The sequence below is a fragment of the Dasypus novemcinctus genome, chromosome 30 (genome assembly GCF_030445035.2).
Source record: "Dasypus novemcinctus isolate mDasNov1 chromosome 30, mDasNov1.1.hap2, whole genome shotgun sequence".
In the NCBI taxonomy this organism is placed as follows: Eukaryota; Metazoa; Chordata; class Mammalia; order Cingulata; family Dasypodidae; genus Dasypus; species Dasypus novemcinctus.
In genome coordinates this window covers 12,622,498-12,766,676 of record NC_080702.1, presented here as the reverse complement: position 1 = coordinate 12,766,676, position 144,179 = coordinate 12,622,498, and the positions used below count along the sequence as shown (strand labels likewise).

General features: G+C 43.5%; 1 long non-coding RNA gene, 1 other non-coding gene and 1 pseudogene across 2 annotated transcripts; 1 reads left to right on the top strand and 2 right to left on the bottom strand.

Moving 5' to 3' along the window:
* Window positions 1-1,310: 1,310 nt before the first annotated feature.
* Window positions 1,311-2,243, bottom strand: LOC131276933 (proteasome subunit alpha type-3 pseudogene; annotated as a pseudogene).
* A 53,723-nt stretch (window positions 2,244-55,966) lies between these two features.
* Window positions 55,967-123,934, top strand: LOC131276642 (uncharacterized). Its single transcript, XR_009184095.1, has 2 exons — window positions 55,967-56,078; window positions 123,291-123,934. It is a non-coding gene; the product is annotated as an uncharacterized lncRNA (long non-coding RNA).
* LOC131276968 (U7 small nuclear RNA) lies at window positions 111,340-111,401 on the bottom strand. The gene has a single exon (XR_009184182.1). It is a non-coding gene; the product is annotated as a U7 small nuclear RNA (small nuclear RNA).
* Window positions 123,935-144,179: the final 20,245 nt, after the last annotated feature.

The window sequence follows — 144,179 nt, the reverse complement described above, 5'->3', positions numbered from 1 at the left end:
GAGAGGGAAGTAATGTTTATTGAACAACCCCTATTTGCCAAGGACTGTTAGCCACTTAACATTCATTTCTACATTTAATAAATGTCCCCAACCTTATGAAGGAGGTATTAGTCTCATTTTCCAAATGAAGAAACTGAGGCTCAGAAGGTTTAAGTGATTTCTCTGAGGTGACAGGGCTTCTTATAGACCTGGGATTAAAACCCTTTCCTCCGATTACTACCAGTCACTAACTGGTGATGCAACTAGAAAGAGACCTTTAATAAAAGGGTCAACTCAGACCAGCAGAATATCTCAGCCTACATAGTGGATCAAGTGTTAAAAACTGCTTTTTGACCTTGAGTAAACGGGGGAAATGGCAAAGACAAATGAGTTTATATGGCTAAGAGTCTTCCAAAAAGAGTTGGCAGGTCATCAGAGGGGTCACGCTTACGCACGCCTCAGCAGGACCCCAGAGAGAGCCAAAGTAGATACAACCCTGGGTGCTGGTTCTCCTGAAGGCTATGGAGATCCACAGGGTATATTGTCATGGCAGATGGACTTGGAGTTCTGTGCCATGTTGGAGGGCCCTACTTTGGAATTTGTGCTCCTGAGTGGGATGGAGTTGAACTCAGATGTGACCTTCCTACACCACCTCTTGTCACTTTTACTGAACCTGTGGTTGGTGCTAGGGATGGTGCATACTCAGGGGACTTGAATCTCTGGACTGCCCATGTGCCAGCTGGGCCCTGAGCCTCAGCAGAGTGGCAACTCCTACTCTCTGGTTCATTGGACTTACCCAGGTCAGCTAACAGGGTGATGAAGATGGTCAAACACCACACCAGGGAATCAAGAGTGCCAACAACCGCAGGCAGAGGAATTGCCTCCATCATCCATGTGGAATCTAAGCCCCCTCTTTTTTTTTTTTTTTTAACATACATTCTGATTTATTTTTTACATTAGTGCAGTCTGGGTACTTTTAACTTTACAGATTAATTTAAAAAGTGACAGAATAGATTCTTTAATTCTTAAATCCACTCCTCCTTATGACAATAAAGGAAAAGAGAAATATTCTTGACTCACATGTTATAGGATCTGTTTTTCTAAATTACACCTAAAGTTTAATAGAGGAGGATAACCAACAATCATTTAAATACAAAACTGGGCAACAACAGCCCAGCAGGTTATTTTTAGCTTCTACATTAGTGGACTGGGGTTTTAAATTCGTATGATCCAACAGCCTCTAAGGAATGTTTAAGCAGGCATTTTAATTCTGAGTACTGGGTTTTCAATTGTGCACACTAATTTTGTTAAGCAGATATTAAGCAAACATCAATGATTATAAGACAAAAATTTAATGAAAATTTGTTACTGGGTATATAATAATCCATTGGGCTAAATAGTTTACATGGGACTATATAGAAATTTAAAACAGAAGCAGATGTAAATGCTACATATTATTATCATCAGATTCATCTTCTTCCTTCAGAGATTCCTTAGCATATTTCTCTGCTTCTTCCCTTATATCTTTTGGAACAATTTCATGTCTTCCTTTAGTTAATTCACTAACCCAGCTGAGCTCTAGTTCAAATGCTTTATCTTTAACTTCATCACGGCCTATGTAAACTATTTTTGCAACTTCTTTAACAACATCATGACAGGTCATTTCTTTCATCTGAAGCTTTTCAATTTCTGTCTTTGCAGCTTGCCTGGCTTTACCAATGGCACAGCCCCAATAACCATATGAAACACCCGATGGATCAACCATGTAGAGTTGTGCACCATCATTCACACTGTAAGACACTGACATGAAACTGCATCCAAAAGGTCTAACAGCACTGTACAGTGTATAGGCATGAACATACATGGCCACTCTGTCTGCAAGATGTTTGAGTGGAATGTTATAGCCAAAGTTAGATCTAAAGTTGGAAGCTTCTTCTCTTGCTATATCTGCTAAAAAACGAGCATCTGCCAACAAACCTGCCACTGCCATTCCAACATGCCAATCAACATTAAAAAGCCCTTTGTTGGAACCTTCTTCATAAAGTTTAGAAAGGACTAATTTTTCTACTCCGAAGACAACATCATCTTTACATCTGATTCCAATAGCTGTACTACTATTTTCCACAGCCTTCATAGCATATTCAACTTGAAAAACTCTCCCATCAGGAGAGAATGTAGAGGCCGACAAGTCATACCCAGTGCCGATGGAGCTCATTGTGTTAAAACCACTGGGCTGTGTAGGGACTCCAGGCCCAAAACGCTTCCACTACCCTAAGCCCCCTCCTGATCTAGAGGTGGAGGGGACATCACCATCCCAGGGACCGCAGAATGGAGGAATAAAATATGGACTAGAGTGGACTTACTGATATTATACTATAAAACTATTGTGACTACTAATAGAAGACATTTTAGCATTGAGGTGGAGAAAGTAGCCACAGTAGTTGCTGAGGGCAGGGAGGTGTAGAAGAGCTGTGATGTGGGGGCATTTTTGGGATTTTGAGTTGCCTTAATGATATTGCAGGGTCAGATGCTGGACCTTATATATCCTGCCATAACCCACTGAATGTACTGGGGGAGAGTGTGAACTACAGGGTAAACTATCATCTGTGTAGTGCAGCAGTGCCCCCAAAATGTGTTCACTGAGTGAGATGAGGGTGTTGCAATGATCAGGGGGGTTGTTGGTGTGGAAGGAGTGGGGTGGAGGGGTATACAGGAACCTCTTATATTTTTTAATGTAACATTTTTTTTGTGATGTATATATCTTCAAAAAATACATTTTACAAAAATGACAGGGTGGGGGTGGGGAGCAGGGTATATGGGAACCTCTTATGCTTTTTAAGTTTTTCATTTGTGTTTTTTAATGTATCACTCTTTGTGATGTATTAACTTTAATTTAAAAAGTGTAAAAAATAAAATAAAGTATATCTTCACTAAAATAAAAACAAAAAAAACTTTCCTCCCTGAGTCAAAGCTCTGCCATGGCACTACAGAACTTTCATAGAGAATAATGGTGTCATTTAAAGACATAATAGGGAAACGGACTTGTCGCAGTGGTTAGGGCGTCCGTCTACCACATGGGAGGTCCCCGGTTCAAACCCCGGGCCTCCTTGACCCGTGTGGAGCTGGCCCATGTGCAGTGCTGATGCGCGCAAGGAGTGCTGTGCCACGCAGGGGTGTCCCCCGCGTAGGGGAGTCCCATGCGCAAGGAGTGTACCCGTAAGGAGAACCACCCAGTGCGAAAGAAAGTGCAGCCTGCCCAGGAATGGCGCCGCCCACACTTCTCGTGCTGCTGACGACAACAGAAGTGGACAAAGAAACAAGACGCAGCAAATAGACACAGAGAACAGACAACTGGGGGAGGGGGGAGGAATTAAAAATAAATAAATAAATCTTTAAAAAAAAGACATAATAATAAATACACACACACGGTAGAGCAGCTAAAGGTGACGAGAAACTACTGTTATGAAAAAAAAATCCATGTCACATTTTTTCATGCTTCAAAGTGGCCCCATGACATACATCATCAATAATGGAACCAAGTTAAAGTTTCCAACTTGTCTATGAAGTAGTTCCAAAGATATTTCACTGCCCAAAGCCCAACAGAGTCGATGCTTTTATTTTTCTTTAAACAAGAATCTTTTGGTGATTTGTAAAAGAAAACCTAAATTGTGTTCCATCCACTTTCCCAAACTCCTATCCCCATGTCCCCCATGATTGGACAAAAATGCTAATAATGCATTTCCTTCCCTAAATCCTTGTACAGCACATCTCTCCCTGTGAAGACCCCGCCGAGGGCCACACCTGAACTGCGGTCTTTTCTCCCAGTGTCTGATGACGTCACACACACTGAGTTCTGTGGGAAAGTGGGGTGAACCGCCAGAGACAACCCCTGGACCACACCCAGGGACTCACCCCTCTTCGGGATACCTTATGCCCTGGGCTTGGGGAGTGAGACCTCTACAAGATTCTGAAATCGGGCATATGATAAGGCTAGAATTGCTGAAAAACATTCTTTTCACAGCAGTGGTTCAAACATGAAATTGGCAAGGGGAAGTTTTCTGCAGGAAATCATGCAGCATTACCCACCGTTCCACCCACAGATGTAGGACTGTGTTCTGGCATTTCCGAGGACTCCCAAGCAGGGCATAGCTATGACATAGAACTTTCCATTCCCCTGATTTATAACTCACTATAATTAGTGAATGCCAAAGGAAACAATAATGATAAAATGGAATAAATCACATCTATTTGGTGATAAAAGGAAGATAATACATGAAGAGGTTTTGAGTAAAATCAGACACAGGAGAAATAGTCACAAATATAACCTGCTTTCTTTTTAAACTGGGTAACCCTACATTTCCAAATAAAGAAATGCACAATATTAAGCATAGCATAATTATGGATACAAATAGCAGTACAGGAATGTCACCCTGAACTGATGATTTTTAAAATTATTATATAAAATGACATGACAGTCAATTAAGTGAGCAAGTGAAGATCCTGCCAGAGCTGCTTAAAGAAATGCTTCATAATTGAATTAATATGATCAGAAAGTGTATTTAAAAAGTTATTTACCAAATACCTGAAACCAGATTTACCTCTGCTAGGAATTCGGCCAGTTATAGCACCTCCCACCCAGGATTGCCTGGGAGGATGAAATGACTTAAAACATATTAATCATGTAGAATAGGATGTGGCACATACTAGGCATTTATGGTCATGTATGTATAAACTCAAATAAACACTTTAGTAAAACCAATGTTAGGTATAGACTACCATTGCGCGTGAGCATAAAAACCTTACAGATGGAAAATCTATGGGTCCATCCCACCTTAAATCATGCAACAAATAATCTACCAGTGCTAAAACTATTCTATTTCTCCCAGTACTATGTATTTGCTAAATGACAATTATTCGATTTGTTTTCTTTTAGTCCAGTTACATAATTCCCAATTATAAGCAAACTTTTCTGATCTAATCTTTCATTAATCATTCATGAAAGATTTAAATACACGTGGAAAAGGTTGAGTATTGGAGGAGGTAGAGCTCATTTTCTGCAGATATAAAGATCCCATATCAGATGCAGAAAAACAGCTCTTCAAAATTTAAGTTTACAAAAGAATGCTCTGGTGACAGAAGAAACTGTGTTCCTTAAACATTTAGATATTATTTTCAGTTAAAGATTTAAAAACCACGAAATTTTAGTCATATAAAAAATAGATGAATTAGTAAATTTAACTCAACTCCTAATGCAGTGAAAGGTCCCCTAACAAGTCGGCTATTTCGAGACACCAATGTGCATTTCAAAATCAGTATGCAAGCTGCAGCAATACTTCTGTCCAAAAAATCTATCAAAAATAGCCCCAACACTGAATCTCTAGTAGATTAGATATGGAACGGAAAATCTGCATTCTCTACCCACAGGGAGATGGGTAAAATGTCAGGACAGGGAAGCGGATAATCAGATTCCTTTTTAAATCGTTTTTCTTTGAAAACACAGATTTTTTAAATTCCATTTTGGAGCCGTGCGCTGAGATCATCTCAGGTGTAGAATAATCTGATTAAACACACGCCCGTGAAACACTGAGATTTGGGGGAGCTCAGGTTTGCAGAGCAGAGCAAGCGCATCAGCACAGGAGAAACCAGGCCGCGCTGCTGCTCAGAGCTGACCCGCCCTGCCCCTGAGGTCCCCGCCCTGCAGAGGCCACGCGGAGCACCACGACGAGCGCCTCCCCCGGCCCCGGATCCTCACCACGCCCGGCGGCAGAAGGACCCACGCGGCTGCGGGGACCGCCCAGCTCCCGCCCACCCCCGCGCCCTGGGGCTGCCTCCCCGGGAAAGTGCCCCTAGCCGCGCCCTAATCTGCCCTGTAGGCCCCAGCTTTCCCTGGTTGGTTAAAGGAGAATAAAGGACAGACGCCCTCCTTGGGAGCCGGAGCCGGGATCCGGGAGGCGGCTTGGGAAAGGGCTGGGTCTGCGTTTCCCCGGGTCGCTGTGGGTGGGGGGAAAAGGGGGTGACCTCTGCGAGTCTCCTCCGACGGCAGGACCTGCCCCGCGCCTCCCACCACCGGCCTAAAGGAAGGCTGGCTGGAGGGAGAGGCGGGGGCCGGGAAACCCACTGGGAGCCGAGAGAGGCAGCTGCGTGCCAGCGGGGCCTGGGGGCGCAGAGCCGCGGAGGAGCCACCTGTGCGCCTGGCCAGGAGGGGGTGTACGCAAAGGGGCCCTCGGACAGCGACCACCAAGGCCACCTGGCCTGGCCCGGGAGGGAGTCGTGGCTGCCCGCGGGAGTCATGTCCCAAGCTGGGGGAAGGTAATGCATTTACATGCTGAGTTTGGCTTAGAGAGTGGCCACATTTGAGCAACATGGAGGCGGTCAGGAGGTAATTCTTAGGCACCTGCAGCTCTAGGCCTAGTTCCATCAGGCACACAGGGTCATAAGCATGGTCATCAGTATCAAGGGCTCATCATTGGACCATCCTTCTTCATTGTTCTTTGCTCTTGCACTTGGAGGATTGTTGCTGTTGCATTGGGGAAGGTGATAGAGCTCCCCTGGGGGAACTCAGCACTGCCTCAGTTGTCATTTGTAACTGTAACTGCTATGAAAATACCCAAGATATATCTGAATATTTTTATGTACCCTATATACATGCCCTGGAGGACATCCTCCCAACCATGTGCCGGCCATCATAACAGCCCACACCAGTGTTCCTCCCCTGCCATAGTTGAACCTCTCTGTGGTCCAAAACTTCTTCAAAAATGAAGCCTAATATATTGCCAAATTCAACTATTAGGAAAACGAAAAATAGTGATGGGTTTAAAGATTAGAAATAGAAAACATACTAATTTAGGAAAACTAAAATAAAGTAAGAATAAATTGGTGTATTTAAAAAATGAAAAATATTATAAAGCTTTGTTTTTGGCATTTGGCCTTTCATCACTGCAATAGTGTTGCCCTATATGGACAGTGGCAAGACAATTTTTTTCCTTCTTCCTCAGTGTCTACATCCTTTTTCCTTCTGATTTTTCATTTTGTCTTCTCACAGAAATTTTAGATCACTGTAATTCAGATATGCAATATAGGGGACACCCATATATCCAGCATCAAACCCTTTCCCACTTCCCCAGCAATGATCTTTTTTCATGTTCATGTTACATTTGCTGCAGCTGATGTACAGATATTGAGGGATAGCTTTCAAACATGGTTCCGTTTTGGTTCACATTATGGTTTGTATTTTAGACTGTATAATTTTCTAAATTTTTAGTTACATTATGTTTTACATTATGGTTTACATTTTAACCTATAAACTTTATACATTTTTCATGTAATTTAACATGTCCTATATTCATCGTTGCATGACCCTGTGGAACACTTCCATTACCCCCCAGTTACCCTGATTCCATCTATTCTATACTTCTCTCCCCCTCACCTCAGGGCCCACTGTGACAATCAATGTTCAAAATTGAAGGACCATATTCACAGAAATGTGCAACAGTACTGAGGGCTTGACATACTCAACTGCCCTAATCCATTGGGAGCCACCAATTCTCTCGAGAGTCACAGTCCCTCTGTTTGAGAACATTTGGCCTCCCCAGGTTGTGGGTACACCTTCACACTCATTGTATGGGTCTCCACCCAATGATATAATACAATATGACAAAAGGGGCCCTCACACACTCCTGCCTGACCCTATGCCAGATGCACCCCCCTTATGCACCTTAAACAGGCAATCCTTCCTTATATTTTCTAAAGAATTTTCTCAACATTATAGTTTCAATTACATACCTGACAATCTGCCATGTTCAGCTGTTCCCCCCAACCCTCCGCCCAATTCCTTTAGCCATCTGATCCATCTTCCCAACCCTAGTCCTGCTCAAGCCTGCAAAGCCCCAGCCAAAGATAACCCTATGCCCCCATCTTATCCCTTCCCTGTACAAATAATTACCACCAGCTTATAGATTTCACCCATGTAGGCGTCAGCTCACAACTTTCCTCTCCCCCAGCTTCCTTTAAGCCCATCATCCAGTCTTTAGCTCTCTGAGACAGCTTGGTTTGCTTGTTTCATATCATCGAGGTCATGTAGTATTTGTTCCTCAATGCCTGGCTTGCTTCACTCAACATAAGGTCCTCAAGATTCATCCATGTTATCACATGTGTTTGTATTGAATTCATTCTTAGAGCTGAGTAGTATTCCATCGTATGTCTATACCACATTTTATTTATCCATTCACCAGTTGATGGGCATTTGGGTGGATTCCAACTTTTGGCAATTGCGAATAACACAGCTATGAACATTGGTGTGCATTTATCAGTTTGTGTCTTTGTTTCTAGTGCTTCTGGAATAATCCCAGCAGTGGGATTTCTGGGTCATATGGCAAATCTATAGTTAGTTTTTTGAGACACTGCTAAACTCTCCTTCAGAATGGCTGGATCCTCCTGCATTCCCACCAGCACTGGATGAATGTTCCCATTTCTCCACATTCTCTCCAACGCTAGTAGTGTTCTGTTTTTTGCTGCTTGTGTATTGGGTATGAAATTCATGAAGCCATTTCCTTTTACAAGGTCCTGTAGATGCTTCCCTACATTGTTTTCCAAGGTCTTTATGGTCTTGGTTTTTATATTTAAGTCTGTGATCCATCTTGCATTGATTTTTGTGTACAGTGTGAGATCTTAATCCTCTTTCATTCTTTTGCACATGGATATCCAGTTGTCCAAGCACCATTTGTTGCCGAGGCCATTCTTTCCCAGTCTAGTGTGTTTGATGGCCTTGTCAAATACCATATGACTGTATATGTGAGGATGTATATCAGAACTCTCAATTTGGTTCCATTTTTCAGTGTGTCTATCCTTGTGCCAATACTATGCCATTTATAGTACTGTTGCTTTGTAGTGTGTTTTGAAGTCAGGTAGTGTTATTCCTCCAATTTCATTTTTCTTTTTCAATATGTCTTTGGCTATTCGGGGCCTCTTTCCTTCCCAGTTAAATTTCATAGTTAGTTTTTCTGGTTCATTAAAAAATGCTGTGTTGGTTTTTATTGGGATTGCATTGAATGTGTAGATGAGTTTTGGTAGGATAGACGTCTTAATAATATTTAGTCTTTGTATCCATGAACAGGGAATATTGTTCCATGTATTTCAGTCTTCTTTGATTTCCTTAAACAGTGTTGTGTAGTTTTTTGTGTATAAGTCTTTCACATCTTTAGTTAAATTTATTCCTAGGTATTTGATTTTTTAAATTTACTATTGTAAATCATATTTGTTTCTTGATTTCCCCCACGTATTGGTCATTATTTTTGTACAGAAATGCTATTGATTTTTGCACATTAATCTTGTAACCTGCGACTTTACTGAGGTAATTTATAAGTTCTAGAAGCTTTCTTGTAGCCTTCTCAGGGTTTTCTATGTATAGGATCATGTTGTCTGCAAATAGTGAAATTTTGACTTCTTCCTTTCCAATTTGGATGCCTTTTAATGTCTGCTTCTTGCCTCAGTGCTCTAGCAAGTACTTCTATCACAATGGCAAATAGAAGGGGTGATAGTGGACATCCTTGTCTTGTTCATGATCTTAGAGGGAAAGATTTTAGGATTTCACCATTGTAAATGATGTTAGCTGTGTGTTTTTCATATATAACCTTTATCATGTTCAGAAAGTTTCCTTCTATTCCTTTCTTTTGCAGTGTTTTTTTAATCAAGAAAGGGTTCTGTATTTTGTCAAATGCTTTTGCTGCATCTATAGATATGATCACGTGATTTTTTTCCTTCAATCTGTTTATGTGGTGTATTACATTAATTGATTTTCTTATGTTGAACCATCCTTCCACACCACTTGGCCATGGTGTATAATTTGTTTAATGTGTTGTTGAATATGATTAGCAAGTATTTTGTTGAGGATTTTTGCATAGGTTCATTAGAGAGATTGGTCTGTAATTTTCCTATCTTTGGCTTTGGTATTAGGGTAATGTTGGCATCATAGAATGAGTTAGTCAATTTTCCTGCTCTTTTGATATTTTGGAAGAGTTTAAGCAAAATTGGTGTTAGTTCTTTCTGGAATGTTTTGTAGAATTCACCGGTGAAGCCATCTGGCCCAGGGTTCTTCTTAGTTGGGAGGGTATTAATGACTGATTCTATCTCTTTATTTTGATTCATTTGTTGAGATCATCGATTTCTTCTTTCATCATTGTAGGTGGCTAATGTGTTTCTAGGAATTTGTCCATTTTCTCTAAATTGTCCTCCTTGTTGGAATATAGTTTTTCAAAGTATCCTCTTATGATAGTCTTTATTTCTGTGGGGTCAGTGGTGATATCTCCTTTCTCATTTCTTATTTTGTGTATTTGAATCTTCTCTCTTTTTTTCTTTGTTAGTCTAGCTAAGGGTTTGTCAATTTTATTGATCTTCTCAAAGAACCAGCTCTTGGTTTTGTTTATCTTCTCAAGTGCTTTCTTACTTTCTATTTTATTTAGTTCTGCTCTTATCTTTCTTCTTTCTCTTTCTTTCTTTCTTTCTTTCTTTCTTTCTTTCTTTCTTTCTTTCTTTCTTTCTTTCTTTCTTTCTTTCTTTCTTTCTCTCTTCTTTCTTTCAATATTTCTTCCTTTGGAGTTGCTTTGTTGTTTTTTTACTAATTCCTCCAAGTGTGCAGTTAGTTTTCAATTTTAGCTCTTCTTTTTTGATGTATGAATTTATGGCTATAAATTTCCCTCTCAGTACTGCTTTTGCTGCATCCCATAAGTTTTGGTATGTTGTTTTATCATTTTTATTAGTTTTAAGGTAGTTATTAATTTCTTTTGAGATTTCCTCCTTGACCTACTGTTTTTCTAAGAGTGTGCTGTTTACGACACCTGGGGATGAGCCTCCCTGGCACCGAGGGATCACTACCACATACCAGCTGAAGGAGCAACTAGAAAATGACTTTGAATTAAAGATTCAATGCGGAACAGCAGAATATACCTGTCTACATATAATAACATGACTTCGGGAATCGGTTTGACCTAATGTAAGGGGGAAATGGAAAGGAGAAATGAGATTATAAGGCTGTGAGTCTCTAAAAAAGAGTCTGGAGGTTGTCAGAAGGAATATCCCTATGTACAACTGAACAGAGTCTAAGAGACAGATAAGGTAGATACAACCCCAGGTATTGGTTCTTTTGAGGGATAAAGAGACCCACGGGTTCTATGGTCATGGCAGAAGGGGTTCACTGCCATGACAGATGGCCCTTCTTTGGAGCTGGTGTTTCTGCGTGATGGAATTGGACTCAGAGGGGATCTCTTTTCACAAGACTTGCATGCTACTTTGTTGGAATTGTAGTTGGTGCTGGGTTTAAGATATATGTAGGGGATTTGAATCTCTGGACTGATAATATGAGACCCAGGCCCAGAGCCTCAACAGACTTCAGCTCCTACACTTTGATTTATTGGACTTACTCCACTCAGCTAACATGGAGTTGAAGAAGGTCAACCACCACAACATGGAGCCTAGAGTGTCTACAACTAGAAGCAGGAGGAGTGCATCCAGTACCCATGTGGAATCTAAGCCCTCACTTGACATAGGTGTGCAATGGACACAACCAATCCAATGTCCACATAGAAGAGGTGGCATTGGATTGGGAAAAGTGGACATGGTGGCTGATGGGTATGGGGAAATACAGGAAGAGATGAGAGGTGGAGGCGTCTTTGGGACATGGAGCTGCCCTGGATGGTGCTTCAGGGGCAATCACCGGACATTGTAAATCCCCCCAGGGCCCACTGGATGGAATGGGGGAGAGTATGGGCTATGATGTGGACCATTGACTATGGGGTGCAGAGGTGCCCAAAGATGTACTTACCAAATGCAAAGGATGTGTCATGATGATGGGAGAGAGTGTTGCTGTGGGGGGAGTGGGGGGCGGGGGCGGTGGGGTTGAATGGGACCTCATATATATATTTTTAATGTAATATTATTACAAAGTCAATAAAAAAAATGAAAAAAAAAAAAAAAAGAGTGTGCTGTTTAATTTCCACATCTTGTTATGAAATCTGGGCCTCTGGCCCTTGCAGATTTCCAGCTTCACTCCACTGTAGTCAGAGAAATTATTTGCATGATTTCTATCTTTCTGAATTCATTGAGTCTTTCTTTGTGGCCTAGAATATAGCCTATATTTGAGAATGATCTTTGAGAATGATCCAGGATATACATGGGTGTATTTGGGTGTAATGTTCTGTATATGTTTATTAGGTCCAGCTTCTCTAATATATTGTTCAAAGTCTTTGTTTCTTTATTGATTCTCTTTTGAGAGGTTCTGTCCAAAGTTGATAGTAGTGCATTAAAGTCCCCCACTATAATTGTAGAGGCATCTATTCTTTCCCTTAGTTTTTCCATTGTTTGCCTCACATATTTGGAGGTACCCTTGTTAGGAGCATAAATGTTTATGATTGTTCATTCTTCTTGAAAGAATATCCCTTTCACTAATATGTAGTGTCCATCTTTTCTTTCACAATTGTTTTGCCTTTAAAGTCTATTTTGTCTGCTATTAATATAGCTACTCCTGCCCTTTTTTGGTTATTGTTTGCTTGTAAGGTAGTTTTCCAGCCATTCACTTTCAACTTCTTTGAATCCCTGGGTCTAAGATGAGTTTCTGGTAGAAAACATATAGATGGGTCATATTTCCTTATCCAATCTTCCAATCTGTGTCTCTTAACAGGTGAGTTTAATCCATTGACATTTAGCGTATTACTTTCAAGGAATTACTTATATTAGCCATATTTTCTTTGGATTTGGATTTGTCTTATGTTGTTTGACTTTTTTTTCTCTTTTTGTACTTTTAGTTGTTCCTACACTCTCCTCCAAATCTGTCTCTCCTGTTTGTTTCTTTCCTACTGCAGAACTCCCTTTAATATTTCTTGAAGGGCAAGTTTCTTGTTGGCCTATTCTCTTAGATTCTCTTTATCTGTGAATACTTTGAACTCTCCATCATTTTTGAATGCTAGCTTTGCTGGATAAAGTATTCTTGGTTGGAAATTCTTTTCTTTTAGTACCTTGACTATGTCATACCACTGCCTTCTTGCCTCCATGGTTTCAGATGAGAAATCAGCACTTAATCTTATGGGGCCTCCCTTTTACATGATGGTTCTCTTTTCTCTTGCTGCTTTTAGGATTTTCTCTTTGTCTTGCACATTGGATAATTTGACAAGTATATGTCTTGGGGTAGGCCTGTTGGGATTTATGCTGTTTGGGGTGCGTTGTGCTTCCTGGACATGGACATTCATCTCCCTCAATAGATTTGGGAAGTTTTCAGCCATTATTTCCTCCAACACTCCTTCTGTCCCCTTTCCCTTCTCTTCTCCTTCTGGGATGCCTAGAATGCATATGTTTGTGTGTTTTGCATTGTCATTCAGGTCCCTAAATCCCTGCTGGATTTTTTCTACCTTTTTGTCAATTAATTCTACTATCTATTTGATTTCGGATGTACTCTCTTCCACATCACTAATTCTTTCCTCTGCCTCTTCAAATCTGCTATTATTTGCTGAGAGTGTATTTTTGATTTCTTGGATTGTGCTATTGATCCCCATCATCTCTGTGATCTTTGTGTGCATGATCACAATTTCTTCTGTATGCTCTCCAAGTGTTTTCTTAATATGCTTAATCTCTTCCTTCACTTCATTGAATTGGTCCATGATACATGTTTTGAGAGCTTTAATTACTTGTTCGGTGTTCCACTTCTCTTCCTGGTTTTTAGTTTATTCATTGCATTGGGCCTTGTTTTCCTGATTATTGGTATGGTCTGTAGTTTTTTGTTGCCGTCTGGTCTTCATTTTATCTTGTTGGGTTTATTCTGTTGATTATCTTCTTGTTCTACCATTGGGGTTTACTTAGGAGTTTTCGTGTGTGTGTTAAGTATTCTCTTTGTCACTTTTTTCTTCTTATTCTATTTCCTTGTTGTTGGCTAAGTTCCCTCAAAGGAAAATATTAGGTCCAGAGAAAGCAAAAGCAGTAAGAAAAGGAAAATATAATAGTAGTATTGATAGTGTTTGTTAGCAGAATGTGAGATCTAGGAGAATGTATATAGAACTCATGGAAGCTGTGTATAGTTAAAACAGTAAAAAACTGGAGTACCTGTAATGAGTTATTAAACTGAATATGGGGAGCAATATACTACAAATTGAAAGGTCAGTGTTGTCAGGAGAAAGGGAAAAAGAAAACAATAATATAGAGAGTGAATAAATGATAGAAAACAGATTAGAGGTATTACAGATAAAAAGTCAGAAATATTGGGGGTTAAACAGAGAGAGGTAGAATATAAGAGAAAGAAAAAATGATTGAGAAGAGAATGATGTAAAGGAAAAGGGATAGCATAGGTAGCCACAATCAGTACACACAGAAAAGGTAAAATTGAGGATGAGGAAGCACAGCAATTAAGAAATGTTGCCTGTAGCACTAATATGAAAAAAGAAAAAGGGAAAAACAAAAGGAGAAAGAGAGAAGAAGAAAAAGCAGAGAAGAAGGGGAGAAAAAAGAAAAAAAAAAGGTGGTGGTGGGGATAAAGAGGAAGAAAAAACAAGAAAACAGACCAAGAGAAAAGACCAGAAAAGGCCCCAGGAAAAGAATCCTGTTTGCAATTGAATAAACTGCTTAGGAGTCTGACCTTCCCCCTTTCTCCCTTCCTCACTTTCTTCTCTCCCAAGGCAGCAGGAAGGCTGCGTGAGGGCTCCTGTAGGAAATTCAAATGGGTCCCTGATGAACCAACTCACCTGAGAAAATAATGACTCTTAATTTCTTGAGAGAGCACCCACCCCTTTCCAGGAACCCTAAATATACTATTGGAAGCCTGTAAAGCATGTCCTACTGTCCCTCTCCCTTAGGTGTGCTACAAGGGAGCTGGTTAATTTTCTGACTCCACCTTCTCCCAGACAAAGTTTCCTATCCCAGACCGTTTAAGTAAATTGGGCTCTCTCACCAGATTTGCCTCTTTTCTATTCCTAGGCTCTCCCCAGGTCAGCTAATATCTCCTCCAAACTCAATAAAAAAAGGGGCGGGGGGTTCCAGAAAACTGAACCTACACTCCTTGGCCCCTCTGTACCTCCCACCTAAACTCTCTCACTTCCAGAGTTAGTCCGTGCCAAGAGGGGTAGGGCAATGCCAGATTTCCAGGATTGCTGGGCTCAGGAAACAGAGGCCTGGGAGAATGTGGACTCGGGGTATTTAGTGTGGGCCGCGGGGGTTCAGGGAACACAGGCTTGGGGTTCACGTGTTTGAGGGACACAGGCCTTGGAAACTCTGCCCCATGACTGGCAGTTCTCAGTGAATGCCTACGGCTCTTAGCCCTAGGAGGGAGGGGTTTACCTTCCCATGGCTTCTGCGTTCAGTGTTAGAAACCTGCAGTTCTACCTTGAGCAAACACCAATTCTGCTGCAGTCTGTCCAGATTGATGTCCATACACCTCCCGCCCTGTCGGTTCCCAAAACAGCCTGCTCTGCTAGGACTCTGTCACCACACAGCCAGTCTCTTGTAGGAGAGATGACGATGGTGTACTTACTCAGACGCCATCTTGCCCCGTTTCCTCTCCATCATTTTTGAATGCCAGCTTTGCTGAATAGAGTATTCATGTTTGGAAATTTTTTCTCTTAGCACCTTGACTATATCATACCACTTCCTTCTTGCCTCCATGGTTTCAGATGAGAAATCAGCATTTAATCTTATGGAACCTCCTTTGTATGTGATGGTTCTCTTTTCTCTTGCTTCCTTCCATATTTTTCTTTGTCTAGAGCATTGGATAATTTGACAAGTATATATCTTGGGGTAGGCCTGTTGAGGTTTATGCTGTTTGGAGTGTGTTGTGCTTTCTGGACATGTACATCCATCTCCCTGAATAAGTTTGGGAAATTTTCAGCTATTATTTCCTCCAACATTCATTCTGTCCCCTTTTCCTTTTCTTCTCCTTCTGGGATGCCTATTTGTTGAAGTGGCCATTCTCTCCCAGTTGAGTGGGCTTGGTGTCCTTGTCGAAAATGAGGTGACTTTATATGTGAGGATCTGTATCAGGACTCTAAATTCATTTCCGTTGGTCAGTATACCTATCCTTGTGACAACACCATGCAGTTTTTACCACTGTAGCTTTTCAGTATGTTTTATGGTCAACTAGTGTGATTCCTCTGATTGGATTTTCTCTTTTCAATATGTCTTTGGCTATTCAGTGCCTTTTGCCCTTCCAAATAAATCCCATAGGTAGTTTTTCCAGTTTATTAAAAAATGCTGTGTTGATTTTTTTGGGGATTGTATTAAGTCTGTAGATTTGTTTGGATAGGATAGACATCTTAATGATATTTATTCTTCCTTTCCATGAACAGGGAATATTCTTCCATTTATTTATGTCTTGATTTCCTTTAACCGTGTTATGTAGTTCTGTTTCTAAGTCATTTACATCTTTAAATTCATTCCTATGTATGTGATTTTTTTAGTTACTATTTTAAATGTTATATTTTTTCTTCATTTCCTCCTTCGATTGATCATTATTGATATACGAGTTTGATTTTTGCCAGCATGTCGGACAGCACGTGATTGGGTGCTTCGTGCTGTCCGTAAAGGGTAGGGCCCCTCCCCCTTAGGGGCGTGGAGACCCTGAGCAGGCAGGACGTCATTGGCCCAGGCGCTGGCGTAGAAGCTCCGCCCCTCAAGTCCCGCCCAGTCCACGTCGTGGGGGGCCCCTCTAAGAGCTCGCGGTGTTTGGGGAGCTCCGGTGTTTGCGGAGCTCGCGATAACCTGCTGGTGTGTTCCGGGTAGGAGAGACACTAAGGCCGGCGAGGGACTGTGGGAACGCTCGGCCTATTGCCCAGGGACCCCGCCTGTGGACCCACCCCACCGTAACGGTAAGTTTGGGGACCCAGCTTGGCGTCGGGGCGGGGCGCAGGTGGGCGGGGACCCCCAGAGGCGCGGAAAAGCGGGCGAGCGAGCCTCCCCTTGCTGCGTCGAGGGGGCGCCCGCGCCGCGACCCCTAAAGTTCCTACTGCTCGCCTGCGCGGCGCGGGGGGCGGAAAGTTGTGCGCGGCTCCCGGGTCCTGCCGCCCTCAGGGCCTGTAGGGGACCAGGCAGGGCCGCGCCGGGTGGGGGCGCTGCTTCCGCGGGCGGCGCGGGGCGGGGGGCGCAGGGTGCAGTCGGGGGTCCCGGCCCAGCCCGACTGGCCTGCGGCGCAGGGCCCTGTGTCAGAATAAGGGTCCCGCGGCCCACGGTAAGGGTGACCCGCCCCTCCCTCCCTCAGTCCCTCCTTTCCCCCACAATGGCCACCTTTCCCCCCACTGTTCCCCGTTCCCCCCCACGGTCCCCCTGCCCTCACCACGGTCCCTCTTGTCCTCTTCATGGCCCCTCCTGCTCCCCCACTTACTGCCGTTTCTCTCCCCCACGGTTCCTGTTCCCCTAAGGTTCCTCCTATCCTCCAGGATCCCTCCTGCCCCCATGGTCTTTACCCTCCACGGACCCTCCTGCCTCCCCCAAGTTCCCTCCTCACCCCAAAGGTCCCCTCTTGTCTCCCCATGGTCTGTTCTGTCCCCCCCCCCCCCCGTGGTCCCTCCTGCCCTCCTAGGTCCCTCCTCTCCCCCCACTCTCCCTCCTCTCCCACCGCCATGTTCCCTCCTGCCACCCATGCTCCCTTTAGCCTCATGGTCACTCCCACTTCCCCAAGGTCCCTCCTCACCAGGGTCCCTCCTCATCCTCAAGGTCTTTCCTGCCCTTTCAAAGTCCCTCCTCTACACTTTCCTTCCCTCCTCCCCCATAGTCCCTCCTGGGTTCCCCAGGGTCCCTCCTGCCCTCCCAAAGTCTCTCCTCCTTTCCTAAGGTCCCTCCTTCCACAATTACCTTTGCCCATGGTCCACCTCCCCCCCAAAAGGCCATCCTCCTCTATGGTCCCTCCTTCCCATGATCCTTCCCACCCACACTCCTCCCCCACGGTCCCTCCTGCCCCCCCACCATCTTTCCTCTCCCCCACTGTCTCTAGTCCCCCCATGGCCCCTCTTCCCCCCCATATCCCTTCCTGTCCCTCTACGGTCCCTCTTGCCCTTCCAAAGTCCTTCCTCCTCTTTGAAGGTCCCTCCCCCCATGATATCCGTGCCCTCTGTCTCCTCCGCATTGGTCCCTCCCTCTCATGATCCCCCTACCCCTGTTCCCCCCATGGTCCCTCCTCCCTCCACACTCACTCCTCCCCCCCACAGTCCTTCCTCATCCCCACAGTTCCTCCTGCCCCCACCATTTTTCCTACTGCCTCCCCTTGGTCTCTCCTGCCCCCCACAGCCCTTTCTGCCACCCCGTGACCCCCCTCCACCCCTGTGGTCCCTCCTTCCCTCCATGGTCCCTTTTCCCCCTCCACAGTGCCCCTTCCCTCCCTGCATTCACCAGGGTCCCCCCATGGTCCACACCTTAGCCCCTCCCTCCGCCCTCCTGACCCTCCCAGGTGCCTGGGGTCCTTCCCCTCTCAGCGGCCTCTTCCCAGGCCCTACACTTCAAATTTTCCTCTGGAGCCAGGCAGAGGCTGCTTGGCTTTCTTCTCCCACCTGGGAAGGTCAGGCTCAGGGCCTGGCCTGCAGCAGCTGGCTCTTAAAGGGGTTACTGCTGAGGGGAATTGATCACTCCCAGGGGAATGGCTCCTGGGAAGGCCCAGGGAGAGCGTGACTGACACCCGGTGTGTGCCTGCAGGGAGCCCAGTGAATGGGGACCCCTCCCAGGAGGGGCCTCTGGGTGCAGGTTTGTGTCCAGCCTGGGAGTTTTGGAGGGATCACAACAGTTTGCAACTAAAAGTGTGTATCCTTCCCCAGTGGTCTGCAGGTGTGGGGCCCTCCTCCTCTTAGGCACTTGCATTCTTTGAGTCAAAGCCCTGGTGAGTCACTTGAGCCTTTAATTATCTGTCTTTCCTGTTTTACTCCTTTCTGCTCTCTGAGATTACACAGGGCAGGTGAGGTCTGGGTTCTAGGGACCCAATCCCTCTGTGTCCCCTCCTGGCTGTGGCTGCACTAGAAGGCCTGGGACAGCTTCAGCCTTGGCTTCCCTCAGAGCTCCCCATGGTCCCAGAAACACTCTTTTCCTTTTGGTAGTGGTTACAGAATTTTTTTAAAAGTTTGATTTCTTGGAGTCATGCTGGGTGGAAATGGTTCGTGAACTCTTGCTAAGGTGGTAGCTTGCTAGGGCTGGAGGAGGGTCGCTGGCCAGTGGGGGCCACTGGATTTGGGTGCCTGCTAGACCCCTCTGCACAGACTGGGGAAGGGCGCCTGCTGGTCAGACCACCTGCCCCGAGGCTGCTGAGGGAGCCCAGGGGTGTGCTGAGTATTACCAGGAGCTCCAGGGAGCTTCTCCTTGGCAGGGAGGTGACTGGGTGACTTGGGGACACCATTCTTGCCCTGCTTTGTCTGCCAAGAGCAGTCACCCAGCTGGCCTTAAAGGAGCCGGGCTGCAGAGGAAGCCTCAGTGTTTACTGTTCTCAGCCTCTTAGAAGAGTTGTTCCCATTCTAGGGGAGCAGTTGAGGGCTCTGGAGCAGCTGCTCTTAGGACAGATGGGCTGGACATTCTCAACCCCCAGCCCCTTCTTTTGTCCCCTGCAATTCCCCCTGAACTTCTGCAGGTGTTTTTCACAGTGTTGCCACCGTGGAGGGCTCCTGGGTGTCCTGTCACTCCCATGCAGATGACCACACTGCTTTCCTAATGCTCTGTCACTCAGCAGACCCTAAGTATGATCAGGAAGAATATAACGTTATTCTCAGTGGAAAAACCCCAGAAAGTTTTATACCAAAACCTTAGCAATGACATTTTTGGACGAGGATTAACAGTCTTTTTTTTTTTTTTTTAATTTTCAAAGAAATTAATTTTATTGATACACTTATATTTTTTAACAAATCAATTTTATTGATAAATGTTAATAAAGCATACAATTCATTCAAAGTGTCCTGTGCATGGCATTTGTATAATCACATAGATGTGCATTCATTACCTCAGTCATTGGAATATTTTTATTATTTCAATAATAAGAAAAATAAACTAATAAAATTCTTTACTCCTCTATCTGTTTTCCCTGCTGGAAATAGCTTCTATTTCTGGCTTTTCTAGCACAATTATTTATGCTTTAAGCAGTTTTATTGAGATATGTTCACATACCATACAGTCTATCCAAAGTGTATAACCAGTGGATTTTAGTATTATCACAATGTTGCGCATCCATCACCATAAAGTATTTTAGAACATTTTCAGTACTCTGACAAGAAAAACCCCATTCCCCTTAGCAGTCCTTCCGCATCCCTACATAACCAGAAATCTAACTTCATCTTTATAAACTGATTTACATTTTCTATAAATGGAATCATGCAATATGTTGTACTTTGTGTCAGGTTTCTTTCCCGTAGCATAAGTGATATTATATTAACATTTTATAGTGTGAACATACATTTGTTCAATTTCATAGAACAGATTATCTCTTTTGTTACCTCTTTTTCTTGAGTAACAAATCACATTTTAAGTCTCCAATTCTCAACTCTTCAGTGTAACCTCACTTTTTTCTTTTTTTAACTTTATTTTGTACATTTAATAATTGACTATATAAATCATAGTTTTAAAAAAGAAAACGAATAAAAACATACATTTCTAAATTACATATATTGGATACATATAAATTTTTTTCAATCATAAAATATATTACATGATATATTTGGTTCATAGTAATGTAGTCATATAGTCCTTTTGTGTCTGGCTTGCTTCCCTCAACATAATGTCCTTTAGATTCATCCATGTTGTCATATGCTTTCTGAATTTATTTCTTCTTACTGCTGCATAATGTTCCATCATGTGAGTAAACCACAGTTTGTTGATCTATTCATCAGTTGATGGACATCTGGGTTCCCAACTTTTGGCAATCGTGAATAATGCTGCTATGAACATTGGTGTGCAGATGTCTGTGTCCCTGCTACAGATTTTCTGACTATGTTGCAAGTAGTGATATTGCAGCATCATGTGGGAAGTTTATATTCAACTTCTTTGGGAACTGCCAAACAGTCCTCCACAGTGGCTGTATCATTCTACGTTCCCACTAACAGTGAGTAAGTGTTCCTATCTCTCCACGTCCTCTGCAGTACTTTTGGTTCTCTGTCTGTGGTTGGGGAGGATCATTGGTGCAGGTGTCAGTGATGGGATAACATGGAGGAAGCTCACCTGGGCATACATATAAGGCATATAAGTGTGTGTTTATGGAACATTGCCATGGTGGATGGAGATTCATACAATAACCGAAGGAATATCAAATTCCCACCCTGGGGAACTCTGCCACTTTTTCTAAGGTCAGCAAGAATTTCCCAAGTACAGGAGCAGTGACTAGTGAAGGAGGATGTCCTACTGATGGACACTTGATATTGATGACTGTGCTTATGAACCTTTATACTCGAAACTGAGATTTAGCCTGGTGTTACAGGGTGCCTGAGAATTGCCTCCTGGTAGCCTCCTTGTTGTTCAAATGTGGCCTCTCTCTAAGCCACTTATAGTATAAATACTGTACCTTCCCCCCCAGTGTGGGACATGACTCCAGGGTATGAGACTCCTTGGCACCGAGGGATTACTACCAAGCACCAACCAGCAATGCAACTGGAAAAAAGACCTTGACCAAAATGGGGAAAAGATAAAGACAAGTGAGTTTATATGGCTAAGGTACTTCCAAGTGAGGTGAGTCCAGAGGTCATCCCAGAAGTAATGCTTATGCATGTCTCAGCAGGATCTCTTTGACTGCCAAAGTAGATTGTACCCCAAGTAGCTGGGCTCCTGAGGGTTCTGGAGGCATCCAGATGCTTGAGTGAGGGCAGATACCTCAAGAGTTTGGTGCCTTGCCAGTGGTCCCTTCTTTGGAATTTATGGTCCCCAGAGTGACAGAATTGGAATCAGTTGTGGTTTCCCTACACATGGCTCTTCTGTTCTTCTATTTGAGTCTGTAATCAGTACTAAAGTTATCATGTAGAGGCCTGCGTACCCTCCAGGTAGGGTGCGGACAGGCCCTCTGGGGTTACTTCCAAGGATAGCATGGAGCGGGGGTATGTGCTTGAAATTAGTTGAAGGTGCAGATCTATTTATGGATGTACCACCTTTTGTTATCGTGCACAAGCTAATAGAGATTCGTGGGTTTTTTTTTTTCCAGTTTTGGCTGCCATGCTCTTGCCCTAGGAATCATTGCATGGATATGATTTCATTTGTGTTGGATAGATTTTTTTGAAGTGGAAGTAGCAAGAATTATGGTGTTTATATTTTTAAGAAACTGATAAAATGTTTCCCAAAGTGGTAGCACCATTTTGCATTCTCACCAGCAATGTATGAGGGCTCCAGTTTTTCCACATCTTCTTTAACAGTTGGTATTATGTCTCTTGATTTTAGCCATTCTAGTAAATATAGCAGATTTTAATGTGTATTTCCCTTGTGATTAAAAGAATGGAACGTTTCTTCTTTTGCAAATGTGTGTTCACATATTTTCCCATTTTTAAGTGCTGTTTGTCATTTTTTGTTTTTTGTTTTTTTTTAAAGCATACAATTCATCCACAGTGCACAATCAGTGGTATTCGGCACTGTCACATAGTTGTGCTTTGATCACCTCAGTCATCATTCGAGCATTTTCATTATTTCAATAATAATAATAATAATAATAAATGAAATATCAAAGAAAATCCGTCACCTCTCTATCTCTCTATGCTTCCGCGTCCAGAGATCTCATAGCTATTTTTGCACAAATACTTTTTTTCCTCTATAAATTGATTTATATTTACATTTCATATAAATGGAATCCTATATTATGTTACACAATACATGTAGGCCATAGTAATGCAAGGTTCCTGTATTTGTCCTTTGGGTGTGGCTTGCTTCACTCACCATACTGTCCTCTAGGATCATCCATGTTGTCACATGGTTTATGACTTCATTTCTTCGTACCGCTGCCTAATATTCCAGCATGTGAATACATCATAGTTTGTTTACCATTCATTGGCTGATGGACATGTAGGTTGTTTCCATCTTTTGGCAATTGTGAATAACGCTACTATGAATGTAGGTGTGCAGATGTCCGTTTATGTCACTGCTCTCTTATTTCTGGGTGTATACCCAGTAGTGGTGTTGCAGGGTCATGTAACAAATCTATATTCAACTTCTTTAGGAACTGCCAAATAGTCCTTCACCATGGTTGTACCATTCTGCATTCCTACCAACAGTGAATAAGTGCTCCTATCTTTCCACATCCTCTCCAACACTTGTAGTTCTCTGACTTTTTAATAGTGGCCATTCTGATAGCTGTGAAATGATATCTAGTTTTGATTTGCATTTCCCTAATCATTAATGACATTGCATATTTTTTCATGTGTTTTTTGCCATTTGTATTTCTTCTTTGGACAAATATCTATTCATGTCTTTTGCCATTTTATAATTGGATCATTTGTTTTTTTATTGTTGAGTTGCAACATCTCTCTATATATCCTGTATATTAAACCCTTATTGGACATGTAATTTCTTTTTTTTTTTAAAGATTTATTTATTTATTTTTAATCCCCCCCCCCCCCCCCCCGTTGTCTGTTCTCTGTGTCTATTTGCTGCGTCTTGTTTCTTTGTCCGCTTCTCGTGTCCTCAGCGGCACGGGGAGTGTGGGCGCCGCCATTCCTGGGCAGGCTGCACTTTCTTTCACGCTGGGCGGCTCTTCCTACGGGGGGGGGGGCACTCCTTGCGCGTGGGGCTCCCCTACGCGGGGGACAACCCTGCATGGCAGGGCACTCCTTGCGTGCATCAGCACTGCGCATGGGCCAGCTCCACACAGGTCAAGGAGGCCCGGGGTTTGAACCGCGGACCTCCCAAGGACATGTAATTTCTAAGTATTTTTTCCCATTGAATTAGCTGTCTTTTCACCCTTTTGACAAAGTCCTGGGAAGTGCAAAAATGTTTAATTTTGAAGAGGACCCATTTATCTAATTTTTCTTTGTTGTTTGTGCTTTGGATGTGAAGGTCTAAGAAACTTCACATACCACAAAGACTTTAAGATGCTTCCCTACATTTTCTTCTAGTACTTTCATGGTCTTTGCTTTTATATTTAGGTCCTTGAACCAATTTGAGTTGATTCTTGTATAGAGAGTAAGATAGGGGTCCTCTTTAATTCTTTTAATTATAGACAACCTGTTCTCCCAACAGCATTTGTTGAAGAGTGTTTTTCTCCTATTAACACAGACTTCGTAGGCTCGTCAAAAACTAGTTGACCATAGATGTGTGAGGGTTTATTCCTGTACTCTCAGTTCTTTTCCACTGATTGATGTCTCTCTCTGTATGGCAGTATCATGCCGATTTGTCCACTGTAGCTTTGTAATATGTTTCAAGACCAGGCAGTGAAATTCCTCCTATGTCTCTCTTCATTTTAGATTGCTTATGGGTGTTCACGTGCACTTTCCCTTCCAAATGATTTTGTAATTGTCTTTTTTGATTCTTTAAAGTAGGCTGTTGGAATTTGGATTGATATTGCAGTGAATCTATCAATCAGTTTGGGTAGGATCCACATCTTTATGATGTTTAGTTTTCTAGTCCATGAACATGGAATGTCTTTCCAATGATTTACGTCATTTTAACTTTATTTTGGCATTGTTTGGTAATATTCTCCATATAGGTCCTGTACTTCTTTTGTTAAATTGATTGCTATGTATTTGAGTCTTTTTCTTGCTATTGTAAATGGAATTTTCTCCTGGTTTCCTCCTCAGATTGTGCAATACTAGTGTAGAAAAATATTACTGACGTTTTCATGTCGATCTTGTTGCCTGCCACTCCAGTAGCTTCATTGTAGACATTTCAGAATTTTCTAAATATAAGATCATGTTATCCACAAGTAGAGTTTTATTACTTCTTTTCTTATTTGGATGCCTTTATTTATTTTTTGTTTTCTACTTGCTTTACCTAGAGCTTTTGTTACAATGTTGAATAACAACGGTGCTGGTGGGCATCCTTGTCTTACTCCGGTCTTAGAGGGAAAGCTTTCAACCGTTCCCCACTGGGTAAGATGTTAGCTGTGGGTTTTTCATCTATCCTTTTAATCATATTCAGGAATTTTCCTTCTGTTCATCTCTTTTGAAATGTTTTTGTAAGAAAGGATGCTGGATTTTGACAAATGCTTTTTTTGCCTTGATTGAGGTGATCATGTTTTTTTCCCCCTCAGTTTGTTAACATGGTGTATTACATTGATTGATTTTCTTATGTTGAACCAGCCTTCTCTAACAGGAATAAATCCCACTTAGTTGTGAGATATGTCTTTTTTATTTTTTAAGATTTATTTATTTATTCATTTCTCTCTCCTTCCCCCCACCCCCCCACCCTCCACCCCGGTTGTCTCTTCTCTGTCTATTTGCTGCGTCTTCTTCTTTGTCTGCTTCTGTTGTTGTCAGTGGCATGGGAATCTGTGTTTCTTTTGGTTGCGTCATCTTGTTGTGTCAGCTCTCTGTGTGTGTGGCATCATTCCTGGGCAGACTGTGCTTTCTTTTGCGCTGGGCAGCTCTCCTTACAGGGAGCACTCCTTGCGTGTGGGGCTCCCCTATGTGGGGGACACCCCTGCATGGCAGGGCACTCGTTGCGCACACCAGCACTGTGTATGGGCCAGCTCCACATGGGTCAAGGAGGCCCGGGGTTTGAACCGCGGACCTCCCATATGGTAGACAGACGCCCTAACCGCTGGGCCAAGTCCTTTGCCAGTATAAGTCTTTTGATATGCTGCTGGATTTAATTTATAATTATTTTGCTGAGAATTTTTGCATCAGTATTCATTAGAGAGATTTGTCTGTAATTTTATTTTCCCTACAGTGTTCATATTTGGCTTTGGTATTACGGTGGTGTTGGCTTCCTAAAAAGTGTTGGATTATTTTCCCTCTTCTTCAATTTTTGGGAAGAGTTCGGTGTTAATTCTTTTTGAACACTTTGGTAGAATTCACCTGTGAAGCCAAATGATCCTGGAGTTTTCTTTGTTGGGAGATTTTTGAAGACAGTTTCAGTGTCTTTAAATGTGATTGGTTTGTTAAGTTCTTGTCTTTCTTCTTGTAGTGTCATTGTAGTCTTCTTGTAGTCAATGAAGGTTGTGCATTTCCAGGAATTTGCCCATTTCATCTAAGTTGTTTAGTTTGTTGGCATACAGTTTCTCAGAATATCATCTTATGATCCTTTTTAGTTCTGTGGGGTCAGTCATAACTTCCCCCTGTCATTGGAAATTGTATTTATTAGGTTCTTTTTTTTTCTTGGTTAATCTTGCTAGGGGTTTGTGAATTTTACTGATCTTCTCAAAGAACCAGGTTTTGGTTTTGATTTTCTATATTTTATTTTTCTCAATTTCATTTATTTCAAATCTAATCTTTATTATTTCTTCTGTTTGCTTTGAGGATTGGTTTGCTGTTCTTTCCTAGTTTCTCTTGTTATTCATTTTATTCATTTAATTCTTTGAGTTTAGCTCTTTCTATTTTAATATAGGCTTCTAGGAGTATAAATTTCCCTCTCAAGATTGCTGTTTTAGTCAGCCAAAGGGGAGCTGATGCAATATACCTGAAACTGGTTGGTTTTGTAAAGAGTATTTATTTGTGTTAGGAGCTTACAGATACCAGGCCATAAAGCATAAGAACTTCCCTCAGCAAAGTCTATTTTACGTGTTGGAGCAAGATGGCTGCTGATGTTTGCAAGGGTTTAGGTTTCCTGGGGTCCTCTGTTTTCTCCACAAGGTCAGCTGTAGACTCTGAGGCTCTCTAGTCTTTGCCTCTCTCCACAAGGTCAGCTCTAGACTATCAGATGAATGGCTCTGTCTCTGTACCTGGGGCTCCAGCTTCAGCATCAATCTCCACCATCAAAACTCGAATAATAAAAACCCCCAACTCTGTCCTTTTCCATGCCTTTCATCTGTGAGTTCCCATCCCCTGGGTGGGGGTCATGCCTAATGACATGGCCAAATCAAAGCCCTAGTCATAACTTAATCATGTCCAGGTACAGACCAGATTACAAATATAATCCAATATCTATTTTGGAATCCGTAACTGTTGGAGAAAACAGCACTTACTGGGACATGGAGCCTGATATGCCCATAGGCAGAGAAAGAATTTACTGGGAAGCTCTCCCAATAGAGGGGGTCTGAAGAACAGACTTCAGCCCCCCACCAGCATGGTGGAGTTCTGAAGAGAGACTTCAACCCACTCCTGGAAGGGGGGGACTTGAATTTTACAGACCTTTCCTAGGTGGGGACATGGTAGTTGGTGGGAGGGGGTTGAGGGTTGGAGTGAAGTGCAGGGATCAATAGGAAGCCTTAGAGGTGAAACTTTTCCCTGATAGTGACTAGGAGATAGTGGATTAGGGAGTTATGGTTTCTTGGCATGCTGCAGGAGCAGATGTTTCTTTGATCTGTAGGGATTTTATCTCCCTCTAATATGCAAGTAGGGAAGGTTTCATTTCCCTTTACTCCTGTCTCTGCTTTCTTCATTTAACCTGTGGGGAAATGCCATGCCCTTAGACACATAAGCTTATGGGGGATGGGGTTAGCCTTTCCCCAGTGCATATCAGGGGAAACTGAGCTATAGCTTGCTAATTATTGGAAGCCTCTAATGTTTCTAACTCTTTATATATATATATATATATATATATATATATATATATATATATATTCTTTATATAAATATATATATAGGGATACCTCAGTTTTGGGGTATGTGGTACTGGGCAGGATGGGAGGGTGAGGGGATTTGGGGCGTCGGCTTGATCTGGCTACTTCCTGCTGTCAAGGGGTGGAGAAAAGACGTTTCCTTCCATCCTGTATAGTGGGCTGTCGTTTCAGGTCCCGTAGGGGTTGATATTGTTCATGCAGCAGAAAGATACCATTTACGTATTCCTGGGTTGTTGGCTGTATGATTCGGGGTATGAATTGGAGAAGAAGATGATCATGGGTGACATCTTGGATGGCTGTCTGGATAAACTGAGTTATTGCATGGAAGATGTATGGACCTGCTGATAGGAGGAGTATGAGAGTTAAAATTGTGGAAAGGTTAGGAATTAATTAGGAAATTTGGGTGGTCTGTGAGATTATTGCCTCCAGGAGTCTGAGGAAAAGGGATAATAAGATTATACATTGCGCGTTAACATTACTGGCATTAATGGTTGACAGTGAAATTACATGGTTTGATGGGCTTATACATATAGAGTTTTATTTGGAATAAAAGACTTCAGATTATTAACTGTGGTTTCATAACAGTATTTTTGAGTGATTTTTTATGGATTTAAGAGTCCCAACCAGTAGAGCGGCATAAACCAGTATGGTGATCAAAATGACCACATTTCCCCCAGTTTATATAGTTTGAAGCATAGGCAACAGCAATTATTACTTCCCCTTTTGGGCTTGGAGCAGCTGGCACTTTAACTTGTAGTTTAGACTTAGTTTATTGCTGTAAGGATCTGGTTACAAGAGTCCTGTTGCAGTGTTTGCAGCACTGAAAGCATATCTTGCGCCTTCTGAGAGAGGGAGGGGATGGATGTCATCCACTTGCCGTCGTGCTGCTGGAGTCTGTGCTCGGCCAGTATGTTTCATCCAGTGAGGTGATTGTTACAGTCATTGGAGTGAGCACGATGGACACTCATGGGTGATGTTCATGAGCTGCTGGCAACTGACAGGCAATGGGAACTGCTGCCCTAGGCACTGCCAGGTCTGGTATCCACGATATTTGTTTTTTTGGTGGATTCACTCTGCTGCTTTTGGGCTTCAGTGGTATGGCTCTGGACTTTCACGAGGGCATCTGCCTTAACAGTCTCGAGAGATGTTAGAGGAGGGACAGGGACATGGTAGACAGTTGCCTGTTACTGCTGGCAGGTGTTCCAGATGTGTTTTCACAGATTTTTCTTTTCCACAGAGGGCAGTTTACAACAGTTCATTGTTCTTGTTTTGTGCTTTGTTTTCTTCTCGTAATTGTGACTAAAACTCAAGTGGTATTTGTTTAGAAAGTTGCCTTTGCCACAAACTCTACCCAAAGCTAATATTGGTACTGGCTCCATCCAGTTCACAGGGTAGGTTAAGATCCACCCCCTTGCTGCTTGAGCCTCTGTTATTGTTTTAAAAGCAGCCTGCTGAGGAAGGGGCGGGCTTTCATTTCCATGCACAACTTTTTCTGATTAACACATATAATGATTTTAATATCTGAGCTGAATGAAGGATGAATTGTTTTCAGTACCTTAATACGAGAAAACATTGTACTTCATCAGTTACAACAGAGGGTACAGTTTTTTTGTTTTATTTAACTAAATACCATTTAAGAATGTGGTAGACAGTCAGGACTTTGTACTTTAATTATTTGCCTATTAGAGGCTCTGAAGATCCTTAACAATAAAATACATTCTACACACCCTACTTATATGTTAGTAAATGATTTTGTTAACTGTTTTAAAGTAAATTTTTTAGAACATCTAATTATCATGATTACATTAATTAACAGATATTTTAGCAGTGCAGAAAAAAGCTTTTATTATTTTATGAAAACTTAAGATTTTTAATGGAATTAAAATTATTTTTCCCTATTACCACTGTAATATGCAGATTGAGGTGGCTTTTCATCAATTTAGTTTCTGTTTAATAAAGATTTTTGCAATTAGCCATTTGAATATTTCAGTTTTAGCAATGCTTTTACAACCTTTGCATAATTATTTATAACTGCATAGAGTATAGTTACTTCATTTCAAGACAAGCTACCTTTACAGAACACATTATTTTACTTAATGCTACTACAATACCTTCTACAACTTGCCTTGTGCATTCTACTTTTGTCTTAGGTACTTCCATTCTGATTTCATGAAAACCAGCCATCTTACCTTAGGACAAAACACACTTTCTTGAATGAACTTATTAAATTTCAGTCAACATTCCTACAAACTTTTTACTTCTTTTAATACCTTACATTTTATTCTGTGAAGAAAAATAAATTTCCTTTTAATTTATGTGAGAACCATTTTTCATGAAGAGATTTGTAGCAGTTTTATCAGTTAAGACTTAGAATTTTCATTACTTAGACCTAGATATGAATATACGTGCTTGTTTAATTTTTGGCCATTTGAATAGAGTTTTTTTAGGAATTAACATTACCATCCAGAGGTATTAAAATATATACTGGCAGTGAACAAACAGACAAATACAAAAAGAGTTATGGCATGCAGACAGAAACATAATGGTCATTAATTTGACTCATAATTTTTACTCCTTTGATATGGCTATTTTTACTGCTTTCAAGATTTTTTTGTAATCAGTGTTGCTTGTAATATGCAATCTTGTTTTTGTAAACATGTTTCTTAGTAATCAGCAACAGTTAGGAATATTTGAGCACAATAAATGCAGTTGTCTGCTCTCTCTATTTGTTGTATGTTCTTCTGTGACCACCTCTATCCTTATCAGCGGCACGGGGAATCTGTGTTTCTTTTTTTGTTGTTGTTGCGTCATCTTGTTGTGTCAGCTCTCCGTGTGTATGGAGCCATTCCTGGGCAGTCTGCACTTTCTTTCGCTCTGGGCGGCTGTCCTTACGGGGTGCAGTCCTTGCGCGTGGGGCTCCCCTACTTGGGGGACACCCCTGCGTGGCACAACACTCCTTACACACATCAGCACTGCATGTGGGCCAGCTCCACATGGGTCAAGGAGGCCCGCGATTTGAACTGCGGACCTCCCATGTGTTAGGTGGACGCCCTATCCATTAGGCCAAGTCCGCTTCCCTAGATAGTTATTTAGCACATGTATTTTGGATTATTACTTTTTTAGGAGGGCACTTAGATTTAAAGTTCAGGAGTAATCTAAAGGTTTATTTGTAAGAGGTAATTGTAGGTTTGATACTTTGCAGGGTATCACGAGGGACAGAATATTGGGGTTTGAATGGGATGTGGGTAGGATTTTTTAGTTCAACTGTGACTGGTTTGTGATGAGCAGCAATGGTAGGATCTTTAGTATTTTAGATTTTAGGACTGACAGTTTGATGGAAAAAGGGGGAGCAGAGGAGGGAGTGAGTGGGTGAACAGGTGACTTTTTACTGGATTCAATAAAAGATGGGTTGTGAAACTATTGACTTTCACCATTGAGACTGAGGAGTGAGTTAAGGGTTTAGGGATTTGGGGAAGGGCAGAGTAAGTGGTTTTCATATTAATAAGAAATGAAATTGGCTTACCTGCTACCACCAGAGTTACCTGTAGTTCTGCTGTGGAGATGGGTGTGGGGGTCTGCACAGTTTCTAGGGTACCTTTAATCATCTGTTGCTGGTTCCAGAAGGCCTGGGAGGTTGAAGCCAGGGGTTGGGTTTGACTAGGTAACTGATGCCCTTTTGCCTTGAGAGGCCTGGGGACAGTCAGACTTTCGGTGGATTTCTTGCTTGCACAGTGGGAACGGCCTTGGAAGAGGCTGTGGTTTGGGTGCTGCTTGGCTCAGTGCCCAGGCTTTTTGCCTTTGAAGCATGGCCTTGGTGGGTTTTTTGGTACTTGCCTTGACTGGAGTGTGTGTCAGGAACTCTGGAGGGTGGAGGATGTACAGCTAGGTTTTTTGGGGGGCACTGCTGTGGCTCTGTCAGGGCTGTTGGCAGCATTTTGTTGGTTTAGGGTATTTGCAAGGGTTTGGGCTGCAAATCAAATGCGTCCTTTTTTCTGGGGATACACAGGTGGAAAGAATGATGTAGAGGTTGCAAGAGAAAGATATTAACTGGCTCTGTATCAGGGCTTAAATCCGAGAGTGAGAAAGGATCGTGTATTCTGCCTATTCTTTCAGCTCCCAGAGGGGTGAGAGAGGAGCTGGCGTCTGGTGTGGAGTTAGGAGCCTGCGTGCTGATGGAGGTGGAGGGCTGCGATGCAGAATAAAGGGGGGTATTCTCTGCAAGCACCTAAGAGGAGGGGAGAAGGCAGCATCGACAAAGGGAGGGTAGGAAGAAGGGGTGCAGGGTGTGTGTGATCTAAGGGATCAAAGTTGGAGTTTTCAGAAGTTTTAGTGGTTGGAAGTGATGAGGAAGATTTCTGAGGAGGTTTCTGATATAAAAGAAGAATTTGGTAGAAAGAACAGTATTGGCAGAAGAAGGAAAAGAAGGAAAAGGAATGAGTGAATGTAAGGGATATCTGACCATCTGCTAGTGCACTGGATCAAGTTCTCTAAGTCTAGGAGAACTTGGAAATTGAAAGTGCCATTTTTTTGGCCATTGACTTTCATTGTCCAATTTGTATTGTGGCCACACAGAGGTTGAATAGAAAATGAGTTTTTAGGTCTGATGTCTCCTTCCAGGTACAGAGTTTTAAGGTTATAAAGGAGACAGCCCACAGGCATGGATTTTGGGGGCGCCGAAATTGAATTCCCCAGTTTAGGTGGCTGGGACGAGACTAAGGGTCTCTAGAACAGAGGAGATACTGAGTGAGACAGGCGTCCCTGAATCTGTCAGGTATCTCCAAGGAAATGGGAAACGGCGCTTGGAGCCAGACCTCTCCAGAGCCAAGGGGTTTCTTCCCACGAGGATGGAGGCATAGTGCCCGCTGTGGCCCTTGGGAAATGGTGAGGATCCTGACCTAGCACTAGGTTTTCCCACTGGGTTGTCCTGGACAGTGGAAAAGGAGAGAGATCGCAGGATCCTCCGGTGGACAAATCCTTAACTCACCTAGCTGAGATTCGATGTCCGGTGTTGGATGAGCGTTCAGCCATGGCAGAGGGGAGATTCCTCACTAGTCATTCGGTCTCAACATGACCCCAGTCCTGGGCTTTCAGCACCAAATGTTGGAGAAAAATGGCGGTTACTGGGATGCGGAGACTGATAAGACCATAGGCAGAGAAAGAATTTATCGGGAAGCTCTCCCAACAGAGGGGGTCTGAAGAACAGACTTCAGTCCCCACACCAGCATGGAAGGGGGGACACTGGAATTTATACAGAACTTTTCTAGGCGGGGAAATGATAGTTGATGGGAGGGGGTTGAGGGTTCGAGTGAGGTGCAGGGACTAATGGGAAGCCCTAGAGGTGAAACTTTTCCCTGATAGTGACTAGGAGATAGTGGGTTAGGGAGTTACGGTTTCTTGGCATGCTGCAGGAGCAGATGTTTCTTTGATCTGTAGGGATTTTATCTCCCTCTGATATGCAGGTAGGGAAGGTTTCCATTTCCCTTTACTCCCGCCTGTATGTGGTGTCTTTGTTTATCCTGTGGGGTAGTGCTGTGCCCTTAGACACGTAGGCTTATGGGGGATGGGGTTGGCCTTTCCCCAGTGCATATCAGGGGAAACTGAGCCTGTAACAATAACCATATCAAACTGCTACAGGTTCCTTTGCTGTATCCCATAAGTTTTGATAAGTTGTGATCTCCTTTTCATTTGTTTGAATACATTTACTGCTTTAACTTGTAATTTCTTCTTTGAACCACTGATTATTTAGGAGTGTGTTGTTTAGCCTCCACACATTTGCCAATTTAACTTTTTCCTGTCTGTTATTGGTTTTCAGTTTCATTCCCTTATGATTGGAGAAGATGCTTTGCATAATTTCAATCTTTTTATATTTATTGAGAGCTGTATTGTTCCCTGACATGTGGTCTATTCTAGAGGAGGATCTATGGGCATGTGAAAAGAACATATAACCCACTGAGTTTGGATGTTGTGTTCTGTATGTCTGTTAGGTTTAACTTATCCTATTGTTTAAGTTCTCTATTTCCTTGTTGATCTTCTGTCTAGTTCTACCTTATGATGTGAGAGGTATGTTGAAGTCTCCAATGATTATTATAGGGATACCTATTTCTCCCTTCAGTTTTCCCAGAGTGTGTTTCATGTATTTTGTGGGACCTTGGTTAGGTGCACAGATTTTTCTTTTTTCTTCTCGCCTTCCCCTCCCCAGTTTTTTTGTTCTCTCTGTCCATTCGCTTCGTGTTCTTTGTCCACTTCTGTTGTCGTCAGTGGCATGGGAATCTGTGTTTCTTTTTGTTGCATCAACTTGTGTCAGCTCTCCGTGTGTGCGGCACCATTCCTGGGCAGGCTATACTTTCTTTCGTGCTGGGTGGCTCTCCTTTCGGGGTGCACTCCTTGCGCATGGGGCTCCCCTACATGGGGGACACCCCTGCGTGGCAGGGCACTCCTTGCGCGCATCAGCACTGCATTTGGGCCAGCTCCACAGGGGTCAAGGAGGCCTGGGGTTTGAACCGCGGACCTCCCATGTGGTAGACGGACGCCCTAACCACTGGGCCAAGTCCGCTTCCCAGGTGCATAGATATTTATGTCTGTTACATATTCCTGGTTGATTGTCCCTTTTATTAATATTTAATGGTCTCTTCTGTATCTCTTCTGACATTTTTGCATTTATAACCTATTTTGTCCAATATTAGTATAGGTAACACTGCTCTTTTTTGGTTACTATTTGGATGGCGTATCTTTTTCCAACCTATCACTTTCAGCCAGTTTGTATCCCAGGGTCTAAGGTGGGTCTCTGGTAAGCAGCATATGAATGACACATCCTTTTTTTTAATACATCCTGTCAGCTTATATCTTTTGATTGGTGAGTTTAATCCATTTACATTCAATGATTTTACTTTATTTTATTTTATTTTTTTAAAGATTTATTTTTTATTTATTTCTCTCCTTTTCCCTTCCCAACCCAACCCCCCATTGTCTGCTCTCTGTGTCCACCTGCTGCGTGTTCTTCTTTGTCCGCTTCTGTTGTCAGCGGCATGGGAATCTGTGTTTCTCTTTGTTGCATCATCTTGTAAGTGTCAACTCTCCATTGTGCGGTGCCACTCCTTCGCGCTGGGCGGCTCTCCTTATGGGGCGCACTCCCCCCATGTGGCACCGTACTCCTTGTGTGCATCAGCACTGCACTTGGGCCAGCTCCACATGGGTCAAGGAGGCCTGGGGTTTGAACCGCGGACCTCCCATGTGGTAGACGGATGCCCCATCCACTGGGCCAAGTCCGTTTCCCTGATTTTACTTTAAATGCATTATTTATTTCTACCATTTTCTTCATGAGTCATGTCAGATTTTAGTCTGTCTTTTTATTCTTGTTGTTATCCTTTCTGCTATTCTTTCTTCTCTGCTCTCTTCCAAGCCTCTCCCTCCTCTCTTTTCTTTCAGGTTCTAAGGCTTCATTTAATATATCCTTTGAGATGGAGTCTTTATTATGAACTCTCTTAGATTCTCTTTGCTTGTGAATATTTTATACCACGTTCCTATGTGAAGGATAGTTTTGCTGGATGCAGAATTCTTGGTTGCCAGTTTTTCTCTTTCAGTCTCATAATTGTGTCATTCTACTGTCTTCTCACCTCCATGGTTTCTCATGAAGAATCTGTATGATGTTTTACTGGGTGTCCCTTGTAAGTGATGGTTCCCTTTTCCCTTACTGCTCTCAGAATTTTCTTTTTATCTCTGACATTTGTGTACTTCTGAGTAGAATAGACTAGGTCTATTTGGATTTCTTCTAATTGGGGTACAATGGGCTTCTTGGACATGTAGGTTCATTTCTTTCATGAGAGTTGGGAAATTTTCAATTATTTCAAATACTCCTTTTTCCCCCTTTTCCTTTCTCTTCTCCTTTTTGAACTCTTATGACATGCTTTTTGAGTTGTCATTCTACTCCCTGATCTCATGCTCATTTTTTCCCGTTTTCTCTCTTCTTCAGTTTCAGCTGTTCTGTCTTCAGTATCACTTATTCTTTCTTCTGTCATTTCAAGTTTGTTGTCGTGTGCCTTTAATGTGTTTTCGATCTCACCTATTATGTCTTTCATTCACATCAGCTTTTTTTTTTTAAAGATTTATGTTTATTTCTCTCCCCTTCCCCCCCCCCCCCCGGTTGTCTGTTCTCTGTGTCTATTTACTGCGTCTTCTTTGTCCGCTTCTGTTGTTGTTAGCGGCATGGGAATCTGTGTTTCTTTTTGTTGCGTCATCTTGTTGTGTCAGCTCTTTGTGTGCACCGCACCATTCCTGGGTAGGCTGCACTTTCTTTCACACTGGGTGGCTTTCCCTACAGAGTGCACTCCTTGTGTGTGGTGCTCCCCTATGCAGGGGACACCCCTGCATGGCTGGACACTCCTTGCGCACATCAGTACTGCGCATGGACCAGCACCAGAACGGTCAAGGAGGCCTGGGGTTTGAACTGCAGACCTCCCTTGAGGCAGATGGACGCCCTAACCACTGGGCCAAGTCTGCCGCCCATATCAGCTCTTGTTACTTTTTTCCCTCTGGATTTCAAATATTTCTCTGTGCTTGTTCAGTATCTTCTTGATCTCATTCATTTCTTTAGCCATATTGTCTTTCATGTCATTAATTTCAGAAATTTGTACAATCTTGTTAACTAGTAACTAGTTATCTCAAATTCTGCATCTCTTTTGGGGCTTTGATATATTCCTTTTCCTGGGCCATTCTTCCATTTTCTTAGTCTGGCTTGAAAAGTTTTTGTCAACGTCTAGGCATCTGGTTAGGGTGCAGTTTACTCAAATGCTCAGTTTCTTTCTTGTTTTGGGATTTAGTGGCAGGAGGCTGTGAGTTAGTCCTTCTCTTTGATTCTTGGTTCAACCTGGATTGTTAGGGTTGTCCATGTTAGTTGTCAAAACTAGGGTGTGGACCCAGTGTATTAGTCTTCCAAAAGGGTACTAATGCAAAATACCAGTGATGTATTGGACTTTATAAAGGATATTTATTTGGGGTGTAAGCTTAGTTACCAGGCCATAAACTGTAAGCTACTTTCCTCCTCAAAGTCTTTTCCAACATGTTGGAGCAAGATGTCTGCTGATGTCTGCCAGCGTTCAGGCCTCCTGGGATCCTGTCTTCCCACGGTTCATTTCTCTCCAGGATCAGCTCCTCTGTTTTCACCAGAAGGTCAGCTGTAGACTCTGAGGCTCTCTAGGCTTTGCCTCTCTCCACAAGGTCAGCTGTAAGCTCTCAGGCAAATAGCTCTGTCCTCTCCTTGGGGCTTCTGCTGTGTCTAAGGGGCTGTCTCTGTTCCTTTGGTGGTGTTCTCCTGTGTGTTCATTTCCTGGGCTCCAGCTCAAAAACTCCAGCCATCTTTTCTGCCATGTCATTTTCTCTGTGAGTCCCCACGCCAGTGGGGCAGGGATGCAACAGTAGGATGTTTCCTACTGATGTGGCCCAATCAAAGCCTTGACCATTATTTAATCATGTAATCCTCTGAATCCAATATAATCTAATATGCCCAGAGAAAAAGACCAGTTTACTAACATAATCCAATAAATTTTTTTGGAATTCATCAGTAGTATCCAAGGGCTACACCCAGTAATGGGTTGCAGACTTGCTTCCTAGGGCTTTGGGAGGGAAGCTATAAAGGCCAGCAAAATCCTAACATACTTATTTTTCACTTTCTCATGTGTTCTCCCTAGTTCTGCTAGCATATGGCACTCTTTGGCAGCTCTTTCAGTTCAGTGCTTGGTTGGAGTGTTCTTGCTGTAACACAGACTGGATCAATGTGATAGAAGTTCCTGCCGGGAGATTTTTCCTCAGAAACAGTTCTCCAGCCTTCTCTGGCAGCCCCCTCCCTTTTCCTGGGTAGGAAATGATTCCATTCCCCTCTGTGTCCTCAACAGTCATTCCTGTTTAGTAGAGAAGTAGATCGAGAGGGTCAGATCTCTTTAGTCCTTTGCTGGCTTCCAAGGCCAATGATGGCATGATGGCATGTCTTCTCCAGCCAGGTGAGGCTCATGGGACAGTGCAGACCAAATTTGTGGGTCAAAAGCTGAGCCAGCCTTATGCTGTGTCCCCATTTCTCATTTCCTGCAGAGGTGCCTCCTCAACAATCAGTCCTGGCCATAAGAGAGGGAGACTGAGTGTCAGATTTCTCCATTTCAGTTAGGGTTCCAAGGTAAACAACGGGGCTTTCTCACTCAGCCTGGAAAGGGTGGTGGGACACAGCAGACCAGATTTGTGGGTCAGAAGCTGTCAGCCCTAGGCTGTGTCCCTCTCCCTCCCCTTTCCAGGGATGGTAGATCCCTGGTGACCCCTTTGTGGGTGGCCAGCTCAGAGCCTGAGTATTCTAGTGTCTTTAGTGTGGGGAGGTTCCAGCAGTAGTAGCCCCTCCTTCATCCCTCTATGTTCTGGGTGGTGTCTGGCCTTCACCTGCTGTCTATACCCCGGAAGATCTTTTTCTAGTCCATTTCACTCTGTCCTCCACCTAATTTTCTAGAGGAGGAGAGAGTCCCATGTCTTTCTAATCCACCATGTTCCCAGAAGTCCTCAGTAGTATCTTCTTTTTTTTTCCCCCTCCTCTGCTCCCACCCTGCTGTTTTTGCTGTCTGTGTCCATTTTCTGTGGGATCTTCTGTGTCTGTTTCTGTTTTTGTCTTCTCTTCTCATTTTCTTCTAGGCTTCACCAGGATTCAATACTGGGTACCTCGGATGTGGAGAGAGGTTCCCTGTCACTTGCGGCACTTCAATTCCTGGTTTCTCTTGTGCCTCGCCTTGACTCTCCCCTTCATCTCACTTTTGTTGCATCATCGTCTTGCTGTGTGACTCACTTGCTCAGGCCCTTGGCTTGCTGCATTGACCCTGGCTCACCACGCAGGCCCTTGGCTGGCTGCATGGGTACTTGAATTGCCACGCAGGTACTGGCTTAATGCACAGGCACTTGGCTCCAAGCACCGGCACTCCTTTACCAGGAGGCCTCGGGGATTGGTCCCAGATTCTACTGTATGATAGGGAGAAGCCCTATCACTTGAGCCACATCTGCTTCCTATCAGTATCTTCTTGACATCGCCAGTGAATTCATTCTCCATGGATCTGCGTAAACTGACACTGCATTTACCATATATACTACAGGAATTTCTACTTGATTAGAAGCAACCTTTTTTTGGTGGAATCAGTTCAATCCTAGGCAATCCATTCTAACACATTTATTCACTAATGTTTGTATTAAATATAATAATTACAGGTATGAAAATATATCTTACCATTTAAAAATGGTCACTTAATAATAGTGTATTTTTCCATCCAGTCTTCCTTTCCTCCACCATGTGTGTTTGTTCATTGAATTACTGGCCATTAACAGTGGGACAGTCATTATGGAGGGACGCAGAGGGTCAATGCTGACTCCCTCTGAAGTTGCTCTTTAGTTGTATTTCACACAAGGTTTTAGACACTAGCTTAAGAACTGAGTGGAGGGAATCGGACTTGGCCCAGTGGTTAGGGCGTCCTTCTACCACATGGGAGGTCTGTGGTTCAAACCCCGGGCCTCCTTGACCCGGTGGAGCTGGCCCATGCACAGTGCTGATGTGCGCAAGGAGTCCCATGCCACACAGGGGTGTCCCCTGCATAGGAGAGCCCCATGCACAAGGAGTGCACCCCATAAGGAGAGCCGCCCAATGTGAAAGAAAGTGCAGCCTGCCTAAGAATGGCACCACCCACACGGAGAGCTGAGACAACAAGATGACGCATCAAAAAGAAACACAAATTCCCATTTCGCTGACAACAGCAGAAGCAAACAAATGAAGGCGCAGCAAATAGACACAGAGAACAGACAACTGGAGTCGGGGGGGAAGGGGAGAGAAATAAATAAAATCTTAAAAAAAAAAAAAAAGAACTGAGTGGAATCAGAATTCTTATTTGTCACAGACCCTACTGTGTGACTCATAGCATTTTAACATCGAGAGGGTCCATGGCACTGATATAATCCAGTGCACTAACTTTTCTTCCCAATACCTATATGCTGTGGCAGAGCTCCTGGCTGTGACATCAGCGTGAGGGTTGACAGGTCATTCTGTGTGATGCTTCACAACTGTCAGGATTTTGATCTAACCCAGAGTCCTATGAGTTTTCTTTTCGTTTTGGACTTCAGGAACTATGCTCGAGTCTGAGGTGATCTGCTCAGCTAGCTTCCCTAGGCCCTGTGATCATGGATGGACAGTTTGGTCTCTCTGTAGAGTCAGGTAATTGTAAGCACATGCACAGATGGTAGAACTCCCTTGCAGGGTTTCTTTTTTTTTTGCTGTGGTTGTTTTAATGGTTTTTTGGTTTCTTTTTGGTGATTTTTTAAAAAGATTTGTTTTCATTCATTTATTTCTACCCATCCCCTCAGTGTTTACAGTTGCTGTCTCTATATGTCTTCTGTTGTTTCCTTAGTAGGTATTGGGAACTGAACCTGGGATCTCTAATGTGGCTGGGAGGCATCTAATTGCTTAAGTCACATCAATTCCTTGCCATTGTTGTGTCTCTCATTATGTTTTCCCTTTTGTGTCTTTTGTTGCATTGTCTTGTTGTGTCAGCTTGTCATGCCTGCCCAATGTGCCAGCTCACTGTCTTTTTTAGGAGGCACTGGGAACCAAACCATGACCCTCCCATATCATAGGTGGGAGCTCAGTCCCTTGAGCCACCTTCACTTCCCTGGGTGTTTGCTAATAGTCCCGTGACTGAGTGATAACTGCAGGTCTGTAGTGCAGAGCATTGGAGCCACATTCCTGGGTTCACATTAAGGCCAGTCCCCTTGGAGCACCAGAGCTTGAGCAGTCCATCTCACCTGGGAGAAATGCACACAGTCGATCCACAAGGTCACACAGTCTCACAGTCACACCATAGGGACCACACATGGATTCCCTTAAGCCTCCACGCAGCCTAACCTGTAACTCCCAAAAGGAACAGATCCAATCCTGGGGACTGTTAGGAAAGACAGAAGTCCTTAATTGAAAACCTTTCATCATATCCCGTATCCCCATTTTACAGTGAGGATGGGATCAGGCTAGGTCTACAGCTTAGCTTGCAGGAAGACCCCTATTTTATGTCAGTTTTTCCCACATTATTTGGATAAGCCCAGAATACCTACCATTTTCATTTGCTCTCAAGGTCACCTGCAATGGCAGAAAAGAAAAAACAGCGAGGATAGGATCATGTTGTGTTGTGTGTTTTCAGGTCTTCATGATTTCAAAAAACAGATGGGAAACAGTGGTAAATGCAAAGACCCCATGAATAAGCTTGGAAACACCTGTGGGAAAGACTCAAGCTCTTCCTGGAGGATGCGATTTCCAAGTCTATTTACCAAAATAGGCAATTACAAAAGTCTTAGTCAAATAAGGGAAAATGTTGCTCTGATAATTAACACAACCTTTCTATTTGGTTTATAACCAGATGCTGCCATTTTTAAAGCCCTCTTGTGTCAGGGTCTGTTCATAGGATTCTTACTTTCAGTTCTTCCTTCCCCAAAACAGCAGCTAATGTCTATAGGTACAACATATAGTAAGATCTCTACTCAATGTGAAAAGGAATGTGAGAAAGAAACATTTCTGTCTTAGACAAAAACAGGTGGCCTTACCTCAGCATTAGAGGGAGTCTCCTCATCTGCCCTGTCACTAGCAGGCCCTCCATCAGGTCTTCCATGGAACTAGAGGGACACAGAGTAGCCGTCAGTACACTGGTGCAGTTCATGCATTACCTGGGGAACTTTAACTAGGACAAGGGGCTACAGTGATCAGGGCTGGTTGGGTAGAAAGCACATGTGATGCTACTCAGACTTCCTTTGTGCAAGAAAGAGAGACTAATGAGAACAGGAAAATTAGAAGTAGAGCCCTTGGCTTTGGAGCATAAAGGCAATCTAGTGAAATAGTTCATCTAATATTGGTTCTAAATTACACACTGAGTCAAATACAGAGCCCTATCCTTCTGCCCATTTTGAAGTGCAACTAAATTTCCTGTATCTCCTTGACATCAAGTTCATTACTGATTTTCCTGTCCCATGTATTTTATAAGATTTTGTTAAATTTCATAGGTTGACATAAGCATAATGAAAATTCCCATTTTAACAATTTTCTACTGGTACAATTAACTCATTCACCTTAATTACATTAACTATTTTTAATATCACCATTAATCTCCAAAATTTCTTCATGACCTGAAACAGAAGCTCTTTATCTATTAAATATTAATCTCATTGTCCTTTCCCCCAAATTCCTATTAATAATCCTTAATTGCCTTCCTTCTTCTGTTTTCTTTTGTAGATGTTTCACATATGGAGAATCATGCTCTCTTTGTCTTCTGTGTCATCTAATTTCACTCAGTATAATCATGTGGATGTCATCCCTACAGTAGGATGTCTCGGAACTTCCATTGCTTGCTATGGCTGAATTCCATTGTATGGATGTAGCCGTTTTTCTTTTTTATCCATTCATCTGTTGATGGACACTTGCATAGTTGTGAGCATTGGCTGTTGTGAATAATGCTGCTGTGAACATCGGATTGCAAGTATGTGTAGTCCCGTTTTCCAGTACACAGATATATATCTATGTGTATATATGTATGTATATAGATTTGTTAAATTGCTGGTTATATGGTTACTCTATATTTCACTTTTTGAGGGATTGCTCAAAACTGTTTTCCACAGTACAGGACAGTATGCCTTGGTCAAAGCCTGCAGAGCTTTTCAACAGATATTGAACCTTCATAGGGATGTATTGATACTGGCCCTTGAATTGTGCTTCCAACTAAACAATGAATGTAGTATGCTGAGCAAGAAGAGGAAAGATGGGAGGGGAGGATGCAGGAACCTCAGAAGTATCTTTTCATTTTTATGTGAATGTAAAACTGCTCTACATAAAGTCTGTTAATTTTTTCAAAGTATGGAAGCATTATTTCAGGACGTGTTTTAGTCAAAGGGGTGCTGATGCAAAGTGCCAGGAATCTGTTCGTGCCATAACCTACAAAATTGTAGGAGAGAGTGTAAACTACAATGTGAACTATATTCCATGCTTAGAGAGAATGCATGGAAGTGTTCTCACTTTCATTCCTTAAATAATTATTTGCTTCTCTCTCCTTTCTCTTTGTCTGGATAAAAGTTTGTCAATTTTATCAGTCTTTTCAAAGAACCAAATTTTGGTTTCATTGATCCTTTCAATTGTTTTTCTGTTCTTTTTCTCACTTATCTCCACTCTAATCTTTATTATTTCTAGTAATGTTAAGTTTGGCTTAGTCTTCTTTCCTCAAGATATGAAGTTAGGTTATTGATTTGATATCATTCTTTCTTAATGTAGGAATTTATAGCTATAAGTCTCCCAATGAGCAGTGCCTTGCTCCTTCCCATAGTTCTTGGCATGTTTCTTTTTTTTTTTCTCCAAGAATTTTCTGATTTCCCTTGTAGGTGGATTTCAGAAAATTATCCTGTTGTTTATTTAAAATGGGTTATATATTTTCCACTTAATAATACAATTCCAGTTTTCCTTCTGTTATTGATTTTTGTATCATTTAATTGTGGTAGGAGGGAAACTTCGTGTGATTTCAATTTTTTCATTTTTATTGTCTTGTTCCCTAACATATTGTCTAGCCTGGAGAAGGACCCATGGACACTTTAGAAGAATGTGTATTGTACTGTTGTTGAGTGATGTTCTGTATGTTTGTTAGGTGCCGTTTTTTTTTTCTTTTGTGTTATTGTTCACATCCTTATTTTCCCTCCTGATATTCTGTCTTGATAATCGATTCATTCTTGAAAGTGGTGTTTTGAAGTCTTCAACTATTATTTTACAAGTATTTCTTCTTTCAGTTTTGCCAGTGTTGTTTCATGTATTTTGTGGCTCTGTGCATATGTGTTGATGATTGTTATACTTTCTTGGTGGATTGACCCTTTTATTAATATATAATTTCTTCCATTTTCTTTTTTTGTAGTTTCGTACTTCAAGGTTATTTTTTTCTGTTAGTAGTATAACCACCCCAGCTCCCTTCTAGTTACTTTTAATATGTAATATTTTTATTCACCTTGAAACTGTTTGTTTCTTTGGATCTAAAGTGAGTCTCTTTAAAATAGCATAGGTATTCCAAATAATTTTTTTAATACGTTCTGTCAATATCTGTCTTTTAATTTGTGAGTGTAATCTATTTATTTTTAAAAAGATATTTAGATTATGTGATATATAAAAAACATAGTAGATTGCCATATGCTCTGCTCTACATCTTGCACATTTTCCCACATTAACAACATCTTTCATTAGTGTGGTGCATTTGTTACAATTGATGAACATCCTTTGGTGCATTCCCTCTAAGCATGGAATATAGTTCACATTGTAGTTTACACTCTGTCCTACAATTTTGTAGGTTATGGCAAGATACATAATGGCCGGTATCTGTCACTGGAATGTTATTCAGAGCAATTCCATGTCCCAAGAATGCCCCCCCCATATTACACCTGTTTTCCCCTCTCCCTTCCCTCAGAACCTCCAGTGGCCACTGCCTCAACATCAATGACACAAGTTCTTCCATTGCTAGAATCACAATAATTCTATAGTAGAATACCAGTAAGTCTACTTTAATCCATAGTTCATTCCCCAATCCTGAGGATTCTGGAATGGTGATTCCCAATCCACGTTTTGTTAAGAGGGGACTTCGGGAAGTGGACTTGGCCCAGTGGTTAGGGCGTCTGTCTACTGCATGGGAGGTCCGCGGTTCAAACCCTGGACCTCCTTGACCCGTGTGGAGCGGGCTCATGTGCAGTGCTGATGCACGCAAGGAGTGCCCTGCCACGCAGGGGTGTCACCCATGTAGGGGAGCCCCATGCACAAGGAGTGCGCCCCGCCTGCCCAGGAATGGCGCCGCTCATAAGGAGAGCTGACACAAGATGACGCAACTAAAAGAAACAGGGATTCCTGTGCCGCTGACAACAGAAGCGGACAAAGAACACGCAGCATGGACACAGAGAACAGACAACTGGGGGCGGGGGGAAGGGGTGAGAAATAAATAAAAATAAATCAAAAAAAAAAAAAAAAGAGGGGGCTTTGATCCCATAGAGTAGATGGATGGGACTATCTTGTTTGCATTTGCCGACTCTCACTGTTCCTTGGGATAGGCATTGTCCATCATCATCTCCTTGTTGTTTGTCCTGGGTGAGTCCAATGAACTATAGAGTAGGTGTCGCAACTCTGATAAGATTCAAAGCCCAGCTGGCACATGGACAGCCCAAATATTTAAGTGCTTGTATGTGCCCCTTTAATATATTTATTTCCACGCAATTACTTTGAATATCAGGATTTATTTAACCATTTTAATATTCATTTCCTGTTCATCTTATACTTTTTACCCCTCTTTTCCTCCATTGCTGCCTACTTTTGTGTAGAGTTGATCTTTTGTCATAGAACAGTTTGATCCCATTCTTATTTCTTTGTATATTTTTTAGATATTTTCTTTGTGGGGTTATATTGTAGTTTATATTTAACATCAGAAATTCATAATAATCTTGCTTGAGTTGACACAAACTTACCTTCACTTTCAACACTAACAAGAGAAGCTGAAAGTTAATAATTCTTAGATAAAACAGTTATAAACAAAATTTAATCCAGAAATGAATTACATTTTAAGATATATAAATGAAAGTACCTTTAAAGCTAATTTATTCTGAAAATACATGTGCATTTAAAGGCAATGACTAGGGAAATGGACTTGGCCCAATGGTTAGGGCGTCCGTCTACCACATGGGAGGTCCGCGGTTCAAACCCCGGGCCTCCTTGACCCGTGTGGAGCTGGCCCATGCGCAGTGCTGATGCGCGCAAGGAGTGCCCTGCCACGCAGGAGAGTCCCCCACGAAGGGGAGCCCCACGCGCAAGGAGTGCGCCCCCCGTAAAGAGAAGGCGCCTAGTGCGAAAGAAAGTGCAGCCTGCCCAGGAATGGCACCGCCCACACTTCCCGTGAAGACAACAGAAGCGGACAAAGAAACAAGACGCAGCAAACAGACACAGAGAACAGACCAGACAACCGGGGTGGGGGGAAGGAATTAAATAAATAAATAAATAAATCTTTAAAAAAAAAAAATAAAGGCAATGACTAGATTTTGTCAAGGTGGTGGCATTTTTTTCCTTTCATAACAGGGAGTTAGGGGGGTAAAAATTAATAGTCAAATACAGAATGAAAAAAGAAAAGGACAGGTAAAATAGAGGTAATGTGAATGAAGACCCATATTTAAGGTTGGAAGAGGTACAAAACCAGGAAATACCCAGAACTAAGCGGCCATATTTTTGAGCATTTTACAGAAAGAACAGGAGAGTCAGCTTTGTGAGGTTGGGAACGCTCTTCTGAATCACAGTATTACCTACAAATTCAAGGAAAAAAAAATCATATAAAATAACCAATAGAAAAAATACTGATGTCAGTTGGCATAAGGCAAAAATGGAGTAAGTGCAGAGTAACAGCACCACAAAGAAATGAAAAATCATCATTTTGATGTACTTTTATGCTGTACTTTTGAAAAACAAGGTATAAGGTGTTCAGAAAACAAAGTTAGATGTGAAAAGACATCAGATAAGAAATACTCAAAGAATGAAGGGACAGGAATGAGGAAAGCATATGAAAAAAAAAGGAGAATCACTTCAAAATAAAATGTAAGACTAGAAGAAACACAGTGACTGATAATGCTTTATAAGAAATAGAAGTTGAAATGAGAAAAAAATATTCAAGAGAAATTAACAAAGATTGTAAAGATTTGGGGAAAAGTGTCAGAAGTTAAGGATAGGTACAGAAGAGCCAATATGTAAATAACTGGAGTGCATCTAAAGAGAAAACCAAAGCAGAGACCCGAAAGAAATTTAAAAGTTATCCTTTTTTTTTCTGGAAGTGGGAGGAATGTGTTGAAGCCATTTAGGAAAAGTGCAAACTGAGCACTGGAAGAGAATGATTATAAGAGCAATATATATTCTAGTCAGATTGATGGGCTTTAAAGAAAAAGAGAAATCCTTTGTGCATCTAGGAAAAAGTAAGTGGCATGAACAGAACATTAGAATCTCATCAAGGATTTTGAAACCATGCATCATGTCGAAGGAAAATGGAGTCATTAGTTTTGTATCAAAAAAAATTGACCTGCAAGTATGAAAGTCATGGAAGTTCCAAGTTTTATAATCAGACCGTGGGCCATGTGTAGTATTGTTCCAATGTTCCCTTCCATGTGAGTGAGCAGCAGAGTTCAGTAAAGGAAGTGTTTTAACTATGACTAAATGAGGGTTCTATGAGAGAGGGAGTGTCCTTGGCGGAAGCCACTAGGAAGACTGACTCGGGATAATTCAGGACGTTCTAACTCTCTTTAGGTTGCTTATCTGTATTTGTGTTTATTTTATTGATAAATATTAAGAAAAACAACTAGTAGGGCCTGTTTCTAAAACTCACTTTAATCTATCAAACTGAAAACTAAACTTTCACTGAATTGGCTGGTTAGAGAAAGGGTATAAGGGGTTGAGTCATGAGACATCTCCATTTCTTTGCTTTTATGCCTTCTGTCAGTCTCCAAACACCACCTCCTCTCAGGCTCCAGCAAAGACCATCAGTTCATGCATGGTTTTTGTAGCTGTCAGTACTAGGACCTGCAACGCAAACACAGGTTCTGGAATCTAGAAAGGCAGAGAGATGAATGGAGGAGGAAGCTGTACATGTTGACCCTACAGACACCTATAAGCCCTCTTCTCTATATTGAGGAGCTCTTGGATGGATGACCAAGCACCCTAGGGGCTTACATGGAATGGGTTGCTGTCCCCAGGTAGAAGTTCTCAGGACATCCTTCACTTCCTGTGCCTGTTTTTACCAGCTAGTTCTTATCTCCACTTGCATGTTCACATAAAATATTAATTGCAGCCACCCTTGTGTTCCCCTCAGTTTTGCTGAATTTCCTGAAGTGCCAAAAAGAGAGCTAGAAAAGCAGTGGATTCCATATGCACTTGTTTCCCTTCATCTCTTCTGACCTGCTCCACATTTCCTCTTCTTTCTCTTCAACTCTTTTTAGTTCCCAGATCTCTTCTCTTGAACCTAGTACAGGATAATTTCTAGAATCACACTTGTTCTGGAAAAGTGTTGACAGCTGGGAGAGGGAGGGAAGGAAACATTTCTGCGTGCCCCAGTTACCCAGGGCAGGAAAACACCCAGTGGCCTGAGGAAAGCTCACAGGGAGGGGCATGAGTAGAGTTTGGGGGACAGGGCAGACTGTCTCACTGGAGCTGTGGGTTCTGAGAGAGCAGGGGGCCCTCAGCCCTGTGGTCCAGAGATGCTGTGGTGGGCCCAGTTGATTCCAGGAGACCAGGTCAGCAGTGTTGTGGAGCCAGTGTGTGAAACAAGGCAGTCAGTAGCCCCTTCACTAACTCCTCCAGAAACCCTGCCAGGCCTTGGAAAGTACTGGGGGGCAGCAGGACTGCAATCTCTCTCAAATGGGAGCCAATTCAGGTTTTATTCCTAAGCCTGGAATTTTGGATTTGGGTGAAGAGTGGAGGCTAGAAGTGAGTTCAAGGATGTGCATCCCCCTGTCCTGCACCAGGACACACAGTCACACCCCTCCCCTGCCCCGCACACTCACCAGCACACCACACAGACTTACACAGACTCCCCAGTTCCTGCACACAGAATCCATGCCATCTTAGGGGAACACTGATGCTTACAAGAACTGTAGTTCTTTAACTGGAAAATGACTTCCTTTAACCATACTGGAACCATTGTTTCTTCCAGGAGATCGAACCAGAGTGATTCTCCAGACAAAGCCAGCAAGAATGCTCTGATTTTCTTATGCAGAATTTTCCTCAAAAGTGAGTGATTTCAGAAAATGTACTGTTTTTGCTTGTTCTTAAGTCATACCAAATTACAGAAAGGAAAACTCCATGTCAGATCATTCAGTGTAGTGTTTGCTCAGGTACTTAGTTCTCTTGGTGCTTTAGAAGAATAGATGGGAAACGGTGGTCAAGTCAAAGGCCCAGTAAGGAAGTATAGGGACTTCTGTGGAAGGGCACATGCTTTGCTTGAAAATAAATCTCTCAAGTCCATTTTGCTTTGCAATTGCAAAATTCTTAATCAGTGGAGAAACAAATGATGCTGCGGTAACGATCCTTACCATGTAGTTAATAATCTGCTGTTGCCTTTTGTGATGCCTTTTTAAAAAAGGGGTCAATTTGAAGACCCCAAGCACATTGGGGTTTTAGCCATGAATTACTCAGGGAGTATTCTGGCCTTGGACAAGAGGGTAGAGTGTTTAGAATGTGTGGTTTAACAAGTACAGTATAAGCTGCTGCTGGACCATCCTTCTTACTGTAAGAAGAATAGCAAAGACAGTAGGATGAAAGAATTGTGAATCGGAGTGCTTGGTTTTGTAGTTAATGGCAACCTAAAGTAACTTGTAATAAGCAGTTTACAAATGGTACTAAAATTCAGTGACAATGTCCCTTGGTGCCTCCCATATGTTCTGTATCTCACCTAAATTTCCAAAATTGCCAGTGTTTTCATGACGTCTTTGAGATCATTTCAATCTCCATGTATCCACATATGCTGACCAAGCATTTACCATATGTTCTACCATTTTGGCGGACTGAATTCAATCCTGGGCAACACAAATGCTCTGGATTTGAAATCATCTCGTTTTTTCCCCTCAAAACTGAGTGTTTCCATAGTATGTACTGATTTTGCTTGCTCTTGAGGCATCCTGCATTTACATAGAAGAAAATGCTGTGAGAATTCATTCTGTATAGTGTTTGTTCAGATCTTGGTGATTTTAGAAATAGTGGTAAAGTCAAAGACCAGAAGAATAAGTGTAGAGCTGTTTCTATCCATTTGGTGGTAATTATAAAAGTCTTATTCAAGGAAGAAAAATTACTTCTGAGGAAAAGTCTCCTTACCATACAGTTTATAAGCGAAGGCTGCCTCTTTTATTAGGAGTTCCCTCTCCAAAATTTCTCCTCCCTAAAAATGGTAGCTAGCATTTGTAGTGTACATCTATACTCAATTGAAAAAGAATGAATCCAAGGAAGGAACATATCTATCTTAGAGAAAAACAGGTGACTTTATCTTGGCATTAGATATGGTCTCCTCATCTACCCTGTTAGCCCGAAGCTCTTCTAATATGTCCACCAAGGGAGCTGGGAGGCAAAGAAACTGTCACCTTGCTCAGGGAACTTGACTTGACTTGGGCCAGGAAGGGGCTAGAGTGTATGGAAGCTGTATGTTAACAAACGTGGACTGACGTCCTACTCAACATTGCATCATAGAAGAAAGAGACCAAGGAGAGGAGCAGGAAAGAAATAAGAAATAGACTTCCTGGTTTTGTAGTTAAAGACAATTCGTATTAGTGTAAAATAATCAGCAAATAGTCCTGTGGTGCTGTGCTACAATGATTCAATGACAGAGTCCTGTTACTCCTCCTGCTCATTTTGAAACCGAGCTAAATTGCCAGTATCTTTTCTATTCCATCTAAGACGGTTTCTGCCAACATTGCATTTCTCATATATTATATAGGATTTAAAAAAATTACTAAGGTAACATTTAAATAACATAAAATTTCCATTTCAACCACCTTTTTTAGATTTATTTTATTTCATTTATTTCTCTATTCCCCTCCCCTGCATTGTCTGGTCTCTGTGTCCATTCACAGTATGTTCTTCTGTATCTGCTTGTATTCTCATTAGGTGGCTCCTGGGACCTTCCCGAGTGGGAGAGAGGCAATCATTCTCTTGCTCCACCTCAGCTCCCTGATCTGCTGCTTCTCTTATTGTCTCTTCTCTGTGTCTCTTTTTGTTGCTTCATCTTGGTGTGCCAGCTCTCCGCATGGGCCAGCATTCCTGCATGGGGCAGCACTCTGCTCAAGCCAGCACTCTGCTCAGGCCAGCACTCTACATGGGCCAGCTTACCACATAGGTGAGCTTGCCTTCACCAGGAGGCCCTGGGTTTTGAACCCTGGACCTCCTGTATGGTAGAGGAGGAACCCAATTGCTTGAGCCACATCCACTTCCCTCATCAATTTTTATGCACGTAATTCAGTGGGATTAATTACATTTACACATTGTGTTTCCATCACTACCGTCCAATACTAAAGCTTTTTCATCACATGTATATAAACTCCATATATAGCACTCCATTCCCCCTGACCCAATAATAGAAGTCTTTGTGAATTTATTCTAGAAATTTCCTATTAGTAGAATCATACAATATTTGTCCTTTTGAGTCTATCTTATTTTACTTAGTATAATGTTTTCAGGTTCATTCATGTGTTAGCATATATTAGAACTTGATTATTTTCAAAGACTGAATAATGTTCTATTATATGTATAGAACACAGTTGGGTTGCTTCAACTGTTTGGCTGTTGTGAATAATGCTTCTAGGGATATTGGTGTACAAATGATTGTTTGGGTCTCTATTTTCAATTCTAATATACCTATTAGTAGGGTTGTAGGTCATATGGTAATCCTTTTAAGTTTTCGAGGAGGCGCTGTGCTGTTTCCAGAGTGGCTGTAAAATTTATCATTCCCACCAGCAATGTATGAGGACTCTTATTTATTCACATCCTAGCACTTGTTATTTTCCTTTCATTTTTTTTTATATTGGCTATCATAGTATAACTCATTTTCATTTCCCTAATATATAATGTCTTTGAATATCTTTTCATGTCCTTATTGGCCATTGGTATATCCTCTGGAGAATTATCTTTTCAATTCCTTTGCCCATTTTTAATTGGGTTGTTTTTCTTTCTGTTGTTGTGTGTGTTTTTTTTAATTTTTATTCCCTTTTTTTTAAGATACATAGATCACACAAAATGTTGCATTAAAAAGTATAAGAGGTTCCCATATACCCCCACTTTCCATCCCCCCCATTCCTCCCATGTCAACAACACATTCATTGCATTTGATGAATACATTTTCGAGCACTGCTACATAGCATGGATTATAGTTTACATTGTAGTTTACACTTTCTCCCAGTACGTTCAGTGGATTGTGGCAGGATATATAACATCCTGCATCTGTCCCTGCAGTGTCATTCAGGACATCTCCAAGTCCCAAAAATGCCCCCATGTCACATTCCTTTTCCTTTTCCCTGCTGTCAGGAACTCCAGAGGCCACTGAGTCCACATCAGTGAGATAATTGCTTCCATTGCTAGAGTCACAATAATTCTATAGTAGAATACCAGTTAAGTCCACTGTAGTCCATATTTTATTCCTCTATCCTGAGGACCCTGGGATGGTGATGCCAACTCCTCTCGATTGAGAAGGGGCTTCTTTCCCACATGGCTGGTGGATGTGACTCTCATGCCTGCAGCTGTATGCTCTCTTGGTTCCTGGGTGTAGTGGTTGTCCATTCTCACCTCCATTTCAACTGACCTTGGTAATTCCAATGAACTGGAGTGTAGGTCCTCCAACACCGCTGAGGCTCAGGGCCCAGTTGGCACATGGACAGCCCAGAGATCCAAGTCCCGTGGGCATATAGCATTCCCAACCCAAACAGAGATTCAATAAAAGGGACAGAAAAGGCATGTGTAGAAAGTCACATCTGAGTCCAACTCCATTACACTTAGGAGAACAAGTTCCCATTTAGGGCCCACAGTTAAGGCACTGATCTCTTGAGCTATCTGCCATGACCATAGGACCAGGGTGTCTTCATAGCCCTCAGGAGCACCCTGCTGAGATATGCATAAGCATGATCCTCTGATGACCTCTCAACTCATTTTATAGTCTCTTAGCCATATAAACTCATTTGTCTTTACCATTTCCCCCTTTTAATCAAGGTCTTTTTCCAGTTACATCACCAATCTGTACTTGGTTGTAATCCCTTGGTGCCAGGGAGCCTCATCCTGGGAGTCATGTCCTATGCTGAGGAGAAAGTAATGCACTTACATGCTGTTAGGTCAGAGAGTGGCCATTTTGGAGCAACATGGAAGCTCTCAGAAGGTAAGTCTTAGGCACCCTGCAATACTAGGCCAGGTTGAAATTCCAATGACAAGAGGTCCATATGCATAAGCATCAGTATCAAGGTCTCATCAGTGGACCATCCTTCTTCACTGGTCATTGCCCTTGCCCTGTGGGGATTGTTGGTGTTCCATTGGGGAATGTGTCAGAGCTCTCCCAATGGGAACCCAGCACTCCCTCACTTGTATGAAACTCTACCCACTGTGTCAGTACCCAATGAACATACAAACATATCTATACCCTGTATATCCATGCCAAGGTGAGCTCCCTCCCATACATCCCCCATCAGTGACACCCAACACCAGTGTTCCTCCCCTGCCCTACTTGAACCCTGTGTGATCCAAAAGTTCTTCATAATGAAGCCTAATATATGGCCAAATTCAATTAATAGGAAAATGAAATAGTAATTCTTAGTTTAAACATTAGAAAGGAAATAGTTTAGAAAGGAATTTAGTTTAGAACTAAAAAAAGCTCAAAATTTGGGGTATTAAAAAACGGAAAATATTGCAAAAGTATTTTTTGACATTTTGCCTTTTATCACTGTAATAATAGGTGTTGTCTTATATGTACAGTAGCAAGGCTATCTTTTCCATTTCTTCCTCAGTGTCGTACCTCTTTTTTATATTTTTTTCATTATGTCTTCAAAGAAGTTTTAGGTTACATTAAAGTCACATACAGAATATAAGGGACTCCCATATACCCAACATTCTCCCCCTTCTCTCCCTTCCCCACCAATGATATTTTTACATGTGGATGTTCCATTTGCTACAGCTGATGTATAAATATTGAAACGTAACTACTAACCATGGTCAGTCGTTTACATTATGGGCTACATTTTAGAATGTACACTCTTTAAAAGTTTTTAGTGAAATTCAACATGGCCTTTATCCATCGTTGAATGATCATGCAGAACACTTCCATTGCCCCCCAATTGCCCCTCTTCCATCTAGTCTATTCCTCTCTTCCCCTCCCCTTCTGGCGCACAGTGACAACCAAGCTTCAGTGCTTGAACAAGATTCATAGATACTTGTGACAATGCTGAGGGCTTGACATACTAGCCTGTCCTCCCCCGTTAGGAGCCACCCTGTTCTTGAGAGACAACATCCCCTCTGAAATCATCAGCCTCCCCAGGATGGGGGTGCAACACCTTCCTACTCATTGTGTGGCTCTCCATCCATTGATATAACACACTGTGACAAAATGAGCACTCACACACGCCCTAGAAGCCTACTCCAGGTGCATCCTTTTTCAGATGTTCCCCTTCCAAACCTCTAAACCAGTAACCCTTCATTGTCATATTGCTAAAAGGTTTTCTGAACATACCTGCCAATCTCCTGTGTTCACCTGTTCCCTCCGCCAACATTCCCCCCAGTTCCATGGACTTCCGACCCATCCTCCCTGCCTTAGACCCTGCCAAGCTTGCATTGCCCAACCCGATAGTATCCCAACACCCTTCATATTCCTTCATTGCCCAACTACTCACTTCCTCTTTATCTGGATTTTGCCTGTGTGGGTATTTGCTCACAACCACCTTCTACCTTTCTATTTCCTGTAAGCCTGTCTTCCAGACTCTAGCTCTCTGAGTTGGCTGGATTTGCTTAATTCACATCAGAGTGGTCATGTAATATTTCTCCTTTAATACCTGGCTTCCATCACTCGACATAAGGTTCTCAAGATTCATCCATGTTATCCCGTGTGTTTGTAGTGTATTCCTTCTTACAGCTGAATAGCATTCCATTGTATGCGTATATCACATTTTGTTTGTCCATTCGTCTGTTGAAGGGCATTTGGGTTGACTCCAACTTTTGGCAGGAGTGAATAATACCGCTATGAACATTGGTGTGCATGTATCCATTCGTTTTCAGTTCTTCTGGGTATATACCCAGCAATGAAATTGCTGGGTCATATGGCAGATCTATAGTTAGTTTTTTGAGGAACCACCAGTCTGTCCTCCACAATGACTGGACAATTCTGCATTCCCACCAGCAGTGGAAGACGGTTCCTATTCCTCCACATCCTCTACAACACTTGTAGTCCTCTGTTTTTTTAATAGCCGCCAGTCTATTGGGTATAAGATAGCATCTCATTGTAGTTGCATTTCTCTAATAGTGATGTTCGGCATCTTTTCAGGTGCTTTTTAAGTCATTTATATTTCTTCTTTGGAGAAGTGTTTGTTCAAATCTCTTGCCCCTTTTTAAATCGTTTTGTTCATCTCTTTATTTTTTAGATATAGGTTTTCTTTATATATGCTGGCTATTAGGCTCTTATCAGATACATGGTTACCGAATATTTTCTTTCATTGAGTAGGCTGTCTTTTCACTTTCTTGACAAACTCCTTTAAGGTGCAAAAGGCTTTAATTTTGAAGAGGTCCCTTTCATCTGTTTTTTTCTTTTTTTTCTCCCGCTTTTAATGTGAAGTTCATGAAGCCATTTCCTATTACAAGGTCCTGTTGATGCTTCCCTATATTACCCTCCAAGGTCTTTATGGTCTTGGCTTTTATATTTAGATCTTCGATTCATCTTGAGTTGATTTTTCTATAAGGTTTGAAATGGTGTTCCTCTCTCATTCTTTTGCATATGGATGTCCAGTTCTCCAAGCACCATTTGTTGAAGAGGCCATTGTCTCCCAATTGAGTGGGCTTGGTGGCCTTGTCAAATATCAGGTGACTGTATATGTGAGGATCTGTATCAGAACTCTGAATTCGGTTCCATTGGTCAGTATGTCTATTCTTGTGCCAATACCATGCAGTTTTGTAGCTTTGTGTAGTATATTTTAAAGTCAGGTAATGTGATTCCTCTGATTTGATTTTCCTTTTTCAATATGTCTTTGAGTGTTCAGGGCCTCTTCCCCTTCCAAATAAATTTCATAGGTAGTTTTTCCAATTCAGTAAAAAGTGCTGTGTCGATTTTGATTGGGATTGCATTAAATCTGTAGATTAGTTTGGATAGGATAGACATCTTAAGGATATTATTCTTCCTTTCCATGAACAAGGAGTATTCTTCCATTTATTTACGTCTTCTTTGACTTCCTGAAAGTGTTGTGTAGTTTTCTGGGTATGTCATTTAAGGCATTAAATTCATTCCTAGCTATGTGATTTTTTTAAGTTCCTACTCTAAATGGTATTTTTTTCTTGATTTTCTTCTCAGTGATCTTTACTGGTTCATGTGTTAGAATTTTGCACAAGTGGTGTTCCGCTAGCAAGTCCGAGAGCACGTGATTGGGTGCTTGACGCTGTCCGTCAAGGGTAGGGCCCCTCCCTCTTGGGGGCGTGGAGTCCTGGAGTGGGGCGGGGCCTCATTGGCCGAGGCGCAGGCGCAGAAGCTCCGCCCCTTAAGTCCCGCCCAGTGCACTGCGCGGGCCCCTCCTTTAAGAGCTCGCGGTGTTTGGGGAGCGCACGAGGACCTGCTGGCGTGTTTCGGGGGCGCAGCTAGGGACCCCGAGGGCCGGAGGGACATGTGTAGGCCGGCGTGGGGGCTGCGGGAGCGCTCGGCCCCGCGTCCAGGGACCCCGCCTGTGGACCCACCCCACCGTAACGGTAAGTTTGGGGACCCGACTTGACGTCGGGGCGGGGCGCAGGCGGGCGGGGACCCCCAGAGGGGCGGAAAAGCGGACGAGCGAGCCTCCCCTTGCTGCGTCGAGGGGGCGCCCATGCCGCGCCCCTAAAGTTCCTGCTGACTCGCCTGTGGGTGGCGCGGGGGGCAGAAAGTTGTACGGGGCGCCCAGGCCCTGCGTGCCCTCAGGGCATGTTGGGGACCGGGCAGGGCCGCGCTGGGTGGGGGCGCTGCTTCCGCGGGCGGCGTGGGGCGGGGGGCGCACGTTCCAGTCGGGGGTCCCAGCCCAGCCCGGGGTCCCAGCCCAGCCCGACTGGCCTGCCGCGCGGGGCCCCGTGTCAGAATAAGGGTCCCGCGGTCCATGGGAAGGGTGGGCCGCCCCTCCCACAGTCCCACCTTTCCCGCACCATGGCGATATTTCCCCCCACTGTACCCCCTGCCCCCCCAGGGTCCTTCCTCCCCCCTTCACAGTACTCCTGCCCCCCCCCCCCCGCCCCCAGCATCCTCCTGTACTCCACACAGTCCCTCCAACCACCCGCAGAAGGTTTCCCCCCATGGTCCCTCCCATCCCTGGAAAGTCCCTCCCCCATAGTTCTTCCAACCCCGAGGCCCTTCCTACGCCCACACAGTCTCTCCTGCTCCCCCATAGTCCCACCCCCTGCAAGGGCCCTGCCCCCTCCCCGCCACTTTGGGGCCTTTCCTGCCCCAACAAAATACCTCTCCCTTCCCTAAGGTCCCTCCCTGCATATGGTCCCTCCTAGGCTCTTATGGTCCCTTTCCCCCCCCCCCCTAAAGTTCCTCCTCCTCGCTTACTGTCCCTCCCCCACATGATCACCCCTCCCCCTGTCACTGCCCCATGGTTCTCCCCCCATAGGCCGTTCTGCCCCCCCTTTGGTCCCTGTGTCTCCAAAATCTGTCTTTTCCCTCTCCATTCTCCCCCCCCCACATGATCCCTCACCCCCACAATCTCTTCTGCCCCCCCATTGCCCTTCCTGCCCCCCCCACTCCTCTTCCTGGATGGTCCCTCCTGCTCCATCATGCTACCTCCACCCCCACAGTTTCTCCCGCCTCCCCAGTGTCCTTTGTGTCCCCCCAAAGTCCCTCTTCCATCCCCATGGTCCCTCACTCCCCATAGTCCCTCATGGCTCCCTGTTCCTCCTACCCTCATGGTCACTCCCACCTCCAGAAGGTCCCTCCCACCAAAGTCTCACCCTCAGGGTCTCTCCTGCTCTTACAAAGTCCCTCCTTCCCCCTTACCTTCCCTCTTCCCCCACAGTCCCTCCTGCTTCCCCAGGGTCCCCCCCCCTCGGTCCTTCCTCCTCCCCATGGTCCCTTCACCCCACTGTCCCCCCTTCCTCCCCATAGTCCCTCCTGCTCCCCCCACAGACTCTGCCCCTTGTCCCTCCTCTCCCCCAGTCCCTTCCTCCCAAGGTTCTTCTGGTCCTCTCCAACATCCCTTTTGTCCCCCCCCATAGTACCTCCCCCCAAGGTCCTTCCTGCTCTGCCATGCTACCTCCAACCCCCACAGTTCCTCCTGCACCCCTAAAGCCCCTTCTTCACCCCATAGCTCTCTCACCCATGGCCCTTTCTGCCCCCTATGGTCTCTGTTCTCCCCCACAAACCCTTCTGCCGCCCCCCCACCCCAGTACCTTCTCCCTGCCAAGGTTCCTCCTGTTCCTCCAAGGTCCCTCCTGTTCCCCACAGGACACTTCCTGCTCTGCCATTCTCCCTCCACTCCCACTGTTCCTCACGCCTCCCCAGGGCTCCTCCCCCCACGCTTCCTCCTTACTGCCCCATGCTTCCTCTTCCACCCACCCTACAGCACCTCCTGTCCCCGGGATTCTTCCCCCCCACTGTCCCTCCTGTCTTCTCACAGTCCCTCCTCGCCACCATGGTCTCTCCTGTCCCTCCTTGTCCCCTTCTGCCCCACTGTGCCCCCCCCCCCCCACACACATTCCCTCCTGCTTCCCCTTGGTCTCTCCTGCCCACCACAGCCCTTTCTGCCTCCCCCCCCCCCATGACCCCTTCCTCACCCCTTTGGTCCCTGCACCCCTCCATGGTCCCTTCTCCCCCTCCACAGTGCCCCCTCCCTCCCTGCATTCCCCTGGGTTCCCCCCATGGTCCACCCCTTTGCCCTGCCCTCTGCCCTCCTGATCCTCTGAGGTCCCTAGGTTGCTTCCCCTTTCAGCACCCCCTTCCCAACCCCTGCACTCCCACCTGGAAAGGTGAGGCTCAGGGCCTGGCCTGCAGCAGCTGGCTCTTAAAGGGGTTATTGCTGAGGGAAATTGATCGCTCCCAGGGGAAGGGCTCCTGGGAAGGCCCAGGGGGAGCGTGACTGACACCCGGTGTGTGCCTGCAGGGAGCCCAGTGAATGGGGACCCCTGCCTGGAGGGGCCTCTGGGTGCAGGTTTGTGTCCAGCCCAGGAATTTTTTAGGGACCACACCAGTTTGCAACTAAAAGTGTGTATCCTGCTTCAGGTCTGCAGGTGTGGGCCCTTCATCATCTTAGGGACTTTGCATTCTTTAGGTCAAAGCCCTGGTGGGTCACTGGAGCCTTTCATTTTCTGTCTTCCTCCCCTGTTTTACTGGGTTCTGCTTTCTGGGAGTACACAGGGCAGGTGAGGTCTGGGTTCTGGGGAACCACTCCCACTGTGTCCCCTCCTGGCTGTGGCTGCACTAGAAGCCCTGGGACAGCTTCAGCCTTGGCTTCCCTCAGAGCTCCCCGTGGTCCCAGGGACACTCTTTTCCTTTTGATAGTGGTTACATACCATATAATTTCTCCAAAGTGTATGATCCGTGGCTTTTAGTATAATCACAGTATTGTGCATTCATCACCACAAAAATTTGAAGACATTTTCAGTACTCTAAAGAGAAAAACCCCACGCTACTTAGCAGTCCTTCCCCAGCCCTACATAACCACTGATCCAACTTCATCTTTATAAACTGATTTACATTTACATTTTATGTAAATGAAATCATACAATATGCAGTACTTTGTGTCAGGTTTTTTTTACTTAACATAAATGATATTATGATAGTAATATTTTTTAGTGTTAACATATATTTGTCTAATTTCAAAGAAAAGAGTCATATATGCAGTTTTATCCATATTTAATTTATTCGCTTCTTTAAAGATAAATAGATCACAAAATGTTCCATTCAAAAACATAAGAGGTTCCCATTGCCACTCCCCATCCCCCACCCCCACTTCTCCCACATCAACATCCCCTTTCATCCTTAAGAAACATTCATTGCATTTGGTGAATACACCCAGTGAATGCCCCATATCACACCTTTTCCTCTCTCTACTTGCCATCAGCAACTCCCATGGCCATCGTCTCCCTATCAATGATATATTTTCTTCCATTTCTAGAGTCACAACAATTATATAGTAGAATACCAGCGAATCCACTCTAATCCTCCATCCTGTGGATCCTGGGATGGCAATGTCCACTCCTCCTCTAAATCGAGAGGGGGTTAGATCCCACATGGCCAATGGATGCGATTCTACTGCTTGCAGCTGTAGACACACTCGGTTCCCTGGTGTGGTTGTTGACCATTCTCATTTCCCTGTCAGCTGACCTGGGTAAGTCCAACGAAATGGACAGTAGGTGTTTCAACTCTGCTGCAGCTCAGGGCCCAGCTGGCACATGGACAGCCCCGAGATTCAAGTCTCCTGAGCATACACCAAGCTCAGCTCCAACCGCAGGTTCAGTAAAAGTGACAGAAGAGGTATGTGTAGAGAGGTCACATCTGAGTCCAGCTCCATCACACTGAGGAGCACAAATTCCAAAGTAAGGCCCGCTGGCAAGACAGTGAACGCTGCAGCCAGCTGCCATGACTGTAGAACCTGTGTGTCTCTGTAACCCTCAGAAGCACCAGTACCTGGGGTTGTATCTACTTTGGCTGTCTCTGGGATTCTGCTGAGCTGTGTGTAAGCGTGACCCTGCTAATGAACCCCTGACTCATTTTAAAGTGTCTTAGCCATGTAAACTCATTTGTCTTTACCATTTACCCCTTTTATTCAAGGTCTTTCTCTAGTTGAATCAGCAGCTGGTAGTGATAGAATCCCTCCATGCCAGGGAGGCTCAGGGTGCCTGAAATTAGGTAGTTAAAGGTACATGTATATTTATGGATGTACCACCTTTTATCCATGCACCAGCTAATAGACATTCATATTTTTTTTCCAGTTTTGGCTGCCATGCAGTTGCCCTAGGAATCATTGCATGGGCACAGTTTCATTTGTCTTGTATTTATTTCTTGGAGTGGAAATAGGAAGATTTACGGTAAGCTTATATTTTTAAGAAACTGACAAAATGTTTCCCAAAGTGGCGGCAACATTTTGCATTCTCACCAGAAATGTATTAGGGCCCCAGGTTTGCCACATCTTCTTTAACAGTTGGTATTATGTCTCTTGGTTTTAACCATTCTAGTATGGATAGCAGAGGGTTTTTTTTTTTTCCAAGATTTATTTATTTATTTACCCCCCCACCTTGTGACTTTTTTTTTTTTGCTGTCCTCTGTGTCAGTTCACTGAGCGTTTTTTTTTTTCTTTTCTGTCTGCTTGTCTCTTTGTTGCGTCACCTTTTCTGTGTCAGCTCTCCATGGTGCACCGGCTGTCAGCTCTCTGTGGTGCATGGGCGAGCTCACCTTCACAAAGAGGCCCTGGAATGGGAACCCAGGGTCTCCCATATGGTAGATGGGAGACGGGAGCCCAACTGATTGAACCACAGCCGCTGCCCTTTATGGCAGATTTTGACATGTATTTTTCTAGTGATGAAAACAATGAAATGTTTCTTCTTTGGTAAATGTGTATTTACATGTTTTCCCATTTTTAGGAACTGTTTGTCTTTTTTTAAAAAAAACAATAAAACAAAACCAAAACATATAATTCATCCAAAGTGGTCAGTCAGTGGTATTCAGCACAATCACATAGTTGTTCACTGATCACCTCAGTCATCATTAGAGCATTTTCATTATTTCAGTAATAATAATAAGAAATGAAAAACAAGAATTCCTTCCCTCTTGATCTCTCTATGCTTCCCCTGCCATCAACAGATTCCATTTCTGAATACTTTTTATTTCCTCTAAAAATTAATTCATGGTTTACATTTTATATAAGTGGAATCATACATTATGTTACACTATATTTAGGTCATAGTAAAGCAAGATTCCTGTATTTGTCCCTTTGTGTCTGGCTTGCTTCACTCAACATACTGTTCTCTAGGTTAATCCATGTTGTCATATGCTTTATGACTTCATTTCTTTCTCTACTGCTGCATGATTTTCTATTGTGTGAATACACCACAGTTTATTTATCCATTCATTGGCTTATGGACACTTGGGTCGTTTCCAGCTTTTGGCAATTGTGAGTAATGCCATTATGAATGTAGTTGTGCAGACGTCCATTCATGTTACTTCTCTCAGTTCTTCTGGGTATATACCCAATATAGTGGTATTTCAGGGTCACGTGGCGAATCTATACTCAAGTTCTTTAGGAACTGCCAAGCAATTATCCACAGTGGCTGTACCATAATGGCCCTACCAGTAGTGAATAAGTGTTCCTATCTCTCCACCTCTTCTCCAACACTTGTAGTTCTCTGACTTTTTAATAGTGGCCATTCTGATAGCTGTGAAATTCTATCTCGTTTCGATTTGCATTTCCCTAATCGTTAATGGGGTTGAATATTTTTTCATGTGTTTTTTGCCGTTTGTGTTTCCTCTTTGGATAAATGTCTACTCGTGTCTTTTGCCCCTTTTTTAAATTTATTCCCCCCTCCCCTTGTGGCTTTTTGCATGCTGTCTGTTCTCTGTGTCCATTTGCTGTGCTTTCTTCTGTGCCTGTATTTATTTTATTTATTCCGTCCCACCTTGTGACTTGCTTGCTGTCTGCCCTCTGTGTCCATTTACTGCCCGCAGTGATTGCGGGCCGGGTGGCACTCTACAGCGCCCGGGCCGGTGGCTCTGCACAGCGTGTGGGCGAGCCTGCTTTCACAAGGAGGCCCCAGGACGTGAACCCAGGGCTGCAAATATGGTCGATGGGAGCCCAACTGATTGAGCCACAGCCTCTTCGATTTTGCCCATTTTTCCATTGGGTCATTTGTCTTTTTATTGAGTTGTAATATCTCTCTTTATAACTTGAATATTAACCCCTTATCAAACAGGTAGATTTCTAAGTATTTTCTCCCATTGAGTCAGCTGCCTTTTGACCCTTTTGACAAAGTCCTGGGAGGTGCAAAAGTTTTAAATTTAGAGGAGGTCCCATTTATCTAATTTTTCATTTGTTGTTTGTGCTTTGGGTGTAAGGGCCAAGAAACTACCATGTACCACAAGATCTTTAAAATGTTTCCCTACTTTTTCTTCTAATAGTTGTGTGGTATTTGCTTTCATATTTAGGTCTTTGATCCATTTTGAGTTGATTCTTGTATAGAGAGTGAGATACTGGTCCTCCTTAATTCTTTTGGTTATAGATAACCTGTTCTCCCAGCAGCATTTGTTGAAGAGTCTGTTTTTGTCTGATTAACACAGACTTGGTACGTTTGTCAAAAACTAGTTGACCGTAGAGATCAGGGTTTATTTCTGTACTCAGTTCAATTCCACTGATCATTGTGTCTCTCTTTATGGCAGTATCATGGTTATTTGTCCACTGTAGCTTTGTAATATGTTTTGACATCAGGCAGTGAAATTCCTTCTATGTTGCTCTTCTTTTTTAGAATACTTTTGTCTACTCATGTGTACTTGCCCTTCAAAATGATTTCATAATTGTCTTTTCTATTTTTGTAAAGTTGACTGTTTTAATTTTGATTGGTATTGCTGTGAATCTATAAATCAGTTTAGGTAGGATTCACATCTTCCTGACATTCAGTCTTCCAGTCCATGAACATGGGATGTCTTTCCAATTGTTTAGGTCTTTTAAAATTTCTTTTAGCACTGTTTTGTAATTTTCTCCATGTAGGTCCTGTACTTCTTTTTTTAAATTGATTCCTAGGAATTTGTTTTTTTGTTGCTATTGTAAATGGAATTTTCCCCTGATTTCCTCCTCAGATTTGTGCACTACTAGTGTATAAAAACATTACTGATTTCTACATGTTGATTTTGCTGCCTGCTACTTTGCTGAACTCATTTATTAGCTCTAGTAGCTTCGTTGTAGACCTTTCAGAATTTTCTAAATATAAGATCATGTCATCCACACAAAAAAATTTCTTAATTCTTTTAATTCCTTTTTCTTTTCTTATTGCTCTACCTAGAGCTTCCATTACAGTGTTAAATAACAGTGGTGCTAGTGGGCATCCTTCTCTTCTTTCCGGTCTTAAAAGGAAAGCTTTCAACCTTTCCCCAGTGGTTATGATGTTAGATGTAGGGTTTTTCATATGTGTCTTTTATCATAGTAAGGAATTGTCCTTCTTTTCATCTCTTTTGAAATGTTTTCATAAGAAAGGATACTGGATTTTGTCAAATGCTGCCTCGATTGGGATGATCATAAGTTTTTCTTTTTCCTTCCTTCAGTTTGTTAATGTGGTGTATTGCTTTGATGAATTTTCTTATGTTGAACCAGCCTTGCCTACCAGGAATAACGCCCATTTGGTTGTGATATATAAGTCTTTCGATATGCTGCTGGATTCGATTTCTAAATATTTTGTTGAGAATTTTTGCATCAATGTTCCTTAGAGAGATTGGTCTGTCGTTTTCTTTTCCTTGTAGTGTCCTTATTTGGTTTTGGTGTTATGGTGATATTGGCTTATTAAAAAGTGTTGGGTTATTTTCCTTCCTATTCAACTTTTCATGAGAGTTTAAAGAGGATTGATGTTAATTCTTTTGAAGTGTTTGTTAGAATTCACCTGTGAAGCCACATGGTCCTGGAGTTTTCTTTGTTGGAAGATTTTTGAAGACAGAATCTGTGTCTTTAAATGTAACTGGTTTTTGTTCTTGTATTTCTCGTAGTATCAATGTAGGTTGGTTGTGCATTTCTAGGAATTTTTCCATTTCATCTATGTTGTCTTGTTTGTTGGCATACAGTTTCTCAGAATATCCTGTCATGATCCTTTTCAGTTCTGTGGGGTCATTCATAACTTCCCCCCCTTTAATTTCAAATTTTATTTATTTGTTTCCTTCTTTTTTTCCCCTTAATCTTGCTAAGGGTTTGTGAATTTTATTGATGTTCTCGAACCAGCTTTTGGTTTTGATTTTCTCTATTTTTGAAATTCTCAATTTCATTTATTTCTGCTCTAATCTTTATTATTTTTTTCTGCGTGCCTTGAGGATTAGTTTGCTGTCTATTTCTAGTTTCTCTTGTTGTTCGGTAAATTCTTTGAGTTTAGCTTTCTTCTTTTTTAATACAGGCTTTTTAGTCTATAAATTTCCCTCTCAAGACTGCCTTTGCTGTATCCCTTAAGTTTTGATAAGTTGTAATCTTGTTTTCGTCTGAATACATTTACTGATTTCACTTGCAATTTCTTCGACCTCCTGATTACTTAGGGGTGTGTTGTTTAGCCTCCACACATTTGTGAATTCACCTTTATCCTGTCTGTTTTTGATTTTCAGTTTCATTCCCTTATGATCTGAGAAGGTGCTTTTTCTAATTTCAGTCTTTTTATTTCTTGAGAGTTGTACTGTGCCATAGCCTATGGTTTATCCTGGGGAAGGATAAATGTGCATGGGAAAAGAATTAATAACCCACTGAGTTTGCATGCTGCATTCTGTATATGTCTGTTAGGTCTAACTCATTTATTATATTAAGTTCTCTAGTTCCTTGTTAACCTTTTGTCTCATTCTATCTAATTATGTGAGAGATGTGTTGATGTCTCTAATGATTAAAGTAGAGATGCCTATTTCTCCCTTTAGTTTTCCCAGAATTAGTTTCATGTATTTTGGGGGACCTTGGTTAGGTGAATAGATATTTATGTCTCCTATATCGTCCTGGTTGATTGTCCCTTTTATTAATATTTAATGTCCTTCTGTATCTCTTATGACTTTTTGGCATTTATAATGTTTTGTCCAGTATTAGTGTAGCTACCCCTGCTTTTTTTTGGTTACTTTTTACATGGAGTATATTTTTCTAGGTTTTTACTTTGAGACAGTTTGTATACCTGGGTCTAAGGTGTTTCTCTGATAAGCAGCATATGGATGGCTCGTGCTTTTTCTTTAATACATCCTGTCAGCCTGTATCTTTTGATTGGTGAATTTAATCCATTCACATTCAATGATATTACTGTAAATGCATTGTTTATTTCCACCATTTTCTTCTTTGGTCATCATATGCCATGTCAGATTTTGGTCTTTTTACTTTCTTGGTTATCCTTTCTTCTATTCTTCCATTCTTTCCTCCAAGCCTCTCTCTCCTGTCTTTTTCTTTCAGATTCTAAGGCTTCCTTTAATATATCCTTCAAGATGGATTCTTTATTAAGAACTGTCTTAGTTTCTCTTTGCTTGTGAATATTTTATGCACACCTTTACATTTGAAGGAGAGTTTTGCTGGATGCAGAATTCTTGGCTGGTAGTTTTTCGCTTTCATTATCCCAATTGTATCATACTACTGTCTTCTCACCACCATGGTTTCTTTTTTTAAATTTTTAAAAAGATTTATTTATTTTATTTCTCTCCCCTTCCCCACCCCCACCCCAGTTGTCTGTTCTCTGTGTCTAATTGCTGCTTGTTCTTCTTCGTCTGCTTCTGTTGTTGTCAGTGGCACAGGAATCTGTGTTTCTTTTTGTTGTGTCATCTTGTTGTGTCAGCTCTCTGTGTGTGTGGCGCCATTCCTGGGCAGGCTGAACTTTCTTTCGCTCTGGGCGGCTCTCTTTAAGGGGCGCACTCCTTGCGCATGGGGCTCCCCTACGTGGGTACACCCCTGTGTGGCACAGCACTCCTTGCGCACATCAGCACTGCGTGTGGGCCAGCTGCACAGGGGTCAAGGAGTCCCGGGGTTTGAACCGCGGAGCTCCCATGTGGTAGGTAGGTGCCCTAACCACTGGGCTAAGTCCGCTTCCCTCCATGGTTTCTTATGAGACATCTGTACTAAGTCTTACTGGGTGTCCCTTGTAAGTCATGGTTCCCATCTCCCTTACTGTTCTCAGAATTTTCTCTTTATCTCTGATATTTGACCTTCTGAGTAGTATGTGCCTTGGAAAAGGTCTACTTGTGTTTATTCCGTTTGGGATATGGTTGGCTTCTTGGAAATGTAGGTTCATTTCTTTCATGAGAGTTGTGAAATTTCAGTTATTATTTCCTCAAATACTCTTCCCGTCCCCCCCTTCCCTTCTTTTCACCTTCTGAAACTCTTATGACATGTATGTTGTTGCTTTTTGTGTTGCCATTCCACTCCTTGAGCTCCTGCTCATTTTTCTCCATTCTTTTCTCTCTCCAATTTTAGCTCTTCTGTCTTCAGTATCACTCATTCTTCTGTCATTTCAAGTTAGCTGTTGTATGACTTTTATGTGTTTTTTTAATGTCACCTATTGTGTCTCTCTGTTACTTTTTTTTCCTGTTACTTTTTTATTTCAGATTTCCAATTTCCTTTGTGCTTCTTCAGTATCTTCTTGGTGTCGTTCATTTATTTAGCTGTGATTTTATTCATCTCATTAATTTGATTTCTGAATCTGCACGCATCTTGTTAATCAGTTCTCTCAAATCCTGTATCTCTTTAGGGGCTTTGATATATTCCTTTTCCTGGGCCATGTCTTCCATTTTCTTAGTCTGGCTTGTAAATTTTTGCTCATAAGAGACATCTGATTAGGATGCAGGTTACTCAGATGTTCAATTTCTTTCCCTTTTCTTGGGATTTGGTGGTGGGATTCTGTGTGTCACTGCTGCTATTTGATTCTTGGTTCAACCTGGATCATTAGGCTTGTCCCTCTTAGTTGCTCAAAACTGGGGTCTGGACCCACTATTTGTACTAAAGGATTGCTGATGCAAAAAGCAGAAGTCTGCTGACCTTTATAAAGGGTATTTATTTGGGGTAGAAGCTTATTTATCAGGCCATAAAATATAAGTTGCTTCCCTCACCAAAGTCTTACCATGTGTTAGAGCAAGATGACTGCTGGTGTCTGCAAGGGTTCAGGCTTCTTGGGTTCCTCGTCTCTTGGTTCATTTCCAGGATCAGCTCTTCTGTTTTCACAAGGTCAGCTCTAGACTATGAGGCTCTCTAAGCTTTGCCTCTCTCCACAAGGTTAGCTTGTAGACTATTAGGCAAACAGCTCTGTCCTCTTACCAGTGCTTCTCCTGTGTCTCAGGAGCTGCCTGTCTTCCTCTGGTGAAGTTCTCCTGTGTGTTCACCTCCTGGGCTCAAGCTCAAAAGCTCCAACCGTGTTTTATGTCATATCGTTTTTTCTGTGGTTCCCACCTACCAAGGGGCAGGGATGCAGCATTCTTAATGTGGCCTAGCCAAACCTTTGATCATTATTTAATCATGCACATCTATGAATCCTATATACTCTAATTGCCCAGAGGAAAAGACCAGTTTACATGCATAATCCAGTATTTCTTTTTGGAATTCATCAGTAATGTCCAACTGCTGTACGTAGTAATGGTTTGCAGACCTGCTTCTTAGGGCCTTGAGAGGGAGGGTATAAAGGCCAGCAAAAGCCTCTCTAACTTACTTATTTTTAATTTTCTCATATGTACCAACCTAGTTCTGCTAGCAGATGGCACTCCTTGGCAGCCCTTTCAGTTCAGTGCCTGGTTGGAGTGTTTTTGCTGTGAGACAGACTGCATCTGTGTGGTAGAGGTTCTTGCCTAGAGATAAAGAGACATAATTTAAACTTTCTCAGAAACAGTTCTTCAGCCTTCTGTCAGCCTGCTCCCTTTTCCTGGGTAGGAAGTGATTCCACGCCTCTCTGTGTCTTCAACAATCATTCCCACTTAGTAGAGAAGTAGATCGAGAGGGTCATGATCTCTTTAGTCCTTTGCTGGCTCCCAAGGGAAACGATGACATGACCCCATCCAGCTTGGTAGAGCTCATGGTACACAGCAGACTAAATTTGTGGGTCACAAGCTGTCAGCCTTAGGCTGTGTCCCTCTCCCTCCCCTTTCTGGGGGTAGTTGATCCCTGGAGACCCCTTTTTCTAAAGTTGGTCAGAGGCCTGCGTGTTCTAAAGTCCTTAATGTGGGGGATGGTGCCAGCAGCAAGAACTGCTGCTTTCAACTCACAGTTTTGCTGTCGCGATTCCCCTCCTTTGTCCGTCTCTGTCCTGGGTGATGTTCAGCCTTACCCTGCTGTCCTAAACCCTAGAAGGTCTTTTTCCAGTCCATTTCAGTCTGTTCTCCAGCTGTTTTTCTGTCGGAGGAGAGAGTCCCATGTCTTCCTAGTCTGCCATCTTCCTGGAAGTCCTCACAGGTGTCTTTTGACATCTCCAGTGAATTCAGCCTCCATGGATCTGCATACACACTCACTGCATTTACCAAATATACTACAGGAATTTCTACTTGATTAGAGGCAACCTTTTTTTGGTGGAATCAGTTCAATTCTAGGCAATGCATTCTGTCATGTTTCTTCACTCATCTTTATGGTATAAGATAATAATTATAAATTTGAAACCATCGATATCTTACCATTTAAAAATGATCATTTAATAATACTGTATTCTTCCATCAGTCTTCCTTTTCTCCACGAGGTGTGTTTATTCATTGAATTACTGGCTCTCCATCTTCCATCTTTAACAGTGGGACCGTCGTTATGGAGGGACGCAGAGGGTCAATGCTGACTCCCTCCAATGTTGCTCTCTAATTGCATTTCAACCAAGGTTTTGGACATCAGTTTAAAAACCAAGTGGAATCTGAGTTCTTGTTTGTCAAAGACCCTCATAGGATTTGAGCATCTAGAGGGTCCAAGGTAACGATATAATGCAGTGCACTAACTCTTCTTCCCAATGCCTGTGTGCTGTGTCCAGGCTCCTGGCTATGACATCATTGTGAGAGTTGACAGGTCATTCTATGTGATGCCTCACAACTCTCACGATTTTGATCTAATGAAGAGTCATATGGGCTTTCCTTTAGTTTTGGACACCAGGAACGATGCCAGCATCTGAGGTTATCCTCACAGTTAGCTTCCCTAGGCCCTGTGATCTGGAGGCCACCTAATAAAGATGAACAGTTTGGTTTCTCTGTAGACTCAATTGTAAGCACGTGCGCAGATGGTGTAACTCCATTGCATAGTTTCTTTTTTTTGTTGTTGTAGTTGTTTTTTTGGTATCTCTTTGGTTGCTTTTTTGTAAAGATTTGTTTTCATTTCTTTATTTCTCCCTACTCCCGTGTCGTTTACACTTGCTGTCTCTATCCATCCTTTTTTTTTTTTTTTAAAGATTTATTTATTTAATTTCCCCCCCTCCCCTGGTTGTCTGTTCTTGGTGTCTATTTGCTGCGTCTTGTTTCTTTGTCCGCTTCTGTTGTCGTCAGCGGCACGGGAAGTATGGGTGGCGCCATTCCTGGGCAGGCTGCTCTTTCTTTTCACGCTGGGCGGCTCTCCTCACGGGCGCACTCCTTGCGCGTGGGGCTTCCCCACGCGGGGGACACCCTTGCGTGGCACGGCACTCCTTGCGTGCATCAGCACTGCGCATGGCCAGCTCCACACGGGTCAAGGAGGCCCATGGTTTGAACCGCGGACCTCCCATATGGTAGATGGACGCCCTAACCACTGGGCCAAAGTCCGTTTCCCAATCTATCCATCTTCTTTTGTTTCTTTAGGAGGCACTGGGAACTGAACCTGGGACCTCTGATGTGAGAGGTAGGTGCCTAGTCACCTAAGCTGCCTCTGTTCACTGCTTTGTTGTTTCTCTCATTGTTTTTCCTCTTGTGTCTCTTGTTGCATCATGTTGTTGTGTCAGGTTGCCATGCCTGCCTATCATGCAGGCTCACCGTCTTCTTTAGGATGCACGAAGAACCAAACCACGGGCTTCCCATATAGTAGGCAGGAGCTCAATCTCATGAGCCACACCCTGGGTTCACATTAAGGCCCCTCCCCTTGGAGCACCAGAGCTTGAGCAGTCCATCTCACCTGGAAGAAATGCACACAGTCATCTCCACAAGCTCATGCAGTCTCACAGTCACACCACAGAGACCCACACATGGTTTCCCTTAAGCCTCCACACAGCCTAACCTGTAACCCCCAAATGAACAGATCCACCCCTGGGGACTGTGGAAGGAAGGACAGAACTCCTTAATAGAAAACCTTTCATCATATCCCATATCCGCATTTTACAGTGAGGCTGGGATCAGGCTAGGTCAACAGCTTACAGCTCGTAGGAAGCCCCCTATTTCATCTCACTTTTTCCCACAATATTTTGATGAGCCCAGAATACCTACCATTTTCATTTGCTTTCAAGGTCACCTGCAATGCAGAAAAGAAAATAGAGTGATGATAGGATCATGTTGTGTTGTGTTTTTCCAGGTCTTGGTGATTTTCAAAAAGAGATGGGAAGCAGTGGTAAATTCAAAGGCCCCATGAATGAGCTTGGGAGACACCTGTGGGAAAGGCTCCAGCTCTTCCTGGAGGAAGTGACTCTCAAGTCTATTTACCAAAATAGGCAATTGCAAAAGTCTGAGTTAAAGGAAGGAAAATGGTGCTGAGATAATTAACACAACCTTTCTATTTGGTTTAAAACCAGATGCTGCCATTTTTAAAGCCCTCTTGTGTCAGGGATCTGTTCATAGGATTCTTACTTTCAGCTCTTCCTTCCGCAAAATAGCAGTGTGTGTCTATAGGTACAACACGTAGCAAGATCTGTACTCAATGTGAAAAGGAATGTGAGAAAGAAACATTTCTGTCTTAGACAAAAACAGGTGGCCTTACCTCAGCATTAGAGGGAGTCTCCTCATCTGCTCTGTCACTAGCAGCCCCTCCATCAGGTCTTCCATGGAACTAGAGGGACACAGAGTAGCCGTCAGTACACTGGTGCAGTTCATGCATTACCTGGGGAACTTTAACTAGGACAAGGGGCTACAGTGATCAGGGCTGGTTGGGTAGAAAGCACATGTGATGCTACTCAGACTTCCTTTGTGCAAGAAAGAGAGATTAATGAGAACAAGAAAATTACCAGAAGTAGAGTCCTTGGCTTTGGAGCTAAAGGCAATTTAAATTAATGTGAAGTAGTTCATCTAATATTGGTTCTAAATTACACACTGACTCAAACACAGAGCCCCTACCCTTCTACCCATTTTGAAACCCAACTAAATTTCGTGTATCTACTTGACATCCAGTTCATTAGGGATTCGCCAGTCCCATGTATTTTATAAGATTTTGTTAAATTTCATAAATTGACATGAGGATAACGAAAATTCCCATTTTAATCATTTTTATTGGTACTTAACTCATTGACATTAATTACCTTAACAATCTTTAACATCACCATTGGTCTCCAAAATTTCTTCATGACGTGAGACAGATACTCTAACTCTTTTTTTTTTTTTTTGATTTTGATAAGGAAAAATGGTTTATTTTTTTTCCTTCATGCCCTTTATTTATTTATTTATTTATTTTTTATTTTTTCATTGATTTTCTAATAATATTACATTAAAAATATATATATATGAGATCCCTTTAAACCCTACCACCCCCACCCCACCTCTCCCCCCCCCCCCCCCAGCAACACTCCTTCCCATCATCATGACATATCCATTGCATTTGGCAAGTACATCTTTGGGCACCTCTGCACCTCATGGTCCATGGTCCACATCATGGCCCTTACTCTCCCCCATTCCATCCAGTGGGCCCTGTGAGGATTTACAATGTCCGGTGATTGCCCCTGAAGCACCATCCAGGGCAGCTCCATGTCCCAAAGACGCCTCCACCTCTCATCTCTTCCTGCCTTTCCCCATACCCATCAGCCATCATGTCCACTTTTCTCAATCCAATGCCACCTTTTCTATGTGGACATTGGATTGGTTGTGTCCATTGCACCTCTATGTCAAGAGGAGGTTCAGATTCCACCTGGATGCTGGATGCAATCCTCCCACTTTCAGTTGTAATCACTCTAGGCTCCATGGTGTGGTGGTTGTCCTTCTTCAACTCCATCTTAGCTGAGTGTGGTGAGCCCAATAAGTCAGATTGTAGGTGCTGGAGTCTGTTGAGGCTCAGGACCTGGCTATCACATTGTCAGTCCAGAGATTCAAATCCCCTAAATATATCTTAAACCCCGACACTAACTGCACCTCCAGCACATTAGCATGAAAGTCTTATGAAGAGAGATCCCATCTGAGTCCAGATTCATCACACATAAACACCAGTTCCAAAGAGGGGCCATCTGACCTGGTAGTTAACCCCATCGGCCATGACCATAACTCCCATGGGTCTCTTTAGCCCTCAAAGGAACCGATATCTGGGGGTTGTATCTGCTTTATCTGTCTCTCAGACTCTGCTCAGTTGTGCATAAGGGCAATCCTTCTGACAGCCTCCAGACTCTTTTAGAGACTCGTAGCCATGTAAACTCATTTCTCCTTTCCATTTCCCCCTTACATTAGGTCAAACAGCATTTTAAAGTCATGTTATTTTATGTAGACAGGGATATTCCACTGATCCGCGTTGAACCTTCCGTATGAGGTCATTTTCCAGTTGCATCATCAGTTGGTAGTTGATAGTGGTCCCTCGGATACTCTAACTCTTAATCTCATTGTCCGTTTCCCCTGATTCCTATTGATAATCCTTAATCTCCTTCCTTTCTGTTTTCTTTTTGTAGATGTTTCACATATGCAGAATCATACCCTCTTTGTCTTTTGTGTCATCTGATTTCACTCAGTATATAATCATGTTGATGTCATTCATGTATTAGGATGTCTCAGAACTTCCATTGCTTGCTATGGCTGAATTCCGTTTTATGGATGTAGCAGTTTTTCTTTTTGTATCCGTTCATCTGTTGATTGACAGTTGTGTAGTTGTGACCATTGGCTATTGTGAATAATGCTTCTATGAACAGTGGTTTGCAAGTATCTGTAGTCCTGTTTTCCAATACATAAATATATATCTATTTGTATATATGTATGTATATAGATTTGTTGGCTTGCTGGTCATATGGTTACTGTGTTTCACTTTTTGAGGGATTGCTCCACTGTTTTCTACAGTACAGGACAATATGCGTTGGTCATAACCTGCAGGACTTTTCAACAGATACTGAGCCTTCATCGTAATGAATTGATGCTGGCCCTTGAAGTGTGCAAACTAATTGACTACTGTAGTATGCTGAGCAAGGAGGGGAGAGATGGGAGGGGAAGATGCAGGAACTTTAGAAGTATCTAAAGTATTCATTTGTTTGTGAATCTAAAAGTGCTCTGAATAAAGGGTGTTAATTTTTTAAAAATATGGAAGCATCATTATATCAGGTGTATTAGCCAAAGGGGTGCTGATGCAAAGTACCAGGAATCTGTTGGCTTTTATAAAAGGTATTTATTTGGGGGAGAAGCATTAGTCAGAAAGCCCTACCTAAAGATCCCTCTCAAGGTACTCTAAGAAGTAATTGGTCACCTGAAGTCATTTACCACGCGTTGAAACAAGATGGTGGGCACATCTGCAAGGGTTGAGCCTTCCTTCATCCCTTAAGGCTCCATGATCCGAGCTTCCTCCCATCTCACCTGTAGGCTGGCATGAGGCTGAGCTCACAGGGCTTCTCAGCTGCTCTGTTCTCTTCAGCGTCAAACTCTGAGGCTCATCTCTGCATTCTTCTCTGCAAATTATTCTGTGTTCTCCCTGAGCGAACATCTGTCTGTTCTTGATTCAATAAAGTGAAAGTGAAACCTTTGAATTTAATATAATCAGAGGGGTATCATGTCCACATTAATAGACCAGTTTACAACCATGATCAATATCTCTTTTTGGAATTCATAAATAACATTAAACTGCCACAGGAAGGATGTTTTTCATGTAATGTTCAAAATTAAACTAATGGCCAAACTTTAGGCTGAAAGACTGGCCACTATTAGATGTGAAGAAATTTTGTGTTGTAAATGTATCCTTAATTCTGTGATTGTGGCACTTCTGATTTAATTAGTAAATTAAAATGTCCACATGTTAAAAAAGAATATGGCTTAGGCATTTTATGGATTTTCCCTATATATGGGACTGAATAAACTGCAGCCATTATTCTTGAATTGACATGATTGCATTTCCATATTACCATCGGTAGGGCAGTTCCTCGGTGATATCTTTCTGTCTCCCTCTTCTTGGGCAGGTAGTGATTTTCATGCTACTGATGGACTGGGTGTCATGATAGTAGGTTTTTTAACTAAGAAACAAATTTTCTCTTTTTAACCTTGAGACAAAAACCTGGGAAAATCATTCAGGATTGAAAGAGCTGTTGACAACTTACAGTCAAAGGTAGGAACATTATTAATACTTTATTTACAGTTGAAACTTCTGATCCCCTTATTCATAAGTTGCCTAGTGGACACATGTGAATTAAAGTCAGAGTTCAAGAAAATCTTGTCATTTTATTTTTACATAAAACACCCAACAGATCGATATGAAGGCATGTGAAATTTGCAATAGGTGATGTGCCTACTTAGCTTATCTTATAATTTGGGGCAGTATTTGGAAACTGCAGGCTTGGGAAATTTCAGCAATATGCACAGATGCTAGATCTCCCTTGTGCAATATCTAATACTCCCGTTTCACAGTTTAAGGAAAGGCTCATTGTATCAACATTGAGGTTACTTGATAGGTGTATGTTAGACTGGTCACATGAGTTTGGGAACATTTGTCTCTATGCCTGGGATTCTTCTTCTGAGTTGTGTGTATAATAAACAACCCTGCTACATATGGCTGATGAGGACTGAATGAGTTCCTGTATGTAAACTTTGCAGTGGTAAGATTATTTTCTTGACGTAGTTGACAGTGGCAGTTGTCCTGTGTAAATAAGACCTATGTTTAGGATAAATACGCAGTAGCACATATACACACACATACATGCGCAATTATACTACTTAGACTTCAACACTGACAAACTGCAACTCCAATTTATGGTAAGCTAGACCCCCCAATGGGAATCCAGCTGATTCCAGGAACTGTAGTAATGTGATCAAAGATCTCTTCCTGAAAATCAGTTTCTCTCACCACATCCATCATCCTCACTCCACAAGTGAAACGTTATCACTGTGATATCCACTCTAAAGGCAACAAGGAAACCCCATCATAGTCCTCTGGATTTCTTTCCACAACCAGGAGATAACAGAATTTCCTCTGTACTTGAGGCCCCCTGTAATGAAGGAAAAGAAATGCTGTGAGGTTTGTCTCCTGGTGGGTTCAGTTTCCATGGATTTTTTGCTCTCTTTTCTTGCTCCAGAAAACCAGGTGGAAAGCAGCAGTCGTGTCAGAGAACAAAAAAGCAAGATTAGAAGAAGTGTCTAGAAGAGGCCTTGAGGAATTTTATTTCAAGTCCATCTGGTTGACAATTACAAAATTTTTAATTGAAAGAGGATAAATGTCACCAATTAAAAGTCCTTATACCATATGCTTTCCACTCTGGTCCTATCGACCTTGAATGCCCTTGGAACCAGACATCAGCTAGTAAGGGATTCCACTCACACACACACACACACATGTACACACTACACACACAAGAGGATGGTACCTAAATTCTATGATCTACATCATGTTTTCAAATCTGAACTTGACTGAAAACAAAAAACAGGAAAGCCACATAAGTACTTCAAGCAATAAAAGTAATCCTTATCTAAGAATTGGATGGGTTTTCCTCTTCTGCCTGGCAGTGGGAAGCTTCTCCAGTGTGTCCCCAGCGGGAACTGAGAGGGCACAAAATAACTGTTAGTACTTTGGTGATTTTGCTCGTGAATTACTCAGGGAAACTTTCTTGTTGAGAAATGGCCTCTGTTTATCACTGTTGTTTAACAAGTATGAATTGAGCATTTTATCTTCAAAGAAGCTTTAGGTTACAGAGAAGTCATGTACAGAATAGAATGGATTAGAATGGATTCCCATATACCCAACATTCTTCTCCATTACCCTTTCCCCTTTTAATAACATTTTACTTGTGTATGGTATATTTGTTACAATTGATGTACAAATATTGCAACATTTGTCAATGATTTCTATTATGGTTTACATTGTAGACCATACACTTATATAAGTTTGATGAAATTTAACATAGCATGTATACATCATTGCAAGATCATGTAGAGAAAATAAAAAGGAAAAGAAAAAAGATCATGTAGAACACTTCCATTGCCCACAAAATGCTCCATGTTCCATCTAGTCTGTTCCTCCTTCCCCGCCCCTAGGTACCCATGGCAACCACCAAGCTTCACTCCTTGAAGAACAAGATTCATAGTTACTTGCAGCAATGTTGAGAGCTTGACATACTGGCCTGTCCTACACTATGAGGCACTGCTTATGCTCTCAAGAGTCTCCCACCCCTCTATTTGAGAACATAGCAGTACTTCTCAGGATGGGACTCCATCACATTCCCGCTCATTATGTGAGTCCCACCCATGACACAACACACTGTGACAAGGCGAACACTTACTCCCTAGAAGCCTGCCCCAGGTGTGCATTCTCCCAAATGCTCTCCAGAACACCCTAAACCAGTAGCTCTCCCCTACCTTACTGCCAAAACAACATTCAGAACTTTGTAGTTTCAAGCAGGTACCTTCAGATTCCCACATGTTACCTGGTCCCTCCCCAAATGTCCCCCCCCATTCCATGAATAGTCCAACCCACCCTCCTCACTCTACCTCACACACAGACCATCCCTGTAGTGTCACTTCACCACTGACATGCCCATCCACTGAACACCTACAACCTTCTACCTTATCATAGATTTTTTTCCCATATGGGCATTTACTCACAACTTTCTTCTCCCTGTCTCTTGTAAACCTGTCTTCCAGATTCTAGCTCTGTGAGTCTGCTCAATTTATTTAGTTCACTTATTACATTGAGGTCATGTAATAATTGTCCTTCAGTGCCTGGCTTAGTTCACACAACATAATGTCTTCAAAATTCACCCATATCATCCCATGTGTTCTTACTGCATTCCTTCTTATAGCTGAGTAATATTCCATTGTATGAATACATCACAATTTGTTTATCCATTCATTGGTTGATGGACTTGGGGTTGTTTCCAAATTTGGCTATAGTGAATGATGCTACTCTCAACATTGGTGTGCATATATCTGTTTGTGTCTCTGCTTTCAGTTCTTCTGGGTATATATCCAGCAGTGGGATTGTTGGATCATATGGTTGTTGTATAGTTAGCTTCCTGTGGAACAGCCAAAATGTCCTCCACCATGGCTGCACCATTCCACATACCCACCAGCAGTGGATGACAGTTCCCATTCCTCCATGTCCTCTCCAACATTTGTAATCCACTGTTTTTTTAATCACTGCCCGTCTAATGGGTGTAGATGATATCTCATTGTACTTTTGATTTGCATTTCCTTAAGAGTTAGTGATGTTGAACATCTCTTCAAGTGCTTTTTAGCCATTTGTATTTCTTCTTTAGAGATGTGTCTGTTGAAATCACTTGCCCATTTTTAAAACGGGTTGTTAAGTTTTTTATTTTTGAGGTGTAAGAGTCCTTTATATATGCTGGATACTAGGCCTCTGTCAGATATATGGTTACCAAATATTTTCTCATATTGTATAGGCTGCCTTTTCACTTTCTTGACAGACTCCTCTGAGGTACGTAAGTTATTATTATTATTATTTTTTATTTAATTCCCCCCCCTCCCCTGGTTGTCTGTTCTTGGTATCTGTTTGCTGCGTCTTGTTTCTTTGTCTGCTTCTGTTGTCAGTGGCACGGAAAGTGTGGGCGGCGCCATTCCTGGGCAGGCTGCACTTTCTTTTTCACACTGGGCGGCTCTCCTCACGGGTGCACTCCTTGTGCGTGGGGCTCCCCCACGTGGGGGTCACCTTTGCGTGGCACGGCACTCCTTGCGCGCATCAGCACTTTGCATGGCCAGCTCCACACTGGTCAAGGAGGCCCGGGGTTTGAACCGCGGACCTCCCATATGGTAGACGGACGCCCTAACCACTGGGCCAAAGTCCGTTTCCCTTGGTTTTTTTTTGAGGAGGTGTAGGATTCCTTTATATATGCTGGATATTAGTCTTCTTTGATGTCCGTTAACAATGTTGTGTAGTTTTCTGTGAGGAAGTCATTTCCATCTTGGGCTGTTCAGTTCGTCTTTCTTCTTTCATCAGTGTAGGCTGCCTGTCTGTTTCTAGGAATTTGCCCATTTCCTCTGAATATCCTTTTGGTTGGCATAAAAGTTTTCAAAGTATCTTCTATGATACACTTTATTGCTGTGGCATCAGTGGTGATATCTCCTTCCTCATTCTTATTTTATGTGTTTGCATCTTGCATCTTTTTTTTTTGTTAGTGTAGCTAAGGGTTTGTCAATTTTATAGATTTTCAGGAACCAGCTTTGCTTTTGTTTATTGTTTCTAGTGTTTTTTCCTAGTGTTTTCTTATTTTTTATTTCATTTATTTCTGCACTAATCTTTGTTATTTCCTTCTTTCTACATCATTTGGGGTTAGTTTGTTCTTTTCTAGTTTCTCCAGGTGCGTAGTTAGGTCTTTGATTTTAGCACTTCTCTTTTAATACAGGCATTTAAGGCTGTGAATTTCCTTCTCAGTATAGCTTTTGCTGCATACCATAGGGTATGGTACTTTGTGTTGTAATTTTCTTTTGTTTCAAGGTAGTTACTGATTTCTTTTGGAATTTCGCCCTTCACCTACTGATTGTCTAAGAGTGTGTTGTTTAACTTCCATATCTTTGTGCCTAATCTGCTTCTGTGCCCCTCGCTGATTTCCAGTTTCATTCCATTGTTGTCAGATAAATTATTTTGTATAATTGCAGTTTTTGGAATTCATTGAGAGTTGTTCTGTGGCCTAGCACGTGGTCTATCCTAGAGAGTGATCCACGTGCACTTGGGAAGAATGTACATTCCAATGTATTTGGGTGTAATGTTCTGTATATGTCTATCAGGTCCAGATCCTCTAATATATTATGCAAGGTCTTTATTTATTGATTCTTTGTTGAGATGTTCTGTCTAATGTTGTTAATGGTGTATTAAAGTCCCCCACAATAATTGTAGAGCCATCAGTTTCTCCACTTGTTTTTTCCAGTGTTCGCCTCATGTATTTTGAGGCACCCTGGTTAGGTTTGTAAATGTTTATGATTATTCTTTCTTCTTGAGTGATTTCTCCCTTTATTAATATATTGTGTCCTTTTTTCTCCCTTACAATAGTTTTGAATTTAAAGTATATTTTATGTGATATTAGTATGGCTACTCTTCGCTCTTTTCTGATTGTTTGTATGTAAAATTGTTTTCTATCCATTCACTTTTCATCTCCTTGTGTCCCTGGATCTAGTGAGATTCTTGTAGGCAGCATATGGATGGGTGATATTTTCTTATCCATTCTGCCAATCTCTTGACTGGAGAATTTAAGCCTTTAACATTCAGTGTTCTTACTGCCAAGGAATTATTTATATTAACCCAATTTTCTATAGGTTATGCATGCCAAATGTTTTTAGGAATAAAAAAATATATATATATTTTTTGGAGGCATTGGTGATTTAACCCAGGACCTCATACGTGGGAAGCAGGCACTCAACCACTGAGCTACATCCACTTCCCTATACATATGTGTTTATTTCTCTTTTTATCTTTTCAGTTATTCTTACACTGTCTTCCCCCTCTTTCTCTCCTGTTTTTTCCCTTCATCCTGCAGAACTCCCTTTCATATTTCTTGAAGGGCAGGTTTATTATGGACAAACTCTCTTAGTTTCTGTTTATCTATTAATATGTTGAATTCTCCCTCATTTTTGAATGCCCCTGTGCTGGATAGAGAAATCTTGGCTGGAAGTTTTTTCCTTTTAGTGCCTTAACCATGTCATACCACTGCCTTCTTGACTGCATGGCTTCAGATGATGTAGCGGTTTGATGTAATTGATGAATTCCAAAAAGAAATACTGGATTGTGTTTGTAGTCTGATCTGTACCTGGGCATGATTGAGTTATGATTAGGGCATTGAGTTAGATGAGAAATCAGCACCTAGTCTTATCGAGCTTCCCTTGTATGTGATGGATCTCTTTTCTCTTTCTGATTTTAGTATTCTCTCTTTGTCTTGAGCATTAGACAGTTTGACAAGTACATGTCTCATGTTAGGATTTATATGTTTGCATGTGCTGCACTTCCTGGACATGTCCATCCATGTCCCTCAATAGAGTTGGTAAATTTTCAGCCAATATTTTCTCCAACAGTCCTTTTGTCCCGTCTCCCTTCTTTTCTCCCTCTGAGATGCCTGTAATGCATATGTTGTGGATTTTGTGTTGTCATTCAAATCCTTAAGTCCCTCCTGGAGTTTTTAAATCTTTTTATCTATTTGTTCTACTATCTGATTTCAGATGTACTGTCTTCAGATGTACTGACTCTCTTCTCTGCCTTTTCAAATCTGCTGTTATGTGCTACTGGTATGTTTTTGATTTCCTGCATTGTGCCATTTGCCACCCTTGTATATGGCATGTTTTTAGGTATGTTTACAATTTCTTTAGTATGTTCCCTCAATGTTTTCTTAATATCCTTAATCTCTTCTTTCACTTCATAAAGTTGATTCATGATATTTGTTTGCTCATCCATATTCTGTATCTCCTCCTGTTTTTTAGTTTGTCATTAGACTGGGTTACATCTTATTTCTTAGTATGGCTTACAATTTTTGTTGCTTTCTAGGCATCTAATTATCTTGATGGGTTTATTCAGTTGGTTAGTTTTTCTTCCTTCTCTAGAGTTATATTTTGTTCTTTTTATGCGTTGTAAGGTTTCATTTTGATTCTTCATTCCTTTTATTCTGTTTCCTTGATAAAAAATACGACCAGAGAAAAGGAAAGATTTAAGAATAGAAAAAGAAAAATAGTAGTAGTTATAATGATAAAAGGTAGAAGGGGTGCTGTAGAAGACCTAGGAAAATAATTTATATGAGTAAAAAATCATAAGTACAGAAGAATAAGGTTTAAAAAGTGGAATATAAAAAATGAAATGAGAAATAAAATAGAGAAAAATATATAGAAGTAATTAAAAGCCTGGGATGATGAAAAGAGAGGAAAAGAAAATAGAATAGAAAAAAAAAGAAAGAAAGAGAGTAAAAAAAAATAAGGAATGGAAACAGAGAAGAAAGAGATAAATAAAAATTTAGAAATATTGGAGCCCAAACAAAAAGTGGTGGGATGAATGAAAACAAAAGTAAACAAAAGATAGAAAAAGGAAGGAAAGAGAGAAACATTGTTGGTAGAAAAAAATAAGTAAAAGTAAAAAAAGGGGGGACAAAGAAAGGGGAAACATAACAAATGAAAGAAAGCAGCAGCAACAACAACGAAACAACAGAGGAAACACTGCCTTCCATTTGGGCCCCTAAGGAGCTTCTCAGGCTGCTGGTTTTCATCATTCATCCTACAGCCTGCCCTCTGAGGGTGATGTTCTGGGTTTTTGCAATTACAGTTTAAAAAGTTAAAATCGAAAAAAGAAGTTTTGTTTTTGTTTTTTAAAGAAATAACAGATCCAGGAAAGCCTAAAAAAAAAAAGAATACCTGTATGTTCCTTGTCATAAAGTACAAGCTGGATGCCTGACAACCAGGTGGCTCATGCTCTTGATTGACCTGGGAATCAAACCTGCGGCCTCCTCTATGCAAGTCAGGAATTCCTCAACTGAGCTGCCTTGTCTCCTTAGGTTAACTGGTCTTTAGAGAGCTAGCTGCCACCTTTTCCAGGTGTGTTTAGACTTGTGTAGCTTGCTAGAGTCCTGCTGATGAGGTGCCTGTGCCCAACCCCTCTCCACTGTCATTGCTTTCTCACCCCAGGTGGGCGGCTGGGTGTTACAGCCGGCCTGAGGGGAACCCCCCTCCCTTCTCCCAGTCAGGTCCGGGTACCCTATGAGATTCAAAGGTGCCGTTGCTAGACAAAGTCACCACAAAGAAACCATCTGGCTGTGCCAGACCCCTCTTCCTCCCAGGACACGCCCCCTCCCTGTCCCTTGGCGGCAACAAGCCAGGGGCCATGCAGTTACTTGCTGTGATTGTGGGGTATTTGTGCTGTTTCCAGCCACAGGGGTAAGCAGCTCAGTTTTCTTTATCATTCTAGTACCTTCCTCCGTGACTCAGGGCACCTTCCTGTTCAATATATATCCAGAGCAGCTTCTCTAGATAGGTCCCTGTCTTCTCCCCTTTTTTTCTTAGAGGATATGTCTCTGGATTTTCATGCTGCCTCCACCCTCTGTCACCACAGAACTCATGCTTCATCCTTAACTCTCCAATATTTCCTTCTTATTCAGAAATTTATGGATACTCTTAGGCTAAAATCACCTTGTTTCCACAAACCTTAGGTGAGATTTTTGTGTCATGGTCATCTGCGGTTTGTAGAATCAAAGCCTTCAAACATGGATATCTATTTCTACCTTGTAAATTTCTAATATTCTAAATAAGAAATCTTCTAAATTTCTACCGTCTAATTTCTAAATTTGGAGTTCAGAAATAGAGCCTCCTGTCTATAGATGTATGGTGGAAAGAATAGTCTTTAATAAATTGGGAAAGAATGGTCTTTAACAAATTGTTCTGGAAGAACTGGCTATTCATAGGTAAAAGAAAGAAGGGGACACCTGTTTCTCACCCCATATTCAAAAAATTAACTCACAATGCTTAAAAAACCTAAATATACGAACCAGGACTATAAAACAAGAAGAAAAATAACACATAAAGAAGCATCTTCAGATCATTATATTCGGCAATGTTTTCTTAGGCTTGACACCTAAAGCACAAGGAACAAAAGAAGGAAGAGCTCAGTGGGACCTTATAAAAACTAAAAATTTTGTGCATCAAAAGGCCTTACCATGAAAGTAAGAAAGAAAATTTATTAGTGTAAGAAAAAACTTGGAAATGACATTATCTAGTAAGAGTTTAATATCCAAATTATCGAAAGAAATCCTACAATTCTGGCATAAAAAGACAAGCAACCTATTTAAAAACGGGAAAAGTCTTGGGTAGACATTTCTTCAACGAAGATATATAAATGTCCCAAAAGCACATGAAAAGATCCTAGAAATCATTAGCTATTAAGGAAATGCAAATCAGAACTACAATCTGATACCAGTTCATACCCATTAAAAAGACAACTACTAAAAAAACTAACTGTTACAAGGGTTGGAGAGGATGTGGATAAATAGGAATATTCATCCTTTGGGGGTGGTAAAAAAAAAAAAAAAAAGTTGTAGTTGCTGTGGAAGACTGACAGTTCCTCAGAAAATTAAGTATAGAATTACCGTATGAACCAGCAGTCCCACCAGGATGGAACCAGGATCTGAGAGCAGTTCCCACTCTAAGCCTTAGGCCTCTTGGCATTTGCACCACAGCTTTGAAGAACTCCATGGTGCTGGCCTTCTCTGGTGAAGTTCCTTTAGATTCACATGGTCAGAGTCTGAGTCACCATTTTAACATTTTTCGTTCTTAGAAAAATAAAAATATTTTATGTAAGCGTCATTACTCCAACACTGATGCCCCAACTTTCATTCAGAAGATGAAATTTTCTCGCTTTATCTTTTTCCTTCGCCTTGACACATTTTTGAAGATTTCTTTTAGGACATGGCTGTTAGCAATAGGCTTCTACTTTTTTTTTTTACCTAGGAAAATATTTATTCCTAAGATTTGATGCATAATGTCTCTAAATATGGAGAACTTGAATATGTAGTGTTGGAATTTTTTAACATTATATATTACAAGTAACTGTCTTTTTAGTTGCATGACTCTTCAGAATTTTTTTTCCGTAATTCTATCATTGTTTTTATGGAGGTAATTGTATTTGTTTATTTAACTTTCTTTCAATTCTTTGAAAACTAATACAGGTTGAACATACTTTGCCTAGATAATACTTTTAAAAATATTTTTTATTTCCTTTTCAAAGACACGTAGATCACACAAAACGTTACATTAAAAAATATAGGAGGGGGAAATGGCTGTGGCTTGCTAAAACAGTTGGGTTCCCGTCTACCATATGGGGGCCCTGAGTCAGCATCCCGGGGACTTCTTGTGAAAGCAGGCTTGTTGGCAAGCTGGGATGTGCTGCCAGTCCGGGTGCCGCAGCGTGCCGCATGGCCATGGAGTGCCACCAGCCCCCAAGCGCCACAGAGAGCTGCCTTAGCAAGGTGACACGAGAAAAAGGGAGACAAGCAAAAAACCAAAAAACCAAAACACAGAAGAACTTGCAGCGAATGGACAGAGAGGAGATAGCAAAGAAACCACAAGGGAAGGGGAATAAATAATTAAAAAAAAAACGCACGTTAAATACCGTCACAGAAGTACACACTGTGAATGGACACAGAGCAGACAGCACACAAAATGCTACGGGGGGTGGAGATTAAAAAAAATACATTATTCTAAAAAAACAAAATAAGTTCCCAGATGCCCCACTCCCCACTCCCCCCACCTTTCCAACATAAAGAGATTCTTTCATTAGTGTGGGACATGCATTGCATTTGATGGATACCTTTTGAAGCACTGCCACACAGCATGGACTATTATTTAGAGTAGTTTACACTCTCTTCCAGCCCATCCAGTGGGTTATGGCAGGATACATAATGTCCTGCATCTGTCCCTGCAATATCATTCAGGACATCTCCAAGTCTCAAAAATGCCCCTGAGTCCAGTCAATGACATAATTGCTTCCGTTGCTAGAGTCACAATAATTCTATAGTAGAATATCAGTTCCATTCTAGTCCATATTTTATTCCTCTATCCTGAGGACCCTGGGATGGCGATGCCAAGTCCCTCTCTTGATTGAGAAGGGGCTTCTTTCCCACGTGGCTGGTGGATGTGACTCTCATGACCGCAGCTGTAGGCTCTCTTGGTTCCTTGGTGTGGTGGTTGTCCATCCTCACCTCCGTTTCAACTGACCTGGATAATTCCAATGAACTGGAGTGTAGGTGCTGCAACACCAGAGACTGAGGGCCCAGCTGGCACGTGGGCAGCCCAGAAATCCAAGTCTCCTGTGCATACTGCAGTCCCAGCACCAACCACAGGTTCAGAAGAGGCATGTGTAGAAAGTCACATTTGAATCCAACATCATCACACTTAGGAGTACAATTCCAAATTAGGGCCCACCATTAAGGCACTGATCTCTCGAGCTATCTGCGATGACCATAGGACCAGGGTGCCTTCATAGCCCTTAGGAGCACTACTACCTGGGGTTGTCTAGTATCATGTTTGGCTCTCTATGAGATCCTGCTGAGACATGCATAAGCACGACCCCTCTGATGACCTCACAACTCAGTTTGAAGCCTCTTAGGTCTCTCAATCTATCTTCCAGACTCTAGCTCTCTGAGTCGGCTCAATTTGCTTAAGTCATATCAGAGAGGTCATGTAATATTTGTCCTTTAATTCTTGCCTTGCTTCACTCAACATAAGGTTCTCAAGATTAATCCATGTTATCCTGTGTTTCTGTACTGTATTCGTTCTTAGAGCTAAGAAGCATTGCTTTGTATGTGTATACCATATTTTGCTTATGCACTCATTTGTTGAGGGGCATTTAGGTTGATTCCAACTTTTGGCAATAGTGAATAATGCTCCCATGAAACATTGGTGTGTATATATCTGTTGATATCCTTGTTTTCAGTTCTTCTGGTTATATACCCAGCAGTGGAATGCTGGGTCACGTGGCAGATCTGTAGTTAGTTATTTGAGGAACAGCCAATCTCTCCTCCACAGTGGATGGATCATTCTACATTCCCACTGTCAGTGGATGAGGGTTCCCATTCCTCCACATCCTCTCCAACACTTGTAGTCCTCTGGTCTTTAATAGCCATCAGTATATTGGGTGTAAGATGGTATCTCATTGTAGTTTTGATCCCTTATAGTTAGTGATGTTGAGCATCTTTTCATGCACTCTTTAGTCATTTGTATTCCTTCTTTGGAGAAGTTCTGTTCAAATCTCTTGTCCTTTTTAAAAATGGATTGTTTGTTTTCTGATTTTTGAGATAAAAGATTTCTTCATGTATGTTAGCTTTAGGCTCCTATCAGATATATGGTTACCAAATATTTTCTTTTATTGGATAGGCAGTCGTTTCACTTTCTTAACAGACTCCTTTGAGGTGCAAAAGGTTTTAATTTTGAGGACTTCCCTTTTATCTATTTTTTCTTTTTCTGCTCCTGCTTTGAGTGTGATGTTCATGAACGGATTTCCTGTTAAAGTCCCTGTAGATGTTTCCTTACATTATCTTCCAAGGTGTTCATGGTCTTGGCTTTTGTATTTAGAGCTTTGATCCATCTTGAGTTGATTTTTTAGTAAGGTTTGAAATGGTGTTGTCCTCTCAGTCTTTTGCATATGGATATCCAGTTTTCCACCCACCAATTTTTGAAGAGGTCGTTCTCTCTCAGTTGAGTGGGCTTGGTGGCCTTGTCGAATACCAGGTGACTCTATGTGAGGATCTGTATAAGAACTCTAAATTCAGTTCCATTGGTCAGTATGTCTATCCTTGTGAGAATACCATGCAATTTTTGACCCCTGTTGCTTTATAGTATGTTTTAAAGTCAGGTAATGTGAGTCCTCTGATTTGATTTTCCTTTTTCAATAAGTCTTTTACTGTTCTGGGCCTTTTGCCCTTCCGAACACATTTCATAGGTAGGTTTTTCAGTTCAGTAAATGCCGTTTTGATTTTTATTGGGATTGCATTGTCTGTAGTTTAGTTTGGGTAGGATAGCCAGGCTAATGATATCTATTCTTCCTTTCCATGAACAGGAAATATTCTTCCATTTATTTACGTCTTCTTTGATTTCCTTGAACAGTGTTGTGTAGTTTTCTGTGTACGTCATTTACAGCTTTAGTTAGTTATTCCGATATATGCGATTTTTAAAATTTACTATTTTAAATCATAGTTTTTTTTCTTCATTTCCTCCTCAGATTGGTCATTACTGGTGTACATAACTGTTGTGATTTTTGCACAGGTGGTGTCCCGCGGGCAGGTTCGACAGTACCATGACTGAGCGCCTGGCGCTGTCCGTCAAGGGTAGGGCCGCGCTCTCTTAGGGGCGTGGAGTCCTGGAGCGGGGCGGGGCCTCATTGGCCCAGGCGCAGGCGCAGAAGCTCCGCCCCTTAAGTCCCGCCCAGTCCACGACGGTGAGGCTCCTCTAAGAGCTCGCGGTGTTTGGGGAGCGCACGAGGTCCTGCTGGCGTGTTCTGGGGGTGCCCCCCAGGACCCCGAGGGCAGGAGGGACGTGTTGTCAGCCGGTGTGGGGGGCTGCAGGAGCGCTTAAGGGCCCCGCCTGTGTTCCCACCCACGGTAGCGGTAAGTTTGGGGACCCGACTGGGCGTCGGGGCGGGGCGCAGGCGGGCGGGGACCCCCAGAGGCGCGGAAAAGCGGGCGAGCGAGCCTCCCCTTGCTGCGTCGAGGGGGCGCCCGTGCCGCGCCCCCTCAAGTTCCTGCTGGCTCGCCTGTGGGGCGCGGGGGGTGGAAAGTTGTGCGAGGCGCCCGGGTCCTGCGCGGTCTCAGGGCCTGTTGGGTCGCAGGGCCGCGCCGGGTGGGGGCGCTGCTTCCGCGGACGGGGGTGCGGCTCAGGGTGCAGTCGGGGGTCCCAGCCCAGCCTGACTGGCCTGTGGTGCGGGGCGCCGTGTCAGAATAAGGGTCCCGCGGCCCACGGGAAGGGTGGCCCGCCCCACCCCCGCCCTCCTTCCTGCCCCCCCCCCCCCCCACGGACCCTCCTAACCTCCCCCTCCTGTCCTCCCCATGGTCCCTCCTACAACCCTTCCCCCCACTGTTCTTTCTCTCCGAAAAGGTCCCTGTTCTCCCAAGGTCCCTCCTTCCCTTCAGGGTCCCTTCCCCCCTGAGACCGTCCTGCCTTCCCCATGGTCCATCCTCACCCCCAAAGCCTCTCCTGTCCCCTCCAAGGTCCCTCCTCTTCCCCTCATAGTGTCTCCTGTTCCTGGATGGTCCCTCCTGCTCTGCCATGCTACTTCCATCCCTACAGTTCCTCCTGTCACACCCACTGTTCCTCTTGTCCTCCCCCCTAAGGTCCTAGTAGCTCAGAGGTCCCTCCTGCCCCCCTATGGTCCCTCCTCCCCCCTTCCCTCCTTCCTCCCAGGCTCCCTTCACCCTCATGGTCACTCCCACTTCCCCAAGGTCCCTTCCCACCAAGGTCTTTTCCTAACCCTCGAGGTCTTTCCTGCCCCTTCCAAGTTCCTCCTCCACCCCTACCTTTCCTCCCCTCAGTCCCTCCTGCTTCCCCAGGGTCCCTCCTGCTCCTCCACCATATCTCCTCTTGCCTCATGGTCCCTCCTTCCCCTCATGGTCCTCCCCCCATTGTCCCATCTGCCCACCACAGTTCCTTCACTCCCCAAAGGTTCCTCCTGTCCTCTCCAACATCCCTTTTGTCCCCTGCCAGTCCCTCTTGCTCCCCCCAAGATCCTTCCTGTTCTGCCAGGCTTCTTCCACCCCCACAGTTCTTCCCACCTCCCTAGGTCCCTCCCTCCCCCCCATGGTCTCTCCTCGCCCCAAAGTCCCTCCTCCAGCCGACATTCCCTCCCACCAAGGTCCCTCCTGCCACCCCATGGTCTCTGCTCCCCCCCCACCAACCCCATAGTATCTCCAACCCCCCCAAAGTCCTTCTTTTCTCCCCACCAGTACCACCTGCTCTGCTGCAGTCCCTTTATTCCCACAGTTCCTCTCGCCTCCCCATGGATCCTCCCCCTCAAGGTCCCTCCTTCCACCTCCATGCTCCCTCCTTCCCCCCGGTGCTCCCTCCTCTCCCCTCATGCTCCCTCTTACACCCCACGGCCCCTATTGCCCACCCATGACCCCTCCACACCATGGTCCCCCCCGCCCCCCCCCCGCCCCCCATGCTCTCTCCACTCTCACATTCACTCCTGCCTCCCCACAGTCCCTCCCCTACATGGTCGCTCTTCTTGCCCAGTGCCCCCTCTCCCCTTCCAAAGTCCCTCTCCCTCTCCTGTGGTTCCCCTCCTCCATGATTCCCCCTGATTACCCCACCCACGGTCTCCCCCCCAGTCTGTCCCCCCACATTCCCTCCTGCCTCCCCTTGGTCTCTCCTGCCCCCCACAGCCCTTCTAGCCACCCCATGACCCCTCCTCCCCTCCATGGTCCCTGCTCCCCTCCATGGTCCCTTCTCCCCCTCCACAGTGCCCCTTCCCTCCCTGAGTTCCCCAAGGTCCCCCCAGGGTCCACCCCTTTGCCCCTCCCTCCGCCCTCCTGACCCTCCCAGGTGCCTGGGTCCTTCCCCTTTGAGCGACCCCTTTGCAAGTCCTACAGTTCAAATTTTCCTCTGGAGCCAGGCAGAGGCTGCTTGGCTTTCTTCTGCACCTGGGAAGTTAAGGCTCAGGGCCTGGCCTGCAGCAGCTGGCTCTTAAAGGGGTTACTGCTGAGGGGAATTGATTGCTCCCAGGGGAAGGGCTCCTGGGAAGGCTCAGGGGGAGCGTGACTGACACCTGGTGTGTGCCTGCAGGGAGCCCAGTGAATGGGGACCCCTCCCGGATGGGGCCTCTGGGTGCAGGTTTGTGTCCAGCCTGAGAGTTTTGCAGGGATCACAACAGTTTGCAACTAAAAGTGTGTATCCTTCCCCAGTGGTCTGCAGGTGTGGGCCCCTCCTCCTCTTAGGGACTTTGCATTCTTTGGGTCAAAGCCCTGGTGGGTCACTTGAGCCTTTAATTGTGTGTCTTTCCTGTTTTACTCCTTTCTGCTCTCTGAGATTCCACAGGGCAGGTGAGGTCTGGGTTCTAGGGGCCCGCTCCGACTGTGTCCCCTCCTGGCTGTGGCTGCACTAGAAGCCCTGGGACAGCTTCAGCCTTGGCTTCCCTCAGAGCTCCCCATGGTCCCAGGAACACTCTTTTCCTTTTGGTAGTGGTTACAGCTTTTCTTAAAAGTTTGATTTCTTGGAGTCATGCTGGGTGGAAATGGTTCATGAACTCCTGCTAAGGTGGTAGCTTGCTAGGGCTGGAGGAGGGCAGCTGGCCAGTGGGGGCCACTGGATTTGGGTACCTGCTAGGACCCTCTGCACAGACTGGGGAAGGGCGCCTGCTTTTCAGGCCACCTGCCCGAGGCTGCTGAGGGAGCCCAGGGGTGTGCTGAGTATTTCCAGGAGCTCCAGGAGCCTCTCCTTGGCAGGGAGGTGACTGGGTGACTTGGGGACACCATTCTTGCCCTGCTTTGTCTGCCAAGAGCAGTCACCCAGCTTAAAGGAGCCGGGCTGCAGAGGAAGCCTCTATGTTTACTGCTCTCAGCCTCTTAGAAGAGTTGTTCCCATTCTAGGGGAGCAGTTGAGGTCTGTGGAGCAGCTGCTCTTAGGACAGATAGTCTGGACCTTCTCAACCCCCAACCACTTCTTTTGTCCCCTGCCCTTCCCTCTGAACTTCTGAAGGTGGTTTTCACAGGGTTGCCACCCTGGAAGGGGGAGAGCCAGGCAGGGCTACTGGGTGCCCTGTCACTTCCATGCAGATGACCACACTGTTCTCCCAATGCACTGTCACTCAGCAGACCCTAAGTATGACGAGGAAGAATATGATGCTACCATCAGTGGGGAAATTCAGGAAGGTTTTATACCAGAACCTTAGCAATGAAATCTTTGGATGAGGATTAACAGTCCTTTTTTTTCCTTAAACAAAATAATTTTTTTCTTAAACAAAATAATTTAATGATATATGTGTATATTTTTAACAAATCAGTTTTATTGATACTTTTTAATAAAGCATACAATTCTTTCAAAGTATACCATGCATGGTATTTGATATAATGACATAGATGTGCATTCATTACCTCAGTCATCATTAGAATATTTTCATTATTTCCATAATAAGAAAAATAATAAGACAGTTCTTCAGCCCTGTATCTGTTTACCCTGCTAGAAATCACTTCTTTTTCTGGCTGTTCTAGTACAATTATTTATGTATTAAGCAGTTTTATTGAGACATATTCACATACCATACCATCTATCCAAAGTGTATAATCAGTGGCTTTTAGTATAATCGCAATATTGTGCCTTCATCACCATAAAATTTTTTAGAACATTTTCAGTACTCTGAAAAGAAAAACCCCACGCCCCTTAGCAGTCCTTCCCCAGCCCTCCATAACCGGAAATCTAACTTTATTTTTATAAACATATTTACATTTTCTGTAAATGGAATCATGCAATATGTAGTACTTTGTATCAGGTTTCTTTCCCTTAGCATAAGTGATATTAACATTTTTGTAGTGTTAACATACATTTGTTCAATTTCAAAGAATAGAGTCTTGTATATGCAGTTTTATCCATATTCATATTTCACACATGGTTTTACAATGCTGAAAAATAACTTTTTGGTTACTCTTGTCTCTTTTTTGTTACCTCTCTTCTTGAGTAACAGATCACATGTTAAGGCTCCAATTCTCAACTCTTCAGTGTAACCTCACTTTTTAAATTTTAAACCTTATTTTGTAAATTTAATAATTCAATATGTAAGGAATAGTTTCTTAAAAAAGAAAATACTGTTGAATGAAGATATACATTTCTAAATTAAATATATTGGATACATATAAATTTTTTTCAGTCATACATTACAATATATTAGGTTCATAGTAATCCAGTCCAGTCATATAGTATTTGTCCTTTTGTGTCTGGCTTGATTCCCTCAACATAATGTCCTTTAGATTCATCCATGTTGTCACATGCTTTCCGACTTCATTTCTTCTTACTGCTGCATAATGTTGCATCATGTGAATACCTCAATTTGTGTATCTTTTCATCAGTTGATGGACACCTGGGATGTTCCCAACTTTTCACAATCGTGAATAATGCTTCTATGAACATCCGTGTGTAAATGTCTGTGTCCCTGCTACAGTTTTTCTGGGTATGTACCCAGTAGTGATAATGTAGCATCATGTGGGAAGTTTATATTCAACTTCTTTAGGAACCACCAAACAGTCCTCCATAGTGGCTGTATCATTCTACATTCCCCCCAACAGTGAATAAGTGTTCTGTCTGTGCACGTCCTCTCCAGTACTTGTGGTTCTCTTTCTGTGGCAGGGGAGGATCACTGGAGTGGGATGTCAGTGACAGGGGATAACATGGCAGGAAGCTCACCTGGGCATATATATAAGGCATGTAAATTTATGTTCATGGGGCATTGCCATGGTGGATGGAGATTCATAAAGTAACAGAAGGAATATCAAATTGCCATCTAGGGAGCTCTGCCATATTCTCTTAAGACATCAGCCAGAATTCCCCAAGTACAGGGGCAATGACTAGTGAAGGAGGATGTTCTACTAATGGACACTTGATATTGATGACTGTGCTTATGGACCTTTACACTCGAAATCAAAACTTAGCCTAGTATTATAGGGTGTCTAAGAATTGCCTCCTGGGAGCCTCCTTGTTGCTCAAATGTGGCCTCTATCTAAGCCAAACTCACCATATAAATCCATTATCTTCCCCCCTGTATGGGACATGACTCCAGGGTATGAGACTCCCTGGCACGAAGGGATTACTACTAAGCACCAGCTAGCAATGCAACTGGAAAAAGAGCTTGGCCTAAATGGGGAAAAGATAAAGACAAATGAATTTGTGTGGCTAAGAGATTTCAGAGTGAGGTGAATCGGAGGTCATCCCGGAGGTAATGTTCATGCATGTATCAGCAGGATCTCTTTGACTGCCAAAGTAGATTCTACCCCAAACAACTGGGCTCCTGAGGGTTCTGGAGGCATCCAGACACTTGAGTCAGGGCAGATAGCTCAGGAGTTTGGTGCCTTGCTGGTGGTCCCTACTTTGGAATTTATGTTCCCCAGAGTGACAGAATTGGACTCAGTTGTGGTTTCCCTACACATGGCACTTCTGGTCTTCTTTTTGAATCTATAATCAGTACTCAAGTTAGTCCTGTAGAGGCTTGTGTACCCTCCAGGTTGGTTGTGGACAGGCCCGGTGGGCTGCTTCTAATGGCGGCGTGGGGGAACGGGGAGGTTGCCTGAACTTAAATAGTTAAGGATGCAGATCTATTTATGGATGTACCACCTTTTCTTATCCATGCACCAGCTAGTAGACATTCGTATTTTTTCTAGTTTTGGCTGTCATACAGTTGCCATAGGAATCATTGCACAAACACAATTTTGTTTGTCTTGAATAGATTTTTAGAGTGGAGTTAGCAAGAATTATGGTAAGTTTATATTTTTAAGTATCTGACAAAATGTTTCCCAAAGTGGCAGCACCATTTTGCATTCTCACCAGAAATGTATGAGGGCTCCAGTTTTTCCACATCTTCTTTAACAGTTGGTATTATGTCTCTTGATTTTAACCATTCTAGTATATATAGCAGATTTTAATGTGTTTTTCTAGTGATGAAAAGAATCATTTGTTTCTTCTTTGGTAAGTATGTATTCACATTTTTTTCCCATTTTTAAGTGTGGTTTGCCTTTTTTTTTTTTTTAAAGGCATGCAATTCATCCATAGTGCACAATCAGTGGTATTAGGCACAATCACATAGTTATGCTTTGATCACCTCAGTCATCATTAGAGCATTTTTATTATCTCAAAAATAATAAATGATAAAACAAATAAGAAAATCCATCACCTCTAGGTCTCTCTGTGCTTTTTCTGCTGTCCAGAGATCCCATTTCTAGCTATTTTTGCACAAATACTTTTTTCCTCTATAAATTGATTTATGTTTACATTTTATGTAATGGAATCATACATTATGTTACACAATATACTTAGGTCATAGTAATGAAAGCCTCCTGTATTTGTTCTTTTGTGTCTGGCTTTCTTCACCATACTGTCCCCCAGGTTCATTCACATTGTCAAATGGTTTATGACTTTATTTCTTCTTACCACTGCATGAGATTCCATCATGTGAATACATCACCGTTTGTTTATCCATTTACTGGCTGATGGACACCTGGGTTGTTTCCAGCTTTGCAATTGTGAATAGCACCACTATGAATGTAGGTGTGCGGATGTTTATTCATGTCACTGCTCTCAGTTCTTCTGGGTGTTTATCCAGTAGTGGTATTGCAGCATCACATGGCAAATCTATAGTCAACTTCTTTAGGAATTGCCAAACAGTCCTCCACAGTGGCTATACCAATCTGCATTCCTACTGACAGTGAATAAGTGTTCCTACCTTTCCACATCGTCTCCAACACTTGTAGTTCTCTGACTTTTTAATAGTGACCATTCTGATTGCTGTGAGATGATATCTCGTTTTGATTTGTATTTCTCTGATCATTAATGATGTCGAATATTTTTCCATATATTTTTCATTTGTATTTATTTTTTTTTTAAAGATTTATTTATTTATTTAATCCCCCCCCCCCCCCCCCCCCCCCGTTGTCTGTTCGCCGTGTCTCTTTGCTGCGTCTTGTTTCTTTGTCTGCTTCTGTTGTCGTCAGAGGCACCGGAAGTGTGGGCGGCGCCATTCCTGGGCAGGCTGCACTTTCTTTCACGCGGGGCGGCTCTCCTCATGGGCGCACTCCTTGCGCGTGGGGCTCCCCTACATGGGTGACACCCCTGCGTGGCACGGCACTCCTTGCACGCATCAGCACTGCACATGCGCCACCTGCACACGGGTCAAGGAGGCCCGGGGTTTGAACCGCGGACCTCCCATGTGGTAGACGGACGCCCTAACCACTGGGCCAAGTCCGTTTCCCTCACTTGTATTTCTTTGGACAAATGTCTGTTCATGCTTTTTGCCCATTCTATAACTGGATCGTTTGTCTTTTTATTGTTGAGTTGTAACATCTCTCTATATATTTTATATATTAAACCCTTATTGACGTGTGATTTCTAAGTATTTTCTCCCGTTGAATTGATGACCTTTTCACCTTTTTGACAAAGTCCTGGGAGGTGAAAAAGTGTTTAATTTTCAGGAGGTCCCACTTACCTAATTTTTCATTTGTTGTTTTTTCTTTGGATGTAAAGTCCGAGAAACCACCATGTACCACAAGGTCTTATGTTTCCCTACATTTTCTTCTAGTAGTTTTATGGTACTTGCTTTTAAATTTAGGTCCTTGATCCATTTTCAGTTGATTCTTGTACAGAGAGTGAGATAGGGGTCCTCCTTAATTCTTTTGGTTATAGATAACCTGTTCTTCCAGCAGCGTTTGTTGAAGAGTCTATTTTTTTTCTGATTAACACAGACTTGGTAGGCTTGTCAAAAACTAGTTGACCATAGAGCTAAGGGTTTATTCCTGTACTCTCTATTCAATTCCACTGATTGATGCATCTTTCTTTATGGCAGTATCATGGTGATTTGTCCACTGTAGCTTTGTAGTATGTTTCAAGATCTGGCAGTGAAATTCCTTTTATGTTGCTCTTTTTTTTTTAGAATACTTTTGGCTGTTCATGTGCACTTTCCCTTCCAAATGATTTCGTAATTTTCTATTTCTGTAAAGTAGGATGTTCGAGTTCAGATTGGTATTGCAGTAAAAATCTACAATATAATCAGTTTGGGTAGGATTCACATTTTTATGCTATTTAGACTTCCAGTCCATGACACGGAATGTCTTTCCAATTGTTTAGGTCTTTTAAAATTTCTTTTGGCATTGTTTTGTAATTCTCACCATATAAGTCCTGTACTTGTTTTGTTAAATCAGTTGCTAGGTATTTGAGTCTTTTAGTTGCTCTTGTAAATGGAATTTTCCCCTGATTTCTTCGTCAGATTGTGCAACACTACTGTACAAAAACATTACTGATCTCTCTGGTGATCTTGCTGCCTGCCACTTTGCTGAACTCATTTATTAGCTCAGGTAGCTTTGTTGTAGACATTTCAGAATTTTCTAAGTATGAGATCATGTCATCCACAAATAGAGTTTCACTTCTTCTTTTCTTGGATGCCTTTAATGTTTTTCTTCTCTAATTGCTGTACCTAGAGCTTCTATTAAAGGTTGAATAACAATCGTGCTTGTGGTCATCCTTGTCTTGTTCCAGGTCTTAGAAGGAAAACTTTCAACCTTCCCCCACTGGGTAAGATGTTAGCTCTAGGTTTTTCATGTGTGCCTCTTTTATCATATTCAGGGATTTTCCTTCTCTTCATTGATTTTGAAATGTTTTTATAAGAAATGAAGCTAGATTTGGTCAGATGCTTTTTCTGTCTTGGTTGAGATGATCATGTTTCTTTTTTCCTTCAGTTTGTCAATGTGGTGTATTACATCAATTGATTTTCTTATGTTGAACCAGCTTTGCCTACCAGGAGTAAATCCCCTTTGCTTGTGGTGTAGAAGTCTTTTGATGTGCTGCTGGATTTGATTTATAAGTATTTTGTTGAGAAATTTGCATCAATGTTCATTAGAGAAACTGATCTGTAAGTTTCTTTTCCTTACAGAGTCTTCATTTGATTCGGGTATTACGGTGATGTTGGCTTTCTTAAAAGTGTGGGTGATTTTCCCACCTCTTCAATTTTTTGGAAGATTTTAAACAGGATTGGTGTTAATTCTTTTTGAACTGTGGTAGAATTCACCTCTGAAGGCATATGGTCCTGGAGTTTTCTCTGTTGGGAGATTTTTGAAGACAGATTCAGTGTCTTTAAATGTGATTGGTTTGTTAAGTTGTTGTATTTCTTGTAGTGTCAATGTTGGTTGGTTGTGCATTTCTAGGAAATTGCTCCTTTCATCTAGGTTTTTTAGTTTGTTGGCATACAGTTTCTCAGAATATCCTCTTATGATCCTTTTTAGTTCTGTGGGGTCAGTCATAACTTCCCCCCTTTCGTTTCAAATTGTATTTTTTAGGTTCTTTTTTTTTTTTTTTTCTTTGTTTATCTTGCTGGGGTTTGTGAATTTTATTGATCTTCTCAAATGATAGCTTTTTTAAAATTTTTAAATTTTTTTATTTTTTAAAATTTACCCTTCCCCCTTGCTTGCTTGCTGTCTGCTCTCTGTGTCCATTCGCTGCATTCTCTTCTGTGTTTTTGCTTGTCTCCCTTCTTTTTTTTGTTGTGTCACCTTGCCGAGTCTCCACTCCACAGCGTCTCTGTGCCAGGCAGCGCACCGTGTTTTCTGTGGGCTAGGTAGCTCTCCTCAGCACTTGGGGGCCCAGCGGCTCTCCACAGCATGCAGGGAAGCCCGCCGTCACAAGGAGGCCCTGGGACGTGATCTGAGGGCCTCCCATATGGTAGATGTGAGCTCATCTGATTGAGCCACAGCTGCTTCCCTCAAATAACCAGCTTTTGGCTTTGATTTTCTCTATTTTTTTCTTTTCAATTTCATTTATTTCTAGTCTTATCTTTATTATTTCTTCTGTTTGCTTTGAGGATTGCTCTGGTGTTCTTTTTCTAGTTTCTCTTGTTGTTCAGTCAATTTTTGGAGTTTAGCTTTTTCTTCTTTTTTACTATAGGCTTTTAGGTCTATAAATGTCCCTCTCAAGACTGCCTTTGCTGTATCCCATAAGTTTTGACAAGTTGTGATCTTGTTTTATTTGTCTGAATACATTTACTGATTACACTTGGATTTTTTTTTTTTAAATTTTTAAGGATTGATTTATTTTTGTATCCTTTCTCTGCTCCCCCCTCTGTGTCTATTCACTGTGTGTTCTTCTGTATGCACTTGTTTTCTCATCAGGCTGCACTGGGGTCTGTGTCTCTTTTTATTGCATCATCTTGCTGCATCAGCTTTCCGTGTGTGTGGCACCACCCCTGGGTGGACTGTAGTTTTGCTCGGGGTGGCTCTCCTATCCCAGTGGCCATTCCTTGCATGGGGGGCATTGTTACACGGGGGCATCCCTTAGTGGGCCAGCACTCCTTGTGCGCAGCAGCACTATGTGTGGACCAGCTCACCCTATGAGCCAGGAGTTCCTGGCCATCGAATCCTTGGACCTCCTATATGGTAGGTGGACCCTCTATCAGTTGAGCCACAACCACTTTCCATATGTCTTCTTTGACCCACTGATTATTTAGGAGTGTGTTGTTTAGCCTCCACACATTTGTCAATTTACCTTTTTCATGTCTGTTAATGATTTTCAGTTTCATTCCCCTATGATCTGAGAAGATGCTTTGTGTAATTTCAATCTTTTTATATTTATCAAGAGCTGTATTATGCCCTAACATGTGGTCTATTCTGGAGAAGGATCCATGGGCACATGAAAAGAATGTATAACCCGCTGAGTTTGGATGCTGCTTTCTGCATATGTCTGTTAGGTCTAACTTACTGGTCGTATTGTTTCAGTTCCCTGTTTACTCGTTGATCTTCTGTCTAGTTCTGTCTAGTGATGTGATAGGTGTGTTGAAGTCTCCAGTGATTATTGTGGAGATGACTAGTTCTCCCTTCATTTTTCCCCGAATTTGTTTCATGTATTTTGAAGGATCTTAGTTAGGTACATAGATATTTATGTCTGTTTTATCTTCCTGATTGATTGTCCCTTTTATTGATATTTAATGGCCTTCTGTATCTCTTCTCACTTCTTTGGATTTATAGTCTGTTTTGTCCAGTATTACTCTTTGGTTATCCTTTCTGTTATTCTTTCTTTTCTACTCTCCTCCAAGCCTCTCTCTCCTGTCTTTTTCTTTCAGATTCTAAAGTTTCCTCTAATATATCTTTCAAGATGGATTCTTTATTACGAACTGTCTTAGTTTCTCTTTGCTTGTGAATATTTTTTTACCCTCTTTCATATGTGAAGGACAGTTTTGCTGGATGCAGAATTCTTGGCTGGCAGTTCTTCTCTTTCAATCTCCAAATTGTGTCATGCTACTGTCTTCTCACGTCCATGGTTTCTCATGAGGAATGTGCGCTACGTCTTACTGGTTGTCCCTTTTAAGTGATGGTTCTCGTCTCTCTTACTGCTCTCAGAATTTTCTCTTTATCCCTGACGTTTGACTTTCTGAGTAGTATGTGTCTTGGAATAGGTCTATTTGGATTTATTCTTTTTTTTAAGATATTTTATTTATTTCTCTCCCCTTCCTGCCCCCTCCCCCCAGTTGTCTGCTCTCTCTGTCCATTTGCTGTGTGTTCTTCTGTGACCGCTTCTATCCTTATCAGCAACACCGGGAATCTATATTTCTCTTTGTTGAGTCATCTTATTGTATCAGCTCTCCGTGTGTGCGGCGCCATTCCTGGGCAGGCTGCAGTTTCTTTCGCGCTGGGTGGCTCTCCTTATGGGGTGCACTCCTTGCGTGTGGGGCTCCCCTACGCGGGCGACACCCCTGTGTGGCAGGGTACACCTTGCACGCATTAGCACTGCGCATGGACAAGCTCCACATGGGTCAAGGAGGCCTGGGGTTTAAACCGCGGACCTCCCGTGTGGTAAGCGGACGCCCTATCCATTGGGCCAAATCTGCTTCCCTGGATTTATTCTGATTGGGGTACAGTGGGCTTCTTGTCATGTAGGTTCATTTCATGAGAACTGGGTCATTTTCACTTATTATTTGCTCAAATACTCTTTTTTTCCCCCTTTTCCCTTCTCATCTCCTTCTGAAACTCTTATGACATATATTTTGTTGCTTTTTGTGTTGTCATTGCGCTCCCTGAGCTCTTGCTCATTTTTTTCCCTTTTTTTTCCTCTCTTCAATTTCAGCTGTTATGTCTTCCTTATCACTTATTCTTCTATCATTTCAGGTTTGCTATTGTGTGACTTTAATGTATTGTTTTTTTTTAATGATTTATTCCCCCTGCCCCAAACCACGGGTCTCCCATAAGGTAGGCAGGACATCAGTCTAATGAGCCTTATCCGCTTCCTTGTGTGGTTTCTCCTGGTCCCATGACTGAGTGATAACTGCAGGTCTGTAGTGCAGAGCATTGGAGCCACATGCCTGGGTTCACATTAAGGCCCCTCCCCTTGGAGCACCAGAGCTTGAGCAGTCCCTGTCACCTGGGGGAAATTCATACAGTCACCCCCCCACAAGCTCACACACAATCTCACAGTTACCCCACAGAGACTCTCACATTGATTCTCGTAATCCTCCATTCAGCCTAACGTGTAACCCCCAAATGAACAGATCCATCCCTCGGGACTGTGGATGGAAGGACAGAACTCCTTAATGGAAGACCTTTCATCATATCCTCATTCTACTCTGAGCCTGGGACCAGGCTAGGTCTCCAGCCTACAGCTTGCAGGAAGCCCCCTATTTTATCTGTCATATTCACAGGGTGTAGCCTAACGTTAGACTTCCCTGTACCTAGATCCTGACATGTACTTGCTGGGTCACTTCAGGGAGAGTACTTGAGATCTTTGTGCCTGTCGCTCATCTGTAAAATGGTGATTAATAAACATACCTAAGTTTTAGACGTTGTTTTATAATTAAAATCTAACGTTAGCTTCCCTGCCTCCTCAAGCAGTCTCCTTCCATCCTTTATTCCTCTGAAAGGAGAGTCATGGACTCAGTGGGTCCTATGCGTATTTTAAGATAAATTGTCCAGAAATATGTCATATCTTAGATACATGCATTTTACTATTTACAGAGCAGAGGTGACTTTTCATCCTTTGTTCACTCTGGTCCTAGGGCCTTGATGTCAGTCCCACACTCTCTAGGTGAGCTGTGATTTGTCTAAGCCTTAATTAAAAGCAAAAATAATCACCAGCTTCAAAACACAAGATATATCAGATGTGTTTTATTGTGTGTACTAGCTATGACCCAGCCCGTTCCACTGTCAGACTCCCCTTCCCTGGGCCCACCCTCTTCACCCCAGGCTCCCCATCTACCAGTACCTTCCCCCAGGCCGCTTTTACCCTGGGCACCCCATCTGTCCTTTCCCTGGATCCACTATATCTTTTTTCCTTTTTTTTAAGATTTACATTTTATTTCTCTCCCCTTCCCTCCCACCCTTGTTGTCTGCTCTCTGTGTCCATTCACTGTGTGTTCTTCTCTGTCCGCTTGCATTCTTGTCAGTAGCACCAGGAATCTGTGTCTCTTTGTGTTGAATCATCTTGCTGTGTCAGCTCTCCGTGTGTGTGGTGCCACTCCTTGGCAGGCTGCACTTTTTTCATGCGGGGCAGCTCTCCTCACAGGGTCACACTCCTTGTCCATGGGGCTTCCCTACACGGGGGACAACCTGTGTGGCAGGGCACTCCTTGCATCATCAGCACTGCGCGTGCGCCACCTCCACATGGGTCAGGAGGCCCTGAGTTTGAACCCTGGACCTCCCGTGTGGTAGGCGGGCGCTCTATCAGTTGAGCTAAATTGCTTCCCAATCTTGAATTCCCATCCCTTAAAGTCAAAACACATTTTTAATATTTCTGGGTCAGGTTTCTACTCAGGTTTCATCTGTCATGCTGCTTTCCTCACCATATTAACTGGGACATCAAAACTTTAAAGAGTTAAGTCTGGCTTCATCTGTCTCCAATTCTACACATCAGTGGCTTCTCTATACATGATTTACAGAGAATAGATAAATTATATAAAAGAAAAAGAACCAGGTTTTTAAAATTTATTTCTCTCCCCCCCCCCCCCCCCCCCCGTAATCTGCTCTGTTTCCATTCACTGTGTGTGCTTCTGTGACCACTTATCTCCTTATCAGCGGCACCGGGAATCTGTGATGCTTTTTGTTGAGTCATCTTGCTGTGTCAGCTCTCCATGTGTGCAGCGCCATTCTTGGGCAGGCTCCACTTTCTTACGCGCTGGATGGCTCTCCTTAATGGGGCACACTCCTTGCACGTGGGGCTCCCCTACGCCAGGGACACCCCCGTGTGGCAGGGCATTCCTTGTGCGCATTAGCACTGCGTGTGGGCCAGCTCCACACGGGTCAGGGAGACCTGGGGTTTGAACTGTGGACCTCCCATGTAGAAGGCGGATGCCCTATCCATTAGGCCAAGTCCACTTCCCAGAACCAGGTTTTATTTCTAAAACGTCTGGAAGACTGACTAGAAAAATGGGAGGGGCAAGAGGCACTTGTGGACAGCTGTGGGCTCTGCTTCTGCTGGCTCCATGTCTGGAGGGGACAGGCCTAGGCTTCCTCTCCTGTCTGAGTAATCTGACTGCTGGGATCCTGCCATATGACAGCCCCAACCCCCGACTTCTGGAACAAAACTGCAGGAAACAGAGAGGAAATGGAAACCTTAGTCTTTGGGGCTCCATTTGGCTCTAGGAGTGCAGAGAACAGGTGTTGATTTGTATAACACTTTTAAAGTTGACAACCCCTGGTCCAGCCTCCAGGAAAGTGGACAAGGCTGCTTCTTGAGGTTCCGCTGCCTCAGGCCAGCATTTGTCTCTTAAAACTTGTCATGGTAGAGCCGCACCTGGAGAGAAGTGAACGGGCTGAGGGCCCAAACAGTTCTGTCTCCTGCAAAGCCCTGACTCGTGGTGACAGAACCCTGAAGGCAAGGCTCCTCCTAGTGGGTTCATGAAATCAAAGGCTGGGATGGACGTGAATGTAAATCCAATATGTCTCTGAGAGGTGCCAGGTCCTCCACAGGAAATAAGGGGGCCCTGCCGGGGCAGACCCCTGGGTGTTGGGCAGCATGTAGGGCATTAGTGCCTTCATCCACAGGGTTCCTCTTAGGGGTACTGGACCCTATGTTGGCCATAGGGTGCTTTGGCTCCAGGGCCCCAGGTCTTTAGGCCTAAGCTTACCCCAAAATGATATGTGATGTGGGGGCCCCACTCCTTTCTCCTCTTATACTGAGAGCATCAATGTTGGAGCTCAGATCTGTGGCCTCCACTTGGCTTACAAAGCTCTTATGTGCTGCTGAAACCTGACCTGGAGACGACTGGGGTGGTGCTGTTGAATGTTGAGCATCACTGCCTCGTGCTGGGGTTGAAATTGGTCACAGCACAGGGTGCGTTGGTGGTGGCTGCAAAGCCAGAGGCATTGCCTGTGCTGGAGGAGAACACGGCGGGGGTGGACCCAAAGGCCAGCTGGAGCCTGGCATGGCTGCCCAAGGTGAAACCTCTAGGTATCAACCCACCAAAGCTAGCAGTGGTGATGCACAGGGGTGCCTGGCCTTCAGCAGAGGTTGAGGTGGGAGTTGCCAGGTTTTCAAATTGGAAAGAATGGTCAAAGCCAAGGTTTCCAGGAAGCTGCCCACCAGGGACTCCAAATAGGAGCTGGGGCGCTGCTACAGGGTTAAAGGGGAGTTTACACTTTGGGGTCGGGCTGCAGAACCCAAGTGTGTGCAGGCTGGGGGGTGTCTGTGGCTGAGGCAGCGCTGCCGCTGGATGTGCCTGAAAGGCCTGGTCAGATGGGAAGAAGCTGACCCTGGAGCCAGCAGGAGGCCCACAGAGCAGTGGAGGGGGGAGGGATGTGGTATTCATCGGGGTGACCCGACGGTCAGAGGAAGGTGGGAAGTCAAGGCTGCAGGTGTGCTGGTTGAGGGGCTGGAAGTGGCTGCAGAAGCAGCCTCTGGAAGGCCCGTGGAGTGAGGGTCCCCAGGCCTAGTGGTGGGAGGGGTGTCCATGAAAAGGAGTGAGGAGAGTCCACACACACCGGAATCGCTGAGCTCATTCTGAATATGATGGGATACCTGCAGAGGGAGGAGGTGCTGGGAGCTGTACGGAACTCAGAACTGGCATCAGTTGCAGCTGTCACAGACTCTGGGATGCACAGGGACTCTTCTCGGGGGTCTCCCCGAAATTGGCTTGTCCATGCAGCAGCTGCAGGAGCAGGCTCTGGGCTTCTTTCACAGTTCCCACCTTCTGTGGTGCCGGGATCCAGGGCAGAAGAGGGCCTAGCACACAGCCCAGCCTGGTTAGTATCTGATGATGGGTGGCAGCAGGGCTCAGCGAGGTGAAAGAGGCTGAGGGGAGAGGGTGTGCCAGCATGTCAGGTGGGGCTGGGACAGTGAGGAGAGGATGGGTCTGCTGAGCAGCATTTCTTCTGAGGCAAAGGACCCACCGAGGTGGCCACTGCAGTGGATCCCAGGATGAGCCCTGGGCCTGGGGAGTCCTTCCCACATCTCCTCAGCTGTGAATTATTGTGGGGGATGCAGAGGCAGCTGGTGGAGGAGCAGTCCAGGAGCAGGCCAGCGAATGTACTAGAAGGCTCTGAGGTGCTACATTTTGGGGTGCTTCAGTCTTACCACCCGGGGAACTGTTGATTCGTCCAGCGCACTGCTTCCTTTTCCTGGGTCTAGATCCTCAGCAGTGACTCAGTACCCTAGCTGGTGTGTGTGTTTGTGTGTGTGTGAGAGTGTGATGGCAGCCTCAGGTGGGCCCGTCACCTGTGTGACAGCAGAGGAATTTTACATTAATGGTGCCCGGACTGTCGCATATGGGTGAGCCATCCCCTAACTTTTTTCTGCTCTGAGGTGACCAAAGCCTGATTGATCTGGCTTTGATCTGGATTGATCGGGGTTTTCATGGAGGCCAAGGAGATAGGAAGATGCCCATCCTTGCTCACATTCTTTGTGTATCTGTAGAGCAGCTGGGAGACAGACAGGGCTGGATCTCTCCTCTTCTCAGGGGCAGCAAACCTGGAATGGAGCTCTCTGAGTTCCTGACAGCATTTCCTATGTGCATGGTTCAGAGAGATCCAGGAGTTCTGGTTGGAGCTGCTTTCTGTGCTTTGGCAGGAAGTTTTCTCTTAAGGCCCAGGTCTGGGCAGGAGGGAGGCCAGGCCTCCCCTGACCCTCAAAGGCCTAACACAGACTCTGCAGTCCCGGAGCCATCGGAACCCTTCTTTCATTGTCCTGATAGGTCTTTGGCCTTGTTAGGAGCACAGCTTGCTCAGGGAACTGCACCCCTAGGATTAGGAATGCCTGAGAATTCAAACTAGGGGGCCGTGAAATGGAAAGTCATACGTAGGTTCCTCCAAGAAACCCAGACCCCGGTGACGACCACAACCAAAAACGCTGTAAGTTGTTTCTAGTTCAGGGACATCATTTGTTTGTCATTGGTTAGAATTCCTCTCTAGGCCACTAGAAATAGCAACGCATATTCAACTATAGCTATTTATGTTCTTTTTCTTTTTTATAAACTTTAACCTCTGAATACTTAGTGTGTGATTTCAAAATATGTTCTGTGACTGAAAGTAGAAAAAGAAAAAACAAAACCAATGTCTTGCTCTAGCCAAGAGAAATGAATATTTTTGTTCACCTAAAATCCCTGTGTGCCACTCTTCTAGCTGCTTAATTGTATGTCCTAGATAAAGGCCATTATGGTTCTCCTGTTTTTGACTTTGTTTGGAATTGTTTTCAGTGTTTGCTCTGGGGATAACTTCTCACATACTAATCAGTTAATTTTTTAACAATTCAAATAAAATGTAGATCCCTCACAGTCATATAGAGTATTTAAACCCCTACTCTTGGTTATACTTGTCATATGCATTCTCTGTACATGTGGTATGGCCATCTACTCCCAAAAGGGTCTAATTTCTGCTAAATATTCATTCATATATTAATTTAATGTTATCTCTTCGTGAAGTTCAAAATTTTCCTCTTATAATTATTTTTATTCTTCCTGAAGATGTTTCTTTTGCATCTTTATAGAGCACGTTGTCTAGTGATGAATTTAGATTTCTCTGTCCTTTCCGTTTTCTTTTTTGCCTTGAATCCTTGGGCAGTTTTTGGTGTATGTCGTATTCTGGGTTGCTGTTATTTTATTTCAGCACTTCAAAGATCCTGTTTTACTCTCTTCTGGCCTCTATTGGGTCTGAGGAGAAATGACAGGCCTTCAAATTGTTTTTCTCCTATAATGTATCATTTTTCTTAGGGTCCTTTCAGAATTTTTCATCTTTGATTGTCAGCCGATATTTTAAATGATGTGTCAGGGTGTGATTTTCTGAGCTTCTCAGGTCTGTGTATCACAAGGTTTGGTAGTGTTCAGGCTGTTTTAGCCCATATTTATTCTGAACCATTCTGTGTCTTCTCCCTTCAGCATTTAGCATGAATATTTACTGTCCCACAGGTTTCTGAGGCTCTGTTAACTTTAGTTTAACCTTTTTCCCCGCTCTGTGTTCTTCGTTATATCACGTTACTGCTGTAAGTTCCATGTCACTGATTCTTTCCTCTGTTACCTCCATTCTCTTATTTATCCCACCCACGGAACTTCTGAATTGTGGGTTGTTGTGAACTTAGAAAACGAACATACATAACATCATACAGGGCTCTCAACCTCACCCTACCACCAATGCCTTACAATGTCAAACATTTTTAGTCATTAAAGAGCATCCTCAAAATATTACTAGTAATCAAAATACCTTATGATGGTGTATTTTTTCCCAAACCCACCCTATTATCATTTTTTTTATATGATTTGTATGTGAATATGCATAAACAATAGTGTGTAGTGGAAGTTGTGAACTTAATAAAGCAAACATGCATAACATCATAAAGGGGTCCAGTACATCAGCCCACCGCCAACAGTGTTCATTGTTACGTGACATTTGTAACAAAATATGAAAGATTGTAATCAAAATCTTACTACTAACTATAGTCCTTATCTTACATTTGGTGTATTTTTCCTCCAACCTACTCTATTATTATTTTTAAAATATTTTTTTTTGACAGAAGTTGTAAACTTAGGAAACAGTCATGCACATGTGTAGAATTCCCATACAACACCCCTCTATCAACATACCACTGTGTGATGGCACATTTGTTAGATTATGAAATAATATTGGGTTATTATCAGGTTCATAGCTGACATTTGGCACATTTTTTCCATACTCGCACATTATCAACACAGTACATCTTTGGTATATAAGCATAAATATTACGCTATTATTGTTAACCACGGTCCGTAGGTCATTTCAGTTGTATTTTTCTCATGCTTCTCCATATTCCCACCCCCCCTGCAACAGTGATGTATATCTCCTCTAGATCACAAAGGACACTCTGTCCTCTGTACCATCAACCGAAATTCTCATCCGCCTCTGTGTTTACTGTGTTAGCTCCTAGATTATTCCCTAGCTGTCAATTTGCCTTTATATCCCTAGACTACACTTTTCAGTCACATTCCCATTTATATAACAGATGTTAATCACTATATATGTTTAGTGATTAACATCACTATATATGTATAGTGATTAACATCACTATATATAACATCAGCTATATATGTTTTCACCGTTTTACAGTACTGTTAATTAAAACGTCTACATAAATTAAATATCAGTAGTCCATGTCAGTCCTGCTCTTATCTCCTTGAAGCATCCACTACCTACTACTGAGTCTTCAAGATACTTTACTACATTTTTTCCCAGAAGCTTTATGATTTTTGCTTTTATATTTAGGATTTGGTTCTATTTTGAATTAATTTTTGTATAAGATGTGAGGTAGAGGTCCTTTTTCTTTCTTCTGGCTATGGATATCCAGTTCTTCCAGCACCATTTGTTGAATGGACTGTTCTCCCTGAACTGGGTGCATCTGACAGGCTTGTCAAAAATCTCTTGACCCTTGATGTGAAGAACTGTTTGTATTCCTTGAGAGAATCAGTCGATCTCAATAGTTTGGGAAGTCTAGTATTCAAGCCCTCAGCATTGTTGCATGTATCTGTAAATCTGGTCTCTGAAGTAGTGAAGATTGATTGTCACTATGGGCCCTGAGGGGAGGACGGGAGAGATATAGAATAGATGGAAGCAGGGTAACTAGGGGGCAATGAAACTGCTCCACAAGATCATGTAAGGATGGATATAGGACATGTTAATGTACACCAAAAATGTATACAAGTCTATAAACTAAAGTGTAAACCATAATGTAAACACAGGGAAACTAAAAATTTAGAAATTTTACAGTCTGAAATATAAACCGTAATGTAAACCAAAATGGAACCAGGTTTGGAAGCTGTGTTTCAAAATCTATACACCAGCTGCAGCACATGTAACATGAACATGTAAAAAGATCGTTGCTGGGGAAGGGGGAAAGGGTTTGATATTGAATATATGGGAGTCCCCTCTATTGTGTATGTGAATTACTGTGATCTAAAACTTTTTTGAAGACAAAGTTAAAAATTAGAAAAAAAAATTAAAGAGGAATGAATGTAGACACTGAGGAGAAGAAATGAAAGAAAGTACCTTGCCACTGTACATACAGGGCAACACCTATTACAGTGATGAAAGGCAAAAAGTTAAAAACAAAGCTTTATGATATTTTTTATTTTTAGTAATACACCAGTTTATTTTTTCTTTATCTTAATATTTCTAAATTAGTATGTGTATTTCTAATCTTTAAACCCAGCAGTTTATTTTATTTTCCTATTAAGTGCATTTGGCAATATATTAGACTTCATTGTACAAGACATTTTGGACCACAGAGAGTTTCACCTATGGGGAGGGGAGGAGCACTGTTGTGGGTTGTTATCCATGGGGTCGCATGATTGGGAGGGTGTTCTCCAGGGCATGTATATAGGGGCCATAAAAATGTTCTGATATATGTTGGGTATTTTTATAGTGGTTACAGTTACAGACGACAACTGAGGGAGTACAGAGCTCCTACTCAGGAGAGCTCTGTAACATTCCCCGATGGAACAGCAGTAATCCTCCAAGTGCAACAGCAAAGATCAACAAGGAAGGATGGTCCAATGATGAGCCCTTGATAATGATGACTATGCTTATGAGGCTGTGTGCCTGAAATATGAACTAGGCCTAGAGTTGCAGGGTGCCTAAGAGTTACCTCTTGAGAGCCTCCAACTTGGTTAAATGTGGCCAATATCTAAACTAAACTCAGCATGTAAATGCAATACTTTCCCCCCAGCGTGAGACATGACTCCCAGGCGTGAGCTTCCTGGGTGCTGATGGATTATTACCAGTCACCAACTGGTGATGCAACTAGAAAGAGACCTTGAATAAAAGGTCAACTCAGACCAACAGAGTATCTCAGCCTACATATAGGATGTGTTAAAAACTGCTGTTTTACCTTGTATAAAAGGGGGAAATGGCAAAGAGAAATGAGTATATATGGATGACAGTCTTAAAAAATGAGTTGGGGGGTCATCAGAGTGGTTGTGCTTACTCACACCTCAGCAGGACCCCAGAAACAGCTTCAGGAGATACAACCCTAGGTACTGGTTCTCCTGAAGGCTATGGAGACCCACAGAGTATATGGTCATGGCAGATGGATTTTGAGTTCTTTGCCATGTCAATAGGCCCTACTTTGGGATTTGTGCTCCTGAGAGTGATGGAGCTGGACTCAGATATGACCTGTCTACACATGCCTCTCCTGTCACTTTTTCTGAGCCTGTGGTTCATAATATGTATGGCGTGTACTCAGGGGACTTGAATCTCTGAACTGCCCATGTACCAGCTGGGCCCTGAGCCTCAGCAGAGTTGCAATCCCTACTCTCTGTTTCATTGGACTTACCCAGGTCAGCTAACAGGGAGGTGAAGATGGTCAACCACCACACCAGGGAACGAAGACTGCCCACAACTGCAAGCAGGAGAATTACATCCATCAGTCATGAGGAATCTATGCCTCTTCTTTATATAGAGGTAGAGTGGACATCACCATCCCCAGGGTCCACAGAATGGAGGAATAAAACATGGATTAGAGTGGACTTACTGATATTGTACTATGAAACTATTGTGACTAGTAATAGAAGAAATTGTATCATTGACGTGAAGAATGTGGCCACAGTAGATGCTGCGGGCAGGGAGAGGGAAGATAGATGTGATGAGCAGGCATTTTTGGGACTTGGGATTTTCTTAAGTGATATTGCAGGGTCAGATGCTGGACATTATATATCCTGCCATAACCCACTGAATATACTGGGGGAGAGTGTGAACTACAGGGTAAACTATTATCCACGTGGTGCAGCAGTGCTCCAAAATGTGTTCGCCAAGTGCAGTGAGTGTGCCACAATGATGTGGGAGGTTGTTTATGTGGGAGGAGTGGGGTGGGGGAATGGGGGGTATATGGGAACCTCTTTTTTTATAATATAACCTTTTTTGTGATGTATTTATCTTCAGAAAAATACAGATTACAAAAATGATGGAGGTGGGAGTTGGGGACTAGGTTATATGGGCACCTCTTATGTTTTTTTAATGTAACATTCTGTGTCATCTGTTAACTTTAATAAAAAGAAATGTGTTAATAAAATAAAAACGGATGGTTTGTGAAACCGTCACTTCATTTCCGTTGGTCTATGTATCTGTCTTTATTTCAGTACCATGGTGTTTTCACCAGTATATCTTGGTAATACGATTTAAAGTCCAGAAGTGAGAGTCCTCCAACTTCAGTTTTCTTCTTTAAGGTGTTCCTGGTATTCAGGACCCCTTAACCTTCCAAATAAATTTGATAATCATGCTTTCCAATTATTTAAAAAATGGTGTTGGAATTTCTATCAGAGTTGCATAGAATCTGTATATCAATTTGAGTAGAATTTACATCTTAATGATATTTAGTCTTCTAATATGTGAGCATGGCGTGTTCTTCCAATTATTTACATCTTTTTAAATTTCTTTTAACAATGAGTTGTAGTTTTCTGAATACAAGTGATTTACAATGTTAGGTTGATTCTTAAATATTGGTGTTTTATCTGTCATTTTTTATTTTACCACTCTTTTGACACTTTCGGTTACTTTTTCTTACATACTCTATATTTCTAGACTCTCTGTCCTGATTTTTCTTTTCAGGCTGTAACATACCCTTTAATATTTCCTGCAAAGCTGGTCTCTTGATTATAAACTCTCTCAATTTCTGTTTATCTGTGAATATTCTAAACTCACCCTCAATTTTGAAAGACAATCTTACCGGGTATAAGATTCTTAACTGGAAATTTTTCCTTCACAGTATCTTAAATATATCATACCAATGTTGTCTTCTTTTTATGGTTTTTAAGAATACCCAGTTTACTAAGGTGAACTTAACTTTATTGTTAAATATGGGGAACGTGGGAAGCACATGTGACTCATGTGATAGGGTCTCTGCCTACCATAGGGGAAGTCCCAGGTTTGGTCCCTAGTGTCTCCTGGTGAAAAAGAAGAGAAAGTGTGCCTGTATGGCAAGCCATTGTCAGCGTGACGAGCCAAATGTTTGCACTAAGCCAAGTGCCCATATGGTGAGCCGAGTGTCCTCATGGTGAGCTGAGTGTCCACATGACAAACTGAGTCCCCACTTGGTGAGCCAAGTACACACGTGAGTGTCTGGGTGGCATATTGAATGCCCACACGAGTGCCCGTATGGCGAGCCAGTGCCTGCATGTTGAGCTGAGTGCCCACACAGTGAGTCAGCACCTGTGTGAGTCATGCAGCAAGAAGATGACATTAAAAAAGAGACAAGGGAAGAGTCAAGGTGAAGCGCTGCAAGAGACCAGGAACTGAGGTGGTAGAATTGACAGGGAACTTCTCTCCAGTTTAGAGTTCCCCAGGATGGAATCCTGGTGAATCTTAAAGGACAAAGATGAGAAGAGAAGACAAAAAAGAGAAATTGATAAACAAGATCACACAGCAAATGGACACAGACCGCAATAACAGCAGGGCAGGGGATGGAAAGAAAAAAAAATATGGGGAAAGTAAGGGTCTTCCAGCAAGAACCAGAAGACCTACTGAACAAATTCTAAAAGACCTGTAACACTCACCACTCTCTCTTGCCTCCATGGGAACTCTGTAGTTAATCTTATTGGGTGTCCCTTATATGTTATGCATTGGTTCTCTCTTGCTCAGAATTCTCTGTCTTTGGTATTTGACATTATAATTAATATGTCTTGGGGTTGTACTCTTTGAAATTATACATAAGGGAGTGCGTTGTGCTTCTTAGATATGGATATCCATGTCCTTTAATAGGGTTGTGAAATTTTCTACCGTTATTTCTTAAAACATTCCTATTACCCTTTTCCCCTTTTCTCCTTGTTGGACACCTTTTACACATATGTTTCCACATCTTTTGTTGTCATTTAGTTCCCTGAGACCTTGTTCAATTTTTTCCATTCTTTCTTCCACTGTTCTTTTTTACTTTTGCTTTGAGAAGCTATTTCTTCCAGCTCACCAGTCCTTTTTTCTGCCTCCTCAAATCTGTTATATGACTCCAGTATTTTTAAAATTTCATTTATTGCACCTTTAATTCCCATAAGATCTCCAATTTTTCTGCATGTACTTTGAAATTTGTGCTCTTCCAGTGCCATCTTTTTTTAATTTTTTATTAAGTTGTCTTCTCTTTTTAAAAGATACGTAGATCACAAAAAATGTTACATTAAAAAATATAAGAGGTTCCCACATATATCGACTGTCGCACATTCATTGCTTTTGGTGAATACATTTTGGAGGACTGCTGCACCACATAGATAATAGTTTACATTGTAGTTAACACTCTCCCCAGGCCATTCAGTGGGTTATGGTAAGATATATAATGTCCAGCATCTGTCCCTGCAATATCATTTAGGATAATTTCAAGTCCCGAAAATGTCCCCACATCTCATCTCCTCTTCCCTCTTCCTACCCTCAGCAACTACCGTGGCCACTTTCTCCAGATCAATGCTCCAGTTTCGACCATTAGTAGTCACAGTAGTTCTATAGTAGAATACCTGTAAATTCACTGTAATTTGTATTTTATTCCTCCATGCTGTGGACCCTGGTTTGGTGATGTCCACTCCACCTCTGTATCGAGAAGGAGCCTAGAGCCCACATGGTTGATGGATGCGATTCTCCTGCTTGGAGTTATAGGCACTCTCAGCTCCCTGACATGGTGGTTGACCATCTTTACCTCCTAGCTGACCTGTGTAGTAAGTTCAACAAACCGGAGAGTAGGATTTGCAGCTCTGCTGAGGCTCAGGCACATGCCCAGTCCAGAGATTTAAGTTCCTTGGTATATACCAACCCCAACCAACCACAGGTTCAGTAAAAGTGACATAAGAGGCATGTGTAGAAAGGTCACATCTGAGTCCCAATCCATTAGACTCAGGAACACAAATTACAAAGTAGGGCCCATTGGCAAGGCAGTGGATATATTGGGCTTCATTTTTGAAGTAGTTTTGTACCATAGGGGGCTTCAAGTATTGCAGGCAAGGAGCATCAGTATTGTCTTAATATACCTAATCTCTTTAGTCATCTCATTGAATTTGTTAAGGTGATTTGTTTGAACATCTATGATTAGTTGTCTCAGCTCCTTTATGTCATCAGGAGGCTTACCTTGTTCCTTTACCTGGGTGATATCTTCCTGTTTCTTTGTATGGATTGCAGTTTTTGTTGGTATCTTGCCATCTGGCTTACTAGATGTATTTATTCTGGGTGCAGTTTCTCTCTTTAGGGTTTTTTTGCACTTTCTCCCTTGCCAGTTGTGTAGTGGGAGCCAAGGATATAATTGGTGTTGAACGCAGTGGAGACTCCAGCTGCCCTTGTTTCCCAAGGACTGATGAATCTCCTCCCTTCTTCTTTGCAGGGTATGGATAGTGCCACAGCTGTGTGGAATGATCCAGGGTGCGCAGACCTAGACTGTAGTCACCTAGAGAGACTGAGGAAGCTTAAAGTCCCCTCCCCTGCATTGGCAGGGATAGAGCTGCAGGTGTGGGCAACATGCTATGCTGTGCATGTGCAAAATGACCATAGTTGCCCTGGTAGTCTTCCCAGTATTCAGTCTGCCAGCCGAATGTTCCCGCAGTTCTCCAGAGAGGCTGGTGCAGGGCCCGCCAGCTTCCTCCCTGGTAGAGGTGGGGCTGATGCCTAGGCTAGGGCTGCAGGCTGATCTCGGTACAAGAAGCCAGTCCCTACGATCACTATGATTTTCAGCCAGCCCAGCTTCCCCTCATGCTGGGGGCAAAGTCAAAATGGTGTCCACTGGCCTCTTTCTGACTTGGACAGGTTCAAACTTTACCTGTTCTTAGGGTTCTATTTCAGCCAGCCATATTTACTAATCACTAGCTGCAGTTGGTGGCCAACCATCCCTTCCTTCCCTGTTTTTTGGGAAACGGAGCTTCCAATTCCAGAATAGCCCCTGAAGCAGTCAGAGTAGAATGATTGTAGTCCTCTGAGGCATGACCTTTATTTTCCTGGAGAGGCTGGTGCAGGGCCCCACAGCCTCCTCCCTGCTGGAGGTGGGGCTAGGGCTTAGCCTAGAGCTACAGTCTGATGAGGATGGAAAGAAGGCTGTCCTTACATCACTGGAATTTTCTCCTTGTGCCAGGGGCAGAGTTAAAATAGTGGTTACCAGCCTTGTTGCCGCCAGTGTGCACTGAGGAGCGGCCTGGGGGCCTCCCAAGGTAAGGAGGAACAGAGCACAATAACACACAGTAACCCAATAACACACAGTAACCGCTCTGGAGACACAGGCTGGTGGCGCAGGTCTGATTTGTTAGGGAAGTGCAACAGCTTATAAGGGCTAGGGTGGGGGTTGAGGGGAGTGTGGCATGCGCTGATTGGCTGGGCAAAGGGGACGGAGTGTATAGGTTGCTCGCTCTGTCTTGTTGCTGGGGAAAGAAGCAGCTTTCAGGTTGGCGAGCCAGCTAGCGCCGGAGGCCATCTCGGTACAATCTGAGCCATTTTGCTAGGCTGAGATGTGCTGCCTACAACACAGCCTCTTTCTGACTTGGATAGGTTCAAATTTTAGCCATTCTAAACATTATACTTTAGACTGCCTAATTTACTTTACTAATCATTATCTGAAGCTGGTGCCCAGTCTTCTCTTCCTCTGCCAGTTTTGGGAAGTGGAACTTCTGATTGCAGCTGAGGAATAGCTCCAAGATGTCTTGTGCTGCCTCTGGAAGATGGGCGCCAGCCTCTGGGGTGTGGAGTGTTCTACTTATAAATCTTCTCTGCAGATGGGCAGTGTCCTCCTTCCATGCTTTCAGGGATGTTGGAGGATGCTTTTCTGGTCTCCTGGAGCCCCCAAACAGGTGCTTTAGTAGATAGCTCAGTGTGTTTGCTAACTGTCCTGTAGCATGAACTGACTCGGAACTCCTTCCTCTGGCCACCATCTTGCTGGTTTGTCCCTGAGTTTAGATGTTTTATATGTAGGTCTAAAGTTTCCCTTTTACATCTTTTTGTTGTTTGTTTCTTTGTTTTGAACTATCTTTTCTTTCATTCCAAGGAGAGTATTTACCTTTCTCATTGAGCAGAGACTTAATAACTGCTTTGTCTCATCATTCTTTCTGTGTTCCTTTGGGGCTGTATCTGCTGATTGTTTTTTTCCCCTGGAGAACAGACCAGATTTTTCTAGTTCTTTTTTTTTTTTTTTTTTCATTTAATTTTATTTATTCATTTTTTAAAAAAATACTACATTCAAAAAATATGATGTCCCCATTCACCCCCCCACCGCCCCCACCCCACCACTCCCCCCACAGTAACACTCTCCCCCATCATCATGACAAATCCATTGCATCTGGTGAGTTCATCTCTGGGCATCACTGCACCCCATGGCCTGTGGTCCACACCATAGCCCACACTCTCCCACGTTCCATCCAGTGGGCCATGGGAGGACATACAATGTCCGGCAGTTGTCCCTGCAGCACCACTCAGGACATCTCCAAGTCCCTTCACATCTCATCTCTTCCTCCCATTCCCCGCACCCAGCAGTCACCATGGCCACTTTTTCCACACCAATGCCACATTTTCTCGATTATTAACCACAATAGTTCATGAATAGAATATCATTAAGTCCACTCTAATCCTTACTGTATTCCTCCTTCCTGTGGACCTTGGCTTGGTTGTATGATATGGCATGATATCCTGGTTGCATGTGGTTGTTATTTAGTTGTGAGACTTCTGAAAGATTGATTTTGCTAGTTGGGACCTCTTGCTATTCCATATGAATTTGAGGATCAACTCTTTCCATTTCTTCCAAAAAAAAGACCATAGAGATTTTGAGAAGTATTGCATTTAATCCGTAGATCACTTTAGGTAATATCTTGCCATTTATTAGGTCTTCTTTAATTTCTTTTCAGTAGTGTTTTGTGGTTTTCATTGTACAGGTCATTCATCTCTTTGTTTAAATTTATTCTCAGGTACATATTTTTTTAGGTGCTGTAGTGAATAGAATAGTTTTTTTTAAAATATATTTTTTATTTTTTTAAAAGATAGATTACACAAAATTTCATACAGAAATATAAGGGGTACCCAAATGCCCCACTCTCCACACCTCCCACCCTTCTCCACATTTAACAACTTCTTTCATTAGTATGTTAAATTCACTGCAGTTGATGAACACATTTGGAGCATTGCCACTAAGCATGGTTTACAGTTTACATTTAGTTTACACTCTCTCCCACTCAATTCTGTAGGTTATGGCAGGGAATTAATGTCCTATATGTGTTGTTGCAATGTGATTCAGGATTATTTCATGTCCCAACAATGACCCCTTACACCTCCTTTTCCCTGTCCCTGCCTTCTGCTCCTCTAGTGGTCAGTGTTTCCACATCAATGATAAAATTTCTCCCATTGCTTGAATACCAGTATGTCTGTAGTAGAATACCAGTAAGTCCCCTCAATTCCATATTTTATTCCCCAATCCTGAAGATTCTGGGATGGGTGATGACCACTCGACCTCTAATTGAGGGGTGACTTCAATCCTATATGGCCAGTGAACTGGAGAGTAGGTGTTGGAATTAATGGAAATGGTGATTTTTTCCTTAATTTAAAAAAATTTATTGAAGTATATCACTCATAGAGAAACATATGTAAACAATAAGTTTATGTTAATACTTTTGAGCTTACAAAGGAAACATATATATAACATCATACAGGACTCTTACACCTCACCCTACCACCAATACCTTGCTTTCTTGTTAAACATTTTCCAGTAATGATTAAAGGGCAACATCAAAATATTTCTACTAACCAAAGCATTTTCCCCCCAACCAACCTTATTTTGTTATCTTTATGTCATTTATGTATAAACATACATAAACAAGTGTATAATAAAAATTGTGAACCTTCAAAGCAAACATGCATGACATATGTATGGGAGCCCATATATCGGCCCTCCATCAATACCTTTCATTATCGTGAGACATTTTTATAGATTATGAAAGAATATCGAGGAAATTTTACTACTAATTATAATCCTTTTCTTATATTTGGTAGGTTTTCCCCCAACCCACCCTATTACTATTTTTTAATGTATTTTTATGACAGAAGTTGTAAATTTAGGAAATAATTGTGCACATGTGCAGAATTCCCAAACAAATCCCTCTATCAGCATACCACAGTGTGGTGGAATATTGGTTACAGATTATATGATGATATCATCCAGTTGTTACCATATGCATAGTGTACATACGGCACATTTTTTCCATACTGCACCATTACCTACACAGTACATCCTTGGCATAAATACAAGAATACTACATTATTACTGCTGATCACAGTCCATCTGCCGCTCCAGTTGTGCTTTTCCCATGTTTGTCCTCTCCCACCGTATTGTGTATGATCAAATAGTGATGTGCATTTGCTCCTTCTGACAAAGGACACTTGAATCTGTACCATCAACCACAATTCTCATCCACCTCTTGGTTTTCTGTGCTATTCAGTTCCTAGGTTATTCTTTAGGCATTTACAAATGTAGACTGTTGAACGAGGGGCTCGTTGGGGTAAGGACGACGGAGACAGACTCTCTTCGGAGATGGGTTCATGATGCACGTCTGCTTTATTGAGGAAGTTGCAGCGTTTATATAGTGGTTTGGCTTACGGGGCATAGCTGATAGGTGGAGGGTTCACGGGCAGAGGGTGAGGCGGGGCTGGAGATATTTGGCTCAGTGCTGGTGCACCATCTTTTGGGTGTGCCCAAAAGCGTGTGGACTAGAGAGAGTGCTCATCTAGTCGCTCGCAACACAGCCAGGCTGAATGTCTCTGCCGCTCCACCTACAGTAGACTACCGTTTTCAGCCACATCCCCATTTGTGAACTGGCTATTACTAGCTATGTGTTATTATCCACTCTATACATTTCCACAGTTTTACAGTAAAGCTAATTAAAACTTCTATATACAGTAAGTATCAGTAGGCCATCTTAGTCCTACTCTTGTCTCCTTTAAGAAACCACCACCTAGTATTTATAGTAAATATTACCAGAGGAATCATGTGAGATCTAGGAGAATGCATATTAGACTCCTGTAAGCTCTGTAGAGTTATAACAGTAAGCAAAGTAGAGTACCTATAATGAGACAGTAAACTGAATTTGGGGAGGAATATATAGTGTGAATTAAAAGGCTAGTGTGTTCAGGAGAGAGGGAAAGAGAAAAGAAAAGACAATAACATAAAGAGTCAATATAAGACAAACCAGAACAAAGGTATTAGAAATAAAAAGTCAGAAAAATAGGGGGCCATACAAAGAGAGGTGTAATGTAAGAGAAACAATAAATGATGGAGGATAGAAAGATGTAGAGGAAAGGGGATAATGTTGGTGGCCAAGATCAATACACAGAGAAAAGAGGAAATGGAGGATGAGGAAATACAGCAAATGTGAAGTGCTCCCTGCAGAACCTAATATAAAAAAAGTTTAAAGGAAGAGAAAGAAGAAAAAAAAAGGGATGGAGGGAGCAAGTAAGGAAAAAGAAAGAAAGAGAAAAGGGCCTTGGGGGGATAAAGAGGAAGGAAAAACAAGAAGACAAACCAATAAAATACCAGACAAAGTTTCGAGGAAGGAATCCTCTTTGCAGTTAAATAAAATGCTTGGGAATCTGACATTCCCCCTTTCTCCCTTCCTCACTTCCCTCTCTCCCAAGGCAGCAGGACAGCTGCCTGAGAGGTCCAGTAGGAGATTCAAGTGGGTCCTCGTTGAACCAGCTCAGCACAGAAAACAATGTCTCTTTAATTTCCAGAGAGAGAGCACCCACACCTGACCAGGAACCCCAAGTATGCTATTGGAATATATTCTGAATGTAACATTTAAAAAAAAAAAAAAAAATAAGGAAAAAGTATATATATAGGGAACAGGGAAGCGGCTGTACCTCAGTCGATTGGGCTCCTGTCTACCATATGAGAGGCCTTGAGTTTTCGTCCTGGGGCCTCCTTCTGAAGGCAAGCTGGCCTGCTCCTGTGGAGAGCTGATGGCTGGCACCCACAGAGAGCTGGCGCAGCAAGATGATGCAACAAAGGGAGACAAGCAGTGAATGGACAGAGAGAGCAGACAGGAAGCAAGATGCAAGGGCAGGGAGGGGATAAAATAAATGATAACAAGTATATATATATACACACATACATACACACACACACAAAATCTATCAGCAGGTCTTGCAGATATTTTCCTTCATTTTCTTCTAGAAGCTTTATGGTTTTTGCTTTTATATTTAGGTGTTTGAATCATATTTAGTTAATTTTTGGATCAGGTGTGAGATAGGGATCCTCTTTCCTTCTTTTGGCTATTGATACTCAGTTCTCTCCGTACCATTTGTAGAATGGGCTGTTCTGCCAGAGCTGAGTGGGTTTGACAGGCTAGTCAAAAATCGCTTGACCATACATGTGAGGGTATGTTTCTGAAACATCAGTTTGGTTCCATTGGCCTATGTGTCTGTCTTTAGGCCAGTACCATGTTGTTTTTATCACCCCAGCTAGGTAATATGATTTAAAGTCTAGCAATGAGAGTAAACCTCTGGCTTATTAGAGTATTCTGCATGCAGTTTTTCTCTTTAAATTAGGGTTTCCTGTCCTTTCTCCCTTGCTGGTTGTGCAGTAGGAACCAAGAATGTAGTTGGTGATGTAAGCTGTGGAAGCTCAAGTTTCCCTTTTAACCCCAAGAACCAATGAAGCATCTTCAAACTTTGTCCTTTGCCAGGGATAGGGACCGAGTCACAGGTGTGTGAAATAATCCAAGTCATGCAGGCCTAGACTGTAGTTGCCCAGAGAGCCTGATGAAGCTTCATGCCCCCTTCTCCCCTGCTTGGGGAGGGCGTGGAGCTGCATGTGTGGGCAGCAATCTATGCATTACAGGCCCAAGATGACTGCAGTTGCCCTAGTATATTCCCAATTATTCATTCTGTGCCAACCAAAGGTACCTGCAGTTACCTGGATAGGCAGGGCAGTACCACCAGTTGCCACCCTGACAGAGGTGGGAGTGAAGCCTAGCCTAGGGCTGCAGGTTGATCTGAATGAAAGAAACTATTTCATACCTTCACTGTGATTTTCAGTCAGGCTGGTTTCCCCTCATGCCGGGAGCAGAGTCAAAATGGAGGCAGCTGACCTCTGTCCGACTTGGCAGGTTGATACTTTAGCTGTTCTTAATATTATACTTTAGCCCACTGAGTTTACTCATCAATAGCTGATGTTAGTGCACAATGTCTCTTCCTCGAAGCCCCAGTTTTGGGATGTGAACCTTTTGATACCAGCCACGGAATAGCTCCGGAGGTGGCTTGTGCCTCCAGTGGAGGATTGGCACCAGCCTCTGTGCCGTGGAGTGCTCTATTTAAGAATCTTTTCTACAGAGGGACAGTCTCCTCCCTCCATTCCTTCCAAGGATGTTGCAGGATGTTCTTCTCATCTCCTGGAGCCCCAAACAGGTGCTTTAGATAGTTGTGTGATTACTAACTGCCCTTAGCAGGAGCTGACTCTTGGTGCTTACTCTGCTGCCATCCTGCTGGTTGTCCTTGAATTAGATATTAGATATTTTATACCTAGGTCTAAAGTTTCCTTTTATATCTTTTTTGTTGTTTGTTTCTTTGTTGTGAACTATCTCTTCTTTCGTTCCAAGAGTATTTACCTTTCTCACTGAGCAGAGATTTAATAACTGCTTTGTCTGATAATTCCTTCTATGGTTCTTTTGGGACTGATCTGCTTGATCGTTTTTTTTCCCTGGAGAATAGATGAGGTTTTTCTAGTTCTTTATATGGTATGTTATACAATTTGGGATGATATTCTGGTTGCATGTGCTTATTATGTAGTTACAAACTTCTGAACGATTGTTTTGACTAGTCGTGGCCTCTTGGCATTCCATATGAATTTGAGGATCGACTTTTTTCATTTCTACAAAAAAATGCTGCAGAAATTTTGATAGGTATTGTATTTAATCTGTAGATCGTTTCAAGTAGTAATGGTATTGTAACAATATTAAATGTGAAATGTGGACACACTATATCTTGACATTTATTTAGGTCTTTAATTTCTTTCTGTAGTGTTTTGCAGTTTTCATTGTATAGTTCATTCTTTAAATTTATTTTCAGGTTTTTTTTTCCTTTTAGATGCTATAGTGAATGGAATTAAAAAAAAATTTTTTTTCAAAATACTTAGGTTTCACAAAATGTTAAAAAATATAAGGAATTCCCAAATGCCCCGTTCCCCACACCTCACACCCTTCCCCACAATAACACCTTCTTTCATTAATGTGGCACATTCATTGCAATTGATGAGCACATTTGGAGCTTTGCCACTAAGCATGGATTATAGTTTAGATTGTAGTTTACATTCAATTCTGTAGGTGGTGGAAGGTATATAATGGGTTGTATTTGTCATAGCAGTGTCATTCAGGACAACTCCATGTCCCAGAAATGCCCCCATATTGTACCTCTTTTTCCTTCTCCCTGCCTTCAGCACCTCCAGTAGCCACTACCTCCACATCAATGATATAATTTCTTCCACTGCTAGAATACCAATAAGTCCTCTCTGTTCCATATTTTATTTCCCATTCCTGAGGGTTCTGGGGTGATGATATGTATTTCATCTCTGATTGAGAGGTGGCTTCAGTCCCATGTGGGTGATGGATGGAACTGTGATGCTTGCAGTTGTAGACTCTCAGTTCCTCTGAGTGGTGGTTGTCCATCCTCACCTCCCTGTTTGTTGTCCAGGGTGAGGCCAATGAACTGGACAGCAGATGTTGCAACTAATGGAATTAGTTTTTAATGCCCATTTCAGATTGTTCTTTCCTGGTATGAAAAAACAAAACTGATTTTTTAAGAGTTTATCTTGTACCCTGCACCTTCACTAAATTTATTTTCTGTAGTAGTTTTCTTGTGACTCCTTTGGGATTTTCATTATGGAAGGACATACCATCAGAGAGAAGTGTTAGTTTTACTTTTTCATTTCTGATTTCAGTGCCTTTTTCTTTTTTTGCCTAATTACCCTGCCAGGAACTTTGAGTATAATTTTGAATAGAAGTGATAAAAGTGGGTAACGTTGCCTTGTTCCTGATCACAGGTTTCAGTCTTTCATTGTAAGTTTTCATTCTTTCTTATATTGACTATGATGTTTGCTGTGAGTTTTTTGTGTTTATCATGTTTTGGTTGTTACCTTTTATTCCTATTTTTCTGAGTGATATTATGAAATCATGGTAGATATCATCAGAAGCTTTTTCTGTGCTATTAAAGTGATCATATGGATTTTTCCTTCTTGGGATAAGTCACCCTTGGTCATGTGGTATAATCCTTCTAATTTATGTTGTTGGATTTGATTTTCTAGTGTTTTGTTGAGATTTTGCTTCATTAGAGAAGTTGTTCCGTTACTTTCTTTTGATGTCTCTATCTGGTTTGGGTATCACAGTAATACTAGCCTCCTAGAATGAATTAGGAAGAATCCCGACCTCTTCGTTTCTTTTGGAAGGCTTTGTGAAGGATTTGTGTTAATTCTTGTTTGAGTGCTTGGTACAATTCTCTCTAACGCCATCTGGTCTTGGACCTTTCCTTGTAGGGAGGTTTTTGATTATTCAATCTTTTTGCTTTTATAGGTCTCTTAATATCTTTTATTTCTTCTTTAATCAATGCAGGTTATTTTTATGTTTCTAGGAATTTGTTCATGTCCTCTAGGTTATCTAGTTTGTTGGAATATGAATGTTCATAATATTCTCTTATAACCCTTTTAATTTCTGCTAGATCAGTGATAATATTCCCACTTTCACTCCTTAAGTAGTTATTTGCATCTTCTTTCATTTCTCTTCGTTTGGATAAAGCTTTGTCAATTTTATTAATCTTTCCAAAGAACTAAATTTTGGTTTCATTGATCCTCTGAATTGTTTTTCTGTTCTTTATCTCACTTATCTCTACTCTAATCTTTATTATTTCCTTCCTCCTAGTAATGTTAAGTTTGACTTATTCTTCTTTCTTCAAGATAGGAAGTTAGGTTAGTGGTTTGATACCATTCATTCTTAATGTAGAAATTTATAGCTATAAGTTTCCCTTATAGCTATAAGGGGCAGTGCCTTGCTCCTTCCCATAGGTTTTTGCATGTTTTTTTTTTTTTTTAATAAGAATTTTCTGATTTCTCTTGTAGGTGGGTTTCAGAAAATTATCCTGTTGGATATTTAAAAATGGGTCATATATTTTTCACTTACTTGTATAATTGCAGTTTTCCTTCTGTTATTGATTTTTTTCTTTAAATATTTCTCTCCATCCACCCCCGCTTTGCAGCATTGTTGCTTGCTGTCTACTCTGTGTGTCCTTTCACTGTGCATTCTTCTGTGCCTGTATTTATTTTTAAAATTTATTTCCATACACACCCCCCTTGTGACTTGCTTATTGTCTGCTCTCTGTGTCCATTCAGTGTGGGCTCTTCTGTAGATTTTGCTTGTCTCCCTTTTTGTTGCCTCACCCTGCTGAGTCGGTTCTCCTCTGCTCTTGCAGGTCTGCGGCATTATGCAGCGCTTGCCGATGAGCCTGTCTTCACAAGGAGGCCCCAGCACGTGAACCCAGGACCTCCCATTTGGTAGATGGGAGCCCAACTGATTGAGCCACAGCCGCTTCCCCGTTACTGATTTTTATATAAATCAATTGTGGTAGAAGAGAAGCTTTGTGTAATTTCAGTCTTTTAATTTTTATTGTCTTATATCTTAACATACGGTCTAGCCTGGAGAATGATACAAGGATAGTTTAGAAGAATGTGTATTCTTCTGTTGTTGGGAGGCATTCTATATATGTTTGTTAAGTGCAGTTTATTTATAATATTGTTGACTTCCTCAGTTTCCTTTCTAATACTCTGTCTTGATGGTTGATTCATTCTTGAAAGTGGTATTTTGAAGTCTCCTAGTATTATTGTATAACTATTTATTCTTTCAGTTTTGCCAATGTTGTTTCATGTATTTTGCAGCTCCTGTGCATATATGTTGGTGATTGTTGCACCTTCTTGTTGGATTGACCCTTTTCTTAGTATATAGTGCTCTCCATTTTCTTTTGTTCTGAGTTTGGACTTCGCGGCTGTTCTTTTCTGATAGTAGTATAGCCTCCCTTCTTGTTACTCTTTGTACATAATATTTTTATTCATCTCAGAACTTTCAGAGTATTCATTTCTTTGGATCTAAAGTGAGTCTCTTCAAAATAACAGGGTGTTTGAATGCGGTCACCCCTCGGGCTGAAGTGTGGTTTGCTGGCCTGTCAGGGGAGCAGCCGTGGTAGGCCTAATTCCAAGCCGCTGCCCCCACAATAGGGTGGCTGGTCGGACTCACCGCCACCCCTGAAGGGAGCTCGGCATGGGCGCAGAGTGCCCTCAGGTCTCCCCTTCTCGGCAGCCATGCTTCCGCGGCCGCCCCTCCTCCCGGATAGCGCCACACGATGCCTTATGAGGCAATACCCTTCTTCTTTCTCCCTGCGCAGGTGCAGGGCGGAAAATTCCAGTCTGCCCCCCCCCCCCCCCCCCCCCCCGCCCAACAGCAGCAACAGCCAGGAACAAGGCGGGAAACTCAAGTCTGCCCTCCACCCCAGCAACAGCAGCCACCAAATCCCTAAACCCTGCCACTTCCCCCAGTAACAGCAGCCACCAATCCCTAAACCCTGCCACTTCCCCTGGCAACAGCAACAGCCAATCCCTAATCACCACCCCTCCCCCTTCCAGTACCTCCCACCAACCTTTCTCCCCAGTAACTGCTTGCGGCAACCAATCAGAACATGACATAAGCTTCGACCAATCAACCTTCCCCAGTCCCTATAAAACTGTAGCCACTTCCTCAATAAAGTTGGACCTGCGTGTTTACCTCATCTCCGCAGTAGTTCTTCTGCCGTGCGCCCTCCAGTCCTGAGAGCCCCCGACAAGGGCCTGGCCTCCCTTGTCCCCAGTTCGTCGCCTGCTTCTCCGGGCGACCCGTTCGTCGCCTGCTTCTCCGGGCGACCCGTTCGTCGCCGGCTTCGCCGGGCGACCCCTTCGTCGCCGGCTTCGCCGGGCGACCCCGTCAGCTGAACCGCGCAACCCCTGTGAGACCGACCCCTCGTCTGCTGCCGGACCGACCCCTCGTCTGCTGCCGGACCGACCCCTCGTCCCAAGCTGGACCAACCCCTCGTCCCAAGCCGGACCAACCCCTCGTCCAAAGCCGGACCGACCCCTCATCCGCAGCCAGACCCCACCGCCACCGACCAAGCAAGGCGCCGCATTTGAAGTATTTTTTTAAAATACATTCTGCCAATATGTGTCTTTTAATTGGTGAGTTTATTGTTTTTATTATTTTTTGAAGATGCTTAGATTACATAAATGTTATATAAAAAATAGTATGGGTTGGAGGAAAAATACATCAAATGTAAGAGAAGGAATATAGTTGGTAATAATATTTTGACAATGCTCTTGAATAATTTGTAATAAATGTTTGACACCAATGCAGAGAGTTTGTGGAGGGGTGATGTATGAGACCCCTGTGTGATGTTATGTGTGTTTATTTTTTAAGTTCGCAATCTTTACTATACACTTATTGTGTATATGTGTATGAGTGATATACTTCAATAAAAAATATACATACAAAAAATGTATACATACAAAAAGTATTGGAAAATACTTTGGTAGTAATATTTTGACAGTGCTCTTTAATCATTAGTTTAAAAAGTTTCACAAAAATGTAGGGTGTTGGTGGTAGGGTGACTTATGAGAGTCCTGTATGATGTTATATACATTCGTTTTATAAGTTCACAACTATTACTATACACTTCCTGTTTATGTATGTTTGTGGGTGTGTGATATATCTCAGTAAATATATTTTTAAAAATACAGGGTTTTCCCATATACCCCACTCCCTATACCTCTCACGTTTCCCCCCATTAACAACATTCTTCATTAGTATGGTATATTTGTTACAATTGATGAATACATTTTAGAGCATTGCCTCTAAGCATGGATTATAGTTGACATTGTAATTTACACTTTCTCCCAAACAATTTTAAAGATTATATCAAGATATATAATGGCCTATATCTGTGATTGTGATGTCATTCAGGGCAATTTCCAAGTCCCAAGTATAACCCTATATTGAACCTGTTTTTCCCTCTCCCTGACCTCAGAAACTCCAATGGCCACTGCTTCCAAATCAAGGATATAAATTTTTCTATTGCTAGAATCACAAATAGTCTATATTAGGATACCTGGAAGTCTACGTTAGTCCGTAGTTCTATTCCCATTCCTGAAGATTCTGGGATGGTGATGCCCATTCCACCTGTAATTGAGAGGGGGCTTCACTCCCATGAAGCAGATGAATGGAGCTATGTAGTTTACAGTTGTAGACTCTCTATGTTCCTTGAGATGTTTGTTGTCCATCTTCATCTCCTTTTTAGTTGTACTGGGTGAGTCCAATGAGCTGTGAGTAGGTGTTTGCAACTCTGTTGTGATTCAAAGCCCAGGTTGGACATGGACAGCCCAAAAAACTTAGGTCTCTTGCAAGTACACCTTATAATCTATTTATTTTGAAGCAATTACTTTGAAAAGCAGGATTTATTTAGGCATTGTAAATTCATTTCTTTTACATCTTATACCTTTTACCCCTCATTTCCTCCATTGCTGCTGCCTTTTATGTGTAGTTGATCTTTTGTAGTGAAACAATTTGATCCCATTCTTTTTTTTTTTTTTTCCTGTATATTTTTTCGATATTTTCTTTGTGGGGTTAAGTTGGAGTTTATATTTAACATCAGAAATTGATGATAATCCTTGAATTGACTTGAACTTACTTTCAGTTTCAACAGTAATAAACTAAAAGTTAATAATTCATAGATAAAATACTTATATATATGTATTTCAGAAATAAATTACATTTTGAGACATTTAACTGAAAATACCTTTGAAGCTAATTGATTCTGAAAATATATGCCCATTTAAAGGTAACAACTAGATTTTGGCATGATGACAGCATTTGTTCCCTTTCAGAACAAGAACTTACTATAGGGGTGAAAATCAGTAATCAGATACAGAATGAAATAGAATAGGACAGGTGCAATAGAGGTAGTGAGAACAAAGACCCATATTTAACACTGGGAGAAATATGGAGCCAGGAAATACCCATAAGTTAGCTGCCATATTTATGAGCATTTTATAGAAACAACAGGATGGACAGCTCTGTGAGGTTGGGAAAGCTATTCTGAATCATACTACCTACAGTTTCAAAGAAAAAAACACGTGAAATGACCAATAATAAAAATACCTCGTGTCGCTTGACATACAAAAGGGAATATAGGGCAAAAAAGGAATAAGTGCAGAGAAACAACAGTACAAAGAAATGAAATATCTTCATTTTTGTGTACTTTATGATGTACTTTTTCATAAACAAGGTATAAGGCATTAAGAAAATGATGTAAGATATGAAAAGACATCCGATAAATACTCAAAAAATAAAGGGTCATAAATGAGGAAAGAACATGAAAAAAAGGAAAAATTACTTTAAAATGTAATGTAAGCTAGAAGAAATACAGTGAATGATAATGCTTTATAAGAAATAGAAGTTGAAAAGAGAAAAACATATTGAAGAGTAATTAACAGAAATTGTACAAGATTTGAGAAAAAGTGTCAAAAGTGAATGCTAAGTAAAGAAGAGCCAATATGTGAAGTCCATGAAAAGACAAAACCAAAGCAGAGTCCTGAAACAAGTAAAAAAGCTATCATTTTTTTTTTTTGGAAATAGAAGGAATGCTTTGAAGCTGCTTATTAAAAAGTGTGTACCGAGCAGTGAATGAGAATTATGGCAATATGTATTCCATTAAAATTTATGGGCTTCAAGGAAAAAAAAAATTTGTGCATTTAGGAAAAAGCCGGTGGCATAATAGAAAGAAAATTACAATCTCATAAAGGTTTTGGAAAACAGTGCATCGTGTCAGTCCTCGTCTCCAAAAAAGCCATTGGATGGATGGCTCGGCAACCTAAGGGCTTGTATGGAAAGGGTTGCTGTCCCCGGGTAGAAGTTCTCAGGACATCCTTCAATTCCTGTGCCTATTTTTACCAGGTAGTTCTTATCTCCACTTGCATGTTCACGTAAAATATTAATTGCAGCTACCTAGTGTTCCCTCAGTTTTGCTGCATTTCCGGAAATGCCAAAAGGAAGCTAGAAAAGCAGTGGATTCCATATGCACTTGTTTCCCTTCCCCTTTTTTGACCTGCTCCACATTTCCTCTTCTTTCTCTTCAGCTCTTTTTACTTCCCAGATCTCTTCTCTTGAACCTAGTACAGGATAATTTCTGGAACCACACTTGCTCTGGAAAAGTGTTGACAGCTGGGGGAGGGAGGGAAGGAAACATTTATGCTTGTCCCAGTTACCCAGGGCAGGAACACACCCAGTGGCCTGAGGAAAGCTCACAGGGAGGGGCATGCGTAGAGTTTGGGAGACAGGGTGAACTGTCTTCACTGGAGCTGTGGGTTCTGAGAGAGCAGGCATCCCTCAGCCCTGTGGTCCAGAGATGCTGTGGTGGACCTGGTTCATTCCAGGAGACCAGGTCAGCAGTGTTGTGAGAGCCAGTGTGTGAAACAAGGCAGTCAGTAGCCCCTTCATACAAGTCCTCCAGAAACCTTGCCAGGCCTTGGAAGGTACTGAGGTGCAGCTGGACAGCAATCTCTCTCAAATGGGAGTCAATTCAGTTTTATTCTTAACGCTGGAATTTTGGATTTGGGTGAAGAGTGGAGGCTAGAAGTGTGCTCAAGGAAATACATCACACTGCCCCTCTCCAGGACACACAGTCACACCCCTCCCCTGCCCCGCACACTCACCAGCACACCACACAGACTTACACAGACACTCCCCAGACCCTGAACACAAAATCCATGCCACCTTAGGGGAACACTGATGCTTACAAGAACTGTAGTTCTTTCTTTGGTAAATCACTTTCTTTAACCATACTCCAATCCTCATGTCTTCCAGGAGGTGGAACTAGAATGAAGCCTCTGCGGGGCTTCGTGGGGTCGCAGGAGGCGAGGACGACGCGGCCCCGCTAGAGAAGACAGACCACGGAGACTGGCTGATGGCGCAGATCTGGTTTATTGCGGAACTGCAGGCACTGATATACTGGGCTGGTGCGGGGAGGGCCGTTGCTGGCCCCAGCTCCCTATTGGTCAGGGCGGGCTACATGCCCTTATAAGGCTAGGCGGTCGGCTCGGCAAGCAGGGGGGGCATGAGATGACGTGCGGTGGGAGGGCCGAAGGGCAGGCTGAGGGTAGTGACGCCCGTACCAGGCCGAGGGCGGAGCGCCCGTACCAGCCACCCTTACCCTAGCGGAAGCGGTACCTACTTTGTGGCAGCGGCGATCTGAGCCTGGCCGAGGGACGGGCGGCCGTGGGCCAGGCGACTCTTCCCGGAGGCGGGGGTGAGGCGGAAGACTTGGCCGAGTCTCCGGCGGAGGCGTGCAAGGTGTGGAGGGCGGCGGGGACGAAGGAGACGAGACACCCTTGTGGAGCTGTAACAGAGCCGTTTATCGGGGAATGTACAGAGATTATATAGGGCTGTGGCGGAGGGGCGGGCAGAGTTCTTGCTGGGATGCCGTATAAGGCGTGCTGGGGAGACTTTCGATGAGGATTGGTAAGGAGCAACACGGAAATGCTAGGAGGGAGGGTACGGGAAGGGGCGGGAATGGCGTCACAGCGAGGGGAGGCGGGAAGAGGAGGGGGAAGGGGGAGTGGGGGAGCCGTCGGGATGTTGCCTTTTGGCAGGAACAGTGGGTGTAGCCTAGGTGACTGGGCGGGCTTTGGAGCGCCGCATACCAACGGCCCGAGGACGTGGCATCCGTACTGGCCGCCTCGTAGTGGGCCTGGGCGGGCTGAGGGCTTGCGCCCGTACCAGCCCTTCCCTTGACCACTGGCTCCAGGTTACGCGTCTACCTTCCGCCAGGGCTGGCCCCTACTGAGGAGGAGGCTATCCCACATACTTCGCGCCAGAGCTGGCCAGAGAGGCAAGCCAGACTGTTGCCTGACGCTGTGCCTCATCTCCCCCTTCGTTTTTACTAAGAACCAGAGAGGCAGCGGCAATAAGCCGTCACTCTTGCCGCGCATGCCGCAGGGCGCCACGGACACAACAGAGGAGGAGGAGGACGAGCAAGAGCCCGGCACCGATAATGCCATAGAATGCCAGGCTGGCGGAGATGAACAGGCAGCTCCCCGAGGACAGATGAGGCAAGCTGGGGAATAGCTAGGTCTGAATAACTCTCTCTGTAGGCCTGAAGCGCCAGGGTGTGGTTGTGGAAGGAGGCATTATAAGAAGATAGTATTAGGTTTCTGAGGGTGGACCGGTGGGTGGAGCGGTTGACAGGGACGGGGGTGATGCAGAGCTGGGAGAACTGGTAGCTCCCGTCACACAGGGTGTTGGCAAGGGAATAAAGGGTATCAACGTCCAGGGCAAGCAAGTCTATTTGTTGCTGGAGGTTTAAGATGGCGTGGTGGTGGAGAAGGTTGATGTCCATTTGAGTGCCGAGGGCTGCTTGGGTTGTCGCTAAGATGTTGTTGACGACTCCGGCAGTGAGGGAGGTTTGCGTTAGGGCAACGGTGGCGGTAGTGGCGGCTGCTAAGGAAGCGATGAAGGCGACGGCAATGGCGGCGGAGAGTCCGAAGTCGCGCTGAACCCTGCGGGGTGCAAGATCTGACGGGGACAGGGGCAGGGGGAGAGTTGGGGAGGGACCGAATCAGAGGCGTTGATGGGGACCCATACGAGGGGTGGCTGGAGAAGCAGGAAAGCGTATGGGAAGGAGTTATTCCAGAAGTTGGAGAGAAAGCAGGCCGCGGAGGGGAAGCTTAGAGTTCTGCAGAGGAGAAAGGTGAATGGGGGCTTAACGTAGGCAAAGGTGTGGATAATTTGAGTGGAACGACTGGCGAAGGTTGACGTTGAGCCGTTGACCATTAGAGTGCCATTGGAGAGGGAGCAGTTGGAGAGACAGACGAAGGGTCGCAGGTTGAGGCAGGAAGAGGGCCCACAGAGGGACAAGGTAGAGAAGGAGTATGCGGGTGTGACCCGGAGCGGGTCGACGAAGATAGTGGTACTTGTTTCATTAGGAAGCAAGGCCATGGGGGTGAAGAGGCCTGTGGCGGTAGGGTTGGGGTGTGTGCAGTCGCGCCAGCGAAAAGACTGTAAGGGCGCAGCATGGGGGGAGCCTTTAGGACTGCAATTGGGGACGGGGGGGCGTTGCACATAAGCTGCAAACTGTTTGGATCGGGTGGCGTTGGAGGTGGGTGGCCAGAGGCCATCTAGTCGGTAGGCTATGCCGGAAGTGCGTGCGGAGGCGGAGGTGCGATTGTACCAAACTTCGCAGATATTGCGAGGGAGAAGTAGAGGGTGTCGGGGAAGGACGAGTCAGACTGATTACTGAGGGAGAGGAAAATGGTGTCCCAGGGGGGGTGGTGAAACGGAAACGTTGAGGTGGGAGGAGGAAGGTTGGAACATAGGGTTGCATGGGAGGCCGAGGTCACAGGAGGTGTGGTAGACGGCGGGGAAGAGGGGGCTAGAGCGGGTCAGAAAGAGGAATCCGGGCGGGGCTTGTAAAGCGGCCCAAAGCTCGTACTGGCTGCGCGGCTTAGCGGCTTCTCCTGTTGCGGCAAGGGAGAGAAGAAGGATGAGAAGGGGAACAAGCGAGGTGGGGGCGTTATTTGGTGGTGGGTGGACAGCTCGGGCGCGGTGGTACAGGCGCAGGAGCTGGATAAGCTCAGTGTTGGGCTCGGTGGCCGGCTCGTCGAGGACGAGGCGAGTCATCCGGTAGGTGAGGCTGCGAAGCTGGCGACATTCCCTCCTCGTCATCCGTCGCTGCTGCGGTGGCTGGCTTGATGTTTCGGCCTGGGATCCAGATTGGCTGCGAGGCATTTTCTGGAAAGACACAAGAGAACCCTCTCCCTTGGGTGAGAAGGGGGCTGGGCCCTTCCCAAGTATGTGTTTCTGGGTCTCTCCAATAAACCATTGGGGCGACCGTTGGTGCGTAGGAGGGGCCCCAATGTTTGTGAAGGGGGGAGAGACCATTCTTATCAAAGGAGAGGAGGTTCATGTGAATAAGACAAGCTGTTATGATGTCACTTGGTTGGCTGTGTGGGTGCAAGTCTCTCTCCTTTTGTATTTGAATTTTTAAGTGGCGGTGGGTGCGTTCCACTATGGCCTGGCCCTGGGGGTTGTATGGGATCCCGAAATGGTGAGTGATGTTGTAGAGACTGAGGAAGGCAGCAAAGGAGGAGCTGCGGTACGCGGGGCCATTGTCGGTTTTTAGATCCCATGGAACTCCCATGAAAAGGATGGCTTGTCTTAGGGCCTTAATGCAGTGCTTGGCTGTTTCTCCTGCGAGGGACACAGCATAGCAGAGGTGAGAGAAGGTGTCGAGAGCCACATGCACATATTTGAGGCGTCTGAAGGACGGTACATGGGTGACATCTAGCTGCCATCGAGAATTTGGTTTAAGGCCACGGGGGTTTACCCCCTGTGGCTGCAGGGGCCCTAGAGGCAGGAAAGGGGCACAGGTTTTGCAGGCGCGCACCAAATGTTCACATGTGTCTATAGAAAGGTCCGGCAGTAGATGTTTAAGAGAGGCGGCCGAAAAATGAAATTTAGAGTGAAGTATCTTTGCTTGATTGATAAGGTTCCCTATGGTGGTGAGCGCATAGGTGGAGACTACTTGGTCGGCTAAGGCATTGCCCCGAGTTAGGGACCCGGGCAAGTCTGAGTGGCTTCTCAGGTGTGCCACGTACCATGGAGCTGTACGGCGCTCGAGCAATTCCTTTAACGAGGCCAGGGCCGTGTCGATGGGGGTGTCCTTAGGGAAGAAGGTGGAAAAGGCCAGAACACGACAGGCTTGGAGTGTATACTGGCTGTCAGTGAAGATATTGACTGCCTCGGCCGGGAAGGCCCTGAGGGCGGCATACACGGCCAGTAGCTCACCCGTCTGCACAGAGAATTGGTTAGTATAGGTGAACGTACGGGGATGGGGGTGCCCAGGTTGGTACACTACAAACACATATTTGGTTTTGGAGGCGTCTGTGAAAATGGTGGTAGAATGGGGCAGTGGTGTTGAAGAGGGGAAGGGATGGAATGGGTCGGCAAAGGGGAGTTGGACCAGACCCTGCAGTAATTTGTGGCAGGGGAGGTGATTGTCGAACTCTCCCCTAAAGTCCTCAAGCAAGACTTGCATATCCTCATTGGTTTGGATGAGGTGGGTGGTTTGCTTGGCATTGAGTGGCCAGACGATGGTAGAGGGGGGAACATGGTATGTATGCAGACAGAGGGTGTTAAGGTCTGCAGCAAGAGAGATCCAAAGGCGAATAGCTGGGCATATCTTTTGGAGCTTGCTCTTGGATGGGTGTAGCCACAACAGGGGTCCCTGCTGCCACAGAACTCCCGTGGGAGTTCCTGGAGTGGCGAGAGCAAATGCCAAAATTGGTTGAGTGGGGTCATAGCGCTGGAGAGCGCAGGACTGCCTGTATGGCTTTTCGCACCTCTGGTGTGATGGTGATTTTCTTAGTAATTGCCTCGGGTGGGTTGCTGGATGTTTGTAACAACTCAAAGAGAGGGTTGAGCTGTGCCGTAGTGATGGGAAGCACTGATCTAACCCAAATGATATTCCCGCATAGCTGTTGCAACTCAGTTAATGAGAGCTGAGCGGGGACATTCAGTTGGGGGGCGATGGGCTCAACATGGCACGCAACCCGTAACCCGAGGAAGGTAAAAGGAGGGCTAAGCTGCACCTTCTCCTCTTTAATGTGGAGGCCTATAAGTGACAGGTTTAGTTTGAGCTGTGTGAGAACGAGTTGCAGCTGGTGGGGGTTCTTGTGGGCAAGGAGGATATCGTCCATATAATGGATGATACAGGCTCAGTGCCGGAGAGGGGCAACCGCCAGGGTGACGAAATTTTGACAGATGGTAGGGCTATTCCTCATGCCTTGCGGGAGCACTTTCCATTGTTACCAATAAGCGACTCCCTGATGGTTGGGGAGCGGGACTGTAAAGGCAAACTTGTGTCGATCTTGTGGATGCAGTGGGATAGAAAAGAAACAGTCCTTGATGTCGATCGTAGCGACATGAAAGCGATGGGGGACTGCTGTAGGGTGAGGAAGGCCAGGTTGGCTGGACCCCATGGGAAGAATGTGTTTATTGATTTCCCTGAGGTCATGTAAAAGCCGGTATTTGCCTGTGGATTTTTTGTGAATAATAAAGACAGGCGAATTATAGGGGCTAGTGGAAGGCTCAAGATGGCCGGCCTCAAGTTGTTCTTGGACTAGGGTGTGCAGGGTGGTAAGTTTGTGGGATGGTAGGGGCCACTGCTCGACCCAAATAGGCTCCTCTGTGTCCCATTGCAGAGGGGTGGGGTCGGGTGGAGCAAGCTGAGCAGTGGCGCAAACTGTTGGGGGGGAACCGTGGTTAAGACGACTCCACTTTGCTCTAGAATGTCTCGCCCCCATAATATAGTGGTGAGGGTAGACAGGAAGAGCGGCTGGAAGGTACCTATATGACTTTCTTCATCTTCCCATGTGACGGGATAGCGTGCTCGTTGAGAGACTGAGTCCCCGGTGGCCCCCTGAACGGGCGGTCCGCGCTGTACTTCCCAATGTTTGGCGTAGCAGGCAGGGAAGCAAGAAATTTCAGCCCCAGAATCTAGGGTGCCATGGTACCAGTGGTTGTTAATCCTTAGGGCCATAGTAGGCTTATCCCCAGTTATAGGGACGGACCACATTAGGGTTTTGGCAGGTGGTGTGCCTCTTGGGGGCGGGGCTGAGGCTCGCCCCCTTTGAAGTTTAAAGGCTTGCCGTTTATGTTTGACCGTGAGTGACAATCTCTGGCCCAATGATAGCCTCTCTTACGCTTTGGACATGGGGTAGAAGGTGTGTTTGGCCCCGGTGGCTTTTTGGGAGGCGGGGCTCCCTTTGAGTTGGGGCAGTCGCAGGCAAAGTGCCCTTCCTGGTTACATCGGAAACAAGGTCCCATGGCCAAAGCGAGGGCAGAAGCGAAAGAGGTGGCAAGGGTATGAGAGGTTTGGTCTAGGTCTTTGCAGGCCAAAATCCACTCATGGAGGCTACCCTCCCGTTTGGAAGCAATGGCTTGCTTGCAAACAGGGTTTGCCCCCTCTAAGATGAGCTCCCGCGCAAGAGCCGCTTGGGCCTGCTCATTGGTTACTTTGCAGGCACACGCCTCTTGAACTCTTGAAACAAAGGCAGAAAAATCCTCCTCCTTGCCCTGAACAAGCTTGGTGAAGGTTTCAGTTTTTATAGTGGAGCAATTGCCAAAAGCACGCATAGCTATGCTCCGGAGCTGATCCCAGAAAACAGCAGTGGCCTGAGCGAAGGCTGCTGGGGCGTTATAGGGTGGTAAGCCGAGGAAGGCATTCAGGGGAAAAGTAATGCCATTGGGGTGGTTGGCCCTCACCTGCTGCTCAGCCTGATCTTGAAAGTGGGCTCGCCAATTAACAAACTGGCCGGGAGTAAGGATGGCTCGGGCAATGGCTTGCCAGTCATAGGGGAGGTTTAAGTTAAGCGACATGTCGTTAAGGAGTTGTTGGGCGTAAGGGCTGCCTAGTCCATCCTCCCGGACGGCCTCACGCAGGCGCTTCACCTCCGAAGGACTGTACGGGTACCAGGGGAGGGGGCGCTGAGGCGTAGGCATTAGGTTGACCGGGTATAGCTGAGGGGGTTGTTGAGGCGGGGGCATGGCTTGATGGGAGGTAAGCGGCGCGGGGGGAGGGGCCACCGGAGGAAGAGTAAGCGGGTGCAGGGTGCTTGGACTAAAAGCGAGTGTTGGGTTTAAAGCAGGGGAGAAGGTGCTAGGGAGGGACAGGGTTAACATAGGGCTACCGCTAGGTGGTGTTGTGGTATTGCTTAGAGAGGGGTTGTGTAACCCCACTCTCATTTCCGCCCCCGAGGCAACCGCTCCAGTTGGGGGCGAGTGAGGTAATGGTTCCTCTTTCAAGTTGACCTCTTCCTGTTTGTCAGGGGATGGCGAAGGAGAAAGCTCCGGGTACAGAGACTTCCGTGTGTTAGCCGAGGAAGAAGGAGGAAGTTCGCCATCTTGTTTGTTAGCGCTAGGGAGGCGCCCGGCGGCGGCGGAATCGCCATTTTGTTTGACGGCAAGGTGGCCTTTTGGGGCAAGATCATTTTGGATTTTAGAGGGCATCGGTGGACCCGGGGTGGCCTCGTCCTCCTCCAGGATGTTATTAAGCTGAAAAACTAAGGAGGCAGAATCATTATCCGTGGGGTCGGAATTGCCCTGTTCGAGGGGGTCTGGCCAGGCACAGTTATAGGCTGTGACAGGCGGAGCGGCGCCGAGCAAGCAAGAGCGGATGGCAATAAGCGTGGGAATAAGGCCGGGGGGGAAGTGCTTGTTTTCATGTTCCATAGTGGCGGAAACACGATCAACCAGCATGCGGTAGGTGTCAGGGTCCCATAGATTGGCGGTGGAAAGCCAGGGATTGAAGGGGATCAGTAAATCCCAATAAGTCTGGAGCTGCTTGGCCGAAACCTTACATTGGTGGCAGGCCAGTAGGCCAGCAAGCGCCCGAAACTGCGGGGCCTGCCGGCTGGAGAAAAGAGGCTCCCATAGCGGAGGAGGAATTGGTCCTTACCTGCTCACGGGCAGCGGGTGCTCGTGCCCCACGTTGGGCGCCAGTTGAAGCCTCTGCGGGGCTTCGTGGGGTCGCAGGAGGCGAGGACGACGCGGCCCGGCTAGAGGAGACAGACCACGGAGACTGGCTGATGGCGCAGATCTGGTTTATTGCGGAACTGCAGGCACTGATATACTGGGCTGGTGCGGGGAGGGCCGTTGCTGGCCCCAGCTCCCTATTGGTCCGGGCGAGCTACATGCCCTTATAAGGCTAGGCGGTCGGCTCGGCAAGCAGGGGGGGGCATGAGATGACGTGCGGTGGGAGGGCCGAAGGGCGGGCTGAGGGCGGTGACGCCCGTACCAGGCCAAGGGCGGAGCGCCCGTACCAGCCACCCTTACCCTAGCGGAAGCGGTACCTACTTCGCGCCAGAGCTGGCCAGAGAGGCAAGCCAGACTGTTGCCTGACGCTGTGCCTCACCAGAATGACTCTCCAGGATGCTGATTTTCTTACGCAGATTTTCCCTCAAAAGCGAGTGAATCCTGGGAAGCATATGTGGCTCAGGGCCTCTGCCTACCATGTGGGAGGATTTGGATTTTATCCCTGTGACCTCCCAGTCAAAAAGAAGAGAAAATGTGCCTGCATGGTGAGCCAGTGCCCATGTCGCGAGCCTGAGAGCTTGCGTGGTAGGCCATGTGCCCATGCGAGTGCCTGTGTGGCGAGCACCCACATGGCGAGCCAGTGCCTGCAGAACAAGCCAATGCCCATGTGGCGAGCTAAGTGCCCATGCAGCAAGCCAAGTGCCCGTGCAGTGAGCCAGTTCTCACGCAAGCTAGTTATGTAGCAAGATGATGATGCAACAACCAAAAGTGAGTGAATTGGAATATGTACTGTTTTGCTTACTTAGAGTCATGCCCAATAGCCTAAATGAAAACTCTTGAGGATTGGATCATGCTGTGTGGTCTTTGCTCAGGTACTTTGTTCTCTTGGTGCTTTAGAAGAACAGATGGGAAAGGGTGGTCAAGTCAAAGGCCCCGTAAGCAAGTGTAAGGACGTCTGTGGAAGGGCATTTATTTTGACATAGATCTCTCAAGTCCATTTTGCTTTGCGATTACAAAATTTTTACAATCAGCGGAGGAAAAATGTTGCTGAGGTAAAGACCCCTACTGTGTAGTTTATAATCTGCTGCTGTTTTTTTGGGATGCCCCTTTTAAAAAAGGGGTCAGTTTGAAGGTGACCCCACTTGACACTCTCCTCTCCTAGGAAATTGTATATGTCAAGTATAATGTCCATAAGTAGATATACTTACCTGAAGGCAACGGAAAGAGAAAAACAAAAAAGGTAACATTTATATCTTAGGCACAGAATAGCGACCCCACCTTAGCTTTCAATGGGGCCACCTCATCTTCCTGGTCATTAGGAAGCTACACCATCATTTATTATTTCAGAGCTAGGTGGACAGAGAGTATCTCTGAGCACATTGGTGTTTAACCACGAATTATTCAGAGTATTCTCGCCTTGGATAAGAGGGTAGACTGGAGTTTTGGATTAACAAGTATAGGATGAGCTGCTGCTGGGCCATCTTCTTACTGTCAGAAGAACAGCAAGGACAGTAGGAGCAAAGAATTGTGAATCAGTACTTGGCTTTGTAGTTAACGGCAACCTAAAGTAACTTGTAATAATCAGCTTACAAATGGTACTAAAATTCAGTGACAGTGTCCCATGGTTCCTCCTGTTTGTTCTGTATCTCACCTAAATTTCCAAAATAGCCAGTATCTTCTTGATATCTTCCAGATCATTTCACCCTCTGTGGATCCACATATGCTGACCATGCGTATACCATATGTTCTATAGGAATTTCTCTAATGAGTAATGACTTTGAATATCTTTTCATGTGCTTATTGGTAATTGGTATATCCTCTGGAGAATTATCTAGTCAAGTCCTTTGCCAGTATATAATTGGCATGTTTTTCTTTCTGTTGTTGAGTTGTTGGTTGTGGGGAGCCACCCGCTGTGAAATCTATTTACAGCCTCCAACAACATGGCGAATCTCATAACTACTACAGCCCTGCCCCGCCATTTCCTTCTTCTTCCTCCTTGTTTCTTTGTTCTCCCCTTCCCGCCACAACTCTGGTGACCACAGCAAGCACGCATGCGCAAGGCGCGAAACTCTGCAGACCCGGCACGAACTTTCAGCCAATCCCCTCCTTGGACATCTGCCACCCACGAAACCAGCCTACCACCTATGGACACGCTCCCTTCCCTCAGTATAAATTCCCATGTTCTACCCCCAATAAACGAGGCTTGATCAGAGCTCTTTCTTGCCTCCATTGTTCTCTCGACTCCTGCTCCTACCCATGCTTCTTCCCACAGGCCCCTGGACTCGCCCCCGCCGGTTTCGGACAGTTGGTGTTCTTTTTATATACTGGCTATTTTAACCCTTTCTTGAAATATGATTTGCAACCTTTTCTGTAGGTTCTTTTCACTTTCTTAATAATGTCTTTTCGTCCACAAAGCTTTTGACTTTTGATGAAATTCATTTCTGTTTTCTGTCATTGTTGCACATGCAATCCCTTCCCTCGGTTTTTTCACCCAAGGAGTAGAACAGTGAGTCATCCATGACGTATGTCTATGAGTGAGTTAATATATGTAACATGTGTAAATGCTCAGAAAGGTTCATTGCAGATACAATGTCTTGGCTCACATCTGACTTAATAAGACTCAAAGCTGGATTCATACCTGGGAGTGGAAACTCCAAGGTCAGTGCCCTGTCCTTTAAACATGGCTGCTTTGCCAATACACAACTACTTAATTTTAGTCATTTCTTAAATTAAAATGTTTCTCAGAAATGGCGTAGAGGGTCGTGAGCAATTGTGGGCAATATGTATGTTAACATGGAAGGGTGTAGTTGTGCAGTGGATGGGTATGACAGTGGGCAGTGATGCTATTGGGTTGGGTGGTGCTGGTTTGTGAGGGGTTAGTGAGGGGAGGGTTGGACTGTCCATGGAACTGGGGGGAAGGTTGAGGAGGGAGCAGGTGAACACTTGGGATTTTTGGATATGTGATTGTAACTATAACATTGGGAATGTTGTTTTGACAAATATGGCATGAGACGGTTACTAGTTTAGCTTGTTGGATGTGGGGAGCATGCAGGACAGGGTCCACCAGGGGCAGGCTTCTAGGAAGTGTGTGAATGTTCATCTTTTTATAGTATGTTGTGTCAGTGGGTGCTGACCCACATAATGAGTGGTAAGGTGTGGTACTCCCATTCTGGGCAGTCCTGCTATGTCCTCAAATAGAGGGGCAGGAGTCTCTTGAGAGCATAGGCAGTGCCTAGTAGGAGACAACAGAACAGTATGTCAAACCCTCAGTGTTGTTTTAAGTAACTATAAATCTTGTTCTTCAAGGAGTAGAGCTTGGTGGTTGCCCTGGGTCCTGAGGGGAGAAAGAGGGAGGAATAAAACAGATGGAACATGGGACATTTTTGGGGTGATGGAATTGTTCTACATGATCTTGCAGTGCTGGATACAGGCCATACTAAATTTCATCTGAATTTATAAGTGTATAGTCCTAATTGTAAACCATAATGTAAATCATTGACCATGGTTAGTTGCAGTGACTCAGTATGTGTGCATCAATTGTAGCAAATGTACCATCCACATGTAAAATGTTATTAATAGGGGAAACAGGAAAAGGGGGAGGATATTGGGTATATGGGAATACCCTGTATTCTCTACATGACTTTTCTATAGCCTGAAGTTTCTCTGAAATTACAGTGAAAAAAATACGACTCTGGGGGAATAAGTGGAAGAACTTGTCACTGAACATGGAAGACAACAGATCTTATGATGATGAAAGATACAATGGAAAATTTTTCAATTATTTCAATTTTAAAAACTTTATTGTATTTGTATTTTTAAAACTATCATCATTTCATTTTCTTAAAAATTGTGTTTGATTCTTTTATTGACTTCGTTTTAAGAGAAATTTTGGATCCCAGAAGGATTGCAACTGTTTCAGGTGAGGATCATTGGTGTGAGGTGTCAATGATGGGGGATTCATGGAAAGACGTTCACCTGGTGCATCCCCATAAGGCATAGGCATGTGGTCAAATGTTCATGTGGCATTGTCACAGTGGGTAGACTTTCCCACAATAACCAAAAGAATAACAAAACCCAGTTCTGCAACATTCCCAAATAGAACAGCAGGAACCCCAAGTACAGAGGCAGTGACTAGTGATGGAGGATGGACATTGATGCACCCTTGATGTTGATGACTCTACTTATGAACCTTTACTTTTGAAACCTTTAGATTAGTATTATAGGCTGCCTAAGAGATTTATTCTGAGAACCTCCTTGTGGCTCCAGTGTGGCCTCTTTCTAAGCCAAACTCAGCATATAAATGCACTAACTTCTCCCTGGCATGGGACATGACTCCCTGGGACGAGGCTCCCTTGCACTGAGGGATTGCTACGAAGCACCAACCGGCAATTCAGCTTGAAATAGACATTGACCAAAAGGGGTAAAAAGTAAAGACAAATGAGTTTATATGGTTAAGAGACTTGAAAATGAGCCGGGTAATCATTCTAGAGGTATACTTATACACGTCTCAGCTGGATCTTAGTGACTTTCACAGTAAATATTGCCTCAAATAGCTGGGCTCCTGAGGGCTCTGGAGACATCCAGACAGTATAGACAGGGTGGACGACTCAGGAATTTGGCACGCTGAGAAGGTGATAATCTTGGACTCAGTTGTGGTTTGCTTACACATAGCTCTTCTGCCAGTTTTCTTTGAACCTATAGTTAGTAATAGAGTTGATAAGGTTATGTCAAAGAGACTTATACTGTTGAGCTTTCCATGTGCCATTTGGGCTCTGAAAATCAACAGAGTTGAAGCATGTACTCTCCAGTTCATTGGACTCACCAAGGACAAGTGACAAGGAGATGATAATGGACAACAACCTCTCCAAGGAACAGAGAGTCTACAACTACAAGAAGATAGTCCTATCCATATACCCCTTGGGATCTAAGCCCCCTGTCAATTAGACACAGAGTGGGCATCACCAACCCAGAATCCTCACGGTTGGGGAATAAATGATAGATCACAGTAGACTTACTGTTATTCCTCTATACGCTTATTGTGATTTTAGTAATGGAAGAACTTTTATCATGGATGTGGAGACCATGGCCACTGGAGGTTCTGAGGGGAGGGAGAGGGAAAAATAGGTGTAATATGGGGACATTTTCAGGACATTGGAATTGTGCTCAATGATGTTGCAGTGTCATATACAGGCTGTATGTGTCTTGTCATAACTTAAATTGTATGGGAGAGAATTTAAACTGTAATATAAACTATGATCCATATAGTGGCAATGTGCCTGTATGTGTTCATCAGTTGTCACAAATGTACAACCTTAATGAGGGATGTTGTTAAAGTGGGAAAGTGTGTGAAGGGGAGGGTGTTGTGCATATGGGAATTGGGAAGGAGAAAGATTTTCCTGAGCCCTTTAACCTTCCCAGCCCCCAGAGCCTTCTCTTGGCCAGAACTTTGAGGGAGGGGCTAGGTGTGGCAGATTAAAACTATAATCTAGGCTGGGGAATTTTGAATCAGTGTATCCTGTAGGTCCCCAATTTAAACATTTTAACAGCTTTAAAATACTGGTGGTTAATAATCCTGTTAACAAATTTCATTAAGTAAAGGAAAACTTCTTGAAAACCATGGAAAGATATTTCCTAAATTATAGTTTAAACAAATTTCAACAAGTATGATAGATTCCAGAAGCTAGCATTAGGTATGAGTATACTCACAGTTTTAAACCTCCTGTAAAGGAAGGAAAAAGAATATTTCTGGAATAACCTATAATGGTTTCAATTTTATTTAGCTTAGGTGTAATCTCCCTAAATTTCTAGAATACAGTTAAATAAGTTAATATTATATTTACTAAATCTTTAATGCGACGAAAATTCTAAATTTATGTTTAATGGAATTAATTTTAAAAAAGGAAAAGTAAATCTGGACTCTCTTAAATGAATAAAGTGAACTTCCTTGGTTGCTAATTGTAATTTTTTAAAAAAGACTTGTTTTATTTATTTATCCTCCCCCCCTCCCCCACTTTGTTGTTTTGCACTGACATGTGCTTCCCATGTTTCCTTTTTTCTTTAAAGAGGCACCGGGGGAAGCGGACTTGGCCCAGTGATTAGGGCATCCGCCTGCCAATGGGAGGTCCGCAGTTCGGACCTGGGCCTCCTTGACCCATGTGGAGCTGGCCCATGCGCAGTGCTGATGTGCGCAGGGAGTGCTGTGCCACGCAGGGGTGTCCCCCGCATGGGGGAGCCCCATGCGCAGGGAGTGTGCCCTGTAGGGAGAGCCGCCCAGCAGGGAGGAAGGTGCAGCCTACCTATGAATGGCGCCACCCACACGGAGAGCTGACAACAAGATGACACAACAACAACAAAACGAAGCACAGATTCCTGTGCCGCTGACAGCAACAGAAGCAGACAAAGAAGAAAGACGCAACAAATGGACACAGAGACAGACAACCACCAGGGAAGGGGGGTGGGGGGGGAGGGGAGAGAAATAAATAAATAAATAAATCTTTAAAAAAAAAAAAAAGACGCAACAGGAATTGATCTCAGGAGCCCAGGTGTGGGAGAGAGGCATCCAGTCCCGTGAGCAACCTCATCTCCCTAGTCTGCTACATCTCCCACTATCTCTCCTCTGCATCTCACTTTGTTGCATCATCTCACTGTGTCATGTGGGGATTTCATCCACTTTTAACCAGGGTGAGGACCCATCATCCATTAAACACCATAGAAAAGCCAGAGAGGTTCATGCCCTGTCAGTAGCAGAAAGTAACTGCAGAAGAATGACCTTTGCTCTTCAGTACCCCTTTAAGAATAAGGGAGTGAACTCTCTTAAGGGGGGAGTTGAGGCAGTTTAGTACAGGGTAGTGAGGAGAAGATGAGCCACAACATGGCCAACAGATTATGAATATGTAGCCATGAGACCCCGCTGATTCCTTGACCTTGACCTTGAGGTTCCATTTGGAACTTTTGTGGGCTGAGGGGAGGCCCTGCATATTCTAAACAGTACTCAATTTTGGCCCCCAAAATTGGTGGGATAACCAGTAGCAGCTTGGGCCCCTCCCATTAGCCTTAGTAAGGGGAGGAATAATTAATAGCTTTAAAGGTGTCCGCACTGTCAGAACTCACTTTCTCTGTCTATAGAAGCCTATACAAAATTTTAGTGCTTGTTTCCATCCTTTCCATTTCTCAGAAAGTTCTGTTCTTTCCTCTATTTCTCAATAAAATATTTTTCCTGGTCTAACTAAGAAAGAGAGATATCACAAGCAGGTGTTATAGATACAGCTGTGAACAGGGTTCTCTTGACTTCCACAAGTGACAGTTCACTCAGTGAGCAGGAGAATGTCCCCAGGGAATAAGAAGCCTGGGTATGCATTTCTGAAATCCCAAAATGTTACCCCATTTGTAAGGGGACCAACATTTCGTGGTTTCAGTTTAAATAGTTCTTACTAATTGTAGGTATTTTCAAGATGCTCAGTCAGACAACCATGTTGTAATGTGGCTGGCAGGACTTTATACATACATGAAAAAATTTAAAATATCAGTAAACATATCTATTCTTTCTTGCTAGAGGCTATTTCTAAAATTAAGTATTGAACTATAGTATGGGCAAAAGTTACTGATAAGTCTTCAGACCATGTGATATACATGAGTTACTTTGGTGGGTCCTTTATATGCCTGATAATAGGAAAGCCAATTGTTGGTAAATTGTAGGTCC